General features: G+C 35.7%; 4 protein-coding genes and 1 long non-coding RNA gene across 5 annotated transcripts; 3 read left to right on the forward strand and 2 right to left on the reverse strand.

Annotated features, from left to right (window-relative positions):
• Positions 1-13,840: 13,840 nt before the first annotated feature.
• Positions 13,841-14,323, forward strand: LOC146738999 (uncharacterized). The gene has a single exon (XM_085504021.1). It carries the CDS (start codon positions 13,841-13,843, stop codon positions 14,321-14,323), a length of 483 nt encoding a protein of 160 aa, XP_085360147.1.
• Positions 14,324-14,529: 206 nt separating this feature from the next.
• On the forward strand, positions 14,530-15,024 carry LOC146739000 (uncharacterized). Its single transcript, XM_085504022.1, has one exon. The coding sequence runs from the start codon at positions 14,530-14,532 to the stop codon at positions 15,022-15,024; it is 495 nt and encodes a 164-aa protein (XP_085360148.1).
• A 7,357-nt stretch (positions 15,025-22,381) lies between these two features.
• Positions 22,382-36,051, forward strand: LOC146739001 (p53-induced death domain-containing protein 1-like). The gene is made up of 10 exons (XM_085504023.1): positions 22,382-22,456; positions 31,247-31,358; positions 32,842-33,110; positions 33,245-33,427; positions 33,585-33,859; positions 34,283-34,472; positions 34,849-35,178; positions 35,374-35,449; positions 35,595-35,855; positions 35,972-36,051. Exons 1-10 carry the CDS (start codon positions 22,382-22,384, stop codon positions 36,049-36,051), a joined length of 1,851 nt encoding a protein of 616 aa, XP_085360149.1.
• Positions 36,052-47,755: 11,704 nt separating this feature from the next.
• On the reverse strand, positions 47,756-49,144 carry LOC146739002 (uncharacterized). The gene is made up of 3 exons (XR_014930404.1): positions 49,085-49,144; positions 48,704-48,765; positions 47,756-48,282 (listed from the first exon to the last, which is right to left on the reverse strand). It is a non-coding gene; the product is annotated as an uncharacterized LOC146739002 (long non-coding RNA).
• Positions 49,145-49,235: 91 nt separating this feature from the next.
• On the reverse strand, positions 49,236-107,354 carry LOC146739003 (tyrosine-protein kinase receptor Tie-1-like). The gene is made up of 19 exons (XM_085504024.1): positions 107,264-107,354; positions 104,809-104,817; positions 100,489-100,794; positions 87,077-87,337; positions 73,492-73,623; positions 72,094-72,243; positions 61,184-61,315; positions 58,902-59,063; positions 57,247-57,531; positions 56,390-56,719; positions 55,430-55,497; positions 54,849-55,119; positions 54,270-54,376; positions 53,496-53,688; positions 52,924-53,035; positions 50,247-50,457; positions 49,854-49,899; positions 49,514-49,679; positions 49,236-49,341 (listed from the first exon to the last, which is right to left on the reverse strand). The coding sequence occupies exons 1-19, from the start codon at positions 107,352-107,354 to the stop codon at positions 49,236-49,238; spliced, it is 3,138 nt and encodes a 1,045-aa protein (XP_085360150.1).
• Positions 107,355-144,179: the final 36,825 nt, after the last annotated feature.

The raw sequence follows: 144,179 nt of genomic DNA on the forward strand, positions 1-144,179 counted from the left end.
ATTACCGGTATATATTAAACAAAAACATACCTAGAAAAGCACATTACAATAGAAACACATGTATAGTAGAATAAAGTAAAAACATCATAGATGACATTATAAATAAAGAAAATATGTGCTCTATATCAATAAAATCACTCTATATACTGGAAATGATGAAAACCATGATATAGTAGAAATTAGACAAATTAAACATTTCACAGCAGACATACATTGTATAACACAATGCCACATCAGTAAAATGGAGCACACTGTAGTAGCTAGACATATTAGACTAATTATTAACAAATGCACTCAACATTAACCAAACAAATAATCATAAGTACAGTGTAATAAGCATATAAAGTAAAGCACTCTCTTCTATCAGTAGACAAAGAGAAAACAATACCGTATATAGTTGAATAAATCAATAGGCTACATATTAAACCAACAATATCTGCAACTCTATAATAGCCCAGGAATAATTAGTGTATAATTCATAGAGCAACTTTTAAACTCAGTATATATCACTTACCTGCAATGTACTACCATGTGTCCACTCTTGGCATCATGAACTGAATTAATATGTTGTAATGCACTCAGTACACCAGTAGCATATATCGGTACACCCATATCAGGCCAGACAGTGAAATGAAACTGTTTTACTTCATGTTCATAGTCAGAGTTCTCCTGCACATAAGAAAGGTATGCTAACTATAGACATATAACACAACATGGTATGAACTGTCAAATTGGTGTCACCCAAAAATTGAGAAAAAAAATATTCAGCTAAATTACTGTGTCAGCATATACGTACTTGTCTCACATTGATTGTTCTTAGAAAGTAGTCAGGAAATTGCTCAGATTTCACAAGTGTCACACATATGGAGCCATATTTCTTGCTGCCATTTTGTGGCCAATACTGGACACACTTTACCTAATACAGAAGAAAACACACAAAACATTGCGAATGAAGATTATTTGTTTCATTGTAAGCATATGTGCATAATCTAAATGACATTTCAAAAAACATAAATATAATGAATTGTTTGCCTCAAAAATCAAAACCACCTGTAGGATTTGTATAATGAATGAATGAATGAATATGAGCATACAATACCTGTATGTGAATGTGAGCTTGAAATGGATGACTGTGATGTTAGCTTCACCTAGATTTCAACAGTGCAGCATGTTCGAGTAATGATAAATGATCAGTGATTTTTTGGTATTTCGTTATGAGAACAAAAATGTTATGAAAAGGACTGTGATTCAGTGTCTTCAGGATCCCAGTGAAATTATCAATGCTGCAAGAATTTAATCACAGGCATATTACATATAAATACACAAGACATGTGACACGAACAGACAACAAAGGCAAAGTCGCTGTAAGCATGTACAGTATTGTAAATATAGTGTATACTACACTAACTGGTCCCAAAAATAACATCTCCGCCAGCCAAGGACCATTTATTCGGCAGAAGCCTCAACATTAGCCCTTGGCAAATTTCACCACAATTTACTGTATGTCGCACGCCCTCAAACAATTATAAGATTCACTTGGGCTCATTTGCATTACCCAATCAGAACTCATGATTATTTGGTAAAACACGGTTTGCACAAATATTTAGACATTCCATCATCTTCATTCACTGTATGGGCAACACACAATTTTCAACATTGGAATATGAAATTTTGGAAACGTATCAATGAATATTGACCTTCTGTTCTTGACTCCTGGTTAATCAGTTCAAAGTCTACATGCCACCATTGTTTTCATCTGCGATGACCCCCGCCATTCACATTTATGACGCAGCAACAGTGATTGGTGGTGCCAGCTCATTGGCGCGCCCAATCAAATGACTCAATTTAACTGCAGTGAAATACAACTTTTCCTTACACGATCACGCACGGGTTCGTTGGCCCGTTATGAATTGCTGGCTTTAGTGCATGAAACCGTGCGATTCAGGCATTGCAAAAAATAACAACTTGGGAAAGTATAGAGTGTAATTAATGCAGACATACAACAGCAACATGGACATTGGCAAGATAAAATTCTGATGTCACACATATAAAGCATTCATGATACAGTATGACCTATCCCGTTATGATTGTCCTTAGGGACAAGTTCATGACCACCAGCAGTAACAAACATCTAGATGAAACTAATATAATTACAGGCATATTAAAAATATATAAACAGGAAACAAATTCACACATTCGATCACATCGAAGCGTCTCTCCACTGAAGAGACATGCACTTCATTACATACACTGACTGTCCCCAAATAGGATGTAATAAATGTGGACCTCCAGTGAGTAGATGAACATATGCAAATCAAAGACTTTGACAATTTGCCTAATAGAGGCGGCGGCACGAAATTTTGCATGAGGGGACCAGATCTGCTCACCAACCTTGCACCAAAGGTGCGACCTTATTGGGGGGTCTGGGGGCATGCTCCCCCTTAAAAATTTTGAAATGTAAACGCTCTGAAACGCTATTTCCTGCATTTTGGGGGCAAATTTTGCTGATACGAAGGGTTACAGCTTGATTTTGAATGGAAGAGGGGACGACCGATCTCTCTGCCCCCCCCCCCCCTGGGGCCGCAGCCACTGCCTAATACTGTAATATTATATGTTCGATAATATGCAATCAAGCTGTAAATCTCAAATTTTGCTATAAACTTAATCTGTACATACCTTCCCACCTTCAGAAAGGTTGGTGGTCATAAGAATTGTGCCAACATTTTCTTTCAGCACCATTCTCCAAAAGTCTTTAATAGTTACATCAGTGGGTCCTAAAATAATTATATGCATGTTAGTGTTGTATAACTTTGTTTAAATGTCTAATATTACATAGATGTAATATTATAGTATCAACTGTAATAGTTCAACATAGCATTAACACATAGTGATGGAGTGTACACTAATAACTTTAATACAGTTCATGAAGAGAGGACTTACCTTGGGTAGCAATGTATGCGTTATTCTTCTGGTAACCCTGTAAAATGAAAGAACATGCTCAGTCACGTATATTATACAATCAGTGCTGTGGTGTCACACAATGTTAATGTTGAATTTAAACAAAACTAATAAATTCAAATGTAAGTACTCACATCAATATAGTTAGCATTGATATAATCTGAATTGCGATCATCATTAATCACATCTAATACCACTCTGGAATGGTCATCTATATAAGGAACCAAATCGTCATAAAACAGTAAAAGTTTAAAGATACAAAGTTAACTAACTACAATATGCTGCACGAGCAGCACTATAAGAAATCTAAAAAAATCATATGCTTATAATACTTGACAGATCATTTTAAAACAAAGAATGAATTTATATACTATATAGTTGAGTAAGTTTGTGAAAGGTTGGTTTAATTATACCAAATATCAATTCTCCAGTCATTAAAAAAAATTATACGAAATGTATGGGGCGAATGACTTTTTTACCACATCACCCATATATAGTTTTGTGATTTTTTGTTTTTTTTTGTTTTGGCAACACCACAAAATATGATATATATGAAGAACACTGGTTAAAATAATACGATATCAGTAATATTTTCATGTAATAATTATACAAACTCACATGAAAGAACATTGCGAAATCTGTTCTTTGATTTGTTCTCTGGAATGTTAGCAGCTTCATTGGGTATATTTGTATTAGCGCTTTGAGGCAACAACTGGAAATAAAAAAATAAAAATCTCATACAAAGCCGTTTCCAGTAGCTGTTCCTATATTTCACAATACAAACTATGTACATGTACATCTACCTCAAAATGTGTAAAATTTTACTAATAATATAACATTTAAATTTTTATTTATTGCATTGATAAACTATTTCAGCATTTTAAAATAAAATGAAAATCACAAACCTTGATACAGACATATTGCCCCATACAGCAAAAATGATAATACTAATAAGCATTGATCCAATTATAAAACATACTATGTAAGCACATACATATTAAGCATCTATTAAAACTATAAGTAACATACCTTAAATTGTGAAACAAAATCATTTTCTTCTCGTTTCTTAATAACATAATCAGCCAAATCTTTAACTTGAATTGTGTATTGCGAGTTATGTATTGGCTTGGCTTTAGGTTTTGGCTTTGGAGGGAGACTCCTTGGCTTGGCTGCAGGTTCAGAAGTTGGCACTTTTGTTGGCTTTATAGGTTTGTCAGGTTTCACCACATCAGAAGCCTTCTTTGCTTCAGTTATATTCATATATTGAGATTCACCAGTTTCTTTATCTGTGACAGTGTCTATGTGGAAAAAATTGTCAACAACATTTAACAATAGACCATTTTCCGTTCACTGCGAGAATCATGAGTTATGTGTGAAATCGAACGTAAAAACAGGACAAACAAAGGTCATAGTGTCGTAATGGCATCAAACATCGCGTGGGATTCGACAAACGCAAACAATATTTTGGGAGCATTTCCCTGCTTAATAATGTGCTGTACACATTTGATGATAGACAATTTCGATTAAGTGAGGGTATTCAAAAGCAATATTCCTCTGTCGAAGATCGGCCGGTCAATGTGAGTTACGAACTGAAGTAATTCAAGTTCAAAATCAAATCATTCAATTTTTGTGGCGACGCGGGTCTTTCATGCATCTCGCGAGATCTCGCAGTTGAACAGAAAATCACCTATTTATGAAGTACTGTAAATGTATTCACTGGGTTTTAATTTTATTTATTTTTGCAAAAACCACTAAATTAAATCCAAGTGAATATGTAAAGTAACAATAAAACTCATTTCCTTGATAAATCCATGAAATTATAAAAACACAGTGAATATACTCAAAACATCAAAATAGTGAAATTAAATGTCAGTGAAAATAAATGGTTTTACAGTACATAATAAATATTCTTAAAGTGTATCCCTTATAAGATTGTTGCAAACAACCTTGGGTGTGGTTCCTTTCTCAGAGTTTTCTAAATAATAAAATTGAAAAGGTTCAAGTAAGGTTCAATATCAAATTCTTGTGCTTAAAGGGAAACACATAAAACACCTCTTTTTAACTTCTGTAGAAAAATTCTAAATTCACATTTTTACATAAATCTCTTCATTCAAATTATAATTGTAGTTTTCATGACAATTTCATGTACCATCTCATTCAACAAGCCGTCTCGTGTGCTGTTTTTTTAATGAATTGTTCAACAGTTAGGATTTTCAGTCTTTTTAAGTGTCGTTTAGCTACATATTTTAGACAGTAGTGTTCTAAAGTTTTGTATTGTTTTATTTTTCATTTTTTTAGGTTAAATTGTCATTCAATTTTTATTTTACCCAGTATACATGTATGTAAATTTGTCATTGTACTCAAGCCTATAATTGTTTTCTTTTTCCCGTTATATGCAGTTTAATGAAAAAATAAATAAAATAAAGGAGTGATAGGAACTTATGGTAGTTGTCGTTAACTAGGATATTCTGGGGATCACTATTCATTTTTTATGAAATCATGCTTTGACATGGCTTCATAAGGATATTATTAATTGTTTTCCCCCAAACAAATGACGATGTGTTAAAATGAATAATTGTGTGACACTAAAGTGTTTATTTTGCGCCATATTTATTAGATTAAATGCCTGCAATCTTCCTTATAATATATTGTTTAACAAAGGTAAATAAAAGACAAGGGTATGCAAACTATGTGACATGTGCTAAAGATCCAAATATACTCAAGAAATCATCAAATTTCTAGACATGCTAATGCAAGTGAGTGAAATTAGAAATGAAACTGAACTAGTCATTCCTTACTTAGTGTTTCCACAAAGAAACAGTTCCATGGACACTAATAATCATCCATGGAATTCTGTGATGCTATTAGCCATGCGACATCTATAGGATTGTCATTGCATATGCTTTCATATCATAAGTTAAATAGTTTCAGTACTCAAGTAGATACGGAATTTAGTGGTTTTAAATAGTGTTTCGATTGGTTCTGCAAAATGAGCTCAGAGTATCAAAAACATTTCAAGTACAATGTAACAACATCATGAGTATAAAATTACCATGCACCAAGCTACTTATACGCTAATACATTATATCACAATTGATTAAGTATAACTTTTAATGAGCTTAATATGTGCCCCCTTCACACATTGGAAACCAAACACCATATTTAAAACCACTGTATTCAAATCATTTACAGACATGCAAATTGAGTGACAATATCAATGGTGAATTTAGATTATGCATAGAAAATTCACAATATTCAGGATTCTAAACTGAATTAAAAGCAACTTACCTGAATTCATGCTGGATTCTTCTAAATTTGCATAAGCATTCTTAAAAGGCATACTGCTGTTAGGTGTTTCATATTCAGTACTACGTTTCTGGTTTCCCAGACGCCTTATATCTAAAAAGCAAAATGAATTATTCAATGACTGTGTTGGAATAATTCTGCAATATTAGACAAATAACAAATTTTGCCTGACAGATTTGTTCACATTTTAAGTTTACTTCCAACAAACTCAGAAGTATCTCTTCTGTTACCATTAGAGATTTCTTTATATAATGTATAATTATTGTCATACTACTGTACATAACTTTTTAGTGTATGGGAGGACTATAAATAGTAATGATTTAAATCATTCAATATATAACAACATATATCCCCACCAATTCTCGGGGGCGAAGCTACATATGTCACAGAGCATTCTATGTTGCTTGGACTTGCACCACTGTACAATGTATTTCTGGGTGCTATGTGTGGGCTGCTGTGGAACGCCGGTCAAGGAGCCAGTGAAAACAGCTTAAGTCACGGAAACACTTACCTTCTTATTATAAATACTGCAACTATTATTGCTACAACAACTAAAAGAACCACAACAACACCAACAGCAACACCAACAGCAGAACCACCTGGTCCAACTCCACCTTAAACATGAAACAAATTTACTACTATCATTTTAAATGTATTGACGGAAAATATATTTATACACAAGTAGTAATTATTGTCAACTTAGTTGGTAAATGTAGAGCAATAATTATACTACTCAGACACAGTGCAGTGGCTGAAGTAATAAAATACAAAACAGTACAATAAATTTGTTGCAAACGAAAGCCAGACTTCTCATCTCTGAAAGACAGACATGGAATACAAAGTTGAGGGAACATACAATAGTAAATTTTCAGAATACGCAGATATGATAGTTTACAAATCAAGCAGTTAATCTAAAGTCAGGAGAGATAATTTCTCATTATAGCTGTCATTTGCCAACAATGTATAACTGAAAATACCTATACCTTGAAATGATGATATTGGTTGATCTGTCAATAGTAATTCCTCCACCTGTAAAGTAACAACATAAAATGATATGTGATATGTAGGACACCATTACAGTTTAGCAATGTGTAAATGGCATAGTCATGGTTTTCCTGGTCTGCATGTATACACTGCTAAGCCATGAAAGAGAGTAAACAGATAAATACGGCTGCGACCAATAAATATGATGTATAGTAGATGATATTTGGTAATTGTTGTTCACAATAGCTAGATTTTTCAAGTAATGCCTCTTTTTTGGTAGGATTTGATTGTTATTTAGTTTACAAACATAATGAAACATGGCCTTTGAATCAAAATCACAATTGCAAACTGATGTGCAGCAAATGTGTGAGGTCAATGATGTTCATTGTATAGATCAAGTTTTAAATCAATCAGTTAGTGAGTAACTGAAATCAATTTATAGAATATATGAGCTGATGTGTGATGTATGTGTAAAAGTTATTCTAAGTCCAGAACTATACGAGATGTGGCTATATTGAAATGCATTCGTTTAAAGAAGATGACTGCCAGTCAATCATTTTGGATTAGATGCATGGTGGCAAAAACACATTGTGTATTAGTCTGATATGATGTCCAATGTATGTGTAAATTTAAACTTCACTGGTCCATGCATGTGTGAGATACTGCTGGATACAGAGATGGACAAATGCATACCCTTACGAAAAACTTTTGTGGAGTTCTATAGAATTCTTTTGAATTCTACAAAATTATATAGAATATCTGTGGAATTTTTTTCTATAGAATAAATTCTATATAATTTTAAATTCCATAGAAAATCTGATTGCTTAATTTTGTTTTGGTCACAGAATTCTTGTTTGTGGTTCGGGCGATCAAGGCATTTCTTTTGATTGATAAGGTGTGGGATGCAACTTTGATCTATGTACGGTAATATAGTCATGGGTGATAAGCAATGGACATCAGCATTGACCAGAGTTACGTCATTATCATGTTCAATTCAGATGAAGAATCAGTAGTCAAAAACTAGAATAGCGACAAACATAGAATTATCATGGTGTTGAAATATTGTTGAAAGTCTTTTTTCAAGTCGTAAAATTCCCCGGAAATATATAAAATACAACAAAGTAACACAGTTAGGGTTAAAAAGACCTCTATTGTCTGCAAATGTTGTTGTTATTTCTTGCAAATACTGCATAAAATATATTAGAACTTAATTTGATACAATAAGTCACACAGATTATTGATGTTAACATTGACACAAATATTTTTAAGGAAAACATTACATGTTTCCAACTTTAAAATGACAAAAATACAGAACTTTCTTTATTTTGCTTACTGTATTAAAAAGTTATTGTGTAGCATAAAAATATATTTTAAATACATTTGAAGCATGTATTATGCATATCGTTTTCTGTGTAAACACAACTTTGCTCCTGGATAACAAGTTTAAATGATAGAGTGAAGCATCTAAATTCTGTCATTTCCTGTCTGGTGGATAAATGATTAGAGGAGGAGTCATTGTTCCACATGACATGATGTCAACAAACCTAATTTATTTAAACATTTTGAAAACATTGCCCTAATGTCTCAATATTTACATTCACCTTTAGGGACTGCATCAAAGCAATTTGGCTGAGACTACAGAGGAGACTAAAAAGTGGAATTTGACACTTTTTTTATTTATTTCACTCTATTTACAATTAGGATAATACATGTATACAGCTAAGCATTTTTTTTAGATTGTTCCTAAATTGTACTGATTGAATGTGATTTTTTTATATAATTAAATGTAACTATATCAATGTTTATTTTTCCTGTGAATTAATAAAGTTTTGTCATTTGGCAATGTTGCTTTGCTTAGGCTTGGTTGAGAACTTGAATGTTGCTCAATTAAAACCTTTAAATGACCTGTAGAATTCTATATGAAAGAGCCAAAATGTACAAGTTCTAGAACTCCGTAGAATTTCTATAGAATTTCTATAGAATTCCGTAGAATGTTTATAGAATTTGTTAGTATTTTAATAGAATTTTATAGAATTCTATAGCATTTTTTCGTAAGGGTACACGCATAACGCATGTTCAATGCATGAAGCTTGGTTTTTATGCTGCATAATAATTTAACCATGGGAATCAGTGAAAATGCGAATTTTGACCATTTTCGCCATGACCATGGCCTTTAGGACTCTTTTATTTGGAAAAATTGTCCGGTGACCCCAATTTTTTTAAAATTTGTATCCTGATTGCTTTGACAACCTGATTATCTTACCCCTGTAGTATACACTGCAAACCCATCATATATGACATATTGTTGTCCAGCTGTTAATGGTTTATTGATATAACCATTATATTCCATACCATCACCCACTATAAGTTGATCAGGGATTTCATTTAGTTGAAATGATGATGTGATATACTGGTTATCTTCTAAATCACGCTTTCTATTCTGCCTTTCCTCTTCCACAACAACAATATAACTCCTAAAGCATGAACAAATTAAATAAAGAATAATATATAGCGTTTGGAAAATCAAAATGTAAACATTTCCAGTGTAACCTCTTTGTAAATCAATAAGGAAAGGACATGTGTGAAATGACTCATTATTCACACAGCACTGAACAACTTCCATCAAACTTAATTGTTGTTAAGGTTTACAAATCAACATTCTTTGTTCAGACATATTTGTATCTAAGACAAACAAACACACACATAAATTGTATACAGATGTAGTAGTAACAGAAGTCATTTAAAGAATGAGTGAATACAAATTGCACCCTCTTTAGGAAAAACTTGAATCAATTTTTCAATAAAAATTTTAAATTTCAAAATTTAGCTACCAAATATTGCCACTTTCAAGATTTTTCTTATTTGTGTATAAAGAGTGTAGACACTGCATGGCTTAATATGTCCTATAAAACCTTCTGCTCTTTGTGCATGTATGCATACTGGTATTAACTTTTTCACGATGTGCTATACGAGAGACAGAGAATTGAAGCATTTGTGTAATAAGTATACACTAGTCTACTATTGACATATGTACCATACCAGTATACATTATAAATCATACTTACATAAGTTGTGTATCAGTCTTTATGTCTGTGTTTGACTTGGGTTTTCTCAAATCAATTGTAGCAGTGGTTTCTGTTAATATTGGTTCACTTTTTTCAGACTCCTCCAGAATATCAGAAACACCAACACCTGTAAATGCAATTATGTATCAAATATTATTAATGACACTATTTATCACATATTATCAACATCATTATGTATCATATAATATCAATGTCCCAACTATCTTAAATTAAATGTCTTGCAGCTATAATTTGTGTCTCCCAACAATTCAAACATAAATCACAATAAAGTTCAGTGTTTTATCTCATGGTCCAATTCCTGTTTTTTCAATTTAACATTCACTACCTTAGTTAATTACTTACTATTCATATGTCAAGTCTGTCCACATTCTCACAATTCACTTTGAAAATTTGTTTGGCTTGTTACAAGGTATATGTAAACAACACTACCTTATTCGCATAAATTAACATACATTGCAAACTCCCAAAATATTTACCAGCAACTGCATTATGTTCCATCAGTGGTCAGAATGAGTTTGATGTAATTTATACTGCGGCATTTAGTTCAGAGGTTTTTAAAAGTTGTCCTTCAAAGCAATTAATACAACTTAATCCTGTGATAAACTTACCAATTTTAGTTCCAGAGATAATTGATTTAGGTTCACCAAATCCCTTTGATGTACTTGCACTCACTGATATTTCAAACTGTGTTGCTGCTGGTAATTCTTCTAAAGTGTGTGTATCAATACTGCCCTCAACGAGTATATCCTTAGATTCTACCACGGTAGTTAAATATACAGATTCAGTTGATTTATAAGTTATCTATTAGGAAATGAAAATAATTATTAATCACTACTACTACTGGAACTGTACAGTTTTTTCGTGCCAGGTGACAGTTTCAAAGATAAATGTCACTCTTGTCTCGCTCACTGCTTTTCTTTTATGTGCAAATTGCAAGTGTGAGTGCTGACAGATTTGCGTTTTTTTTAAAGTTAGAGTTATTGTTTTGTCATCTCAAATTTGAGTGATAATGATATCATTTTGTTGGTATAAGTCTCTATGTAGAAATCACCATGATGTACAAAAGTATAAAGAAAATCAATTACTTGGCCTAATCATACTGAACTGTAAATTGCCTGCTAATCTCCAAACACTGTCCTCAACTGTATGCTTTAGAACTTAAATGAAATACAAAAAGGGGCACGTTGTTAAGCTGATTGGAATCAAGCAGACACAAAGGTTATCGTGGATGCTTATCCACGTGTGTGTTTCTCGATTCAATTATATTTGTTGTTGTTTAATTATAGTTATTATTTTTCATTCGTATTTAGTTTGTATCGATCAACAATCATTTTCTGTATATGTTCGTTTTCGTTTCATTCGATTCCAGCATTATTATCTGAGTTATGTCTGTTAGAAGCCGTTTCATGCTTCATTTCACCTCACAATACATGTATTCCTATGACAAAGAAGCACAAATCAATTTATTGTAAGCCATTTACGTAATGTACACCACAAACATGCCTTTATCACAGCGAACGCAAGAGAAGTCACAACTTTGTAGCTGAAATGCTTATTCTATAGTGACCTTCTCTCTTGGCACACCAATCATAGTGTTTCCCTCCAATATTAAAATCCGCGGTGTAATCCTATTAACCCTAAATAAAGAGTGTTTTAGTGCATGTTTAGGGTGGATTGTTCTAATTGCACTTTGATGCCAGACTTCCCTTCCGAAATAAACAACGTATTACAGTCTACCATAGTCTCTTACTTGTGTTACCATTACACAATCACAGTGCTCAGTTTTTTTTGGACCTGATCGAATGTGTGCAATAGACAGCCACATTTTGGTGCCGAGACCAGGATACTCTACAACTCCAAACTACTCAACTTGCAACGCACACTAATCGAGACAGTTTCCCATCGACGAACAGCATGTCTGACAATGAAGATCAAGATTCCATCGCTGTCGACCTCACGCAACAAAAGAAGAACAGAACAACGGCGAGAAGACAACTCACCACGACAATGAAACAGATCGAAACATTCATTGCAGACTACGATAAACATGAAGACAAGAAGCTGGCATTGCAAAACATTTCTCAATTATTCGATGTCTCGAAAGTACGTCTGCATCGTTTAATCTCCGTAGACGCCGACAATCTCAACATGATCCCACCCGAACACCCAGAATTCGATGAAACAGATTTGTACGAGATCGAAGCAACGACACGACATCTCAAAGTTTCATACTTCTTAATAGATGTAGTTGCAGCTTGTAAACTTCCGGAATTCCCTGCGTTAACCAAGCTCAGCCTACACAAGTTCAACAATCACCAAGTTTCAAGTCTATTCAGCTACCAAAACTTGAGATTCTTACATTTCAAGAAAATCCCATTCTCTGGACTGAATTCTATGATACGTACAACGCTGCTATTCATTCAGACAATCGATTGTCTAATGTCTAGAAATTCATGTATCTCCTAAGTTTTCTTGAAGGCAAAGCTAAGCGACTCATTGACGGACTTGCCACGATTGACGTAAACTATGATACTGCCATTGAACTTCTTGACAAACGGGTATGGGAACTAGCAAGACACCATTAACGCCTACATGACGGCTCTATGGAAACAAGTACCGCCAGAGAACAACCCAACTAGTCTCAGACGATTCCATGATGAGTTGGAAACCTTCATTCGGGGCTTGAAAAATCTTGGTGAAGACGAAACTAATTATGGCAAGTTATATATACCTCTACTATTACAGAAATTACCGACTGATTTCCAACGTAAACTTGCCCGTAACAACTCGAAAACGAATGGATATTATCCCGTCTGAGCGAACTCATGTCAAATGAAATACGCGTTTTATCAATCGGTGAAGGTACAAATCTCGATAGCCAACCAAATTCAACCGTCGCTACGTTCTACACAAGAACTACAGCCCGCGAATCTACCACTTCTAGAAATAATTATTCTACACCCCATGGTTATAAATCGACAAACGGACATGATTCTGCCAATAGTTATAACCCTGGAAACCAAAAAAGACCGTCACAGCGACCCTGCGTGTACTGCTGTGGACCTCACAACCCCCACGGACTGCGTCAATATATCCGATCATAAGACTACACCAGTAAGACGCGTTTGAAACACGTACAAGCATTTCATCTCGCCGCAATCCCGTCCGATGATGAACTGCTTCCCAAGAACGTCGCTTCGTTTTGGGAACTGGAATCGATTAGTATTCGCGATCCAATAACCCCCCCCCCCCCACACGGGAAAAGAAGACAACCCACGACGAACAATTCAAACAATATACAGAAAATTGTTTGTCCGAAGAAAATAGTCGTTTCATCGCCAAACTACCATGGAAGTCTAGCCACGACTCACTGCCGAAAAATTTTGACATTGCGCACAAACGGACTCGTCATATGATCAAGAAACTGACACGTGATATTACTCAAGTCTACAACAAAATCATCTCGGATCAACTAAAAGCCGGTTTTATCGAGCAAGTAGAACAAGATGACACTACCAGTGGTCACTATCTCTCTCATCGTTAAACGCGATAGCTCCTCAACTCCAATCCGCATCGTGTACGACTGCAGTGCAACTTCCAGAATAGGACAACCAAGTTTAAACGACTGTCTGGAAACAGGACCCCCACTATTGAACGACCTAACCGCAATGTTAGTTCGTTTTCGCTCCAATCCAGTCTCATTAGCAAGCGATATCGAAAAAGCTTTACTACAAATACTACTCGCAGACGAAGACCGTAAATATACGAAATTCCTGTGGTTGTCTGACATAAACGATCCAACCAGTGGATTCACGACATACCAATACACTTCTGTATTGTTTGGAGCCACGAGCAGTCCATTTATTCTGAACGCCGCTATCAAGACTCTAATAAACAATCATTCGATTATACCTGCTGCCAACAATCTACAACAGAACATCTATGTTGATGACGTAGTAACCAGTAGTCATGATACTAACGAGCTATAAAATTCTATGAAGACTCAACAAAATTATTGTCTACACATGGATTTAATCTTCGATCATGGAGTACAAATGATCAAACCACCCGTGATGTCATTAAACAAGACGGTAAAGCGAATCCTAACACTACTGTTAACGTGCTAGGTGTGAAGTGGAACACTGAAAGTGACGTCATCTACCTGAAACCACTAAACTCACCAAATATCAACGCCATGACCACAAAGCGTGAAGTACTGGTAGTCAGTCTCGCCGCCAGTCTCTATGACCCACTAGATCGCCTTTCACCGGTGCATGTTCGAGCGAAGTTGTTTATTCAGTCGCTATGGAAAATGAATCTTCATTGGGATACACCCATATCTGACGAACTCAAAACTAATTGGACTAACATAGCTTACGATCTACGAGAGGTAACAAACATTTGCGTTAACCGACGTTACTTTGCCGACAATGCCGATAACAAGAACAACAACATCGAGATACACGCATTCTCAGACGCTTCAACCAAAGCCTATGGTGGTGCTGTGTACATAAAGTCAGGAAACCAAACTTCGTTGGTGATGTCAAAGACACGTGTTGCACCAACCAATAAAAATACGCTGACTTTGCCTCGTCTTGAACTCATGGCTGCTTTGACCACAACCCGACTCAGTAAATTTGTCTCCAATGCATTGTCACTCGTCGCGTGTTGTGGTCAGACTCCCAGATAGTTCTGCACTGGATAAATTCCCGCGGAAAACCAGACCTGTTCACTTCCAACCGCATAACGGAAATAAACAGTTTCCCACAAGAAAGTAGACCGTTTAGGGTGGATTGTTCTAATTGCACTTTGATGCCAGACTTCGCTTCCGAAATAAACGACGTATTACAGTCTACCATAGTCTCTTACTTGTGTTACCATTACACAATCACAGTGCTCACAGTTTTTTTTTGGACCTGATCGAATGTGTGAGATAGACAGCCACAAAGGTAGAGGCTGGCACAGAGTTGCATAAACTCACATAAGTGAACAAGTCAGTGTCAATGACACGTCCCCGTTCCGTTCATATTTGAGTGACATATACATTCAAAGCAGATCATGACCGAAATGCACTTGCATATGTACAACACATTGTACTAAATCTGAACAAGTCATGAATGACACTGCCTTCGCTAGTTGTCATTATAAAGTTGCATGGACATAAATTGGCAAACGTGATTTCTATGGCATAGTATTAGGGCCAGAATTACACTAATTTATTTTAAATTTCGACCATGCTTTTAAATTGAAATAGAAACACAACATTGTATATAATTAATATACTAATTAATAAGTATTAGGGCCAGAATTAGACTAATTTATTTTAAATTTCGACCACACTTTTAAATTGAAATAGAAACACAACATTGTATATACCGTAATTAATATAGTATTAGGGCCTGATTTAACTTAGGTGTCCTGATGTGACTGGAAGTATATTAAAATTTTGCTAAAGCAGTTTTAATTTATTCGCCATAACTATTTTCAAATATTTTGTCTGGAAGTTTGTTTCTAGATTGAGTTTTATTTTTTTCAAGACATTTTATCACTGAATAATAAAATTATTATTACATTATTTTTAAAAAAAGAATCAAAGATGTAAATTTTTAATTTGTATTTCAATTTCTACGTAGACATTCCATATGTAATACATGTACTAATATATATATTTTTGGTATTTGTGATTTCTTGTAATTGTCTTGTACAGTGTGTGTTTTTATATTGCTCGATTGTATTAGCACCTGGTGTGCTACTTTATTTTTATTCAAGGGTAAATAAATAAATGTAATGTAAATTATGCATTATATCTTTACTTTCATTGCTCCCCTCATCCAGGAAACAAAAAGTTCATGCAATATTGGAAGTGAAGCTGGGGAAAACAAACACAATACTAGAAAAATATTTCAAAAGTTTTTCTTCAACTCAATTTGTTGAATTGTTGTAGCTCTGTGTTTTACTGTGTCAAGTTACCAAAAAATGCTAATATTAAAGGAAAAATAAAGTTTTATCAGATTGGAATTACATTAAAAACAGAGGTTTACATTCTTATACAAAAAAAAATGTGTTTTTAAAGGGTCACGGTGCATTTAAGTAAAGGAACTACCACCATCAAACAAAAAGGTGTGACTGTCCCTCAACTCATTGTTTCCTCCCGATACACAAATGGTATGACCCACACAAGATGGCCGCAAAGGCATAAAATTACGTTACAACCCTGTTGTAAACTTCACGTTCGTCACCTTATAAAAACAAATTTTGACTTCTACGTTATCTTGTTTTGACTACACGTAAATACCAAACATACGAGGAATCAGGCGAACTGGTAATCAGGCGAACTGGTAATCGGGCGAAATGGCAATCAGGCGAATAGGTAATCGGGCGAACAGGTAATCGGGCGAAACCGTTTGGGCGAAGTGGTAAATGGGCGAAATGCCCCCAATTCGTCACAAAAATATGTAGGACCTTGATTTAATACATAGACCGGCGAAAAATATATATTGGACGCAATGAAGCGTAATCAAGTCACCCACTGTCGTTGTTTAGAGTATGTCGCTTTTTGAAGTTTTACTTCAAGTGTGTCAAAATAATATTCTTTGTTTATATACACTGTACTAATCGGGTAGACTGGCGCAGTTGGGGCGATTAATTTGTTTTTGTAATTTAAATAAAATAAACAAAATTCGCGAAAAGAAGGTGTAACTGCGAAATCACCCCGACTGGTTTATTCTGCATGGCCCTCTATCGACACTGCAGGAACCCGTCGATTTTTCAACGGGTAAATATGTTAATGAGCGTTCTAGTTGACAATCATCTAAGCCAATCTCAGCGTCTCTTCAACTGACCTCTGACCGAGAATACGTCAGCCGATTTTTTTTAATACTACGACTAGAAACTACATTAAAACCTACGTTTTACAGTTTATATGCTACATTCTAAGTCTATTTACGACGACTACGACAAACTCTAATTTCAACGTGCCGCCTTGTTTGGTCTGCAGTGCGACCTTTACCATGTTGACCTTATAATGCACGTATTTTCGCGCCCACCTCATTATAATACGTGCAATTCATGAATATTTAATAGCAATGAATTTCCTGCAGAATAAACCAGTCGGGGTGATTTCGCCCTAACACCTCCATTTCGCGTTTTTTTTATTTTATTTAAACTACAAAAACAAATTAATCGCCCCGACTGCGCCAGTCTACTAATCGGGCTCTGGCAAAACAAAGCATTTCATTACAAAAAGGGCATACATAAAAAAACGCAATGTGGAACGATTGTTTCCCGTTGTGGTAGGTTCACTCCCGAAAGCAAATTATGTGTGATAAATATGCATGTATATAAATTGTATTCAAAAACACCTCGCGTTATTTTTACTGCAACAATTGGAGTTTAATGTTTATTCCTAAAGTTTGATGAGTCGTCAGTCACTTCATGCAAAATTTTGCAGGCGAAGCGCGGGCGGAGATTGACAGCACATCGCGTTTGTTGTTGTTGTGCTGTTTAGAATTAGCTTTTTTCAGCATTTAACCGATCGCCACTTTAACCTTTTGTGAAGGCGTCAACTGTTGACAAACAATAAAGACTCATAGTCATAGCGGCTTCATCAATAATGTGCATGCTGGTCCAAGATAAAATGCCGTCGGTCTCGTCATTTCGCGACCTCAGACCACAATGCGATTATTACCACACCAAGGGACTAACATGGGATCAGTTTTATCTGTTATATTTTCCCGAAACATGACACTTACCTGCGTTCTGAATGTGTAACAGGGCCGCCCTAAAATTGCATTCCAATGATTCGTTTCTGACATAAAAATGACATTCAATAACAGTCACTTTAACGCAAAATAAGACTGTTAGTGAGAACATGGATGTACTAACAAATATCACTGTTACTTAAAATCAGAGCATTGTACCGTCCGCTGTACATAAAACTCAAACAAAGGTCAATTTGATATTTCGAATGAACCGACGATATGACGCTGTTTACAGTGAGTTTGTATTTTTCTCGGTTAAAAAACGGCGATTACGGAAACGAGAGTACGAGTCCGCTTTAAATCCTCGCAACAAGAAAATATGCCGCTAAGACATCGGAGGCAAGGACTTATTTTTATTATTCACACAGTTCTAGCGGCCCGACTCGCTCGCAACTGCTACGTTTAGTCACCGTCCCTCAACACATGAGGGACGGTGGTTTAGTGTACGTACCGTACCACACACGCACAAATAGCATCGTAGACATTCAGCAATTCATTTCAACACATGTACATGTAACTTGAAAACAAGTGGTTAGGACATCGGACTTAATTTTATTTCACACAATGCCGATGTAGCTAGCACTCGCAACTACATACAAGTCGCCACTAGCAACTGCTATTTTTAGCGCCAGCAACTGCCATTTTCGAGCGCTAGCAACTGCCACTTTCGAGCGCTCGCAACTGACACATTTTGCTACTTGCGACTCGCAACTCGCCACTCGCAACTGACGTATTTATGCACCCTTACATACCTCCAGTATTATACACCTGGACTACCTGTATCTGTAGGTAAGTTGAGCTGTATTGCATAGCCATATCTGCTGTTATGGTTTAATCTACTCACCTTGTGATGCTACTTCTACTGTTTGTATTGACACATCTGAAGTATTACAGTAATATACACCCGGTCTACCTATACCTGTAGGTAAGTTAAGCTGTATTGTAGAGCCACATCTGCTGTTATGCTTTGATCTACTCACCTTGTGATGCTACTTGTACTGTTTGTATTGACACATCTGAAGTATTACAGTAATATACACCTGGTCTACCTGTACCTGTAGGTAAGTTGAGCTGTATTGTATAGCCATATCTGCTGTTATGGTTTGATCTACTCACCTTGTGATGATACTTGTACTGTTTGTATTGACACATCTGAAGTATTACAGTAATATACACCCGGTCTACCTATACCTGTAGGTAAGTTAAGCTGTATTGTAGAGCCACATCTGCTGTTATGCTTTGATCTACTCACCTTGTGATGCTACTTGTACTGTTTGTATTGACACATCTGAAGTATTACAGTAATATACACCTGGTCTACCTGTACCTGTAGGTAAGTTGAGCTGTATTGTATAGCCATATCTGCTGTTATGGTTTGATCTACTCACCTTGTGATGCTACTTGTACTGTTTGTACTGACACGTCTGAAGTATTACAGTATTATACACCTGGTCTATCTGTACCTGTAGGTAAGTTGAGCTGTATTGTATAGCCATATCTGCTGTTATGGTTTGATCTACCCACCTTGTGATGCTACTTGTACTGTTTGTATTGACACATCTGAAGTATTACAGTAATATACACCTGGACTACCTGTATCTGTAGGTAAGTTGAGCTGTATTGTATTGTTATATCTGCTGTTATGGGTTGTTCTACTCACCTTGTGATGCCACTTGCACTGTTTGTATTGACACATCTGAAGTATTACAGTAATATACACCTGGTCTACCTATACCTGTAGGTAAGTTGAGCTGTATTGTATAGCCATATCTGCTGTTATGATTTGATCTACTCACCTTGTGATGCTACTTCTACTGTTTGTATTGACACATCTGAAGTATTACAGTAATATACACCCGGTCTACCTATACCTGTAGGTAAGTTGAGCTGTATTGTATAGCCACATGTGCTGTTATGGTTTGATATACTCACATTGTGATGCTACTTCTACTGTTTGTATTGACACATCTGAAGTATTACAGTAATATACACCCGGTCTACCTATCCCTGTAGGTAAGTTGAGCTGTATTGTATAGTCATATCTGATGTTATGGGTTGATCTACTCACCTTGTGATGCTACTTGTACTGTTTGTATTGTCACATCTGAAGTATTACAGTAATATACACATGGTCTACCTGTACATGTTGGTAAGTTGAGCTGTATTGTATAGTCATATCTGCTGTTATGGTTTGATCTACTCACCTTGTGATGCTACTTCTACTGTTTGTATTGACACATCTGAAGTATTACAGTAATATACACATGGTCTACCTGTACCTGTAGGTAAGTTGAGCTGTATTGTATAGCCACATGTGCTGTTATGGTTTGATATACTCACCTTGTGATGCTACTTCTACTGTTTGTATTGACACATCTGAAGTATTACAGTAATATACACCTGGTCAACCTGTATCTGTAGGTAAGTTGAGCTGTATTGTATAGCCATATCTGCTGTTATAGTTTGATCTACTCACCTTGTGATGCTACTTGTACTGTTTGTATTGACACATCTGAGGTATTACAGTAATATACACATGTTCTACCTGTACTTGTAGGTAAGTTGAGCTGCATTGTATAGCCATATCTGCTGTTATGATTTGATCTACTCACCTTGAGATTCTACTTAATTGTGCTGTTTGTATTGACACATCTGAAGTATTACAGTAATATACACCTGGTCAACCTGTACCTGTAGGTAAGTTGAGCTGTATTGTATAGCCATATCTGCTGTTATGGTTTGATCTACTCACCTTGTGATGCTACTAGTACTGTTTGTATTGACACATCTGAAGTATTACAGTAATATACACCTGGTCTACCTGTACCTTACGTAAGTTAAGCTGCATTGTATAGCCATATCTGCTGTTATGGTTTGATCTACCCACCTTGTGATGCTACTTGTACTGTGTGTATTGACACATCTGAAGTAATACAGTAATATACACATGGTCTACCTGTACCTGTAGGTAAGTTAAGCTGCATTGTATAGCCATATCTGCTGTTATGATTTGATCTACTCACCTTGTGATGTTACTTGTACTGTTTGTATTGACACATCTGAAGTACTACAGTAATATACATCTAGTCTATCTGTACCTGTAGGTAAGTTGAGCTGTATTATATATCCATATCTGCTGTTATTGTGTGATCTACTCACCTTGCGATGTTACTTCTACTGCTTGTATTGACACATCTGAATAATTGCATTAATATACACCTGGTCTACATGTATCAGTTGGTAGGGTGAGCTGCATTTAATAGCACTATTTGCTGTTATGGTTTGATCTACTCACCTTGCAATGCTTCCTGTACTGTTTGTATTGACACATCTCAAGTGTTAAAGTAATATATACCTAGTCTCCCTGTACCTGTAGGTATGTTGATCTGTTTTGTATACCATATCTGCTGTTATGGTTTGATCTACTCACCTAGTGCTGTTAATTGTACTGTTTGTATTCACGCATCTCAAGTATTACAGTAATATACACCTAGTTTAGCTGTACCTGTCGGTAACGTGATCTGTATGGTATAGCATATACTGTATACGTGAAAATCAGAAAATTAACTAATTAGGCAAATTAAGTGATTAATATGCACATATATTTATCCCAAAACAATCGATCTTTGCATAGTCCTTGAGAATCTATGTACCATTTTTCATTGAAATGTAATGGTTACTACTTGAAATATCAAAAGCTGAAAATTTATTTATTATGCAAATTATGTAACTAATATGTACTGATATTACCCTAAAAACTACCAGGTCTATGCAGTGTCCTATGACATCTTGATACCAAGTTCCCATTACGGGAACAACACGCTAATAACCTAGCCACAAAAAAACCCGATCTGCTGAGGCAGTTACTCAGGTGCAATAAAATCTCAACGTCATGTGCAGTTTGTTTACTTGTTTTGGATATGGGTCGTAAAAAGTTAGATAAGCTACATGTAGATTAGAAGGCAATGCCTAAAACGAAGTACTCATAAATACTTTCTTACGCGTGGTACTATTTTTTTTTGTTTTTCACAATGAGTTCTTTATATACTCTATAATTATGGATTTATTTTTATACTCTATAATTATGGATTTATCTTTAATGTCATATTTCAACATGAGTATTCAATCTGGAACGGCCTCTTCACTTCGCTTTTACGCGTAGGGATATGCAAATGTGACCTTTATGCAGTCTTAGTCTGGTGTCCAGTTGAATTTTCAGTTACGGCATTTCGTAGAACTTTGTAGAAGCGTACATGATTTGTTAACTTTCTTCGTAATTGTATCAGTATGGCCACTTTCACATATGAACGGGGAGACATCATCGAGGTAGTGGATGGAGCGAGTGGATGGGCAGTCGCCAAAGTACGACAAATCCACGCAGACAGTAACACGGAAGTGACTTTTCCAGGGTGTGCTATAATAACACAAACGCACACTCCACATGATTTTCTAAACTGGTACGTCAATCGATGTTCAGAGTGCATGGCGAACATACACAACGTGATTCGCATCGTTTCTATTCTGTCATTTACTCAGGATGAACATCGATGTTGCAATTCTGGAGTAATTCTTATTTCTTTGAGTAGTAGCCTTCGAAAAGCCAAAAATGTGATCGTCAAGGCGTGTACCTGGATATTGGGCATGGTTTACTTTGAGACTATTATGAAAGGCCTAGGGTTTGAACGATGAGACATGTTGGCGACCGAGAAAGGTGTTTAAATTCTTCCTCCACACTCAGTTTACCCACGGTTACTATTAACCGTCGTTTATATTTTGGAAATTGCGAATCGTCAGTTTTTAGGGGAAAAAATCATCGTTTTTTCGTTGCAATCAGTGCTACAGATCGCATTTTAACATTGCGGTAATTCACTTCCGCATTGCGCTAAAAAAATCATCGTCAATAATCGGAAAATTTCATCATTACGACACATCATTTTGATTGGTTAATGAAAGACATGACCTGTTATGTCAAAGGAAGTTGTTCCAGGTCAAATCGTGCTGAAAAACCTCATGGTGGAAAATTGTTTTGCGTCGAGAGTTTGTGTACGATCGAAAACATACCAAAACGAAGATAATGATAAATGCCTTCGTCCACCGTTTCCTCACAGACTCACCCATTATTTCACCGTAAATTCAGACGGTATGTAAATCGTATTGTAATAAAATGTGTGTGTTTTTTATGAACATGTTTGTTTCTTCATTGTAAGTATCGTTCAAATCAATGACGCATTTTTTTTCAAAAATAAGTATTATTTTCCCGAGCCCGGCGTGGTGAACGAATATTTTTTTTGGATAATTTTTCGTTGTTTGCAAGATGGTTAAAGTGTTTAACCCCAAAACAAAATCATTTTTTCTGAGTTGGTCCTCGAGTACAAGCTCATCCCTTACTTTTCCTTTACGTGTTTATGCCTCCGGGCTTATGATCAGGGAAGTACGGTATACTGTGACGATTCAGATCAGTCCAGTGTGAGTGATGAGAGTATATCGTCGACGATGCCCCTTGTTCGGATGAAAGTTTTATTTCAAATTACACGGAAGTCTGTGAACAATCTGCTTGGTGTTCCTGTGACACTTGTCCCATGATTTGCCAGTGCAGCCCCGTGAATACATGGACGAAAATGCTTCCACCACCACCCTACGAACTCAAGATAGCATACTCCAGCATCCATACTTTGAATAATTTGCACGCCGCACAGTGCAGTACTGGAAACAGCATTAGACAGACAAAAAACAAAACAAAATGCCTGTCTCGATCAATCGCACATCCATAATGTTTGTATGTTGATACGCTTGTAAATAACATTAACGTAAAAGTCGAAATAACCTAGACTAGAAGTCAATTCACCAGTCCAGCCAGCTATGGCTCCCTAAGTTGCTCATATTTAATCAGATACTATTTCGTCATCATGCTTTGTTACCTTACCTGTTTATACCTCATGAGGGCGTTTTTTTATGGCAAGATGGCGCAAACGGAAGTCCTTCGCAGGTTTATGGTTTCTCATATTTAAATCATCATAACTCTGAAGATAATAAATTTGAAAAAAAAAAATAAAAAAAATGATTATCAATATACATAACTTGATAAATACAAACACCAAAATAGGCTCTATTTAGTTCCCCTTTAAAACAAATTGTACCATAATGCGACGACGATAAAGTAGATATTGGCATTAGTTTACACCCGCTATGAATGGGACTGAATGTGGTAATTTCACTACGAGTTGAATAATGTAAAAGCATTTTATACTACAGTCTACACATGGTGCATAAACCAGACTAATAAACATGTGTGACATACGTATCCACCATAGATGAATGGGACGTTTTGACATGATTTCACCCCATGTCAAATAAATTTAAATTAACTCATTCCATGCATGGCGATAATGGGGGTGAATGTTGTGATTCAACTCACTAAGACCCATGTGTTTATTAAAACAAATTGAACCATAATGCGACGGCGATAAAGTAAATATTGGCATTAGTTTACACCCGCTATGAATGGAACTGAATGTGGTAATTTCACTACGAGTTGAATAATGTAAAAGGATTTTATACTATAGTCTACACATGGTGCATAAACCAGACTAATAAACATGTGTGACATACTTATCCACCATAGATGAATGGGACGTTTTGACATGATTTCACCCCATGTCAAATAAATTGAAATCAACTCATTCCATGCATGGCGATAATGGGGGTGAATGTTGTGATTCAACTCACTGCGACCCATGTGTTTATTAAACAAAATTGGGTCATACTTAAACCGCACTAAAATTCAGTTTTACACCAGTTCACACCTTGTGTTAATACGAATGAATTTGAGCATTGACTCTATGTGTAAATGTGTGAAAAGTGCAGATTCACCCCTGTGTGTATTTTAGATAAATAGGATATAATCCCGATAGGTGAATACACTGCTTCCTCGCCATTTATTTGTAGGGCTCAGATTGCGCGAAGTTTGGTCTTCACCCCATTTACCCCCAGTGGAAAATAGCCTTTTTATCTTAGATATACACTAGTGCTTAATTGGAATCAAGCAGTTATTTTTCACTGCCAGTGGAATCAGGTATAAAGCGTATCTAATGCATCATAAAGTAAAGGTTTGTATCTTGCCTAATATTCACCCCAATATTCACCCTCAAAACACCCCTGATGTGAAGAAGGAGGGAATGTAGTATTTTTTGCTGTGTTCAATTCTGCAAGAATGTTGATAAGTTCTGCAATGTCTAAAGAGGAGCTACAAACAAGTTCACTCCTATTTTTCTGAACTTGACGATAAAATAGAATTGCATCTTTATATTTGTTGACAAATCGAGTTTTCAACTTCTGCGTCCTGTATTGTTGAGCTGTTTCTTTGTCCATTCCTTGTGCCATCAGGTGCTTTTAAAACATTTCTAGAAGGGTATTCATCTCAAACGCTCTGTTTTCATGGATAAGCTTTGATTCGACCTCATCAATTAAGCTTTGAAATGCAGCATCATATTCCAAGGATGTGCAAGACTTTGTAGATGATGGTACAGCTGTGTATCTTCGATAGCATCCTCGATGGAATTTTGCCTCAAGTGCAATTAGATCAACACCTAATATTCTTCGAACCATAAGGTCATCTTTTCTGTATTGAGCAGCATTTAAGAGCGTTTTGTGGACTTGTGTTGTCAAGACCTGTGATGTTTCCCGCTCTTATTTACATTTTGCCTGTTGACAAACTAGACATAATGACCAATTTGTCACAGTACGTGAACTTCTGGTTTGCAACCCTATATATTTAGATGGTTCATCCTGGACTTTTGAACTAGCTCCTCTTAAGTGAGAGACATTTCTACTGCTTGTATAACTAGCATAGCAAGCTTTGTGCCATTTTACATTCCCCACTGAGAATAATTTATTGAAACTCTCTGATTCAATACGTTGAAATATTTCGTCATTCCTAATTCTATCGACTTCTAAGAACTTGGATATCGACTTAAACTCCCACTCTGCAGTTTTTGTCCTTTTAGGTCCTTTTGGCATTTCACACATTTGCTAAACCTAGTAGATTGTCTACTTCGTTTTGCCTTTAGCTTTATTCCTGGACTTATTGTGACATCCTGGTCCATCTTACCTGCTTTTGTTCTGCTCTACAGCTGCCTATAAAATACTTGCTTATAACTTACTTGAACCTACTCTATAATAGCCTGCAAAAATTAATACAAAGAATCTTATATGTAATGTTTGCAAATGAATATTAAGCAATAATATGACAGCTGGGTTTTACCTTTAAAAAAATTATATAGTAGCTTTGTTCGATAATTGCACTGCACCACTAATAGGGAAATCATTTTCATCTGAAAACAGTGTATTACAAATCTATCATAACATAAATATTGCATGTAAACTAAACTAAATTTACCTGAATCACTACAAATGAATATGTGGTCCAATTGCCTGCTAATTGCTATCTACTTCCATAATTTTTTTTCGAAATGGAGTATCTTGTTTGATAATTACAATGGACCACTGAAGGAAATTGTGTCATCTAAAACAAAAACATTACCAAAGAATTATATGATGAACAATAAAAGCATTCAAAATGTCTGCACTTGATCGATGAAATCAAGAACTTGACAAAATGTGATTGTTGACTATTGTATGTATTTATTCAATAGAACAAGATACATAACTCAAATGATATTTACTTAAAAATTAATAAATTAATTTTACTTAAAAAATAATAAATTGTTTGATAAACTTGGAGAGATTTTCTTCTCTTCTTGAACTGAGGAATGGAATTATTAGCAGTAGTTATAAAATAAAATATAATCATCCTCAAAAAATTATGGCAAATTTTAATGTTGGTAAAAATGCAGTTTTTAATGTGTATTTCCCCCCATTTCTCTGTTACCATGGTAACGACAATATTATATTTATTTTAATCGATGTAAATATTCCTGCTTATGACCTTCAGTTTAACAACACACATAACCTATAATAATCAGTAACACATTTGAATCCTTGAAAATAATAAATATATTATTTAATCCGTCCTTGATAGGGGCCAATGGTGGGTCATAAGAGGGTCTACAGGCCTTATGCCCACTTGGACAGTTATACTGCCACCTGTACAATCATGTGCAAGGTCCATACTACACTTCCGCACCATCAAACCTTTGCCAGTTGGCGGGGAGAACGGAAATGAATTTTGGGTCGCTGGCTCCCGGACTATGACACACAAGCTGCATTTCAATTTTGTCGTTGCAATGTAGTAGTAGCCGGTTTCTTTGCCGATACTTTTGGTTTACATCTAGCATTAGTGTATCTGTGTATTCAAATATAGCATACTGTGTCAACAGCAGAGAGCAGTGTGTTTACGATGCAAGATTGTAAGAGCCATGTAATGATTATACTATTCTTTTTTGACCCACTTGAATTTCAGTGGTGTTTTGGGCACGATGTCTGGTAAATTTTGCTCAGAGATTACCTCTACCTTCTAAATTCTTTAATTTACCTTCTAAATTCTTTACTGAAAATAAGCAACACACATCTAGACGACCGGGCTAAATTAAGTAAAAGAGGAGACTGAGTTTGACAGCGCGTACCCATATACCCCAAGACTAGAATAAATACACCATGGTGATAAATGGGCCAGGGCTTCAACACTTGAAAGATAACAAGTCTTCGTGTATTAATCATAATATTCTATATTGACCCATTATTCTACTGGCAATATACAAGTCTGAGTCGTGATGGATGCATATTATGCAACGCAAGTTAACGCTTCAAAAACATTTAGTTGCGTTTTTTGCTTTGAAAAATGCTTCACGTATATCATAACATTGTCTCTTCGTATTTTATAGTTAACCATATCCGTGACGTCATGCCACTCATCAACATCATTGTCGGCCAGTATCAGTGAATGCGGTCAAACCTTTGCGTCAATGGCATGGTCAGGGATACTGGTTTGTCGTAATTCTTCTTTTTGTCATCTGTAACACTGATAATGCTTGCAACTGAAATTGAGGCAATGTCTTTACTGACGATACGATCCACCAGTGACGAATCGGTAGGTAATACCTGCCAAATTAATGTTTATATTAGAGAACACAGCTCGGGCGGGGAAGTGGATTGTGGTATCTTTGGCCAGAGATTGAACCAAATTGGTTGCAAAACTGCAGTTTATAGACAAATTAGACACACTCGCCTGTATCGTTAACTGCCTGGTGCAATCAGTACTCAGAGCGGGGATATTTTGATATTGGAACTGACAGATGAATTATATACTTGAGCCGATTTTGTTGCAGTGTAGTGTTCTATTACAGGTCTTGACACAGCCCCAAAATAATGCAATTTATAGACGAATGCCTTGTGGTCTGCACCGATGTAGAAATACACAATTAAGGAAGTTAAAGTTAAGGAAGTGTGGCTATCCAGGGTGTTATAACTGACTGTCTGCTTAAGTACCAGGACTAACTGTGTATAAGTAAATACAGAAAATCTGTTTATAAACAGATAGAAAAGGGTAACTAGATTTTCAAGAAAATCTTGAAACATTATAATCAATCAATACTATGATGTTTCTAGTTGTAAATTACTGAAAATTAACTAGTTGTCGATCTCCTAACGATAAAATGTACAGATTTAGTGACATTGGGATCGTATTTGTTCTTGTACCATTATGTAGTCATAATATGGGTTCAATCTTAGGAAGTTTACTCTGCAAATAAACTACGATATTGAATTGCATATTTGTATATTCCTTAAACAAAGTCTGTGTCAAACAATATAGGATCTTAAAAATCTATGGCGACTTCCGACACGAATATGACGTCACCGACCAATACTTCATAGGTTTCGAGGTGTATCAAGTAATCACAACTATCGACCAAAGCGCCAGATATGATGACGTCATCATTGAATTTCAGAGGTAGCTCAAGAGTAAAGTGTCATGAGAGTGAAATTGTAAATTTTTTAACAAAATTAAACGAACATTTCAACTAGCTAAACCGGCTAAATTCGAACAAAAAGTGTAACATGCATGCCAAGAAAATTATTGTTGATTTATTCGTATTATCCATATGATGTAGTTATATATATTTCCATCAAGCAATATTACATATTCCTTTCATGACTCCATATTCGAAATGTCATTGCAACGTATCATATGAGGTCGAACAAAATTAAGTAAAATGGGGGAGGTCTGAATTGGTAAACTGAATTCAATATTGAAATTGATCACCTGGGAAACTGTCGAGAAATTCTAGGTTTATTCAGCTTGAATGCTGATCGTAGGTTTCGAAGTTTAACTAAAACGATCTTGAATGTTCACCTCATCAACCGCAATTTTAAAACAGAACATGAAATTTTCATTCATCGAGGGATGAAGTTGAAGCAACATATACATCATATAATGAGAACACACTATACATAATAGTGAACTAAATAGTCGCATGACAGTTTCATTTAGACAAGGTCGACGCGGCAATTGCATACGTCCTCTACGGTTGACTAAAACGCGGGGAGGGGAGGCATGACTTGCATGGTTGTGTCAGGCAAAGTGTGGACAGACTGGATGATAAATATTCAGAACAAAACTCAGAGTACAGTCGTGTTTGCCTCTAATGATCGTGACTGGAGTAGTGATCGTAAAACACCATGTAAATACACTTATGCTATGTACGATTTGTCACTCAATAACCTGAAGATCGTAATCGCGACGATAAATATTTAAACTGTCTGGCCGTAGGTCACGGAAACAAGCCAAATGACTACTTGTAGGTTTTATGCCGCGGACCATGAAAACAGTTGTAAGTGCAGTTGAGCATGTTGTGTCAGATTTAGGGCAAATTGTTGTCCGATAAAACAAAGTGAAACAGTATGTAAATCGTCGCTGTCATTCGGCACTGTGAATTTTATGGCCAAAAAGAATATAATTTAAAAGCGCTGTGTACGTATCATGGAACCATTATCTAACTGCTTTACAAAGTGATTATTGAGTTTCATTATTTCAGTATTTTAAATACATTAATGTTATTTGTGTAATATTTTCTGACATGTGTTGTCATTGTGGTATACGGAAATTACCATGGAAATGTCATTCTATGTGTTATTTCACAGTTCTCCAATGGACAAAAATACTTTGAACAATTAAATTCGTACAATCTGTCATAAACTTATTGAGCAACAACTTTTGTTATTGCTATTGTGTGCTAAAGTATGCATAACTGAATAACTAAAATACTTAAAAGAAAATAAATTAAACTGCGATGGAGTACTATAGTGTTGAACAAGCAAGGGTCATGTTATTGTTGGGCGTGCTGGTTTGACCTATCAGTATATGAGATACATACACTCGGGAGAGGTAAATATTATCTATCAAACGATAACCCATATCGTTTAATAAGTTTATACGACACATCACAGACATTTAAGTCACCCGAGGTCAAAGTGGATTGATATAAATCATGCAATCGATATTACGTGTGCGTGATGACAAAACACATTTCCGCATACATTTTCAGACATAGACAGCGGAGTCGGGTAATATTCCAGTATACAGGTAAGCTATCCTGTTAATTTTATCGTGCATTCCTTATGCGTGGCACACTGATTACCTTGTCAAAACAACGCGATTTCACTACTTCAATTCTCTTGGTCGGCTGTGTAAACTACACTGAAAAGTCATGCCAATATTCCTGGACCGATGAAAGAATTCATTGCGCTCATTAGTGATAAGTGAATATGCGGACTGTTTTCGGGTAAGGCAGGATTGTCGAAGAGAGAGAGAAGGGACGTGGGAAGATAGTGTGCTGATTACGGTATCCGCGACACCAGTGGCAGTTATTCGAACATAGTTAAAGTCAGATTGGGTATGTTGCTGAAGGAATTAAATGCGAGTTCTCAGCAACTGAAGATAATCTTTTGTGGGACAAGCTTAGAGTGTCACAGCGTAAAGAAAACAAAATCATAATGTTTGTCGCTGCCTTTCTGGAAATTGTCCTATTCCACTCGGGGAAAACGTTGCAAAAACAGTAAAGATGACCATGGCAAACGATTTGATATATCTGTATTCTGTAATCACAGCCAGCAATCACCATGTATGCATTGATTAGATTTCACACATTTATTGTATATCGAGCACACACTCTATATGATTGTAAAATATATAACTAGATTAAAGAGGAAAGTGTCAGAAAATTGATTATCAAAGGCAAGCGTGTTTTTAATTACGATCATGTTATATTGAATGATGCACAGACTGAAGTGGACGAGTCTAATTCAGAGGGTGAGAAAGAATGCATTGTTCATCCTACCAACACACGCAAGACAACATGTAATTAGATAAAACAAATCTGAGGAGATACCAACTTGCGTTATATTTTTTATTATTTAGATCAACACTCCGAGCACTTAAGTTTAAGCATTAAAATGTAAATACATAAACATATATACTGTGACATGGGGAACATGTGTGCTAAATTTGGAGGGTCTAGCTATCCAGCTATAATTTGACTATTGACTTCACAATGTAGTAAGGAGTTGTGAATCGCACAGAAATATTTGTGCCAATTAGTTCATTGGCACTGGCTATTTCAACGATATTATTTTATACCATAGTATGCATACATAAACACACACTGTGACTTTGAACTTTGTGCCCACAATTTCTAGTGTTTTGTGGCTTACATAAGGAACATGAGTTCCAAGTTCTAGCTATTTTACTAGGACGCACACATGCACGCGCGCGCACACACACACGAACACATATTTGGTTACTACACCCAAATGAATGTATACCGCTAACAAATAGTTAAGAAGATTGACGGACATACCATGTATGAGTTATATTGAGTGATACAGAATCAACGTGATTTCTGCATTTCTGGCATGGCCATATGGGCACATTCACCTGTTATTTATAGGGTGAGATATTGAACTTTGGTACTTGTAAACACTACACAGCAGTGAGTGGCGATATGTGGGGCTTTTTTATGATTTCTTCTGTTTATTCGCAAAATAGTTTGGTGTTTTTTAAGAATATTGATTAGTAGATTATTTTACAGGACATTGACACAATTTACAAACAATGAAATATAATGGATTTTAGCAATTATGTTTAGTTTGATATTCTGATATTATGATAAACGTTCAACAGCTTACTTACGAATTCGATATGGTTCCGAACTTGCGGCCATAAAAACAATAATGAGACATGTATTTGCATTAGTTATTTTGGGTAATATAAATATGTATATAATAGTTTTCACTTTTAATGAGGATTATATGTCATTAAAATTAAGCAAACGAGATAGAAAATTATTCCACGACAGGTAAGCACATTAATATTTATTACAACGCCACATTTGAATTGCATTAGAGCAATGTAAACTGTTTACTGACTTTATATGAATTGTATTGTTTTCATGAAATAGATATTGATCAAAACAATGGCATAACTATAATCAAGGACAGGATATAGTATATCGTGTCATAACTAAACGAATTATTGGTTCACAATTACGTATTCACTCTTTGAACAGGACATGAAGATGTTACACAGGCCCGAGAAGAGGACATTAACCAGAAAATAGTCACTCCGTTGAACCAATTTAAGGTTTCTTGCACTTTATTTGCAGTATCTTATCGTTTAATAAAATAAAATACATTGTATTTATTGTTAATGTTTATTTGTACAATTTTATATACATTAACAAAAATAATCATCCCATTATTCTTCAAAAGTAATGCATATATCTTTTTCTCACTAGCCCACACACGAAATTCCTTTGCCTTCGAACTTTTCACTGGAATTGGAGTTATCATTGGATCTCCAGTCGATATAACGGAGTATTCGGTTAGCCTTGGCAACTATGAACAGTTGCTAAGTGAAGTTATAAAATTAACTCCAGCTGACTTGTGCCTTACTGTGCCACTAGTATTAACGTACAACTTGCGCGATCAATCAAAGTACCGAGAGGCCATTATAAAATGCAGCCCAAATGGTTTTAGTGACTGGGAAATACTGGGAACGGTTAAGGTAAGTTGAGTCAATATTATTTGGAATGGTTAAAAGTAAATAATACAACACATCAACGAATGTAGAGGTTGTAATAATGTCTGAATAATTACATTCGAATACAAATATATGTAACTGTATTAATTCACTTGAAGGTTGCGCAGAAATACAAAGCGTATATTGAGAAGTTCCAATACTATGCTGCAATTTCAAGACCCGTTGTAGATCATTTTACCATTACTGAATTAGCCAAAGTGTGTACCTCTTCAGTTGACGACAATATATACATTGATATACCTGCAGCTAGTACAGAATGTACTAGACACTTAGAGCTACAGGTGAGTTATCTGTAATTGTACAGTAATTTGGCGCATACTTCTATGTGTTGCGGTATTCGTTATATTATGCGTTTCACTTAATTACTAGTATAATTTAAAATAGCACAGAAAGAATAGTTTGCTGACAGGTTATTAAGATAAATTCAACGTCTTCTAGGTTGTTCGCGTTGAGGAGAGTCTGGTTAGCCAAGTGATCGATGAGTTTAACACACCAATATCAATTGAAGAAATTGTCTCTGTTTCCGATGACTCCAATAAACCGTTTAAGAAACCAGTTCGTCTGAACATGCCGATGGCTCCGCCTTGTATAAAAATGAATGATGTAAGTCTCACAGTACTAACAGACAACAATGACAACCACTGGAAAAATGTGACTAATTGGTCGAAGAGTGTGAAGGAGAATATATGTATTGATCTTAGTCATTTTTCACGGTGGGTAAATACATAAATGCATAAATTTATTAAGCTAGCACCAGGGAAACAGCCTGAAAGTTACTAAGCTTGCTACTATAACAGCCTATACATCATCTGAAGGCTTAAATATAGGAAATACGGTTGTGCAGTGTTTGTCTAAGAGATAACCCGACAATTATTGTCGTTTTTAACTATTATGACTATTGAACACGCTCCAGAAAGAGTGAACCCAGAAACCTCGTATAACACAACATTTAGATTTCTTTGATTCAAAGCATTCCGACGATGAATAGTTCGAATCCTAGTTTTCACTGTTGCCGCTGTCTCAAAAGTATGGGTCAATATTGAGTCAACATTTGGAAAGTAGTTACCTGATTCTAGTACTGCCTGACGTCTACCAATATACACTAATTATGATATTGTTGTCTTCATTTGTTAAAGGCACGCGTCTATACGATGTAAACCACGACTATCGAAACAAGCTATGCAGATGATCAGCAAGAGATTGATTAATAGGGTTAAAATGGTAAATTTTGTGCTACTACCAAATGTAGAAGATCCATGTAGTCTTTGTATTGACTGTGTTGATTCGGGACTATTGAAAAAACGACTAGATGAATTAAAAAACAAGGTAATTAAAACAATTTATGGGGTTAGGTTTTAATATACTTCAAGGGGATACAACAGGTCCCATCAAGAACAACACTAAATAAATAATAGTTAAGACATATGCTCATTTCTCACCCTTTCTAGTACAAACAACTTAAAGTGGAAACTGAAGTACTTAGAATGTTAAAGATCCTTGACTTGTTTTTGCTTCTCCAATTATGTGTTATTCTCTCCCATCATCTCATCCACCATTCCTGAAATTTGTAACTACAGTACTTTGATCTGTGTACACATGATTGGAGAGAAAAGAACAAAGGAAAAACATGGTTGTCCCGCTCCCAGTGGCTCTAAAGCCACTTTTTGACATGACCACTATCTATTTTATTTTATTAAATAAGGATTCTATATCCGGTGCCTCATTCAGCGAGGCCAAAGGTCAACTCGCATACAGTAGAGATATAGAGATACAAGACGGCGATAAGATTTTTCTTATTGTGAAAAGTGACTCTATAGAATGGGAGGATGGAAATGATCGACGCATGATGTATTTTCGCTCAAACGCAAAAAATCATATAATAGACCAGTTTCGTATGACAAATAGACCACGAGGTCCTGAAGCTGTTGGTCGCATGTCATTTAACTCGTGTGTCAAGCCAAAGACAGGGGGATCAAGGTTCAAGGAAGTTGCCGGTCGACAGCTGTGGGAAATTAGATTCACTCTACCAAAGGTAGACAACCGATAATCATATATAATAATAATTGTCTTTGTGCTGTTATTACCAAGAATATTTTATTCCAAAATGCCATATTATTATTATTATTATTATTATTATTATTATTATTATTATTATTATTATTATTAGTATTATTAGTATTATTATTGACATTTGGTCTTTTCCCAATGCTGATTTATTTTAAACCAGTTCCGAAAAAGTGTGCCAAGAGAAGGATCAATGTCACGGCAGTCATGTGTTAACGCAGCTTACATTTCATATGAAGGTATACATGTCGAGTGAATCTCCTATGTTTATATGTAGTAGCAGACCTTCGTAAAGTTGTGTTGACATTTATCAGAATCCTGATAATATATTTCAAGCACAATATGTAATAATGTATTAACTGCAGGCTTTATTAATTATTACAGTTAGACAGGATGTTATACTACATATTGCAACTAATTTACCAGTTGACACTTGGCAGCATTTCGGACTCAGGCTTGGCTTGACAGACGCTGATATTGACAACATTTCTGCAAATAAAAAAAGTATTTGGGACAGGAAGTACCACATGCTGCGTAGATGGCAGGAGGTACAAGGACGAGACGCTTCAACTGGTGCCATTCTCAGAGTGCTTGATTCAGTAGGACTCAGAAACTTGGCGGAAAATGTAAAGAGTATGCTCAAACGTATGTGTTATTTTTTTATACAATATATCTTGTTGATTGATCAGCAACTTCAGTTCAATTGATATAAAACACAATTATTGTTCGGTATTTAAAACAATAATTTTAATGACTTACAGGCGAATGTGACCATACTATTAGATATGTGCAAGACTATATAGTAGACCAAACATCAAAGGAAGACGACTATTTTTTTTAGACTAAACCATTATACACAGTTTCAGTGTTTAGAATATTTTCTATGAATAAAAGTAAAAAACATGTAACCAAAATTTATTACTTACATATTCATAAAACTGATATAATGTTTCCAAATGAGCTTAACATTGTTTTGTTGGTTTATAAACAGAAGAATTTAGCATATTTTTTCTAATTTGAATTAGCGATAAATATTCTGGGTTTTTATGTGATAAAGTAGAGAGCGTAATATGTCATATATACACAATGACCCAAACATAGTACGATTAATACGACTAATACAACATAACATTCATAATAACATGTATTTGCATATTTAATGGAATATATTATACATTATTCGCAATTCCAAGAACAAATAAGTGATAAAGAGAAAGGACTAATTCTAATGTTCATGAATATAATTTATCTACTAATAATGTTATTTTAACTTGTACAATCGAGTGTTTTTTTTCTTCCATATATAGACCAAATAAATATTGATTGTGTTCTTCTATAATAGTCCGGGCATGATATAACTGATACAGTACTTGGTTAGGTAAATGTTAAATCAACTTAAACATCTGTGTGCACGACAAAAAAACGACGCTCGTACGCAGCACCAATTCATCTAGCTACACGCCAGGACGAATTTTCCCCCGGCCGGGTTTCTTTAAAGAAGATATTTAATAAGTTAATCTTTCCGAGTTTTAGAACAAAATACAACAATTTTTGGTCATAATATTACACACATAGATAGTAAATAGCGCTTTAGTCACGTGGTTTCAAAATATATGAAATCGGTGAAACAGCAACACTTTTCTGAATTTTAAAGCGAGAGAAAAACATGTTATATAAAATAATAGTAACGCATTCTCAATACCAGTAAAATGTATGACGTAATTGCAGCTGATTGTTTGGAATAATGTATTCCTTTATTGAGCACCAAGGTACCATGGATATAATAATGGAGATGATACGTTGCAATTATGGAAAATAGCCAAAATTATTATGCAAAATTATCTATTACACAATCAGCACCAATCACCATAGGACAACGACTTGTAAAATACTCAGGATTGTATTACTAACAGAAAGCCCGCTGGCAATCCGGAGACTTACAACGCGATACAACACAAATTATAATAATGGCACAGAACCAGCTGCAATGTGCCCTTAATATACATTCATACGATCTTGGCAATCCAAGAAATAAGCGGGAAATGCTCAAATTGGCTGAATAGAAACAAAAAATGAAACAAAAGAATACATTATGGTGGTTTTGCACTATTGCCGTCGTCGCACTTCAGAATCTGTATTTTGAAACAACGTATAGATTGTCGGCAGTTTTCGGGCCTAATACAGAGTCACTTTCAAACTAATAAACAGGAAGTATAAACTTTGACCACAAAACTCCACTGTCGTCTGGTCTGCATGGTAGAAAACAGTAGCAGAAATCACAAGTCTTAGCAGGAACGTTTCCGGGCAATTTCCTCGTAATACCGCATGAGGGCGTTATATGCTATAACAGTCTCTCTGGCCTTACGGCCCTCGCTTGAAATGTCTTCGGAATTTCGTTAAAACGAAAGTGACGCTTTATTAGACCCGAGAACTGTTGACAGTCTAACAGCGTACAGTAAGTCACAATATTATTGAACTTGAATAAAACGAAAGCGAATAACAAATATTGCATGTTTTAATTACAAATGCTTCACAGATGAATGAAATTACGGGAAAAACCCATTAAAAAATGTACCCCACTTCCTATCTTGGTTATCAGTTTATGATCAGGACATTAGTCTTATTTAATTAGTTATACAGATTGTTATCTTATGCCACATAACAATGTGTAAACAAATGTGCACTGACTGGAACTACTTTTAGACATCGATTGAACTGTCAGTTTAGAAAATCACGTGGAGTGCGCGTTTGTGTTACTATATCACGATCGTACAGAAATCATGCACATTTTTCGTGATCATTTAAAATATGTCTTAAAACAATATAAATGGAAAAGAGTACAAGTATTTTACTTTCTCTCAGTTACAGGAGTTTTCTGGCGCACCATATCAGGCAGGAAAGACACATCATAACGTTTCGCCCACACTAGAAAAGTCACTTCCGTGTTACTGTCTGTGGATTTGTCGTACTTTGGCGACTGCCCATCTATTCGCTCCATCAACTGCCTCGATGATGTCTCCGCGTTCATATGTGAAAGTGGCCATACTGATACAATAACGGAAAAAATTAACAAATCATGTACGCTTCTATAAAGCGTAACTGAAAATTCAACTTGACACCAGTTGTTTTTATAAGACTAAGACTGCATAAAGGTCACATTTGCATATCCCTACGCGTAAGAGCGAAGTAACGAGCTCGTTCCAGATTGAATACTTATGTTAAAATATGACGATAAAGACAACTCCACGGAGCTCTAAACTAAATAACATTTTCAACAGTATATGTTTATTGTCATAATTATAAAACAAATAAATAGTTCCACGCGTAAGAAAGTATTTATGAGTACTTCGTCTCAGGCATTGCCTTCTAATCTAGCTTTTTACGACCCAAATCCCCAAAAAATAAACAAACTCCACATGACGTCGACATATTATCGCACCCGAGTAACTGCCTCAGCAACTCGTTTTTTTGTGGCTAGGTTATTAGCGTGTTGTTCCCGTAATGATTCAGAAATTACTCCGTAAAAGTATTTAGAAAGAGAAATTGTGAGGTAACAAGCATCAAATAAAATGGCACATTGCCAATAACAGCGGATTTCACTGTTGAGATAAGACAATTTGTAAGGACATTATCGTCTGATGACATTGTCGTTGTATTGATGAACTAAGCTTAACCCGGGTTGATTTTTTCAAGCAAATACGAAAGACGAAATTGGAGTATGTCTACAGAGCGCGAGTACACGGGTGAATTTGTTCTGATTATTGTAGTGAGGAGAACTACATTATTTACGAAACGATGTGGCCGAAAGACCCCTCGGCGAATGTCACAGTCCGGGGTCACAGTTTACATAAACTAATGAAACTATCATGGTTCTCAGGTATCTGTTTCATTCATATGGTCAATGTTGTTATGTTTTGTCTAGAATAGCTTATATGTCCCATGGCTATGCAGTGGCTGGGAATATTATTTGCACACACATTAATTTTTAAATAATCAGGATAGATGTGGCGATCTCTGCATCCATATTTGCTAATTACTTAATTTAAATTTTATCATGAAGTATTCTTTTCTCCCATCCCCAAAAAATGTATGTCAAACATAACATAGTGCTTATAGGGGGAACAATCATAAAATTATTACTTCATACTCACTGTAACCATTATTGGTGACTATGCAGAGTAGTTGTTTCGCTCAGCTGTAACTGGTAGTTGTAGTATGACCAGAAAATGGATGGCTGCAAATCAGCCATCTTTGAACTGATTGTGAAACTAATTGTCATGGAAATTTATCTTAACATGTCAAACGCGTCAAATCTCTCATTTTAAATTCGTTCATGAAATGAATGATCATGCATCTTAGCATGTATAATTTATGTGCTAAATTTAAAACAAAACTGAGAAAGCATGTCCGAGAAAAGACATTTACAAAAAAATATTGCTGCCAGTCGGCAGTCTTTGATTTATTTACACGTATTTACCAAATATGAATGGAAAAGTCGATGAAATATAGTTGAATGCTAAAAACATAATACGACCACCAGACGACCAGATAAAGAACAAACTGTCAGTGAGCCATTCTGGATCAAATAACTGCTAAAGTACTATGCAAAGAGGTCCAGAGGGTTCTGAAGTATGACTTCGGACATACAGTCAGATTGGTGGTCGGGCAGACAGATGTATTTTTACTGCCACGTCAATGTAGTATTGCACAAGTCAGTACAGATAAGTGGATTCAGTGTTTTTACTGTAGTCTCATTGAAGTAATAAATAATTCAGTACAAATAATCACATTCAGAGTTTTTACTGCAGTGACATTGCAGTATTGTATAAGTCAGTACAGATAGGTAGATTCAGTGTTTTTACTGTAGTCTCATTGAAGTAATAAATGATTCAGTACAAATAAACACATTCAAAGTTTTTACTGCAGCTTCATTGCAGTATTGTATAAGTCAGTAGAGGTAGTCAGATTCAATAATTGACTATATTTTCATTGTAATACCGCATGAATCCATTTCAGTTAATGAGATTCAGTGTTCTTATAACTCCGCTGTAATATTATGCTTTTACTGTAGTATTGTACGAATTCAGTGCAGCTAGTCAGCTGAATGTTTTACTATAGCTTTTTGTATTATTTCATCATAATATTGTATAAGTTTAGGTTTAGTCAGATTTAACATTTTTACTTGCAGTATTCTATAAGTGAAGTATTGGTTGACAGCTTCAATGTTTTAATGTAGTTTAATTGAAGTATCGTATAAGTTCAGTAAAGTTAATCAGTTTCAGTGTTTTTATTGTATTGTTTTCATTTTTTTTCAAAGTCAAATATGTGTCTTTAGAAAGAGGATTATTTCTGTTCTGTATTATGGAACAATTACCTTGGTGTTGATAGTTTGTTGGACTAACCCTTACACGGTCAACAATGGTTATTAAAAATATACCTTCACGAATGGGTCAATCATAATAGTCATTGGCATGTTGTACTGACATTGCCAACTATTGTAACCAGTGATACATAATCAGCCATGAACTGAACTAAATATCAAAATAGGCAAACTCTCATTAAACCCATTTATCTGTTACATGGTATCCCTTGATTGAAAAGATTTTAAGGACCACATTGAATCATTGGAGTAGTCTTAAAATAGTTCACTTTGTTCTCATACTTTTGAATGCTAGCGATTACATCATGGTACCATTAATTAGTGATATAGTGAACTCAATGGAACACTATTTGGGAGGTAAGAAACTAACAACGTTGATCTCGTGCTTTCAACCGTTACGGGACCACGGTGGTCGTTTGTGTACATGATATACTCTGTATTGCGCTAGATATTATCTATAAACCATATTGCGTGATTCCAGGTTTTCGTTTATGTCTATATCAAAACACATTGAGGTCATTATTATAAATACGTATGTAATAATAGTAATAATCTTTATTGAAACCGTATCCCAGAGTGGGATCTTAGTAGAAAATACAATTCAGTAACATAAAAAAAGACAATCATAAACAATTGATTGGATTCGTTGTTTTGTAAATACATCATCGAGGAAGCAACTAAAAACACATGTACAAAAAAAAGGATAATTGTAGATCTTCTTTAACGGATAAACATTGAAATAATCAAGATGGCCCATACTTAATTTGTACAATAAGTTGCATAACTTCATTTTATGACTTCGTGCTTATTTCTAGTTATCCAAACCCACCCTGCATACACAATAAAATTAGTGGCATAACAGAATCATTTAGTAACAATTATATCACGTTTGGTCACGTGCATCATTGTTCTCGCCAACAAGCAGGGTGAATTTATATGCAAATTGTAAAAAGCGACGCATTCGCAAATATGCAAAGTGTAAACGGTCACACTTATTCATATGCAAAGTGTAAATGCTACACTTTGTATCAAAAGTGTAGCGTTTACAATTAACATATCAATAGAAGTGTAACCGTTTACAATTTGCATTACAAATTAAACAAAGTATATACATTTAATCACACAAATCACAAGGAGGGTGCAAATCGCACTAATTTAATTATACTTTCTATGGAAAAAAGTACCACAAGACTACAATTCAATATTGATACATTTGTTTCCGTCCTGGATCTTAATTTTAATTTGTTTAGAACAACAATCATTTGAACGACACATTTCTCTGAATTCTGCATGTGATGTTGCAGTCGCTGGTTCAGGCGGTGGCTGTTCATATCTTTCAACCTTAGGCTTGTGTACGGAATCTGAATCGTCAATTACGATGGCTGAAGTACTTGCTTTCGGTAGTGGAGGTTGGAGAGCATCAGATACGATTTTCTGAAGAGAGTTACTTGTTCGTTTATATGTTCCACCCATCATCCAATCTGTGACCAGTGCGTTCTTTTATTAGTTGCTCATCAAAGCCTTTTTCTTACAAGAAGTCGCCGCAGTAACCTAAAAGTATGAAAAGAATGATTTGAGAAGTAAATATACCGACATTTATTTGAATCGCTTTTGAAATACGTTTTCACAATGTACAATGTTTATTTTCAATCGGCGAAATTCAAACACATTTGAACCCATCCAAAGATCCCACCCACCCAAGAATCACTTGAGACAAACTTGCTATACCCGAGTGTCCAGTATCATGATACCCATCTATTCCAGCCAGATCACACATTCTGTTTTGATATTGTCGTAAAGTATTTACTCCAATCTTCTGTTTAGAAAATTTGAGCCCTCCGCTGGACGTCAGTGGACGTCGGTAGAAGGAACCTTTCGGTGGAATACATTGCAAATAACGTTTCAATAGCTGAGCAACACAACGTGTGTTGGAAGGATCACCGTATTGGCGCACATTTTTATACGGGATTTTCCGCGAGTAATACAGTCCTCGATTATTTTTACACGGTCTACCATTAAATTCAAGTTCGGCTGTAAGGTTACTATGTTCATCGACTGCTCGGAGAGCGAACACTTTACACACATAAAAGTAGACCGCATAACTCAAATTTGTCGCAGACTCTATGGAAAAAAACCTTATCCCACAATTTGTTTTCATCATCATCTGTGTATGGTTCAGCTTGACGTTTAATAACACCTATTCCCCGTCTGTCTATACTCTTCAATACACCGTCCAGAATTCCATAAATTCCCGAGCATGTGTATCCATAAAGCACAAGTCAAATCGTTTGCATTCGTCACGTAATTATCTCCGAATTGCGCTACAAAGCACACGCAGGCTATTAGATGGGTATTCTGTTCCGTTATGTCGACGAGCCTCGACAACAAAGCGACACAACCAAAATGAAAGTTCACGTACACCAAGTTCGCTGCATAATCTGGGAACAAATGTGAACACGTCACTACTGCTTACCCCGTGCTTCTCGACTCGTTCATTTCTGGCTCGGCCCTATTCATCCCACACAGACACTCCCCAGTTAGTACATCTACGCGTATTTTTGGGCACTCGCGAATTCTGAATGGCAGCCATCTGTTCATTGTCTACAGGTAAACCGAAACGTTGACGTTCTTGTTGTTTTGTTAACTTAAAATCTTCTTTTCCGTCGTATTGAGAGCAAAATCTCTCAATGTCACTGCATTCGACCATCACTGAGCGCTGCCTGCATTCAAAATTACAAGACCATGCTTTGACACGTAGAAAATTCAAATGTGTTCAAAATATTGACCAATGAGTGGAGTTTATTTGAAAAGACCATTCAGCAAATAAGGCTTATTGGTCATATAACTTAACATCCAATCGTATTCGATGAACGCAGATGAGTTTTACTAATTTGAATCTCAAAGAGCATTCTCATGCAAATTTGAAGTGGCACAATCTCACGCACAACCGAAACAGTCACTAAAAATCTCTTGCAATTTAATCGTTTTATGCATGGGGATGCGTTGTGTAAGCCGTTAATCGCAACAAAAAACTGTGGCCTTTAACTCGTGCGATTAACTATACTAAATTACTAGGCAAATGGGAAATGGCATACAAGTGATACTATTATACCCCTAAAGGCGCAGTCACACCATGACGTTCTGGCTAGCGTTCTCTGGCGTTTGAGGAAACGTTGGTAGTCGCCCAAAGTCGCTGGGAGAACGCTAGTGAACGTCGGATATCGGCGGAGAACGCTGATCCAAAAAAGAGTTTTAAACATGCACAAAAGTTCTCATTTGAGACCAGCGTTCTTCAACGTTTATTTTTTAAACGGTGTTAAACGTTAAATAATGTTCTTCGATCGTTTTGCTAACGTTCGACAATCGTCAGTCAGTCGTTGCTCTAGCGTTACTTAGTTGTTACCAATCGCTCTCTTTGTAGTGAACAACTCACTAGCGACCTGCCAACGATCGCTGAACGTAACCCTAGCGCACATAAAGCGTGCGACTAACGTCAAATTAACGACCTAACGTTAGATACACGCTCAACACGCTCACTTAACGTTTAAAAGTCGTTCGTTGCGCGCTAGTGACACGTTAGCACACGTCAATGATTTCCAGGGGTATCTTACTTGGTCGCTCATTACACGCTCCTCGTGCGTTAGGAACACGCTAGTCATATGTTAGGGGCACTCGTTAATCGAACGCTGTATGTGTCTACCTCGTTCCAAAACGCTCGTAAATTGGACGATTGGAACATTCAGAGAACGCTGACCAAAACGTTATGGTGTGACGGGGCTATAACGTTTGGACATGACACGTCAGCATAGATCTGTTTGACTGGAGAGTTGTGGGTTATATACTTCTTCTTTCTAATTTAGTGCTAAAATAAAGTTTAATTTAGTCTAAATATCGGCGGCGGCCTATGTGAACTCGTTTCAAAATGCACATTATATTTTAACTCAAAGTAGTTGCATATATAGTAATAAACAGCGTTCGTTTTTTTCAGTCCTATACTATCCCATTTCTGACAACAAATTTCATGAGATTCGGGTCAAATTCTAACCAAAGACACCCAATAATAATCAATATTTTAACAAACCAGTTATACAATTCATGTAACATTTAGATTGACGGGCACTAATATTATTCAATAAACGCTAAACGCGGTTCCCACTACACACCAACGTGGGTATATGGTTAGTAAAGAGTCAAGACGATGAAAACACGTACTACGGACAACAAAATAATGTCACTTTAGTACTATTTTTTTAGTACAATTTTTCAACGAGTGTCGAGTTAAAACATTAGAGTAGAGATAGTCACCCAACCATATATAATTAGTAATTAACTCGTTTAAAAAATCAGCTTGGCTAACCACCTTATTAGATGGTAGAATTCTTTGAACGTCGTTCCAATGAATCATCAAAAGACATAAATTGTTGAAAATGTGGGTGGTCTCAAATGCCTAAAACATTATATTTTTTGAATCGCCAGACTTCAAGCTTTTCAAAAGTGAGTTTTTCATGCCCGTATCTTCATTTTACGACGCGTTACTCAATCAGAGGTAAAACAATACTTTTTCTGCATTTATGCTTGGTGATAAGAAGTTTTTTTTTTCACTTTTCCTAGTTGTTCAATTGTCTAGTAAATTGAATGTGTCTGGTCAGTTTTATTCAAGAAACGCGTTTAAAAAAAGTAGTGTGCTGAATTTTAATTTCAGTTTTAGTTGCATTGCCCCAACTCAAAACCACAACACGTTGGTAAATAATCAACAAAATAGTTTATCTGGATACATCCAAGTTTCTCTCATTGTCGTCTTAAAGCTGCGAACATTTGGTGTTAATCCGACGACAATAAGTATACGTTATTTTTTTGTTAAAGACGTCTTATTTTGAAAATCATAAACCCCTAGAAAACGTCGATGAAGTCACAGAAAATATTTCAAGCTTGCTTATCGACACAAACAATTTGTTTTCACATCAAGATCTGTTTTAACATGTGTAGAGGCATCCAAATGTATAAGGGTAATGGAAACCAAAAACAAAATAAGGAATGGGAGAGCTATAATTCGATAAAATTGGCAGATGAGAACACCAAAATCAATGATTTTTTTAGTGGTTGTGTGACCTTGTGTCTGGCACATTCATATGCAGATGCCTATCTGCGAAACAAACAGGTGCGGAGACCAACCACTCACGTGTTTGTAAATACTCATTGTGTGTCAGATAGCTACTGATAACATGGACTTACCAACTGTATGGATTACATGAGATGGCGAAAGAGTGTAAGACCCAAAAATGCAGACGGACAGCAATAATTCAGTTAAGGCCGGGAAACAATCAAGCAGTCGGCAACGTAAAGCCAAGACTCGATCAAGCGCAATCATGTGTACAATAGATGCTCACAGAACGATTAGTTTTGAAAAATTACATCAATTGTTCAGGAATCAGACTACTATAGCATGGACGTACTAACATGTCTATGACTATAGATAGTAGTCTAATATCAGATTGAGAACAATAACATTCATATTTCTCGGGACTTTTCAATATCTACAGCCGTGTGTGTGTGTGTGATTAGAACTTCTAGTATGTAGAACCTTTCATGCTGTAATAGGCAGCGGGAAAAATTAATCATGAAGATAATATTTTCGAACTAGTATTTTTTGACTGAACGCTGTCTCAATATGGAAGAACCCCATTTCCTATTAATTGCTTGCACTCACATGGAATAAAATGGATACAAATATCAACATAGCAAATGATGGCGAATACAAATTGCATTGTCTTGAGTTAATCTTTAAAACTTATAGACACACAGATTAAACCTGTGTTGTTGATTTTGGCAAACACTACGGAGGCTGCCTTGCTTTTTTTTCAGAAAATCTACATTTTAACTAACTTACATGGAATTCTATGTTGTGTTGACTTTATCATAAGAAAGTTTATAGTGCATTTCATCAATTAATGAATGAAGTGAAAATCGTAATTGTCAACACAAATAATAGCCTCGCTACCTTTAACGAATTTATTTACACATATTATTAAAAACAATGTACAAATGTAATGTGCTTCTTGGATCGCGACGACTCCCATGCCGGCAACTACGAAAAGTGCGGTTACTAGAAGTGTCTTTACATAGAAATTCACAAGCAGACTGCCAAGTTGACCACATTCTGCACACGACTAATATCAGTGGGAAGAGTTATTGGGCCTGTATGAAACAAATAATATAGACAATAAAATAATGAAAATCCACCAATCACAGCATCATCTACAATTATACTTACTTAAACTTACTTCTCGAAGTAAAGCATTACTTCTGTGATTGCTTTGTCAGTGATATTGTCTGGTGCCAAATTGAAAACAAACTACAGGACTACGGTATTATATCACGTATTCTGGTTTTGATGTGTTCTTGGTGATATTAGTATAATATAACACCGGTTACTGACACTTTCATCAGTGGAGTCAGTTGATGATCGTCTGTCTATTAATGTTTTTATCCGCATCATCCTGACAATGCCATCAGGCAATTAAACATATTCATTGATTTAGATTCCAAGAGAGTGGCTTCCATCTTGATATTCATATTTCTTTATATATTTTCCCACTTAAGGGGCTTAGGAAAAATCATAGTAACTTCCACGCAGCGAATAATGTATTAACACAGCCTTAGGGTAAATTGAATCCACCTTCGAACTTGACCAGAATGTACCATCATAAATGGAAACTTTTCAAATTCATAGCATTGACACACAGCCGGATAATATCGAGTCATTTTTTTGGGTTTTGGGTATATATAATAAGATACATCGTGCTATTAAACGATTTTATAATAACTGATAGAAATATTGAAAAAAGAAAATACAGACACAAACTACCAAATGCAACTACAAAATTAACAATGGGTGCGAGCAAACAAAATATAATACCAGTAGATTTTTTTCGGCGTGAATTATCGATTATAATTATTGTTCATCTTTATTTGGTTTTAAAATTATCATCATATGCATTCACATGTGATCAAGCCATTTGTATTGTCACGCTAAAAGGATTTCAAATAATATCAATTTTTCTATGCATACCCCTAACAATGTTAAACAGAGATTATCGCAACAATAAATTGTTAATACATTTATTTTTACGTCATTCAATGCGCATTTTTGATAAAGTTAATTGTTTGAAATAAATGCTTTTTTACATTGTATAATACAATGATATTTTGTGTTTCAAATTATTAATTAGGAGTGTTTACATACACCGCGGCCGATTCAGTACATATCAATACAGACGCTTAGAATTTCAATGCGCGTTCAGACTTATTTTGGGTTTTCATAATTTAATACCAGTCCTGGGTAGATATGTCTAGGCATACACCAATTTAATACAAATTATATTGTATCTTGCTTAATGATTATCAAGTATTCTGTAGAGAAACGAAGCTGGTAATCAAAAAATCCTACTTTACACATATTTTTTTAGAATTACATATTTGATAATATGTAATCCTAACACATAATGTTATATATGATGATGACACGTCGTTGGGAGTAACTTGTTAGTACGATATATAATGTACATGTTCATTCTGTTTCATATTATAGCTAACATGCTTGTTTCATGATTCAAATTTTGCCAAGCGACTGATACTGAGATTCTTGTACACTCTGAAGGTCTTGGTATTGCCCCTGTGGACCTTTCGTTGGTTCTGTAAGGAAGTGTATATACATATTTTGTGTCACCTGGGCGTTCGTGAACTTCATCATGTTTATATACAAACTAATATTATATAGTCACAGACACCGAATTAAGTTGAAACACGTGTAAATTCAAAAAAGATAACTGTGGTAGGAATATTGATTTGAGGTGCGAATTACATTGATATGCACAGTATTGCCCATATATATATAATTATATTAAATTGTATTTTAGTATTCAAATTATGCATACATACTGTTCAGTATTAAGTAATTGGTCTCTTGTTTACTGCGATGCAAATAAGCATATTAAAATATTCAACTACTAGCAAAAATATTAAATACATAAATTGACATTTATTGTATGAAAATTCAATTCGCATATAATTGAGTCATTGTAATTTATTGTATAATAATGATTTATTTTTTTACCTCTGATTTCAATCGGCTTAGTGTTTTGTTTTCGTGTTTGCGTTGAATATTTTGCGACATTGCTATAAAAAATAATAGAGATATCAGAAATTAAATGATATAAAATATTTTATACATGACGCAATTTGGAATACCACAAGGGCTATTCTCATTTGACAATGAACTTTACTTGTCAGTTGTCTCGTATATTGTTTACATCATCTCATATGTTGTTATTTCAACCTTGGTATATTTTTTCACATAATCACTTATAGTATGATTACAATTTATTTCTGAATGAGGATGGAATCTACATCAGTTTACTGAGGATGTGATCTGCACCGAACTGCAATGTATTAATGTGACAAATTTATTGCAAACCATAGATTTCAGTGTACTTACCGGTACTCATTCATTTTCAACTCTTCGTAATTGTTTTCTTGGACGTCTCCTAGGTCTTGATAGTGGTCATTCTCTTTTTTTTGGATCTCCCCGTAATCTGTAATTACATTACACCAACCAAATGTTGCACATCAATTTATTCGTCCTTTTATTAGTTTAATATAAGATCATTGTTTGCATGTGATGAAAAAAATATTGTACCTCTCATTTCGTTTGACTCGTTCCTAGCATGAGCACTGTCATCGCGACTCTCGTCTCTAAACAGCATACAAACAAAACAAGCATATATATATTATATTAATATACTATAGTACAGAAAATCCATCGTAATAAGTATTACCTATTTTGTTCATCTTGTTGTGTCACAATCAAGTTTTTGTTTAATGAATGATCACATGTATATAGTTGAATGAAGTGAAATTTGATTACCTTTCTTTGTATTTATTATGGGATTTCGAACGACGTATTACATATAATAACAATACCACAATGACAATTGTCACAACTACACCAACAGCGACACCAACAGCAAAACTTCCAATTAACATGGGTAATTTATTATCTTCATCTGTAATTCTATGCATGTTCCCAGCAGCTACAAAAAGTAAATTGTGAATACATTAAATATAATTCAGGATGTCGCAATCTGACCTGCATTGTTAGTAACGTAATACAGTCATCTACCAACAACATTTACTAAAATAGAATCGATATCACCTCCAGTTATGTCAGCTCGCATTACATACTTTTTCTGAGCAATGAAATATACCTGTAAACGAAGTCAGCTGACTATCATGCAGCATCAACTCTTCTACCTGTATCGCAAATAAATAGAAATGTGACTGGGAGATGAATGATCGAACCCCAGCATAAATAGCGAAAATACAACAAATATGTATATTATTTATGAACAGCGGAAGATTAGTTGGTATATTTACATAATCACAAGAAACACTAAAATGCAAACAGCACATATTGCGTGATAACAAAACTGATTTGATTTTGGGTAATTCGTTGATGAATTACGAGTAGCTGTTTTGTATGTCAGAGGAAATGTTATTCATGAGTTAATATAACCATTGCTCTCTAAACCTTCCCCTATTAAAGGTTACCCGGGATTTTATGTAATGGAAATGACGCAACAATATACTAACTATCTTACCCCTGTAGTATACACTGCAAACCCATCATATATGACATATTGTTGTTCAGGTGTTAATGGTTTATTGTCATAACCATTATATTCCATACCATCACCCAGTATAAGTTGATCAGGGATTTCATTCAGTGGAAACGATGCTGTGATATACTGATTCTCTTCTAAATCCCGCTTTCTCTTTTGCCTTTTCTCTTCAACAACAACAATATACCTCCTGAAAAATTACGAAATTAAAAAAAGAATTATGCTCAAGGCAATTAACACTATGGTAACGATTTTGAGTCAAAATTTATGTACTCCAAATATAAAGTGTCATTATATAAATAAGTTAATTTCAAGGACATAGTCTAAAATTGTATGTGCTTATATTAATACTTTGTAACAAACGAAAATTTGGGAAAGTACAAACTTAGTTTCAATGAGATTCACAAAGGCATTATTGAAAAATGGTTGATAATATGTAAATATTTCGTGATTTGAGATTTTTGACAAAAAATGGCTGGCGGTCATTAGATAACTTTAATTTAACCCCACAACTAAATATAAATATTAACACAATTTAAATTTCGGCTCTATACCAAACTTAAACAAAATGGACGGAAATGTAACTGTGACAGAGGTACAGAGCACAAGGGAACTAAAACAACCTGTTCGCGATTCTGATTCAAAACATGAGAGAAGACAATACGAACTTTGCATATGACCAGTTTTGTCTGATAAATGGTAAATACAAATGTAGGAAGCACGGGGAAACTAAAACAACCAATTCGCTATTTTTATCCAAAACATGAGAGAAGACAATACCAACTTTGTTTCTGACCAGTTGTGTCTGATAAATGTTAGGAAATGTCCTCTAGTTGGCTAAACGTCATTTGAAATGATCAACAACTCAAAATGCACATGTACTCTATATATCATTATGTCTTGTCGTTGTAACTACTTTAAACCAAATCGGCCCAGGTATATCTGGAAACTGGTTAAGGTTACATGAAAATAAACACGACCACCAGTCGGTCATTTTGAATCAATGGTGCATCAGTATTCATTATGTGTGATGTTAAAAAAATGTTGATGTTGAATAAAATCTGAATGCTTGAAAAATAGCTGATAACATGTTAAAAGTGGAATTCCATAAAATGTCGGATAAAATGGTGTAACGCGGATAAGATTCAATATATAAGTCCTCGTGTTGGCATTCAGTCAATGAGGCTTAATAGTAGAATGATATAAGAAAGCAAGGATCCACCTAACGTGTTATTCCCTTAACAAATAAAAAAATCGATTAAATTGCTCATATACATATAATATAGCAATAATGTCTCGCACTGTGACAATTTACATGTATGGTTCAGATTTCTACTGTTTACCTATGTTGTATAACAGTGTGTCACATTGCATCTTGTTTATTGATTTAATGTTACAAGTTAGGTGTTGGTCTTGCCGCTTCTTTTTATAACTTTTGATCCCATAATAATACTAATTACTCGTTAATATGGAAATGGAATCTTCCACTTTGATTTAAACCAATCACATTTCTATATTGTACTTTGAGAACATTATGCAAATGCTCCAAGTTAGCACATTTTTGGAGTAGTTCTTGTTTTGACAATTTTCTACTACACTACACTGCGCAACACAACAGTAATGCCACCCACTATAGGTCCTAAGTAATCTGTCGTGCTTGTTCTTCCAATTCTTACTATCCCGAAAATGCCGCTCAATCAAATCTCCAGCTTAAATGTCCGTATTTACCTATAACTGCATTACTACTTGATAACAAGTTTGGCCTCAAGATTTAACTTTTATTTAGTAGCGGCCATTGCTGACTGATTTGTTGTTAGTCTCATTCAAACTTGATACGATACGTTGAATTCCTGCAAACAAATCCCATCAATGCAAAAACACAGAGCACAAAAATAGTTAGCAATGGCATCCGCATAAGAAACGAGAATTTGCAGAGGATTTTTGTACTGATATAATGCATCGAAATATATAGCATAAGGTACAGATATTTTAAATAAAAAAAAACATCTATGAATAAGTTGTGTTTTTACCATGAGCAAAATAAGGGAATAGACAATGTATAACAAAAATAATTATTGCCCAAAATATAGGGAAAACAATAAGCCCAAAAATTAATAGTGCAGAATATACAAAAATCAATGTCACAGTATGTGTAAACTGTGATTAATGGTTTCAGAAAAAATGAATAAGAATGATATAAAACTCGTAAAATATAAGTGTATACAAGTCGCAACACATTATTACATATAAGCAGAACATGTATTTAACTGATGCAACAATAGCAAGATTATACAAAAATCCATTTATCCCTGACCCAGGAAATTGTTAAAGACGACTAAGAAGATGACAGTATACAGACACACTAATCATTATACCTTCTCTCTTACGGGCATGGTAAACAGTGATTTAGGGTGGTTTGCAAATATGCGTGAATTGGTAAATGTTGTGACAATATAACTGACTGTATAACTGAAATCGCAAAATGTATATAGAAATGTGAATAAATGTAAACAAATGTTTGACGAATATCACTGATCGCGAAAGATGCCTATTTTCATTTGTCTAATGTTCATGTATAACATCTTATCTTCCTCTTGAAGTGCTATATGTAATCGCAATGATGCGTCAATCATATTAAAATATGTATGTAACTTACACAAGTGGTGTATCAGTCTTTAGGTCTGTGTTTGACTTCGGTTTTCTCAAATAAATAGTAGCAGTGGTTTTTGTCATATGAGGCTCCTCCAGAATATCAGAAACATCAATACCTGAAATTATTACGAATGTCATTATTGTATTCATAATATTATCATAAATTTACAGTTATTTCCAACTGACTTGATAATTAGTGATTGTAACAGAGATTGCAACATGATCATGGCCAATTTATGCATTCTTGTTTGAATGTTACAGACTTACATATAGTTTAATTACTGGTAATCTGACTTGTCAAATTATATAAATCATAAAACGACTCCTATCAGTTATACCTCATATCTGCGACCATTATTCTATTTAGTTTGCATGAATAATTTGCAATATTTCACTCTGGTAATAAAATAATAACTGCACTGCTGAGGTTGATATTCTATGATGAGCAGGAATAGTATTTGCCTGATACTTTCATCGGAACCATCATGCATGTATTTTGTGAATAAAATAATTTAGTTCATGTGTTTTCAGTTGTCATTCTCATTATTATGATCATATAACGTAATATAAACTTACCAATGTTAGTTCCAGAGATAATGGATTTAGGTTTACCAAATCCCTGTGATGTACTTGCACTCAGTGATATTTCAAACTGTGTTCCTGGTGGTAATTCTTCTAAAGTGTGTGTATGAATGCTGCCGTCAACGAGTATATCCTTAGATTCTACCACGGTAGTTGGATACACAGACTCAGCTGATTTATATGTTATCTATTATAACATAAATTAAATAAATATTACAAACAAGCAGTCTATCGGCTGAGATAGCTCCGCTGTTAACAACACATGTTTTAATTAAAGAACTGAAGATATTATCACGAGATGAATACATGAATATATGTATAATATCAACGCAATCAGACTTGCAGTTTCAAGAAGAATAAGAAATAGGAAACAATTGACATGGATGAGATCGACGGATAATTACTCAGTTGACAGTGGAGCTAAAATATAATGTCAATACAAAAATAAAAATATAAAATTAAATTGTTCAAGAGTTATTAATTGTAACTAACATACATCCAAGCTTAATAAATGTTACACAAGGGAGACAATTAAACTTTTATAGTTTACAGTTCGAGTTATTGTTTTGTCATCTCAAATTTGAGTAGTAATGATTTGATTCTCTCTGCAGAAACATATAGCAGTATAAATACATGTATAAAACCAATTATTGGGCTTCATCCTGCTGAATGATAAACGACTCTTGGTGTAGCTGACAAGAATCAAGCATTTGCAGTAATTAGGTAAATCTATAAGAACGTATGGACAAATGGACATTAATTACTTACTCTATATTGTAAAATATTACCACTCAATATGGTAGGATCTGTCCATGTGAATCTGATGTTGTTTTCAGTCGTGCTTTGTACATCAATGCTGGCAGGTTCATGGGGAACTATAACATATGATATGATGTGTATATAATATTTGCAACAAATAAACACACATTTACTATGTAAAGTAAATAGTTAAGATACATAACATACTTGTATCTATTGTCTTAGTATTCAATTCATTACTGTATTCATCATAAACTGTAGCCATGGTCAGCCATGGTCAACACATAAAATACCAAGCTTGACCATTGTAGGATTTGAGTATGAAAGAAACACAACCAGACGCCACTGATTACCGGTGTTGAATTATTTTATCTGATTTTGATACAGAGATTTTAATACAAGTGTATATGAAATATAGATAGCGCATTGAAACATGTAGCGTTCATGGATGAATTTTATTGTTTCACTGCCAGACGTATAATATAAAATGGTATTCTATTTATTGTCTTCATCAATAATTACATTCTGGTACTGTACTGATATTCTGTACCTACATGTATTCTAGTTGTGAGTGATAATTCAACTTACCATCCTCATGTGATATAACAGTCACTGAATTACTCTGTGGACTTGTAGAATCAGCATTTCTAAGTGAGGCAATGACTTCATATTCGGTGTACGGTAATAATGAGACATCATTAATAGTGATTACTTCTGGACCACTCACACTCTCGTGGTAAACTTCAATTTTTGACTCATATTCACCCTCTGCACCTGTCTTTCTATACTTCACTTCTATGTAATCAATGTAACCATCCACACCATACTTTTTACACTTTATATCACTACGACCAGGAATCTGCCACATTGAAACAAAGACGCATTTGAAGCTGTCAACACTATCATTAATCATTACATAATTGCCATAATTGGATCATGTGTATGCAACAAGTTATATGTTGTGACAAGTTGCATGTAAATCGCAATATACATTTATGAAATGTTAATTAGAGGAAACCACATGTTCTTGACTGTTACTAACCAAATTTGCACATATTTCTAAAATCAAATTCGCATAAATACGTAGGCCAAAAAAAAAAAACAATAATGTAAATTTCTAAATCTTACGATAGCGTAATGTGATATAAAGTAGTTCAATGGGTGGTTACCTGCACATGAACTTCGAGTTGTTTCAACTCAGGTGATGAAACACTCATAATTACTGGTTTGTGTGGGACTGTAATACAATTAAACTGACATGTAAAATACATCAAATTATAATACACAGAGTGCAATCGATCAATAAAAGGATAGCCATAGATACTATGAGGTTATTACGAGGACAACTCAAAGTATGCAAGAAGACAGTAGCGACCGACGCGCAGCAGTGCTCGATGTGATAGCCTACCATCTGAGTGCAAACTTTGAGATTTCCTCGAAATAACCTTATTATTATACACCTTTTCCTTCCAAGGATAAATCACGGGAATGCCGAAATCCAAAAAGTTTAGAACAGAAACAGCGAACTTCTTTGTGTGGAGTTCTATCAAATCCTGGTGGCAGCCAAGTTTGTATTTAGAGAACGCTTAATCATATCCATATGTGGAATTCGCATTTCCTAATATGGTATGATGAAAATACCCCGTAAAATATCGCAAATTACGGCACGCTGTAACTAATTGCGTTAAGGTGACAACTGTAAAATAATGTCTATTATAATCATGTCGCTATGACATCACAAGTTATAGCAAATTGATTATGCAATATTTTTCACAGTATTTGCATACGTCATTTAAATTTATATTAGCATATTTATTAGTGGGAGAGGATAGTCTCAAATGTGGTTATTATCTCTAAATGTGCTATTTGTGAGGTCCGACCATGATCATGCCGGTTATAACCTACAAATGACACTGCCCAAACAATATATACTTCACAAACACACCATGAGATTACAACTGCCAGTGCTGCAAGTCGTTTCATCTTCACATTCAATTTTAATACATTTTGATAAATCAGAACTTGTGTGAATAACGGTATGGACATTCAATAAGTTTAAAATGAGTTTCAACAAGAATGACACAAACTGAGCTAGCATAAAATTAAATTATGAGTAAAATTACACATACTTTCACACAATGTAGTTTCTGTTATAGCTGTGTTTTTACTTCCTTCACCAAGTGGGCCTGGTCTTTTAACAGTCACTGTAATTTCATATGCAGTAGACCATTGTAATCCTGTGATGATTGATGTATAACTCATCTGACTTGTATCACTGACTGGTATAACTTGACCTGATATCCAGTCACTCTCACCACTCTCTCTGTAGTATACTTTATAAGATTCAACTGGACCATCTCCAATATCATCAGTAGTCCATTTGTTCCAGGTCACAGTAAGCTGGTCAGATTGAATATCTGATACTTGAGGCTTGTTACCAGTCTGAAATCTTGGTCGATCTGATAAAGTAATAGGCGTGGTTGATGTGTAAATTACCTTCAGGTTGAAGTGATTCATTTAATACAGTTTTTGGTCGACAAACATGACCTGAGTCATCAACACAAAAATATATATTCTTCAAACCATATTCTCAAATAAATTCATAATGAAATCAAATAAATAATATATAATTGATTTTCAGAAACAAAACACAAAACCTTGGCATGTTCATGTGATTATAATATTTTCCAATTTACTCTATAATACTTGTGATGCTGTATTTTCCCCAGTTAAAATATTAGGGAAAAATAAATGTGAATGCTTGACAAAATCATATCATATGTATGCTTCGCACATATTCTTCATTGGTGTTTGGTGCTAGCATGACGATCACATATACAGACGTTGTATATAATTTTTACAGATCATTAACATAATATATAACAGAAAAACATCACTAATGTTGCATTGTAAAATGATTAAACTATCATATTATAGTGACTACCTCATTATGTATATTTAAGAGATATAATAAATCTAAACTTACCATATAGTTGTAAAACAACTGAGAATCCGGTATATCCAATATCTGGTGCACCACAGAAAAATGCATCACCATTTTGAACAACAACGCCAGTAAAATTTCCAATAGCAGTATATCTTTCACTATCATCGTAGGTAGTAGGAGACAGGAAGTCAGTTGTACCCGATTTCCATAATTTCATTTCATTATCTGCTACTACGGGATTCCCAATGATTCCACAGATGATATAAGTGTCTGCTCCAGAGTTGACTTTGTGATAAAAGAAGCTTTTATATTTAGGGCGACCATCTTAAAATAATAGAAAAAAACAACTCAAGATTAGAAATCATATTATTGCTATATTATCAAATATTTGCTTTGTAGAGTTTGACTTATGAAGTAATGTGTGCCGTACAAACACAGTATTCGCAAAAAGCGTATCAAACAACCAAGCATATACATGTACACACAGGAAATATAATTACGATATGCACACAGGATTATATCTTACAGACATGACAAGCACTGGGAACATCTAAGTCAATGCATGTCTCAGATACACGTGACGAGTAGAGAATATTTTTATTTCTTTTTGCCGCAGGATCGTTAGCGACTTTGCTGTGATATCTACAGTACGTAATTTCGTTACCCCCATTCCTCTTACCAATTGGGTAATTATGTGGAAAGGTTTGCGTTTAGTGCTGAATCGTTGCAGAGGCTGGAGAAAACCGTACAAACATATATTGTGTGTACCTAATACACTATGGACCAGTGTGCATTGTTTTTAATTATATATGTATATAATTATATCAAACACTAGTGCCGATCAGTTTAATTTATCCTTGTGTTACAGTAATTAATTATTATTTCAGATTAACATTTAGCGTGACCCTGTGACAATATACATTAAATAAATGCCCTGTGTCCTGTGTATATGACGATGCGCCTACAATGTGGAATAAAGTTAACTTCTATGACTATATACACTATAACATGTACAGCCCAATGTTCTGATATATATCACATGACTGGAGTAGACACTAGTCAAATATAGCCACATAAGCACAATCGATATAATTCATCTTCATTTTAAAAAATACCCGTGTTCTAACCGCATGCTGTCAGGAATTCATTCTTTCATTTTACATTGTTTATCTAGCATGGCTTAGTTTATCGATGTTCACGTCAGAATTAAAAATAATCCCAGCTCAGATAATTTAAATCCTTACAGCCGGCCACACACTGTAATCCTTACAGCTGGCCATTTACTAATAATTTACTAATATTTACCGATACGTTATATAAACAAGTTTTATTTGTGAATAAATTCTCAGTTCTCAGTGACAAGTCAAACCGTATAGCTAGTTTCAACTAAGTATTCATCACTTATTGGTATAACCTACCCGCCACTATACGGTCTATTTATATGAGCCGCACACATGCTGTATTGTTACAATGATAGTTATAGTTACACAACTCACCATGGAAACCAGTGATTTGAAATACATACATTTGAAATACGTTGACATTCAGAATCTACAGTATCTAGATGAATTCATTCTGTTGCACAATTTTCATTTGGACAAACACTAGTGTTCTTATCACATGATGCATTGTTTTTACAATGACAATTATAGTTACATAAATCACCATAGAAACCAGTGATTTAAAATACAAACCTTGTTGACAATCATAATCTATAGTATCTAGATTTATCCATCCTGGAGCACAATCTCCATTTGGACAAACACCAGTGTTCTTATCACATGCTGCATTGTTTTCACAATGACAATTATAGTTACATAATTCACCATAGAAACCATCAGGACAAGACAGGGGAACTGAAATCAAGAAACATTAAATTACATTAATTGGTACTACTAAGTCATTATACTAGTAGTACACCTTTAACGTGAATTATGTGTAAAGGTTTCATTCCAGAATAAAGCGTTGTATGAACGCACTAGGCACATAGAAATGTAATTTCCTCTATTTTGATGGCATTATCGCATGTAATTGCATTTAATATGGTACCTGAGTCACTAAGCCTTAGAGTAGTGCGTGAAATTTAATCAGCAGAACCCAACTTTTCGAGCACCTGCATCATATTTAATGTGGTTACATGATTGCCATTATGTTAGTTTGAATGATCAGTACCATGAGTTCAAAATCAGTTGGTTCTAATTTGGTGGCATGATCGCATGTAATTTCATTTAATATCTCTATAGCGAAGCCTTAGATTAGTGCATGACATTTAATCAGCGGCACCCAAGTCTCCGAGTTAAAACTGAAAACTGAGAAGCAATACTATATTTCAAAACAAGATGACTGCCAAGCCATTTGACTAATAATTATTTTGAAGTAAGTTACCAGCAGGTCCCAATAAACTGCAGGGTTCTATCTTCCGACATTTTTGCGACTAAAAATACTATTACAGTAAAACGTGGCTGATCATCATCTATTTTTTTCATAAGAAATCTTGCAAAACATGCAGAATTTCAAGCTGATCGGTTAAACCACACAAGAGAAACAAATGCCCAAAATTGCAGCAGCTTTGGCAAGACTGATCAAAGTTATTTTCATTTTTGTGTAAAAGTAAGCTTGTCATTTTACTTGTAAAATATTAAGTTCATCAATTAAAGCACTTATGGGAAACAAATGACCCAAATTGTTGCTATTTTCGCCAAAATAGATGACGACGAAACCATGTGACTGACCAGTATTATTTTTTTTTCTGCTACCTGAAGGGGTTTAGTGGAGAAATGCAACATGGACAATTTCAAGTCAATATAACAAATATGCAGTAGTATAAAATTACTTCCTGTTTTGACCTCAAGTTTCCTCAAGATTTCGTACTTTATACATATATGCTAAAATCAAACTTTCAGATCAATGTATGTGTCAGGTTAAGAACTATCAAGCGTTTTATGTCATTTTCTTTAATTTCGATATGAAAGCTGATTTCTATGCATTTTATAAATGTAGCATCTTATAAAAAGAATTCACGTGTGCTATTGGATAAGTTATTGGAGGCATGAAGTACAAATTAGGCATTATTTAATATAACTGCAAGCATTGACCAGGGTAGTTCCCAGTAGCTATTGTTTAACAATAATAACTATTTAATAAACTAACCAGGCCTGCACGTTTTCCCAAATCATACTAAGTTTCAATAAAAGCTAGGAGAAGCAAGTGAAAGTCAAAAAATGTCTAATTAATATGCAATTTAGGTTATCAGGTCAGTGCATTTTCGCAGAGCATATAATATTTGGTTCTTGAGATAGCTGTGGAACACACACGCGCATACTTTCACGTCGCACCATCGTTGTGACGACACAAATTGGATTAACTTGTACTATAGTTGAATTAACTTTCAATATAGTTGCGATTAGAACTCGATTAAAACGCAATCCTAAGCATTGCGTTTTACTGGAAGTTTAATTCAACTCAATTACAATGCAATTCAACCGTAGAATTGCGTTTTAATTAATTTAGATGAGTCCAATATGGCATTTGGATGACAACTGGTACATGTAGCACAACCCAAATTTGTTCATTTACAATTGTGAAAAGCAAGTATCTTTGGGCTATGAGTTGCTATCAATGTATACCGATAAAATAAATACATAAATAAATATCTTGTGTACAGCATATAGTTTGTGTCCTATAATTACAATCAAGATTCTGCGTGACACAAGCATTTAGATGAGAAGTAAATTGGTCACTGAACCATATCGAAACACCAGGAATGCTAATTCTCCTTTTGTAAATTACACATATTGGAAAACTGACATATCTGATGTGATATCATAGTCATACCTTTACACTTATATCCACTCAATCCTGTAGCACAATCACCAGGACTTATTATACATTTTCCTTTTGTAATTACACATATTAGTAAACTGATATATTTAATGTTATACCATAGTAATCTATACATAATGTTACATAATATTACCTTGACATGATACACCTCTATATCCATTTGCACAAGAACCTCCATTGGTGCATATTCCGGTTCTTCCATTACATAAATTGGTACAGTGACACGTCTGTGTACATCCAGCTCCATAGGTTCCAGGGGGACAATCTGGTAAAATATATCAAGTGTCAGTATGGAGGTAAATCCAGGAGTAAATACATTTAAGCAAGCCAACAATATATCTAATGCTGTTCATAAACAAATTATTTATATCTGTAAATGAGAGACTTACATGTGACTTTAAGTTACATTTTGTATGACACCGATAAATACTGCTAGACATTCAACTTTAGCTGTATTGCAATTTTATATGATGCAAGACATCAACATCCATATGGATCAGAAACACACATCATCAAACTATGACAACCACCATCCCTGCTACGTGTATTTATTCAACTTACCTTTGTTGTAATCTAATCCTTTATATTATACACGACATAAACCTCCATTTGGATCAGAAACACATATCATTAAACTATGACGACCATCAGTACTGCTAGGTGTATTTATTCAACTTACCTGTAGTGCAATCTAATCCTGTATACGATGCATGACATGAACATCGATATGGATCAGAAACACACATCATAACACCATGACAACCATCAGTACAGTTTGGTGTATTTATTCAACTTACCTGTAGTGCAATATAATCCTGTATATGATGCATGACATGAACATCCATATGGATCAGAAACACACATCATAACACTATGACAACCATCAGTACAGTTTGGTGTATTTATTCAACTTACCTGTAGTGCAATATAATCCTGTATATGATGCATGACATGAACATCCATATGGATCAGAAACACACATCATAACACTATGACAACCATCATTACTGTTTGGTGTATTTATTCAAATTACATGTAGTGCAATATAATCCTATATATGATGCAAGACATGAACATCCATATGGATCAGAAACACACAACATTACATTATGACAATCATCAGTACTGCTTGTTGTATGTATTCAACTTGCTTGTATTGCAATCTTATCCTGTATATGATGCAATACATGAACATCCATATGGATCAGAAACACACATCATTACAATATGACAACCATCATTACTGCTAGGTGTATTTATTGAAGTTGCCTTTACTGCAATCTAATCCTGTATATGATGCAAGACATGGACATTCATATGGATCAGAAACACACATCATTACATTATGACAACCATCAGTATTGCTAGGTGTATTTATTCAACTTGCCTTATTGCAATCTAATCATGTATATGATGCAAGACAGGAACATTCATATGGATCAGAAACACACATCATTACAATATGACAACCAGCAGTACTGCTATGTGTATTTATTCAACTTGCCTTTATTGCAATCTAATCCTGTGTATGATACACAACATGAACATCCATATGGATCAGAAACACACATCATTACACTATGACAACCATCAGTACTGCTAGGTGTATTTATTTAACTTACCTGTATTGCAATCTAATCCTGTATATGATACACGACATGAACATCCATATGGATCAGAAACATACATCATTACACTATGACAACCATAAGTACTGCTAGGTGTATTTATTCAACGTACCTGTATTGCAATCTAATCCTGTATATGATGCAAGACATGAACATCCAGATGGATCAGAAACACACATCATTATACTATGACAACCGACAGTACTGCTAGGTGTATTTATTCAACTTACCTGTATTGCAATCTAATCCTGTATATGACGCAAGACATGAACATCCATATGATCAGAAACACACACCATTACACTATGACAACCATTAGTACTGTTAGGTGTATTTATTCAACATACCTGTATTGCAATCTAACCCTATATATGATTCAAGACATAAAAATCAGCATGAACCAGAAACACATCATTACACTATGACAAACATCAGTACTGTTGGTGTATTTATTCAACTTACCTGTATTGCAATCTAATCTTGTACATGATGTAAGACATAAAAATCCATATGAATCAGAAACATACATCATTATACTATGACAACCATCAGTACTGCTAGGTGTATTTATTCAACTTACCTGTATTGCAATCTAACCCTATATATGATGCAAGACATAAAACTCCATATGAAACAGAAACACATCATTACACTATGACAACCATTAGTACTGCTAGGTGTATTTATTCAACTTACCTGTATTGCAATCTAATCCTGTATATGACGCAGGACATGAACATCTATATGGATCAGAAACACACATCATTACACTATGACAACCATCAGTACTGCTAGGTGTATTTATTCAATTTACCTGTATTGCAATCTAACCCTGTATATGACGCAAGACATGAACATCATTCTATATGGATCAGAAACACACATCATTACACTATGACAACCACTAGTACTGCTAGGTGTATTTATTCAACTTACCTGTATTGCAATCTAATCCTATATATGATGAAAACATAAAAATTCATATGGATCAGAAACACACATCATTACACTATGGCAGTCACCTGTAAGGCTAGGTGTATTTATTCAACTTACCTGTATTGCAATCTAATCCTATATATGATGAAAACATAAAAATCCATATGAATCAGAAACACACATAATTACAATATGACAACCACCAGTACTGTTTGGTGTATTTTTAACATACCTGTATTGCAATTTAATCCTATATATGATGGAAATATAAAAATCCATATGGATCAGAAACACACATCATTACAATATGAGAACCACTAGTACTGCTAGGTGTATTTAATCAACTTACATGTATTGCAATCTAATCCTATATATGATGAAAACAAAAATATTCATATGGATCAGAAAAACACATCATTACACTATGACAGTCACCGGTACTGCTAGGTGTATTTATTCAACTTACCTGTATTGCAATCTAACCATATATATGATGCAAGACATAAAAATCCATATGAATCAGAAACACACATCATTATACCATGAAAAACATCAGTACTGCTAGGTGTATTTATTCAACTTACCTGTATTGCAATCTAACCCTATATATGATGCAAGACATATAAAATCCATATGAACCAAAAACACATCATTACACTATGACAACCATTAGTACTGCTAGGTGTATTTATTCAACTTACCTGTATTGCAATCTAACCCTATATATGATGCAAGACATAAAAAATCCATATGAATCAGAAACACACATCATTACACTATTACAACCATTAGTATTGCTAAGTGTATTTATTCAACTTGCCTGTATTGCAATCTAACCCTATATATGATGCAAGACATAAAAATCCATATGAATCAGAAACACATCATTACATTATGACAACCATTAGTACTGCTAGGTGTATTTATTCAATTTACCTGTATTGCAATCTATTCCTGTATATGATACAATACATGAACATCCATATGGATCAGAAACACACATCATTATACTATGACAACCATCAGTACTGCTAGGTGTATTTATTCAACTTACCTGTATTGCAATCTAACCCTATATATGATGCAAGACATAAAAATCCATATGAATCAGAAACACACATCATTACACTATGACAACCATCAGTACCGCTAAATGTATTTATTCAACTTACCTGTATTGCAATCTAATCCCGTATATGATGCCAGACATGAACATCCATATGGATCAGAAACACACATCATTACACTATGACAACCATCAGTACTGCTAAGTGTATTTATTCAATTTACCTGTGTTGCAATCTAATCCTGTATATGATGTAAGACAGGAACGACAATATGGATAAGAAACACACATCATTATACTATGACAACCATTAGTACTGCTAGGTGTATTTATTCAACTTACCTGTATTGCAATCTAATCCTGTATATGATGTAAGACATGAACATCCATATGGATCAGAAACACACATCATTACACTATGACAACCATCAGTACCGCTAGGTGTATTTATTCAACTTACCTGTATTGCAATCTAACCTTATATATGATGTAAGACATAACAATCCATATGAATTAGAAACACATCATTACACTATGACAACCAGCAATACTGATAAGTGTATTTAATTAAATTACCTGTATTGCAATTTAATCCTATATATGTTAAAAACATAAAAAATGATATGAATCAGAAACACACATCATTACACTATGACAACCATCAGTACTGCCAGTTGTATTTATTCAACTTACCTGTATTGCAATCTAATCCTGTATATGACGCAAGACATGAACATCCATATAAACCAGAAACACACATCATTACACTATGACAACTACCAGTACTTCTTGGTGTATTTATTCAACTTACCTGTATTGCAATCTAATCCTGTATATAATGCAAGACATGAACATCCAGATGTATCAGAATGACACATCATAACACGTCGACAACCATTCAGGACAGCTAGGTGTATTTATTCAACTTACCTGTATTGCAATCTAATCCTGTATATGATGTAAGACATGAACATCCATATGGATCAGAAACACACATCATTACACTATGACAACCATCAGTACCGCTAGGTGTATTTATTCAACTTACCTGTATTGCAATCTAACCATATATATGATGTAAGACATAACAATCCATATGAATTAGAAACACATCATTACACTATGACAACCAGCAATACTGATAAGTGTATTTAATTAAATTACCTGTATTGCAATTTAATCCTATATATGTTAAAAACATAAAAAATGATATGAATCAGAAACACACATCATTACACTATGACAACCATCAGTACTGCCAGTTGTATTTATTCAACTTACCTGTATTGCAATCTAATCCTGTATATGACGCAAGACATGAACATCCATATAAACCAGAAACACACATCATTACACTATGACAACTACCAGTACTTCTTGGTGTATTTATTCAACTTACCTGTATTGCAATCTAATCCTGTATATAATGCAAGACATGAACATCCAGATGTATCAGAATGACACATCATAACACGTCGACAACCATTCAGGACAGCTAGGTGTATTTATTCAACTTACCTGTATTGCAATCTAATCCTGTATATGATGTAAGACATGAACATCCATATGGATCAGAAACACACATCATTACACTATGACAACCATCAGTACCGCTAGGTGTATTTATTCAACTTACCTGTATTGCAATCTAATCCTGTATATGATACAATACATGAACATCCATATGGATCAGAAACACACATCAGTATACTATGACCACCATCAGTACTGCTAGGTGTATATATTCAACTTACCTGTATTGCAATCTAATCATGTATATGTTGCAAGACATGAACATCCATATGGAACAGAAACACACACCATTACACTATGACAACCATCAGTACTGCTAGGTGTATTTATTCAACTTACCTGTATTGCAATCTAACCCTATATATGATGCAAGACATAAAAATCCATATAAATCAGAAACACATCATTACACTGTGACAACCATTAGTACTGCTAGGTGTATTTATTCAACTTACCTGTATTGCAATCTAATCCTGTATATGATGCAAGACATGGACATCCATATGGATCAGAAACACACATCATTACACTATGACAACCATCAGTACTGCTAAGTGTATTTAGTCAACTTACCTGTATTGCAATCTAATCCTGTATATGATACAATACATGAACATCCATGTGGATCAGAAACACACATCGTTATACTATGATAACCATCAGTATTGCTAGGTGTATTTATTCAACTTACCTGTCTTGCAATCTAACCCTATATATGATGCAAGACATAAAAATCCATATGAATCAGAAACACACATCATTACACTATGACAACCATCAGTATTGCTAAGTGTATTTATTCAACTTACCTCTATTGCAATCTAACCCTATATATGATGCAAGACATAAAACTCCACATGAATCAGAAACACATCATTACACTATGACAATCATTAGTACTGCTAGGTGTATTTATTCAACTTACCTGTATTGCAATCTATTCCTGTATATGATACAATACATGAACATCCATATTGATCAGAAACACACATCATTATACTATGACAACCATCAGTACTGGTAGGTGTATTTATTCAACTTACCTGTATTGCAATCTAACCCTATATATGATGCAAGACATAAAAAATCCATATGAATCAGAAACACACATAATTACACTATTACAACCATTAGTATTGCTAAGTGTATTTATTCAACTTGCCTGTATTGCAATCTAACCCTATATATGATGCAAGGCATAAAAATCCATATGAATCAGAAACACATCATTACATTATGACAACCATTAGTACTGCTAGGTGTATTTATTCAATTTACCTGTATTGCAATCTATTCCTGTATATGATACAATACATGAACATCCATATGGAACAGAAACACACATCATTACACTATGGCAACCATCAGTACCGCTAGGTGTATTTATTCAACTTACCTGTATTGCAATCTAACCCTATATATGATGCAAGACATAACAATCCATATGAATCAGAAACACACATCATTACACTATGACAACCATCAGTACCGCTAAATGTATTTATTCAACTTACCTGTATTGCAATCTAATCCCGTATATGATGCCAGACATGAACATCCATATGGATCAGAAACACACATCATTACACTATGACAACCATCAGTACTGCTAAGTGTATTTATTCAATTTACCTGTATTGCAATCTAATCCTGTATATGATGTAAGACAGGAACGACAATATGGATAAGAAACACACATCATTATACTATGACAACCATTAGTACTGCTAGGTGTATTTATTCAACTTACCTGTATTGCAATCTAATCCTGTATATGATGTAAGACATGAACATCCATATGGATCAGAAACACACATCATTACACTATGACAACCATCAGTACCGCTAGGTGTATTTATTCAACTTACCTGTATTGCAATCTAACCATACATATGATGTAAGACATAACAATCCATATGAATTAGAAACACATCATTACACTATGACAACCACCAATACTGATAAGTGTATTTAATTAAATTACCTGTATTGCAATTTAATCCTATATATGTTAAAAACATAAAAAATGATATGAATCAGAAACACACATCATTACACTATGACAACCATAAGTACTGCTTGGTGTATTTATTCAACTTACCTGTATTGCAATCTAATCCTGTATATGACGCAAGACATGAACATCCATATAAACCAGAAACACACATCATTACACTATGACAACTACCAGTACTTCTTGGTGTATTTATTCAACTTACCTGTATTGCAATCTAATCCTGTATATAATGCAAGACATGAACATCCAGATGTATCAGAATGACACATCATAACACGTCGACAACCATTCAGGACTGCTAGGTGTATTTATTCAACTTACCTGTATTGCAATCTAATCCTGTATATGATGTAAGACATGAACATCCATATGGATCAGAAACACACATCATTACACTATAGTAAGCAAATAACACCGAATAAACGGCAAGGTAAAGACTATGTCTAATTATAGTAAATACGTACTGCGTGCGTGACTCGAACCGGCGCTCGCGTACGGCACCTAATCGCCTAGCTTCACGCCATTACACTATGACAACCATCAGTACCGCTACGTGTGTTTATTCAACTTACCTGTATTGCAATCTAATCCTGTATATAATACACGACATGAACATTCATATGGATCAGAAACACACATCATTACACTATGACAACCATCAGTACTGATAGATGTATTTATTCATCTTACCTGTATTGCAATCTAATCATGTATATAATACACGACATGAACATCCATATGGATCGGAAACACACATCATTACACTATGACAACCATCAGTACTGCTAGATGTATTTATTCAACATACCTGTATTGCAATCTAATCCTGTACATGATGTAAGACATAAAAATCCATATGAATCAGAAACACATCACTACACTATGACAACCATTAGTACTGCTAGGTGTATTTATTCAACTTACCTGTATTGCAATCTAATCCTGTATATGATACAATACATGAACATCCATATGGATCAGAAACACACATCAGTATACTATGACCACCATCAGTACTGCTAGGTGTATATATTCAACTTACCTGTATTGCAATCTAATCATGTATATGATACAATACATGAACATCCATATTGATCAGAAACTCACATCATTATACCATGACCACCATCAGTACTGCTAGGTGTATTTATGCAACTTACCTGTATTGCAATCTAACCCTATATATGATGCAAGACATAAAAATCCATATGAATCAGAAACACACATCATTACACTATGACAACCATCAGTATTGCTAGGTGTATTTATTCAACTTACCTGTATTGCAATCTAATTCTGTATATGATGCAAGACATGAACATCCATATGGATCAGAAACACACATCATTACACTATGACAACCATCAGTACTGCTAGGTGTATTTATTCAACTTACCTGTATTGCAATCTATTCCTGTATATGATACAATACATGAACATCCATGTGGATCAGAAACACACATTATTATACTATGACAACCATCAGTACTGCTAGGTGTATTTGTTCAACTTAACTGTCTTGCAATCTAACCCTATATATGATGCAAGACATAAAAATCCATTTGAATCAGAAACACACATCATTACACTATGACAACCATCAGTATTGCTAAGTGTATTTATTCAACTTACCTCTATTGCAATCTAACCCTATATATGATGCAAGACATAAAAATCCACATGAATCAGAAACACATCATTACACTATGACAACCATTAGTACTGCTAGGTGTATTTATTCAACTTACCTGTATTGCAATCTATTCCTGTATATGATACAATACATGAACATCCATATGGATCAGAAACACACATCATTATACTATGACAACCATCAGTACTGCTAAGTGTATTTATTCAACTTACCTGTATTGCAATCTAACCCTATATATGATGCAAGACATAAAAATCCATATGAATCAGAAACACACATCATTACACTATGACAACCATCAGTACCGCTAAATGTATTTATTCAACATATCTGTAGTGCAATCTAATCCTGTACATGATGTAAGACATAAAAATCCATATGAATCAGAAACACATCATTACATTATGACAACCATTAGTACTGCTAGGTGTATTTATTCAATTTACCTGTATTGCAATCTATTCCTGTATATGATACAATACATGAACATCCATATGGAACAGAAACACACATCATTATACTATGACAACCATTAGTACTGCTAGGTGTATTTATTCAACTTACCTGTATTGCAATCTAATCCTGTATATAATACACGATATGAACATCCATATGGATCAGAAACACACATCATTACACTATGACAACCATCAGTACTGCTAGATGTATTTATTCAACTTACCTGTATTGCAATCTAATCCTGTATATAATACACGACATGAACATCCATATGGATCAGAAACACACATCATTACACTATGACAACCATCAGTACTGCTAGATGTATTTATTCAACATATCTGTATTGCAATCTAATCCTGTACATGATGTAAGACATAAAAATCCATATGAATCAGAAACACATCACTACACTATGACAACCATTAGTACTGCTAGGTGTATTTATTCAACTTACCTGTATTGCAATCTAATCCTGTATATGATACAATACATGAACATCCATATGGATCAGAAACACACATCATTACACTATGACCACCATCAGTACTGCTAGGTGTATTTATTCAACTTACCTGTATTGCAATCTAATCATGTATATGATACAATACATGAACATCCATATGGATCAGAAACACACATCATTATACTATGACCACCATCAGTACTGCTAGGTGTATTTATTCAACTTACCTGTATTGCAATCTAACCCTATATATGATGCAAGACATAAAAATCCATATGAATCAGAAACACACATCATTACACTATGAAAACCATCAGTATTGCTAGGTGTATTTATTCAACTTACCTGTATTGCAATCTAATTCTGTATATGATGCAAGACATGAACATCCATATGGATCAGAAACACACATCATTACACTATGACAACCATCAGTACTGCTAGGTGTATTTATTCAACTTACCTGTATTGCAATCTAATCCTGTATATGACACTGGACATGAACATCCATATGGATCACAAACACACATCATTACACTATGACAACCATCAGTACTGCTAGGTGTATTTATTCAACTTACCTGTATTGCAATCTAATCCTGTATATGATGCACGACATGAACATCCATATGGATCAGAAACACACATCATTACACTATGACAACCATCAGTACTGCTAGATGTATTTATTCAACTTACCTGTATTGCAATGTAATCCTGTATATGATGCAATACATGAACATCCATATGGATCAGAAACACACATCATTACACTATGACAACCATCAGTACTGCTATGTGTATTTATTCAACTTACCTGTATTGCAATCTAACCCTGTATATGACGCAAGACATGAACATCTATATGGATCAGAAACACACATCATTACACTATGACAACCACTAGTACTGCTAGGTGTATTTATTCAACTTACCTGTATTGCAATCTAATCCTATATATGATGAAAACATAAAAATCCATGTGAATCAGAAGCACACATAATTACAATATGATAACCACCGGTACTGTTTGGTGTATTTTTATCTTACCTGTATTGCAATTTAATCCTATATATGATGGAAATATAAAAATCCATATGGATCAGAAACACACATCATTACAATATGAGAACCACTAGTACTGCTAGGTGTATTTAATCAATTTACATGTATTGCAATCTAATCCTATATATGATGAAAACATAAAAAATCATATGGATCAGAAACACACATCATTACACTATAACAGTCACCGGTACTGCTAGGTGTATTTAATCAACTTACCTGTATAGCAATCTAATCCTGTATATGATGCAAGACATGAACAGCCATATGGATCAGAAACACAAAACATCCTTGTACGACAAGAATCGGTATTGGAGCTCGAACATTGTCTTCCACAATCCTTTCCCCACTCTCCCTTAGCACCACAAGCTACAATGTATTTAGTTGAATTCTATTAGAGAATATAAGTTTTTCATGGAAATACAGCCATATTAAAACATTGCTGTTTTTCTGATACATTTCGAACAGCCTTCAACTTGCGAAATAAAACTATGGAAAGTGCATTGCCAAGATGGGCATTAACTGGTTTGATAGCAAATATTTCAGCTCGGAAGTTTGAAATATATTGCTCTGTAGTGTCCAGGCTTCTGTGGACTAAGGATGGCTGCATTGTATGCGACAGGTAACTTTTGAACTAAGTCCCAATTCTGGAAGAACATTTGCAGGCCAAGATTCCTGCAATCCTGTAACTTGATGACACTTTTATCTATAATATAAACAGTACTATGCAACGAATTCGAGATTTTGCTCAAACAAAATGTCTACAAGGTGATCATTCTTAATTGATTGTAATATAAATAAACTTTTGTTGATGTGCTAGAACGCAATTGTATGTGAAATTTATTTGTATCTAATTGAAGTGTGCAAGTTTGATATGAGCCAAAATGTTTGAAAAATGATGCAAATGTTAGCCATATTGCATAGAATCTTGACAAAAATAAATTTCCATCACTGTGAAATAATATACTTCTTCTATACAAAATTTAAATAAACTTAGTAAGTGTAATCTCAAGTTATACGCAAAAATGAACAAAACAAAGTATTTTTGAACAAAATGGCCACCAGTCAGCCAATTTTAAAAATCAAAATAAAAAAAACAGTGGAAGTATCTTTGTATCACAAAAGGTTTTACCTATATTCTAAGTTTCAACAGAATCGGCCACAACTTAGAAATAATGATATAAACATATATAAAATGTTGGTTTTTAGTTTATTTTGTGACAAATATGGCCACCAGTCAACTATTCTGAATCAAAAGGGAGAACAAGCAACACGGCGATCGATATTTCTTCGCTAGTTCAGCAGAGCAATATGATAAGGACATGCATAGTTACATAAACATATTAGTGGTGTGTGTATGTGAGTAAAATCAAATAATAGCGAGACACTTTTTTAAGTGTAGTCACTCGGTTTACCACACTTATCTAATTGATAAATTTTGGAGATTGCAAACATCTCGTCCTAATTATCAGCAGTATAAATGTCTTCATTCTGTCTGCTAAATTCGAATAATTTCAATTGTATTCTTTATCATTCTAATATGACCTATGGTGCACACATTGGTAATTTAAGTAAGCAACTGAACGATCAAATATTATTTGTCATTATTTGCCTTACCTGTATTACAGTCATCTCCTGTAAATCCTGGTGGACATATACATTCTCCCGTGTCTGAATTACATATACCTCCATTATAACATGTAGGACAGTTAAGTAGACATGTATCACCATATTTACCGTTAGGACAACCTGTAATAATTAGAACATCGTGTGTGACATGAACTTCTGGGCAGTAAACTTAAAACTGCATTCCCACTGCGCATTAATTTGCTGAAAACGTGTTCATTTCGGTCCCGATAGAGCGTAGGGCCGACTCTCTGCATAAGGCGAGATTTGCTTGGACAATAATTCGATTTAAAAAACAAACAAACTGTTATTCGAATCCTTCTTTGCTGTTCATGTATGTGATGAAGCATAACAGATAGTATAACAGCAAATGAATACGAGTTCAATTAAGAATTTATTATCATAATAAGGGTATCGACTGACTAAAACGTTTGAATAAAATTGCAGATCAATGAATATGAGTGTGATTTGTCACTGGTCGAGAGGGTCCCATGTGGTTCCAGCGTTGGTCCTGACTAACGTTAATGCAACTAATGTACTTCCTCAGCAAACACGAAAGATTTCGGCACCGGTCGAGATCCATAACGTAAAAGTAGTAACTGACTCCTGCAGGCACCACAAAGATAACAAAATCAGGCGGCTGTGGTCCACATACTCCAGGTGTGGGAGGTTGTATGTCGCATACGACTTGTTTACCACTTCCGTGTGACTAAGAATGTTCTAGAACCGTACTGTGTCTGGGTGGAATTTTTAGAAACTGGTCGAATAGGTAACGGAACATTCTAGAAATTAGTAGTAAGTTCCAGACTCATTATGTATGCTGATGTAATGGTCTATTTATAGACAGTGTGGGTATATATTTAGGGGAGTTGTTCAGCGCTGAGTTCAGATCGGAGATCTCGTTGAGTTGTATTGGAGTTCGTGTATCTAGTTATTGGAGTAGTGGAGTTTTACCGAGTTATTGTACTTGATGTTTGCAGAGTATAATAATACCAGTACCAGTTGAAACCTCATCTGTTGGCTCCGTGTTCGTATTTTATCATCGCCGCCAGGGACGTCTTTTTGTTACTGTTGCCATTTTGGTATTTGAACCATCACACCTGTACTATACCAATTACGGTAATATTACGTTGCGTGTGACATTTGGGGGCTCGTCCGAGAACAGTGAAGACATAGAAGACAACATGGCCGGCGGGATAATAGATATGTCGAAACAAGAGTTGATGGAGTGGGCGGATGAACTGGGAATGACTGGAGAAGACAAAAGGAAATTTATTTTGGAGCAACTGAGTTCTCAGCGAGCTGAGAGACAAGCGGCGAGGGAAGAGAGAAAGGCAAAAATGGAAAGGGAAGCAGAGGTAAGGAAAATGGAGATTGAGGAAAGAAAGGAAAAGTTACGACTGGAAGCGGAAGCAGAACAGCGAGAAAAGGAAAGAGAATTTGAGTTAAGGAAATTAGAGCTGCAAGCAGCTATGCCGGGGTTCCAACAGGCTGATTTTGGCGGTCAACGAAATGTGGTCAGTGATGCACAGCCACCAAAGTTGCCTGCATTTGTTGATGGTAAGGACGAACTTGATAGTTATTTTTTGCGGTTTGAGAGGTTTGCAACGAATGCGAGTTGGCATAGAGATGGATGGGCCATAAAATTGAGTGCACTGTTGACTGGTAGAGCACGGGAAGTATATTCCAGGATGTCCGACACTGATGCGGTTGACTATGATCGTGTGAAGGTGGCGCTGTTGACAAGATACGATTTCACAGAAGATGGGTACAGGAAGCGATTCCGTGAAATTAAACCTGAAAGTTCCGAGAGTCCTGACCAGTTAATTGTGCGGCTTAAGGATTATTTTGCTAAATGGGTTGAGTTGTCAGGCACTGCAGCAACATATGATGGTGTTACCGACTTGATGGTGAAGGAGCAATTTATTGGTGCTTGTACAAAAGATCTTGCAGTTCATCTTAAAGAAAGAGCACCCAAAGATTTAAATGAGTTGGCGGTAATAGCAAAGCAGTACCTAGTGGCACATGATCGACAGTTATCCACGAAGAACAAGGTGAGGCGTAATGATAATGACACTGCCATTGGTAATACTGATGTGGGACAGGGCAGTGGTATCCGGTGTTTTGTATGTCAGGGTGTTGGCCATCGAGCAGCACAATGTCCATCCCGCGTTACTGATGTTGACCATGGATAAAGTCAAGTTTGCAAATGGCCGAGTGATGAGATGGGCGATGACTCTGCAAGGATATAATCATCGTGTTGAGGATATTCCTGGACTGAGGAACTTTTGAACAGTATAGTAGAATGTTATTCGTTTATGACTGTATTTCATATTTTATTATATTCTACTGTATGTGATTTTCGAATTTATGTACTCAGTTCGATTTGATATATTGTATTGTTGTTTTATTTGAAATTGTTATCGTATTCGTATTATTGACGTCGTTGCTAGTTATGTAATATTATATGTTATAATATTCTTGAGAGGGGAGGCATGTCGCATACGACTTGTTTACCACTTCCGTGTGACTAAGAATGTTCTAGAACCGTACTGTGTCTGGGTGGAATTTTTAGAAACTGGTCGAATAGGTAACGGAACATTCTAGAAATTTGTAGTAAGTTCCAGACTCATTATGTATGCTGATGTAATGGTCTATTTATAGACAGTGTGGATATATATAAAGGAGTTGTTCATCGCTGAGTTCAGATCGGAGATCTCGTTGAGTTGTATTGGAGTTCGTGTATCTAGTTATTGGAGTAGTGGAGTTTTACCGAGTTATTGTACTTGATGTTTGCAGAGTATAATAATACCAGTACCAGTTGAAACCTCATCTGTTGGCTCCGTGTTCGTATTTTATCATCGCCGCCAGGGACGTCTTTTTGTTACTGTTGCCATTTTGGTATTTGAACCATCACACCTGTACTATACCAATTACGGTAATATTACGTTGCGTGTGACATTGTATTGTTCCGCCCGCCCTGTAGGCTAATGCTACACAAACAACACTCCAGTCTGACTGCTATCGGAACTGAGTTCCGCCCACTCACTAATTAAATGCATGCAACCTTTGCATTTTGAACGATAGCTAATCACACGCGACTCTTGACGTAGCTGTTAATAGACAACTTAATATATTAACTAATCATTTATGGGAGATGGGGAGTAAAATCAACGTTGATCATGTTGATGTTTTTATCCCAGTTTCTCCAACGCTGTCGTCGATTGCAAGTGGTTGAGTTCATTGAGAATTATTTTTATTCATGTCGTACGGTTTTCTACCACGATCTGGATTTAGTTCATCGACAAACTTGTTCGAAGTTTCTCGTGTCAGACTGGAGTTATTTTATTGACTAGCGCAATTAATCGCATGCATTGGATATTATTTTGCTTTTACCATTATTATTTTGCTCTTGTGATAATCTTGAAGAAACACGAAATCACGGTTTCGGCGGATTGTCGGCGATTATGTCAAAGGAAATTGTTAAGATGTTGTAAAACAGAATAAAATGATTACGTAAAATCGTGCTTCCTCTCTGCTTTTACTTGGTCTTCAATGAGTGTGACAAGAGGTTAAATGACAATCACAACTGGGTGATCCAAGCCTAGTTTTTAACGACTAGCGGGACGACTTAATAAATAAGAGATATGCCGTAACCAGTCGGTAAAAACGCGGTGTTACGGCGGTTTACAATCCCTTCAAATGCCGTAAACTGTTCGTCTTTGAGAGATGGCACATCATGAATGTCTTCTAATATTGTCTTTAAGGCTAATTTCAGCTTTTCTTTAGCAATCATGGCCAAATTTTCACATTACACACAACAACCTAACCGAGATGCACGCTGACACCGAGAACTGAAAACGAGGCCAGTCAGATGATTTTGTTTACGAGATTTGCTATAAATAGAGTGGGCGTTTGATTGACACTCGCATCACCCAATCAGCGCTACATCTATTTTATGAACGGCGCACTCAGTTCCAATAGCAGTCAGACTGGAGTGTTGTTTGTGTAGCATTATCCTACCGGGCGCGCGGTAGGACCACACCAACTCAGAAAGATTACCCTATGCTAAGAAATTGAAAGTACGCCAATAAAATATGGAAGGAATAAAATATTTGTTGAGGTTTGCTTATTTAAATTTTTGTTGTGCATTATCACAGGTCATGGTACGAGTAAAAGTTTAGAACAATTTAAAATAAGTCATATTCTATGGATCGAGGTTATACCCATGTGTTATTTGCCACAACAAATTGGTTTATTCATAGTAAAGTTGCTAGTGATATATTTATAATATTAACTATTCTATTCTATATGGACAATAAAAGTTGTGACGTACTATTTATGTTAGAAATAAATAAGTTGTTCTTAAAACTTCAAACAGAATGACTTTTCAAGAGTTTACACATTTCAAAGTGCAGCAGAACCCGACTCTGTTTACATTGACATTAGAAACACTTTCCTTTATTGTGCGAGTGGCCACAGAAATTAATCAATACCCGACACTCACGGAATAATAAATCTGTCTCACAACTCGTTTGCAAGTTTCTTTTGTAGAAACAACCACATTTATGCATCAAGAAAAACAATAATAATAATTTATGGTCTTGCTCGTACCGTCAACTAGTTATTTCTCGATCTGGCCATGTATGTAAAAAAATAGATCTTTAGTAAATGTCACCGAACAACTCCGCAAATTTGTCTGTAACTGGCAGGCATAAAACACTTACTAATCAAATTAACGAGAAATGGCGCGTGAAACTAACCCAAGAACTGCCGGTGGGCGACTTGCTTATACCGTATGTTTGACCATGCGACCTCATTGTATATGTATAACCGTAATACCTCAAGCAATGTTACAGACAGGAACTGGTGCAATATTGAAGCCATTGTACAAGAGATGTGATTAACAACAGATGGTCATATATAGTCATGTGACTTCATTAAATATCCATAACCATAATATCTCAAGCACTGTTATAGATAGGAATACGAAACCAGTAATTTATTGAAGCTTTTGGACAAGAGAAGTGACTAACATATCATTAATATGCAAACAGGTAATATCTCCATTACTGTTTCAGATACGGACATGCAACCAACGAATGCACTTATGATGGTGTCTGGCCAGAAAAATTACTCGCATTTCTTGTTGCCATATCTGGTCATATGACCTCATTAATATGCATATCTGTTTTATATTGCGGACTGTTACAGACAGGTACATGTAACATGTTTATTATGAAGGTCTTTCAATTCCATTAATATATTATTGTCAATGATGTTAATCTTGGAACGCTGCTAATAAGTCACGTGGACCCGAAACCCGATATTGCTGCAACGTAGCTATATATATTTATTCTTTTTTTTGTAATCATGATACTGTATAAAAGGGTAAAATTAGACATTTTCGGTATATAATTGGGTGTAGAAAGAGGGTCGAGCAAACATGATTTTGTACTAGTTGACTGGAATAAGGTTGCTGAATTGGGTGATTATTTCGCTTGAGTCCAGAGGGGTGCAGATTTCTTCAATGTCAGTAAGTACTTAATGAAGCGATCAGTTAGTTCCTGGATTATGTTATTTTTCCTTGCTGAATAAGGTTAAAACTGTTCAGAATAGTGTTCTTTGACGACAAAATATAACTTATTATTTTTCTGTTGTAGTTGCGCTTGTTCTGATGGATTTATGTAATAATGTATTGACAGTTACTCGTAGCTATAACCCTTCCTTTTAAATTGGATGTGACAATGATGGAAAAATAGCAGCACTTAATCTGAATTGGATCCAACGTCGTTGAGATAATAATAATAATAATAACAAGAATAAGTCTGGAATTACTTGAGAGCCAATGAAATAAATCAGGTCCAACAGACTGAATAAGGTCCAAATTTTGTGTGATATTGACACACCCATAATCGATCGTCATATCATAAAAACAGGGTCATTGATCACTTATGTTTTATCTTTATCAATATTAAAATAACAGCATTTATTGTGGATTTCAACTAAACCATGGGCGTGTACACTATGCTGTATGTGACAAATCAGACTTGCGATGTCGATTCTGTTTACACTGACATTAGAATCAATTGACTAGTGTGAGTGGCCACATAGTTTAAAACATAACTAAAACCAACAAACTATTAAATCCACTTTTGTTTTTTTGTAGTTTCAACCACATTTACACATCAAGGGTAACACTAATTATAATAAATAACCTTAATAGTTCCGCAAACCCGTCATGATTATTTATCTGTACACTCTATTGTTATCGTGTGACACTTCACTTTGGCGAAATCAACCAATAAAACGCTGCTTGGTAACTATATGTTTGTATTATTCAGGATACATTTTCTGGAATTAGCTGGAGTGCAAATGACAATGATATAAATGGGGAAAGACATCTTCAAAGCCATTTTATACACTGTCTATACACTGTCAACCTTGCTTCACTTTGTTTCTCGAGTAGCAATGGGTATTTTTTTAGATGCCACGCTTTACACCTCAGAACTACTTAAAGCTTAGCTATATATTGCCTCGTGGTTCTATTAAATAGAATCGCATCAACACCAGGCGATGTCAAATGTGACTTCTTGTATTTAGAATAATAATCGTCACACAAGTTTAAAATAATAGTCAACGGTTACTCCCTCTTCATCTTATTTAGACATTAATTTATTCAATTAAAAAGTAAGTAAACAACAAAGGATTTCGCTGTAGTATTTTATTGCCAAATGCAAGTCTGATGTATGCGTAGGTTATGATTTATGATTTGCGTATACACGCTCGTGCCATAAAAGATGAAACTGCGCTACACCACGTTCAACTACTCTCTAGAGGCACCCTTACATACATAGTGGAATTGGGCGTTGCAGCATACTAATAAACTTTCTACAGCGTTCGCTAGTCATAATAAGTAAAATTACAAACAGTGCTCATCATGTGCTAAGTGTCACCAATCTGGTATGCTACCCACATGTACGTATGACATGACACTTGCATTGAATTTTGTATGTCAGTACGTGTTAATTTCTCCATGCAATATTACTTTAATCTCCACATTCTAACACCTATATGTAATTTTCTAATATATTGTTTAAGCCATGTCAAATGACATCGCGACTGTCTGGCACTCCTTATTTGGCAAGTTATTAAGCTCTGACTAACCACATTGACTTGATACTGATTTTAAACATTTGAATTTAGCCGAGCCCTTACCGACAAAGGTTTGGTTTATTTTGGACTATAAACAAATAATTTAAAAGCCTTAATAACCAAAATTTCACGTGTTCGAAGGTGAAAACAATTTTTGTTTGTGAAATATAGAAAGTAGATAAAAAATGCTTTAATTCAACCTTTTTTCAAAAGAATGTTTCCAGTATTATGTTAATCTGACACAGAAAAAAACAACAAGATACTGAAAATTCATCGCTGTATAAATACCGCAGTCAGTAATGATGAGGCCCTCATGTGGGGATTTATTATTTGCAAATTAAACCCACATGTCTTATTATATTTTTGAAAATATAAACAAGACAGTAGTATAAAATGAAATATGCATAAACTAAAATATTTCACCAAAACGATAACTGATTTCAATTGTCCCCCGGATGAAAATCAGCCAGTGAATGGCTGAAAATAAGTGCTTTGACCGATTTTCACTTCATTGGCGTATTAATAGGCATTTAAATAATAAATATCAATATATAATACATTGCGCATTACTTATGCGTGGAGATGGAATGAATGTAAAAGGAATGCCGGGAACATGTAAAAAACAAATTTGTTACCCTATTTTGACCACAAATAACACTCTGTGAGCCCATAACCATGCTTAAAATGCAGAGATTAAAATTAACATGTATGTTTCGTAATACACTTTCCTGCAAACCGGAAAAAAAGTATACATGTAATACATTGTACCAATCTAATTAAAATCTGATGTGTAGTACGGGGTGAATTTATGCAATCTCATATATTTTACATTATTTGCTTTTACTATTATTACATACATCTTATTTTGTATTACTTGAATTATCGCCACATACATCTGAACCGACGAAGATTTAAACAGTTTTCAGGGAAGTCAACTTTCTTGATCACCTTTTGTTGTTCATTATTGTACTTAATATAAAATATATTAATCTCAATGTCCCAATAAAATTATAATATAAATTGTATAAAAGTAAAATACAATTTTTACCAATATCTTGAAAATTGCTTTGTTGATACAGACAGGGTAATAACATTGCAGAAATAAATTGTTCCCACTTATTTATTGGGCTAAAGAAAAATGTTTCACCTCATATTTGCGACGTGGTTACTTCATGACTAAGCACATAGAATTCCAATATATTCAGAGTTACTCCCAATGTACAAATGAGCGTTACTAGATATGTTATAGACCAGTTCATACACAGAGAAACTAAACATAAAACATACAAAATAATAATTATGCTGGCTGACAAATTAATAATTATAAATTGAAATAATGGAATGCTTAATTACAAAGAATTCACGCAAAACAAAGCAATTCGTGAAAATAAACCGGGATGACTGTTGGTGTACGTATGTGCGTGTAATATCGCGTTACTGTTCCTTTCAATGATTCACCGTTGTGATTCACATACGAGTAGACTGACAACGCAATTAGCTTGGTGGACTATGGCTAAATGTTGTACAGGATAATAATCTTTTACATTTAGAGTAGAATGTCGGGGCAGTGAAAAAATGACCCATCATATCACACAGCATATTGAATTGTACAAGAAAAACAAACAGGGAATATATTTGAAAGACATTTAAACTAGTTTTACCTTTGTACCGTGGACAAAGTTCCAAGAATTGTAACCAAACATTGGGCTATAACACGCATCCTTGGTTTTACCAGAAAAACAATTTCTATGGTGTGTTGTCATAGAATCAATTTCCGACCAAAGATTGATATTAATTTGGGAAATTGGTTTGACGGTAAGTCGGTAATCAGAACAGATAATCGTATTTACAGTGTTTCCATTAGATAAAATGTCGTCGAAATTCATAGGCATGCAAAAATCGTTATAATGTGAAAATTGCGATATGTATTTCGTATGTGATAGTATCACTCGGCTAATAAATAGTCACTGACGGTGGTTGAGTTGACTTTTCAGAAGATCAGTAGTCAAACGGTTCAGATGGTCAAAAGTGTTAAACAAATAACATGAAAATAAAATGTTATCTGATTAAATACGAGTCACATAAGACGATATTATTCAACTTGCGAGATTTACATTGAATCTAATAAAATGGTCCGAACGTTTGCCATAGAAAGGTCATGTCATCAGTTGTCAGGGTGCGCTTGATTAACTTAAAGTTGAACACGTGGCAAGTCGCATGCAGCCTACAACATAGACACTTGTTGTTCAATTGTCATCGAGAGCTCTAGACATTCATTTATCGTAATATGCCTGATCTGGGTAGAGCTTGTTCCAATCACACTGTTTGCAGTGAACAACTTTGTTAGTTTACTGTTTATGGTTTTGAATTATGAATGGTTACATAATGAATATTCAACCACATGAACTTGAAAATTGATGCTAATGATGTCCACTTTGACAGTTGCTACTAGTAAATACTGCTGCTATGTTCTTTGTTTGGTTTTGTTGTATCGTCTATAACTAAGTGAACATATTTTAAAAAATATATATTACTTTGAAACTCTCGTGTTGTAAGTTATTACTTTAAAAATGGTGTGGTTGAATTGTCGTTAATTATTTTTGAGTTTGGATCGTTTTTATATAAATGAAATAAAATCAATATGCGTGCATTATAAAAGAGTGTAATTCCGCCTTCCAAAGTACAACACTTTTATGTGTTTACATGCCTGCAGTACATGTAAACACACGGTACTTGTGTCCAACTGCAAAGACAACAGAGCAGGATAAGTAAACTGGGTTTGATTTTTGAATATACATCTCCGATTCAGTCTCTTTAATTTTATCATTCAATTTATGTATATCCTTTTCTTTCTGTGGAGAAAGGTTAATAAATGAAATTTCATATGCCACATTCCAATAAACCAGGACATTTCAGCAAACATGATGGCATATGTGGGCACGTAAACAGGTGGCGGCGGTCAGTTGCAACTCTGATGAAAGTGAAGGTGACATTTTCAGAACATGTTTTCATGTTTTGTCGGTGCCCAATAACTCGGCTTCCTGTACGAGCACCAATTTGAATACTTCTTATCTTATCTGATTTGAATATTAATATTGTCCGCTTTGAACATCTTCAGCTTGGCTGTCTTTATCAGTATTTTGTCTAATACGAGCTGTTTAAAACGACTATTTGTAGGCAAATCGTCATTCGGCGTAGGTAAGATATGTGTTGGAACAGCCTCTCTGTGATTGTGTTATTGGTTATACGATGAAAAGCATATTCGTACACAGGAACTAGTTTTGCTCCTGAATAGTACATGATTTTAATTTAAAATAAATATTCCACATGTTTCCGGGAGATTGAAGCACGACACGAATAGTGTACAAGTCAGGAGTCGACTAAAACTTTGACATTCCGAGCTCGCCTGTACGTGATGTCAGTTTCAGCAACAAGAACTCTACAAGTTTAGCTACATTCTTTAAAAGCTAAAATTAATCATGGCAATGGGTAGACAGTCCGCCAAGCACAAGACACACTCCTTACCCGGGGTTTGCTTTCGCACAAGGTGTACCTCAATGAGAATCAGCCAAGTGTAACATTACGCAACGGTTTTTGTAAACACCTGCCCTTGCGCAATAGTATGCACAACGATTGCCGTCTATATCCACCAATCAGCGTATCGAGACGGAGTTGTTGTTCATTCAGATCTTGGTGTGCCGCATAAACCGGCTCGTGGGTACATAAGTCGCCCTCCTAAGTCGAAACCGTCATGGTTTTGTTAGCCTATTCAATCTCGATATATATTTCTCGTGTTATTACAGTATATTTGTGATGTCATATTTGCTCTATATTTTGCGATATGTTTAAATATTGACAAAATGTGATAGTAAGTCCTGGCACCACACACATTCATTTTAAACAGTTTGTTATGAACGATTTTTCGTCAGCGGAGACATTGGAATTCAGTTAATTCGCATAATTATGTAGTGCACAGTTAACTCAATGTAGTTGCCATATTGACTTTTTGCCCCACTGTACACGAGCTTCGAACGGCTCAAATCACACGAATGGTGTATTTTCATCGTTGACTTGTCAACACATTTAGCAATTTTACAATTTACTTTAGTAAACACGGAGTGAACATGTGTCACTGTTGATACAGCGTATGAAAATGTTTGACTGTGATTTATATCTGTATAATAATTGTTGTTCTAACATTATTCTTGTATTATTTATTGTGCATAAATTGAGTGTTAATTAAATCCATTATAACATATTTGAATCGACATTAGGAGGTTTGATATTGAAATTTAGCTTTGACTAAATTTCATGTGTGAGTATGAACAATAATATTTGGGTCAGCTTAAATAAGTTACGTATGGAAAGACACATGTGGACTGGTCTTAATTTCAATCTCCAAGACAGGCCAGCCTAACTACAATGCGAACAAGCGCTAGATTAGGTAATCGCCATTATTTTTGACTAAATAAAAGACCAATTATGATTATTACATTTGTTGCGCATTTTCAAAACCATTTTTCACAATCGCATCAGAAATGACTGTGAGAGAGTCAATTGGATTTCGTCCAAAACTCGGGGAGACAACTTGTTGCGAACCGGACACGTTAGACGTTTTAGGCCGGCCAAAATGATGACGCTTTGACTGTGTGAATTTAAACCAAATTTTGAACTAGTTTATTCTCAACAACAAGAATAACAGAATTTCAGACATGTAACAGAAATATGTACTTGGTATTTACTGAACCTTTTTTTTAAGAATAAGCTGTTTGTTATTTCTATGTTTATTTTTTACCTGACCGATAGTAAATTTCTAGCTATAGAATCCCCCTCCCAGAGAATTTACATCCCAATATTAGTAGCGAAAGTTTGGTTGTAAGTTCTGGGCTTTGCATGATGAAATTTGCAGGTGATCACTACCCGAACATGGTGGGCGATATTTATTGCGCTCTCATCGACAGATTCGCTCAGTCGCAAATAAACGCCTGATACAATTCTGTAGTTTTTACCGGCAAAATATTAGTCAAATCAAGAATTACAGCACTAGGCATGTACTTGGCGAGGCAACCGTAAGCCATGTTTTGCTGTCCGACAACAGCGAATTTACCCCTGCAAGTAAATGAAAGAAACCTCCGAACAATGTATAAAAGGAATCAATAGATTTGACAATGAGTAACAATTACGAGTGATTAATTGTGAAATTGTATCTATAAACATTATGTGCACGAACAGGCAAGAGATGTTGTACCCTATTTGTAGACTGTAAAGTACGCATTTTTACCCTAAACATAGCGTGCACAGATCAAAAAACGAATTTGACGTTCATCTGTACATTTTTCAGATACACTGCTAACCAATTTTCGTGAAAACGAGTCAAAGCATTTCAAAGGTATGACTAGGCATAGTTAATGTAGATGGAATAGTAGATAAAAACTTTTAATGTAGATAAAATAGAAAAATAGAAATGTAACTGTGTAATACTCAGTACATCATCAGATAATGAATAACACAGGTTAATGTAAGTCCGAGTCATAGCAATAACAGACAGATTGCGCGAATGCACAGAACAAAACCAAATTTATAATCGCCCGCTATTTTTAAAGCAATTTAACAACAAAAAGGTGTCTCGTCTCGTCAGTAAACTAAATCTGTATTATGTCTGTGTGGCAATTTTGATTCAGGTATTCAGAATTTCATAATACAAATTATATACAGGAAGCTCTATCAACCGAATAATTGTTTGTGTACCAATTTCTGACATATATGTATGTGAAGGTTTCTGTACAGGGTAGTTGGGTTGGAATAGCATTTCGGAACACTCGAGAAAGCATTACCTCGAAACTTATTGTCACTGGAACGTTAGTACTACTAAGCCGACTGAATGTTGCGATTCAGTTCCTGAATAGCGAAAATGCTTCATTTTCCTAAATCTGGCAGAGGTTCACCCAAAGTAAGTTTATGTAAGTCCGAGTCATAGCAAGGAACAGACTGACTGCACAAATGCACATAACAAAACCAAATTATTATCGTCCGCTCTTTTGAAAACAATTTCACAGCAAAAAGGTTTCTATTCGGAGATTCAAATACTATGTCAGAGAATGATTTCATAAATAAATTCATGCATCAAATATATGTGTTGACCATGTCTGTCCTTGAAGTAATCGGATATGACAACAAATATACAACAACACGCCTGTCATTTGGCAATATTGGCTCAGATCACAAAACAATCATTAGTGCATTGGTATATGTGTGATTTTATGTATTGTTTTTATGTTATGGTATGTGTTTAATGAATCAGTCAAAGTATGAATAAAAATGATATCCAGTTAAATAGTTATATTTATCAGACTTCGATAAAATAGATAGTATTGAAATGACTTATGTCACATGTAAAATATGTAAAACTATGTGAACTTACGTCTCACAATAAGTCTCATAAAACCATGTAATCCATCTTGTCGTTGTTGGTGAGTAATATAACATTCATAAATTCCAGCATCTGATGGTTTAGCTGATGTAATAGTAATACTACTATTTCCATTCCATGCTTCTATATCTACACCATTATGTTTCCATTTCAACTGTGATTCTGTTATTGATGTTGATTGTATGGTTATGGTCAGTGTTACATCATCTCCCCAACTCACTGTCTTGGTTTGACTCTCTGGGTATATTTCAGCTATAAAGAGTGAAATGAAGAATACATTAATTAATAATCCAGTAACTTTTCTTTTAACACCCACTTACTGTGTGTTATTAACAACTTATTTTTCGGCCCCATCTTTTCCATGCAGTGAACTAAATCTGTATTATGTCTGTGTGGCAATTTTGATCCAGGTATTCACAAGTTCATAATACAAACTATATACAGAAAGCCATATCAACAGAAGAATTGTTTGTGTACCAACTTGTGACATATATGTATATGAAGGTTCCTCTACAGGGTAGTTGGGTTGGAATAGCATTTCGAAACACACGAGAAGGTATTATCTCGAAACTTATTGTGGGAACGTTAGTACCGAGTCGAATGAATGTTGCGATTCAGTTCCTGAATAGCGAAAATGCTTCATTTTCATGAATCTGACAAAGGTTCACTCAAAGTAACATTAACGTTAAAATCATGATGATTTTAACTTTACTTACAACACAACATAAGCATGGGGGTAATCCGGTTGGTTGGAAAATTGCCTTTTCGAGATTTATCGAAGTACATGATTTGGTTGATAACTGGCGGGTTAGAAACGCCAATGTGAACGATTCACATGGAGAAGGGATTAGTAGCAGACTAGACTATTTCTTAGTTTTGGAGTTTTGTACAGACAATGGTTTAATCAGCTGAAATTACCGCTGTCCCCTTCAGTGACCATTCAGTTGTAAGTATCTTAATTATTTTAGATAATACTCCATTTGGTCCATTTTTTGGAAATTTAATTGTAGCTTAATAGACAACACACAATACTGTCAACAATTACAAGAAAATTTCGATGAATGGAGATTGGAATACGATTCCGTTTAGAACAAATGTTACTATGGGATATTTTAAAATTTAATATAAGAAAATTTACTATTCAGTTTAGTAAACAGGTGACAAAGCAACGTTTGTCTGAAATATATTTTGATATATTTATAACAGCCCAACTGACCCAAACATTGACAAAAAAAAGCTAGATCTGATTTTGGCGAGCATTATGAATACATTACATCGGGTGCTATTGTTCGATCCATTGTTCGATTTTGGGTTTGGAAAAAAGTAACCATCGTTGGTCCCACCTTCAGAGAGTCGTTGGTTCGGATGGGTCGATTAAGCAAAATCCCAATGATGTGCTAGGGGAATTTAAATCATTTTATAAAAATCTTATCAATCAAATCCGGAAACTAAAAGCAATTCTAATATGTTTTTCACCAATAATATTCCTTGCCTGTCTTTAAGTGATAAAACGGCATTTGAAGGCGCTGTAACTATGAATGAAGCTTATGAAACCTTATGTACAATGTGTATAGGCAAAACTCTCGGTAACAATGGCCTTCAAGTAGAATTCTATGTTGCCTTCTGGTCTCCTGTTGGCAATTTTGTGGTTGATTCATTAAATTATTCTACTTCCCAACGTCAAAGCATCATTACTGTTATTGAAGAAAGGGGAAGGTTAAACGGTACATTAAAAAATAGCGTTCAATTTTGCTTATAAATGTAGATGCTAAAATCGGTTCACGTTGCATCTCCAAACGACTGGAGAAAGTTTTGCCAAATGTTATTTATTGTACTCAGTCTGTCTTTGTTCAAGGAAGAACTATTTCCGATTGTACACGATTAATTGAGGAAATTCTACTCTGTAGTGATGAAAATGAGTTGCAGGGAATAACAATGACGATTTATTTTCAAAAGGCCTTTGAATCCTCTGGAATGGGACTATTTAATGAACTGTCTAAAAGCATACAATTCTAGTCTCTTTGATTAATTGGGTAAAAACATATTACATTGATATATAATGTTCAGTCATTAATCATGGTTATACAACGGGATATTTCAAAGTGGAAAAGGGGGTACGGCAGGGTGAGCCCCCTATCATCAGCACTATTCATATTATCCCTAGAAATATTGTTCATTGCATCAGGTCTAATAAAGTGGTTTTAAGGAGATAAATGAAGAAATTAAAAGTGTGGCTTTTGCGGACAATTTAACATGTTTTTGGGACAACGAGCATTCAGTGGAGGATTTAAGTTCACCTGGAATCGCAAGGACTAAATCGCACGAAATGTAATGAAATTGGACATAATAGGTTTAAGAGCACCTGACATTTTCGGGCTACGTGATTCCCTACACTGTAAATCTTGGAAGCACTTTCATGCTTTTCATTGAAAACGCCGTTTTAATGGAAAACACACTGTTGTAATTACAAACATGTGTATTATATAATAAAATACTTGCATTTTCCATAGAAAAAAGAGTAGTGTTTTAGTATTTTTATGAAAATTAAGCACATTGTAAACACACATAAATACAATTTGCGGCAACATAAATACATAATGAGATGACATTACCTCCAGTAAATAATTTTATGTTGAGCACCAACCTATATGGTCTCCAACATAAGTACAACTAGAAATCGAGACACTTAGTGAATTAAGTACTTCGAGGCCTAACCGATTTTATTAATCTGCATTTGGTGAACGGTAGTTGTAGTTCCAATCACATCTGAAGATTCGCACATGTGATTTTTTTTTAAATGTTCAATTTGAAACACTTTAGAAAGCAACTTCACCAACGATGTTGGTGAAACACCAGACTATAACTGTTTCGCAAAGTATTAATGTATAAGACACATTTGTGTTCATAAGAGTAAAACACTAAAACACTTCTTCCAAATTGTTTTACCATGAAGCACTTTCTAAAACAAACACACATGTAATGTTTCAGGGTAAAATACCCGATTATATACAGGACGCTTTTGTATGTCGTCTACGTTATACATCTACAATGTACACAGTACTTATTATCGACTGTATGCAGAATATGTATGCAAATGCTCACACACGTCACATTTGTCAGCAAGTCATACTGTGCATGTATAGATAAATTTATCGGTTTTAGTATTTTGCGAGTGTGCATACCATGTACCTGTCACAAGTTTGATAACCGATTGAATTGTTGTTATCAATGTTCGAGTTAGTAAGCTGAATGACGATGCGCTAAACAGGCTAAACAATCTAAACCGAATGACGTCTGTTTTTGATTTTCTGAGGTAAGAAGGGAACCGGAAGTTATCCAAAACAAACCTGAAGGTATGATGATATTGTTACTCCGTTACGAAGCGTGTGGAAAGTATAATTGATAGAGCCAGCAAAGGCAGTTGTGTACTACATTGATATTTGCAGCGACCTAACTGATTAAACTCATGATTAAGAAAATGAATTTGCAGGACCAGTGAATTCCATACCACATTACGTCCATGCCGACATACCGCAGAGACATGACCTGAGTTATCAAATAAAATCATAGAAATGTTGCAGAATTTAACAGGAAACTGCAGTTAAATCGTTTGTGGTCATATTTTCGTTTTCACATTACATGCGCGTTAGTTTATAACAACAATAATATTTTACATTGTATATTTCTGATTAAAAATCGCATTGCTTGAAACATTATTGATAATTATTTGAACATTACTCACTGCATTTTAATCATAATATAATTTTCAGATTTTAAGTGAATGGGAACGGACAAGATGTTACTGCTAATATTCGGAATTAATTAATATGGGTTATTGTTAGTTCAGTGCCTCCATCTTCTATGCGAGTAGAACTGTGGTTTAATAGCTATTTTTTTTCAAAATGACACACTGTTCTTTATAGTGGTGATTTTAAAAGTGATGAAAATAAGCAATCAACCCGCTTGACGGATAGAAAAGTAAAAGATGAATGAAATAAAATAGATAGTGCATATATTCATAGTCGGGGATTGAATGTAAATGGGATCGCAACTTTATGTCTCACTATTTTTCCCCAGGAATTTGATGTGCCCGGAGGGACTGTATTCTGGACAACAATATCACATGGGAAGAGATTTGGACTTTTCATTTATGTCAGTGAAGAAAGGGTTCAAAGATGTTATTGTTCGTTTCAGTTCATTACTAATTACACGGAAGATTTGAATTTCAGTAAACATACGCGATTGATAATCTTTTACAATAACTGTACATGTCTGTTTTTTTAAATTGACAAACTTACATTATTAATGTTTATATTTACGAATACATTCTTACTTGATTATGTAATTTGTTTCTCATTTGTTATGATTACTGTACAATAGTGCAAAGTGTCTCATCATGAAACGCGTCATATATTTTGTTTTCAAAAATGATAATGTTAATGATTTTTTACCATGTTATCAGTGTGAATACATTTTAAAATGTTTCTCTGAATATTGCACTTGTCAACATTCAGTTTGTGTTTTACTTTTTGAAGTGGTGCGATGATAAACACTTTTTCAATACATATCGTTTCAAAATGTGTGTCTATTGAAATCACTTTTCAAAGAGTTATAGTAAATATTTCATTGAAACATGTCTTTGGTTGAATCATTTTTCTACGTGTCGTGATTATAAACACTTTAGAAAATGTGTGTCTAGTAAAAGCACTTTTAAAAGTGTTGTGATAATAAATACGTTTTATACATGTTCCTGGTGGAAACACTTTAATAATGTGTGACCAGTAAAAACACTATTAAAAGCACTTGTTATACATGTTCATCGTGGTAACACTTTTAAAAACGTGTTTGTAATGGCACCATTTTATAGTGTGTTATGGGGAAAATATCTCTAAAATGTTACAACAAAAGTGTTTTCATCAAATACGCTTCTCGCAATTGTACAGTTTAAAACACAATTTGTGTGTATTCTTTTGGGTCAAATCTAGTATCTCTACGTGTGAGCGGTATCAGCCAAGCGAGACGAAGTTCCTAAAAACCTCAGAAGTTTCCGTTGATAACACGTGGTGGAGATTCCCGAACAGGAAGCTCCTGTTCATAACAATATAGATAGCCAATGAGAGGTACTCCACTCTGTTATTCTACTTGAAAATTACCAATTCCCCATCTAGTCCACCACGCCACCAGGTCAGTGTAGTGTTGTAGTAGTAGTAATATTATCCTCCGTATATTGTGTATTGTATTATATTTAAAAATAGTGAATCGTTAGATGGGATCTCCCATAGGTTGGTATAGTTGGTATGTCTTAGAATAAAATAAGGTGCTATCTGATCAGAGGTTTGAGTCATGTATGAAGGTCAGGTTAGTGACGTGTGATGTAGTAAGTCTTGTTGTCTATAATTGTTTAAATTTACGGCTTTGTGCCGTCTAAATACAAGCTATACAGACAGCGTATTTTTCCATATTTAAATTTCTTTTAAGGGGACTTTGAAACGCGATCTAAATCCTACTTGAACCAAAAAACAAACATGCGTTAGAGACATATCTATTCGAAATTTGATTTGCTGGTACTTAATCTATTTGTAACACATTGGATACTCTGTTGACATTGGCTGTTTATAGAACATTTAAAGCATGCCCAAAATGCGCACGTTTCCCATGTGAATTGAAAAAAAGAGATATAAGCAATTTTAAATAAAAACACTGTCGGTCAGCAAACAGTTAACGTTGTTCAGCTAAATGGGCCTCTGTTGACTATTGCTAAATTTTTAAGCAATTTTGTGACATCATAAGTCCTCTAAGTTTATAATAAACTTCGTTTATTGCATTTAGGGTTTCTCTATCATATTAAGTAATATATTATACGAATTTATATCTTTTTAAATTGGCAAAGTAAGTAAACAAATTTTAGACAGGATTAATAAGAAAATTATTACAGAAACAAGAGCAAACCAATGGAAAAACACCGCATCTGTAATAGAATGGTTCAATAAAATCGAACACAAAGAAAAACATCGTTTTATTTGCTTTGATATAGTAGAATTCTACCCATCCATTAACCAAGATCTTCTTCTCAAAGCGTTACACTTCGCCTCTTCATATGACCATATTTCGGAAGAAGAAATAAATATTATTCTACATTCAAAAAAGTCTCTGTTATCACATAATGGCCACTACTGGCAGAAGAAGAGCACCAGCTCATTTGACGTAACTATGGGCAGTTTCGACGGCGCAGAGACGTGTGAATTAGTTGGATGCTTTTTATTGTCACAGCTACATGATATTTGCGGAAAAATGATCGGCCTGTACAGAGATGATGGATTAGCCGCTGTAGACAACACACCCAAAGAAACTGAAAGAATAAAAAAAGCCATCTGCCGTATTTTCAAACTACACGGTCTGAAAGTCACAATCAAAGCTAATAAAAATATTGTCAACTTCCTGGACGTCACATTCAACCTCACTGACAGCTCTTACAATCCATATATTAAACCCAACAGCCACCCACTATACGTACATAGAGAGCAACCACCCACCCTCCATCACAAAGAATATACCGGCAGGAATCAACAAACGATTGTCATATCTTTCATCAGACGAAAAACACTTTGATCTAGCCGCTCCACCTTACCAGACAGCTCTAAATCAAAGTGGATATGATTATCACCTCAAATTCGAACCCCCCCCCACGGAAAGAAGAAGAACAAACAGACCTCGTAACAACATCCTCTGGTTTAACCCTCCCTTCAGTAAAAATGTCACTAACAGCGTCGGGAGAAGATTCCTCACCCTGGTTGATAAGTGTTTCCAACAGGGAAACAAACTCAGGAAAATTTTCAGCCGTAACACCATCAAATTGAGCTACAGTTGTACGAATAACGTGAAGCAAATAATCTGCAATCAAAACAAACAACAGCTAACAGCGGCCAACACCAATACACCCAGTACCGAGATCAACAGATTATGTAACTGCCGTAAGAAATCTGAATGCCCCTTAGACGGAAATTGTTTACAATCGGCCCTGGTTTACCAAGCTAATATCAGACGGCAAGACAACAACAAGTGTGAAACATATGTGGGACTAACAGAAAATGAATTTAAAACCCGGTACAGAAACCACACAGCATCGCTACGCAACCAATCATTGAGAAACGCAACAGAGCTCAGTTAATACGCTTGGTCATTAAAAGACAATAACATCGATTACGACATCAAATGGAGAGTGTTATCGCGTGCTGCACAATACAATACTTCAAGCAAACGTTGCAACTTATGTATTAGAGAGAAATATATTATAATTTTCCAACCACATTACTGTAGTTTAAATAAAAGAAATGAGCTTTTTTCTTCCTGTAGACACAGAGCCAAATCGTTGCTATGCAACAACTAGTTTTAATATCGTAAACACACTCCATTGTTATGCAAATCTGTAGCGCTTATAACGTAGTCTGTTTCGGTGGTTTATTTAATAAAGTCTTAACTCCTGATGAGTGAGGTACTCCATGTATCTTACGAAACAGTACTGTAGAGTGAACTTTACTCATGTAGTCGTGTCTTAATTTCTCTGTCCACGTATGTATATATATATGGTTTAGTTTTCCTTAGTATTTGGCAGGGGGGATCGTAACCTCTTGTAGCGAGAACCAGTGTGACTGGCCTGCCAACGGGGTGCTAAGCTTTTCAGAGTAAAAGTTATCAGTCACATCCGTTAATGTAATTTCGTTTTATTTATCCGTAAATCAAAAATCACAATACAATACAATATAGTATGTTCTGTATGTGTTCGATTATGTGGACCGTGACTGTTATTACAATGCGTGTATTGTATGTGTATATCTCACTATTAATTGGCTGTAAACTGCGAATATTACAGGTGTGTGAATCGCATTTTATTGTCTGAAAATATTGCATCTCTGAATTATGTGTTTGCATTATATTTTTTTATCTAAATTTGAATGGTAAATATCACTGTGAATCCTAATAACATAGTAGAAATAAATTGTTGTCACTTATTATTATTATAATTAATTATTTAATCTCATTTGAATATTAATATTGTCCGCTTTAAATATCTTCAGCCAGGCTGTTTGCATCGGACTTTGCTGATTAAAACGACTATTTGTGTGCAAATGGCCATTCGGCGTAAGAAAGATATGTGTCGGAACAGCCTCTTTGCGAATTTGTTATAGGTCATAAGATGAATAACATTTTCGTACACAGGGACTAGTTTTGCTTCTGAATAGTACATGATTTGAAATTAAAATAAATATTCCTCATCTTTCCGGGCGATTGACTAATGGCTCGGATAGCGTACACGTCAGTAGTCGACTAAAACGTTGAAATCCCGAGTTCGCTTGTATGTGATATCTATCTCGGCAACATGAACTCCACCAGTTTGGCTACACTGTTTAAAAGCTGAAATTAATCATGCCAATGAGTAGACATTCCGCCAAGCACAAAACGCCTTTCCGGGGATTGCTTCCGCACAAGGTGTACCTCAATGAGAATCAGCCATGAGTATATCACGCAACGGTTTTTGTAGACATCAGCCCCTGCGAAGTAGTATGTACAACGAGTGCCGTCCAAATTAACCAATCAGCGGCCCGAGACGTGGTTGTTGTTCATTTCGATCATGTGCCGCATGCACCTGCTCGTGGTTATCATCCAATCTGTGGACTTCACAAACGTATATACGTTTGAACGTTTGAATATGTTGCCTGTCAGGCAAGTCGCTCTCCTAAGTCGAAAGCGTCATGGTTTTGTTTTCAATCTCGATATATCTCGTGTTATTACAATATAGTTTTGATTCATGTAAATACACAGCATCCCAAACATGAGTCTATATGAGGTGTACTAAAATAATTCTTGACAATGATCATAATAGTAGACAAAAGGTAAGTATAGTCCTAAAATTCTAAGTGGCCTATTGTTTTGTTTTGTTCTTGACCGGAGGTCAATCTGTCAATCTGCATACATGATGTAGATTTTGTCATACCTGCGTCATTCTAATTGTTGTTCAAAACCAAATAGTTATTTTTGTTCTCGCACACATTCTACTGATATATTGTGCTATAAACACCAAATTCCAGTTAGATACGTTGGATAGCCTGAGAACGCTCCGCCACGTCGTTTCATGGGTGACTGTAAAACTGAAACCGCATATTATTAATGTAGACCATGTTCAGATTTAACCATGAATGAATCTTCTTGTGATAGTGTTATTACGTAGATTTTAAACTTTGTTGTGTGTTTTATTTCTGTTTTGGAACTGGTAGGGGTGTTCGTACGCATTTCAGGCTTAATATAGAGTTTAAATACTGCCCTTCAATTAATTGGTTATATTTTTGTTCGTTTACATTTGGTCTTTTGGGGTGCACTGTGCAATCGAGGCATTCAATATTTATGACCACAACTTTGTTTTGCTGAGCATATGGATATGTCCTTCCCGATGAGTCACCAAGCATAAAGTACGCGACTTGGGGTGGTACACATAATTACATGATGTCATGTTGATCTCATGATACTTGCTATTTGCCTTTAATAAAGAACCTTTTAACAACACGTTTCCTTTTAGTCAGTTATTTACCCATAGTGTGGTCCAAGTTTTTGTTTGAACATTGTAGTGTGCTTTATTTCTGCATAGGGATTGGTAGGGAGAATCGTAACTCCTTGTAGTCAGAACCAAAAAGTCTGGCTTACCTGCAGGAATCCTGTGTTCAAATTTTACGTTATACTTATGTTAGTTAAGTTGTTACTTTTTTCCGACTGTGATTGAAAAATCAATACTAGCACTCTTCACAACAATACACGACCACCAGGACCTGTATTGTGCAGATGTTCACTGCGTCAAGTCAGTCCAATCTCTGCCACCTCAATGTATGTCATGTTGATGCATCCAGGTTTTTTCCTTTCCATGTAGAGTTCATCAGAGCTACTTTCAAGATACAGTCTTGTTTCATTCATTGTTTTTGCTACAACACTGGTGCAGCTAGTGTTTCAGGATAGAGCACTGTGCTAATGCTTCACTGTTACGACTTCTATATGGGCTGTTTGAATATTCCAGTGTCTTGATGTCCTTCCGTGTTATGTTGTCATTACTGATCATGTAAATTCCTTTACATGGACCAGTGAATCACAACATATACAATGCATTTGAATTAATGAATTGTATTTACATGGAATACTATTAAAATTATGTGAAGGAACAGAGAATGCAGCTTCTATTAGAGCATACATACATATTGGATACGGCGACTCGTTGGTTCTGTTTGGTTCTTAATTGTTCGAAAAAAATGATCTGCCTCCTATTGAAGATGCAGTTTCAAATACAGATTTTAAGTAGGAAAATGTACTATAAAAACAGTGTACCATATAAATGTCTTATATTCAAGTTATGTAAAACAAACTGAACTTACGCCTAACAATAAGTCTCATAAAACCATTTTTTCCATTTTCTCGTTGTGTTTGAGTAGTATAACATTCATAAATTCCAGCATCTGGTGGTTTAGCTGATGTAATAGTAATACTTCTTTGTCCATTCCATTCTTCTATATCCGCACCATTATGTTTCCATTTCAATTGTGATTCTGTTATTGAAGTTGACTGTATTGTCATTGTCAGAGTCACATCATCTCCCCAAATCACAGTCTTGGTGTGACTCCATGGGTGGATTTCAGTTGTTTGAACAATAAAAGAAACATAACACATCTGAAACCTGTTTATTCGAAGACAAGTTTGTGAAAACAGGTGTATGCAAATATTAATATTGAAATATATCATATTTTCTCTAGTAAACAATACAAGACAACCATATTTGTATGACGAAAGCTTTAAGATAATACTTATTTTTCACTAAGTAATTTACGTAAATGCAAGTGCTACTTATATTGATGATTTATACATTATTTGTGTGCTACTTTGCTCAAAGAGGACAAATATTTATCCTATTAAATGCATTCATTGTTCATTTGTTTTTCCAGTTCCAATCTATTTATATAAAAATCAGCCACAATCCACTCGTTCCATACGCTTGTTTTTGGTGGTATGGTTATGCTAGTGAGTAATGTTTCACTATACAATGTTGAGCTTTTAACACAAGATTAAGAATTGTACTTATATCGCATGGCCAATGGAGGGAACGATGATAAATTGCACCAAAGCAACTGTAAATGCGAACATTACGAGGTGTGAACAGTTTGGCCTGTTTTAAAGTCTGCTTCTTTCGTGCATGCACTGGTATAAATGTGTCACTCTCATATAGTAGCTACAATAGCACATGTTAAATTAATTCGTGTAACACATTTGTCGTCGTCACCAACTCGTGTGATCAATTTCATTTGCATTCCATTTCGCTGGTAGCAACTTACTGTAGATGTTTTACCTTCAGTCAAAAAAATAATATCTGTCTAGTTTTCTGTCTATAATAATTGTTTAATAATTTTTTGAACGAGCTGCGTGAGATATTGACCTAATTGTAGCCGGAATATTATTCCATATTTTTGCACCTGAGTATGTCATCGAAAACTGGCCAAAAGTTGTACGGGTATATTAAACAAAAACGTCTTTGACTGTCTGGTTTGATATGAATGATGGATAGGTTTGAAATAGTCATTAATATTATAGGCACAATTATGGTACATTAAATCGTGGATGTAGGTACAGGTGACTAATTTGTGCATTTTATAAATATCAAGGATGAAGTTTTTGAATAAAGAGGCAGAGTGTTCAGTGAACGAACTGAACGTCATTGCGCGAACTCACATTTTCTGGGTCATATAAATGGCATTTACGTGTGAGTGATATGCATCCCCCCAAAGCTCCAGACTATAAGGAATATTCGGCTGTATAAAGGAGTTATAATGCAATATTAAAATGTTAAGGGGTATGACGTGTCTTATCCCTGTGCAATAGCATTTATAACAAATTTATTTTAGATCCAGCTGATTCTAAACATGTACATTATAAACAGTTTTCCGGAGACTAATGTTGGGTCTCCAAGTAAATTGCATTTAAATGTCATTCATCATTTTTTTTTTATAATATATTCATATCAAAATGAAACGGCTTCGATATATTCATGTTCTAAATGATTTTAATGCAACTATAAATACATTTATCTAACCAGTACAAATGTTGAATTACTAGATTAAATGTCTTAATGTCGAAATTATCAACAACATTTGAACTGCTTGAAGTATTCGAAGAATAAAAGAAACACAATGATATAAAAATATAAAGTATTAAAGTACTAAACATCCGGTCTACCTGTACCTGTGGCTAAGCTGAGATGTATTGTATAGCCATATCTGCTGTTATAGTTTGATCTACTCACCCTGTGATGCTACTTGTACTGTTTGTATCGACACATCTGAAGTATTACAGTAATATACACCTGGTCTACCTGCACCTGCAGGTAAGTTGAGCTGTATTGTATAGCCATATCTGCTGTTATGGTTTGATCTACTCACCTTGTGATGCTACTCATACTGTTTGTATTGACACATCTGAAGTATTACAGTAATATACACCTGGTCTACCTGCACCTGCAGGTAAGTTGAGCTGTATTGTATAGCCATATCTGCTGTTATGGTTTGATCTACTCACTGTGTGATGCTACTTGTACTGTTTGTATTGACACATCTGAAGTATTACTGTAATGAACACTTGGTCTACATGTACCTGTAGCTAAGCTGAGCTGTATTGCATTTCCATATCTGCTGTTATGGTTTGATCTACTCACCCTGTGATGTTACTTGTACTGTTTGTATTGACACATCTGAAGTATTACTGTAATGAACACTTGGTCTACCTGTACCTGTAGCTAAACTGATCTGTGTTGCATTTCCATACCTGCTGTTATGGTTTGATTTTGATCTACTCACCATGTGATGCTACTTGTACTGTTTGTTTCGACACATCTCATGTATTACAGTAATATACACCTTGTCAACTGTACATGTGGCAAAGCTGAGCTTACAGTTATGGTTTGATCCACTCACTATGTGATGTTACCTTTACTGTTTGTGTTGAAATATCTGTAGAATTACAGTAATATACGACAGGTCTTACTGTACCTGCAGGTACATTGAGCTGTATTGTATAGCCAAATATTTGGTTATGGCTTGATCTACTAGCCTTGTGATGCTACTTGTACTGTTTGCATTGACACATCAGAAGTATTACGGAAATAAACACCTGGTCTACCTTTACCTGTAGGTAAGTTGAGCTGCATTGTATAGCCATATCTGCTGTTATGGTTTGATCTACTCACCTTGTGATGCTACTTGTACTGTTTGTATTGACACATCTGAAGTAATACAGTAATATACACCCGGTCTACCTGTACTTGTAGGTAAGTTGAGCTGTATTGTATAGCCATATCTGCTGTTATGATTTGATCTACCCACCTTCTGATGCTACTTGTACTGTTTGTATATACACATCTGAAGTATTACAATAATATACACCTGGTCTACTTGCACCATCTGGTAAATAGAGTAGTCTTGCATAATTTTGTCCATTCTTGGAACGAATTTCTTCAGCGTATCCCCATGGTAGTTCATCTCCTGTCCCTGTATCTATTACTCTCCCATAGTTAAATGATGCACCAACAGTAAATATAGCATCACCAGCAGAGTATCCACCAATAAAGTAAAAACCAGTCAGACTTGGCAATGCTTTTACATTGAAGAATGTAATATCTAAGTATGCAACTGAAAATAAAATAATTAACTGTTGTATAATAATATATTATCGACTGTTACTTAAATAATGCTTTAAAATTTGTGCTAAATTTCTTGCTGTTACACATCTGTCATTTCATAGTATATTGGATGAAGTTGCTTTGAGTGCACAGAAATTTTTGTCAAAACGTAAACATCATTTTGCAGACTCATTGGCAATGACATCATCGGGTAAACTATAAATATAGATAACGATTGTTTGGAGAAAGGATTGGACTGATCAAAGCTATATGTATTCCCAATTTATTTAAAACATTATACAAGAAATGGGTACTAACGTATATATAAATCAAAGTAAATTTTGAAAAAAAAACTAATTTTCAAGACCATATATGTTTCGTGTGTTGCTGAAAAGGTTTATAGAACATAGATTGGTTAGTCTGCAAACTGTCGTGTTGACTTTATTGTTTAAAAAAAGTTAAATTATAATTGACATGCACATGTAAAATATTATGACTGATTATGTCACTGTAACAATTTTAAAGAGGTTACGCCAAAGTTCTGAAAAAACCCCACAAGTTATTGAAAAAATACTCAACTGTCTTACTATAAGACATAGCAAATAAAAGACATACATCACGCAAGTGAAAGTAAAGCAACTTGAGGTGCGTGTTTATGTCAATGAACTTGGTGAAATGTTTAAAAACGTAATTAAAGTATGTTTGAAAAATGATTAATTGTTGTTATTTTTAGTCATTATATCCAGTCATTACATATCATTATTGTATCAAGCTTAGCTTTTTGTTGGTACAAATGTATCTCTTGTTGTACTATTAGTATACTTATAAAGGTTACACAAGGTCTTGTCTGTTTTTTTGTAGTTTGCAAAGCTAGTTGTTCGCGCTTAAGGTAAGGAAACAATGAGCTGGCACAGAAATCTAATGGTGTTTTCCCGTCAATGTTAAAGGAAGCTATTTCAAAGAAGTTAGACCTTGACTTGACAAACAGTAAGTATCATCCTATGTCAAATGTTTCATTTGTCTCTAAAATAATTGAAAATATCAGTTTCCATTCAAATATTGTCGAATATTGAATAGTGAAGAACTCACTTGGTATAAATCAGTTGATTCCAGTGTGTTTCAAACATGGGTCAAACAACCCCAATGACAATGTAAAAAATATGGCGTTCCTCAGCGTTAGGAGCTAGGGTCTCTCTTGTTTAGCATGTATACTTTCCCACTATCAAATCACGCCTAAGGTGATGATACCCATTTATACATATCATTTCAACCAAATTCAGTATATGATTGTGGCTTTAATTCAAAGATCGTCATTTTATCATCTGCATACGATATCATAAATCAGAAAATTCTTTCAACAAAAACTACCGAGATTATTGTTCAAACACTTGCGGGATCGATATTATTCAAATCGTAGAGGATACAGATTGTAAGAGCTAAGATCGTTTTGTAGAAAAGAAAACATGACCATATAACACTCTTTATTAGCTTCCAAGCAGGCACATTATTATTCACAAGCTCTTCTTTTTTTACTAAGTTGTTCTTTATTGATCCTTCACTGTTTTTTGTGGTTATTTGATTGTACAGGTAATAAGTATATCGACTATATAATACAGTCTAAAACCACTAGTTCGAACACGGAAGTAAAATCTGATTGCAAAAAATGGAAACAACACGTCGTTGTTAAATTTCCTCCTATCTTCAATGAGTAACTACTATGTTATGAAATATATTCAGTAACCTACTTGTTTGTGTAGCTTGTAATGCAAGGGTGAGGATAAACAATAATGTCATTTCCAGAGCATTTATTCAGTACGCCACGAACAACCGATTACCTATCGCAAAGTGTCTTCGGTATTTGAACTTTCGGGTGTCATGTTTCACTGTATTGTAATGTATTCAATAGCGAGTAAGGAGAGTACATTGTATTGTTAACATCAAAAGACGGCTATATTCATTCAAACAATACTGTACTTCAACTCGATGACTACTGTGCCGTAGGACCACCTAAGTTCATAAATAACAGCACTAGTTACCAAATCAGAATGCAGACACTAGATTTAATAAATATTCTACTAAAACAATGTTAAACGTATTTTCATAGAATTGAAGTCTTGAGTTTATAATCGGTTGAATTGAGACAACACTGACAATGACCATTTATCACAACCGACAATCTAGTAAATGTAACAAATCTACATTGAACAATTGAATGTCAAATAACCGGAATAATCTAAATCTAAGTCATTTAGCTCCTACTCTGACATATGAGCCCAAAAAAGTTTAATTTTCACGGATTTGTCTGCCAACCCTTCTTGGTAATCCTACTCGAGTAAATATTGCTTGAATGATTCGACCATTTTCTATTTACAAACACTGAGACTACAAGTCTTCGACGTTGCATGTGGTATTAACAGTGACGAGTGTTCAGTCAGCGTTTTGCTACCGTAATTAGCGAATTCTTGCAATGATTCATCGATTCTACAACGTTTTTGTCCCTTGTAATTGCTGTAGCAAATTTTCTATGTTCGATTTGATCGCTTCATTGTCAATCGTGTGCTGAGGTGTGGCATTGCTGCATGAAATACACCACATTATGTTGCATCAACTTGCTGGTATGAATGTTTTGAAGGTTTCGCGGATAGCCAGACGATCACAGAAATGTAAGACGGATTCACATTTCTCATTTTGTAAATGAGACTTGCTGGCATGTGTACATCCTGGGTTCCCAGAGTTTATCTACTTGGTTTTAAAAATAACTGAATTCCTTTTTATTAATATACTACTACTATGCCAAGGCGTGAAGCTAGTTCAGTGGTACATCTGTAGAGCTTGTATATTAAAGCTGTAATGTAATTTAAGCACCACAAATATTGAAAGCGGTATACCAAAACATAACAAATGCGTATTTTAAGCTGCTGATAGCAATGCTGAACACAGTTTTAATTTTGCAGTCGTCCATATGTTAAATGTAATCGTTCAACATCAGATATTCAACAGACCCATGATTTATCACTTTGTCATTAACATTATGGCATATAAATTTGTTAATTTCCTAAATTCAGAATCAGAACTTGATGGATCAATCGCAATGCAAGTTTTACTTGGTAATACTTTTGCATTAGCAATTTCAAATTGTTTGTCATTTAAACTTACTAAAATGCGTCACATTGCCTTCTATGACATTCATTATATTTAGTCATCCATGTCACTGAACAACATATTGATGTATCTAGATTATATGTGCTAAATTATATAAACACTGTAAACAAACATTAAAACATTCCCATGTTTCCTTCTAAACCAATACGGTTCGAATTTAACTGTCACATTTCAATCAGATTTGTTATTTGTGGATTTAAATCGAATTTGTAGAGCTGATTTTGAAGCGAACTGTGGCTCTCATATTTGTATCCACACTACGTGCAGTAAACAAAGACACTAGTAAACAAAGACTAATTGTATTAAGTCATGGTTAAGTCACTGAACATGTAGTAAATGACCAAATCGTATCGAAATCGGAAGTAAAAATTTCGGTATTACTAGATTTCCTTTGATATCACACACAGTTTAGTATATGACATGTATTCAGTAACCTACCTGTTTGTGAAATCTGAATAAGAAGAACAAGTACTAGTAACAACTTCATTTCCATGGAACTTATTTAATTAGGTTCGTATCGAAGACAAGTCATGTGTCAGCAGAGTATTATCGCAATGCACACTGGGTAGTTCAACTAAATATAGATCTAGTACCTCAGTGCGTTCACAGTACGACATACTCAACATACAGTAACAATAGAGCCACTTGTATAACGAAACAAGAGTACGAGTTTACGTCATTTATTACATTTCAACTGAATTCTACTTTAAATACGATTATGTGTTATAGAACTTTAGCTTAACTTTTGAACTGAGGTCAGCAACATGTATCCAGTCCAACGGTTCATACAAGTGCGTCACCAAGTATTCTGTCATTGTGTTTAACAATAAAAAGAAACGCTCGAGTGAGTGATATACAGTACCTGTCACTGCTACTTGAATGGAGTGTGTGTTCTGTATAGAATGAGATTATTAGCATATCGAGGGTCTACCTCAGTTCAGAATAAAGCGTTAACTACATTGGTAATATTCTGTTGTAATCCGTTGATTATATCCGTATCCAGTAAAATTCTGTTATCGTAAAATATTCAGATCATTGACCGTCTTCGCCTTTCAAACTACCACTGAGTCATCTGTGCTCGCTGGTTTAATTGCCCTAACTGAGTAGGTCGTAGTGACCTTGCATACCTGGTTTTTATGTATGTCGTTGTCTGTGACGTTATAGATTTGGCTTTACAATTGTCCCGCCCTCATCCACTTGTCGCCAGGCAACCAAACACAAACAGGTTATCGGACCAATATTTCGGATCCGAAGTGGACGAAGGGGGAGCATAAATTTTTCCTCACAGTATAAAAGGGGGCCAGCACACACAGTCCCCAGAGAACGATCCTCTCAATCCAAATCAAGGGCAATGGATAAGTATTGTGTCGAACCAGCTCTAACTGTACCCACAAACACGCTAGCACAAATAATGAGACCTTAATAATTCCAAACAACAAACGGTATATTATCAAACAACTAGCAGTCATGCAATACAAGATCAGTAAACTGCAATACATAAGCAGCAACATTAATCACTAATCACAGCTACTACTACACAGTTGTGGCTGAAACAGCACTCAATGCACAAAAAGGTATCTCTACAGTTCAGTGAAGACAAGTAATCAAATGTCTCTTTACAAATGTCACTGCACAAACTACCAGCCAGCACTACACCACGCTCTGCACCAGTACAGTCTCGATCAGCTACCAAGTGCGTGCAACTCCTTATATGGCAATAGTCTTAATGACGTCACAATATTCACAAATCGTAATAACGCATGCCACAAAACTCAGAAAACACAGAAAAATAACAAGTCACAAGTTTAACAAAAAGTCAATAAATGTGAAAGCTTATACACATCAAACTAAATCAGTGGAAACCAGCAACCATGTTGTTGACATATTTTCCGTTCAACTTGAGCAAGTGTCCAAAATTCGCGCGCTGGCGAACACAATTTTGGCGGCAAACAAACCACAAATCCAAAATGTAATGCTTGCACTCAAGATCCGACACGGACAATATCTCAGCACAACAACATTGAAACAATAAATAACCCAGGGAAACCGAAACAGGAGCGGTGGGGGGAATAACCCAGGGAGAGAGTGATTTCGAGCTCGCTAATAAACGGTCACTACATTACATCCAACTCGTCGTCGACCTGAGTATCACTACAGTTTATTATCGTGACAAATGTGATACTCGGTTATGGCGAAGTCGGCCTATCACACATGAACCAGACGGTTTACCTCAGAGTCTTCTCTCGACTTGCTCGCTTACCAGCAAATCCCACGCCGTCTTGATCACTCGTCGATGTCCCAAGTTCACCACACAACAGCAGGCAATCGGGGTTACAGCGTCAGCCTCGTGGTTTCTGGGAGCGCAACGTCTTTCATTCATGGAAAGTTCGTTTCACAGGGTCCAAGACTCCCTCAGTCTCACAGCTGACTCCAGCGGCGACCAGGATGATTCCCCTCCTCTGCTACAGGTGTTCAGTCGGGAATCAGTACAGTTATTCGCCTGATTTAGTTGAATCTTCACTCCGCTCACTGTAACCAAGTTCAGATCTTCCGGCCATTTTTCTATCCTCCTCCCTTTTGCGCGTTCCTTCAACCAATCCGACAACTCGCCACTCCAGGTCAAAGGTCGGTCACTCTCAATTAGCATAAAAAACTCCAAATTTAGGAAAGACATCCCCAACCCGTGTCTCGCTCCTGTACACGGTAAATTCTAACAGTCTAAAATAAGCCACATACCATGGCATCGGGCAAACACCATAGCAACCACTTAAATACTAACCCAAAAAGTGATCCACACTCGGTTAATAAACCGGTAATAAAACAGCACTTCGTAAATCACTTAAATACTGCATAATAGTACACTCGGTTACCTAGTCAACGCTAATACTACGTGTGACACACCCCGGCCCCAAACGCATTCACGTCCCCGGAATGCAAGACAACAGCCAAGACCACTGTCCTGCCTTCCAAGTGACAAGTAATCAATCAACTATCACACCTGCCAATAACCTTCCAATAAGTCTTCTCATATGATTGTTCATGCACTCCTGATTCAAGGACTGTGCTCAACTCCAGTTGCTCCTCTACAGACACTTCTTGCTAGTGTGGCACATGCTGATCAAACAAAGTCTTCCATCCCCGACTGCAGTTGTAGATTCCTAAAGCAGAGATAACAAAACATGCAATACAGAGGCAGGACCCAGGATAATTTACAAGGGTAAATAGACAAAAAAGCGCCCTCTCCCTATCATGTAGTAGAGAACTACGGAAGAAGAGGACACTACACAAATAAAAGTGTATACAGCACGCACACTCACACAAAGTCAGGCAAACAATACTCCATCCTACAGATATCTCACCTCTCAATGACAGTCCACCATCTCGACTCCTGGCACAACAGATGCTCATTGTCCACATGACACTAAACTCTAACAACCTACCTGTCAGTCAACCCCAACACCCCAAAAGTCTACAATACTCGTGTTCTGTGCTACACCACAGAAAGGAACGGCTCAATCCTCTATGCACAGCCGACATAGAACAGAGTACAAGGAAAAGGGACCCTGGGTGGTAGCGACCCAACCAGGGCAGTGACGAAGCTCACTTTAAACAGTACGTTCGCAAAGGTGCTCAACTCCCACCCTCAGAAGAGGAGTACAATTCCTCACACCACAACACAGACTACTATGGGTGTGGAGGCAACCGACGAAGAAAGGTTACACAAACGTCTAATAGCAGGATTGTGAACAATCACCTCCTGCTCCAATGACCGCCTTGTTCCACCTAACAGGCACAAAAGCTGGCGCACCAGGATTGATGCCAGACCTAACTAGAGTGTGCGAACAGTCAAATCCATATCGCAAACAAGGCTTTCTGTCTCTCAAAGGGTAGCGGCGACCATCAGAGTCTGACCTGGTTGTTTTGACAACACAATCAGCCTCAGACGCGACAATCGCTCCTTCACCAGGCTCTGCTGCCGTCTCTATGACAGCTTCTGTGTCATCTGGCACCACTTCTGCACTCACCTCCAACTCGTGATCCTTTTCCACCTCTGGGGATACAGTGACATCAGGGTCTATATGCAATAGCAGTTCTGGGCCCTCCTCACTGGTTCTTAACTCAGGACCATCACTCCCCACCGACATTGGTTCAGGGGTTGCATGAGCAGCAACATCACGAGGTAGACGCTTCTCAGCACATTGCTCACGCGGGTAAGTAACAATGTACCCACGGTCAGAGTCTGTATCTGTGCCTTCAGTGTCACAGTCAGCTTCCGATGATGCCTGTGTAGTTCGTTGCAACGCTCTGGTCCTTGGCTTCCTCACTCTTTTGACTGGTTTGACCAGTTCTCTTCTCATTGGGCGTGCTTCTCTGGGCCTTGGCAGTGCATGAAACGGTAACAACAAGTTACGATGCAGGTTTCGTACCTTACCACCCCTCTCAGGCTTAACTACATAAACTGGTATACCACGATCATCCTGCCTGACAATGACATATGGATCCTTCTCCCATTGGTCAGCGAGCTTGTGCTTGCCACGCACCTTGACATTGCGCACTAATACACGGTCTCCAGGTGAGAGTTCAGACTGCCTGGCCTTCCTATCATAGTACGACTTGCTGATGAGGCTCTTTTTGTCCATGCGAAGCGATACAATTCGGTAAGCCTCATCAAGACTGCGCTGCCAGTTTCTCACATACTCATCCATGTCTTCTGCCTGTTCATCCTCAGTGACCAAGCCCAAGTATATGTCCACAGGCAAACGAGGATGGTGCCCATGCATGAGGAAATACGGGGTGTAACCAGTCACATCATGCTTCGTGCAATTATACGCATGAGTCACTGCACTAACATGCTGTTTCCAGTTCTGCTTGTCAGAGTTGGACAGCGTTCCCAACATATCAAGTAACGTCTGATTAAATCGCTCCGTGATCCCACAGCCCTGGGCATGGTATGGGGTGCTCCGAGATTTCACAATTCCCATGGCATCACACAGGTGCCTGATCACAGCACTCTCGAAGTTTCGGCCCTGATCAGAATGTAGGCGTTCAGGGAAACCAATGTGCCGCACAAACTGCTCCATCAATGCATCCGCAGTTACCTTAGCAGTCTGGTTACGAGTAGGAACAGCTATGGCGTACTTTGTGAAATGGTCAGTCATCACAAGTACATCCCTACATCCTCCCTTTGATGGTTCAATAGACAAGTAGTCCATGCAGACCAATTCCAGAGGCCTTGTCGTCTTGATACTCACCAATGGAACTGGGGCTCTACCATCAGCTGTCATCTTTCTGCGTGTACAGCGTTCACATGATTTAATCCACTCAACCACCATCTCAGTCATGCCAGGCCAATAGAAGCGTGATCTCATCAAGTCCAAGCTTCTATCCTGTCCAAGATGGCCGACATCATCGTGCAAGGCCTCCATGGCTGTTACTCTGAATTTCTTGGGGAGGAACAGCTGCAACACTCTCTCACCATTGTTATCCACGCGCTGACGGTACAGGACTCCACGGCATAACTGAAACTTTTTCCATTCCCTTAAGGCAACCTTCACCTCTGCTGGCAGTGTTTTACGTTCTGCCTTGTCAGGTAAACTGCCTCTCTCAAAGTAGTCCAACACTTTCCCAACAGTCGAATCCTCCTGTTGCAAGCGCCTCCAATCCTCTCGTGATACAGATGTCAATGACGTTGGTGCCACTGAACGCACATCAGGAATAAGGGCTGTGCTCGCCATCGCTCCCACCATCTCCAGTCCAGGAACCATAGGTGCCAAGTGGTACTGGCACAGTGCCTGCACCACTGGCTTGTCCATCTTGACTCGCACCTGTTCCTCCGGAGGCAACCATTTCAACCATTGAGGCGAACCAACACTATCTGTGCTATATCCCTGGACAGGCTTACGAGAAAGAGCATCTGCATCCCCGTTTTGCTTTCCTGGCCTATACTCTATACTGAAATCATAGTCAGCTAGCTTTGATAGCCATCTATGTCCCGTTGCGTCCAATTTCGGTGTGCTGATCACATACCGTAATGGGTTGCAGTCAGTAACCACCTTGAATTTTCTGCCCAGTAGCATATCTCCGAACTTGTCAACAATTGCCCACTTCAATGCGAGGAACTCAAGCTTGAAGGCAGGATAATTCCTCTCGCTCTTAGACAAGCCTCTACTTGCATATGCCACCACTCGGTTACCATTGCCTTGGTCTTGATAAAGGGCAGCCCCAAGTCCAATAAGGCTTGCATCAGTATGCAATTCAAACTCAAGGTCATAATCCGGGTAGGCCAACACTGGTGGGTTTGTCAGCTTCTCAATCAGTAAGTCGAAAGCATGTTGGCACTTTTGTGTCCATGCAAACTCAGGAGGGTTCTGTCGTTTTCTCTTCCTGCCATGAGCATGTTGATACAATCCCACAGTAAGATCATTCAGCGGTTTCGCAATTTTCGAGAACCCTTCCACATAACGACGATAATAACTTGCCATCCCCAGGAATGTCTTCACCTCCCTCCCATTGCGAGGTATGGGCCCGTTACGCAGCGCCTCGGTCTTCACTGGGTCTGTGCGAATTCCTTCCTTTGACACGATATGACCCAAAAAGTGAACTTTCTGGCGGAAAAATTCACACTTCTTGGCTTTAACCTTCAAGTCTGCACTCTTTAGTCGCCTAAACACCTCACCCAGGTGTCTGATATGGTCGCTGAATGTCTTGGAGTACACGATCACATCATCCTGGTAAACAATACACGACTGGTTGACTAATTCGCCCAGGCACTTCTCCATGGCTCTTTGAAATGAGCTTGCACTGTTGCAAAGCCCCATTGGGAGATGGAGACACTCAAAATGGCCGACAGGCGTCACAAATGCTGTCTTCGAAACATCCTGTTCACTCATGGCCACTTGCCAATAGCCACTCTTAAGGTCAATTGTGCTAAACCACTCTGCATCCTTCAAGGCCTCCAGACTCTCCTCGATGCGAGGAATGGCATAAGCATCACGGACAGTCTTGGCATTCAGTCGTCTGTAATCAATACACAGCCTTGTGGTTCCATCGCGCTTTGTGACCATGACCACTGGTGCAGCCCATGGGCTGTCAGACTCACGTATAACACCACTATCCAACATGCCCTTGATGATCTCTCGCAACTCTGCATATTTGGCAGGAGGTACTCTGCGGTGACGCTCACGGCTTGGTGTTTCATCATTAAGTCTTATGCGATGCTGCACAAGGTCACAACGCCCAAGGTCATTATCATGCAAGGAGAAGGCATCAATGTTACGCTGAAAGAAACTATGCACCATTTTGATCTGTGATCCACCAATGGGAGATTCCAAAAGATTGAACTTCACACCCTTGACGACAACACTTGGATCTCTGTCATTGTGCTCACCTCTCTCAGTCTCTTCCCTGGCCATTGAAGCACTCTGAACACGGGTCACAGCCGTCACTTCTCCAACAGTGCTACCGGGTCTGATATACACATTCCTGTTGGTAGTGTTAAACACATGAACTGGCAGTCTTGAACTAGACGCATTGCACTCCAACACCGTGACTGATGGCACAGCAGTCACTTGCATTCTCATATTGATTATCGGCTCCACCATAACCACATACTTGTCACCATCAGGGCCCTTTGGCAAGTCACCCATAATGATGGCATCCTGCTCTGGTCGGATGGCAAGAGGTCTGTCAATTGCTGCCTTGACCATGCCCAAGTGACCAGTACTACCAATGAACTTATGGCGGTCACTCAAATGCTTAATCACACGTCTACCAGTTGCAGACATGCGGTTGCTCTGCACACATTTTCTGGTCAACAAGCTCTGCTTCACATTTGCAGACATGTCCAGTAGGTTTGTGCCAATTGTGACTGGCACCACAGAACTATAGCGTGTATCAGGGACAACCAATACATGCACATCATGCTCTTCCTTCTCACCAAATAGATCAGTAGGCAATGTGATGCTGACTACCATGTACCCCAAAAACGGAACAACTTGGCCACCCGCTCCACGAACTGAGAGGTCCTCCTCAAGGGGTTCAATAGGAATCTCACTTAGGTGCTCTCTATAGTACCATTCACTGACTGTAGTTATCTGAGATCCTGTATCAAATAGACATCTTGCTTTGACTCCATTCACCATCACAGTAGCCTCGCATGCTGATCCCACCACTCTGTCCAGCACAGGTGACTGCATCATGAGAACATGGTTACCATGGCTACCATCACCTTTTCTCAGAGATGACTGCTTCTTTCTCCCAGATTTACATGTGTACCCAACATGCCGCTGCGACTGTGTATCCTGATTACTCTTTCCAGTCGTGTCTTGGCTGACCTTCTTTCTGTCTGGACACTCTCTGGCAGGGTGTCCTGGTTTGTCACACCGATAACAGATCATTCTACTAGTGTCTCGTTCACGACGCAGTGGACACCTACGAAACCTATGCCCTTCATCACCACAATTGAAACATCCACGAGGCTTACCAGTAGCCAAGGATGCTGGGGGCGCTGGTGTTGCACTCGGCTGCACGGGAGCCTTCTCAGACTTGTCCAGTCTAGACTCTAGTCTGTCCATGCGATCAGCAACAGAATCTAGCTGGAGCTTCATTGTCTGCGTTATTGCCTTCTGCAAGGCAAAAGATCTTCTGGTGTCCACTGCTTCTGCACATGTACCGGTGCAGCCAACACTTCATTACAAATACTCTCCTGATCAGACACTACAGTCACATGAGCACGTGCAGCTGGTGTCTTCTTTGTCTCTGAGTTAACCCTGAGTTTGTCCTTGCGGGCAGCCCGATCATGGACTTCCTGCTCCGCATTGCGTACGACTGAGGGCTGCTGATCAAACGGCATGCTATCCCAACGCTGGTGGCGCGCTATTTCACGTACTCTATCATCGTTCAATCCGTCCCAGAAACGATTGGCTAGAAGCTCGTCCATCTCCTCTGGGCGTATACCACCACGACGTCTTACAGCTTCTAACGCTAGCTCAATACGCGTGGCAAAATCGCCAACAGTCTCGTTTTCTCGCTGCCCACTGTCAGCGAAAAATCTGTTGAGCAAAACGCGACCAGATTCCACTTCTCCGAAGCGGATTCTTAACATCTCTAATATATCATCAACTGAAGCGTCCGGCCGCATTCTTATCACGAGTTTATTTGCAGTGCCCCTCAACGTAGATCTAACAGTCTGGATAACGACCGACGGCGGTTCGATTCCAGAATCACTGTATGCAAGCACTTCCTGCGACCATGTTTCAAAGTCGGCATCCGATTTAGCCCGCGAACTGTCTCCCGAAAATGTGGACAGTTTCGGTCGCGCTGACAGATATGTAGGCACGCGCAGTGTGTGTAACATACCCGAGCGGGAACGTCCTTCAGGGGAACTAAATTCCAAATCAACGTTCTGTCCACACTCACCTTGATCACTTAATTCTACAGGTACACCACCTTGCTGTCGGTATATGCTTTCATTGTTTAGTCTCACAGTACGATTCTCCATAGGACCTCCAGCATGTCGGTGCTCACCACAGCCACTGGGAAAGGAGTCCCGACCAAAATCCAATGGCAAGACGCCACGACCCCTACCCAACATCTGGCGTCGCCCTACTGGCGCTGACACAGGAAAAATGCGACCCCTCACTGCTACTCCCCTACCTTGACTGAGATCCAGGGCACCATGGGTAGGTGTCCCAGTATTTGCCACACTGGGTGAATCACCAGTCTCACCGGTAACAGCAGCCCCTGCACGCATTTCCATATCTCACTGTGTATAAGAATGTACTTACCCTTAATTACGTTAATACTCCTGCACATGTACCACAGATACGTCTCGACAATGACTCAAATGCTGGCTAACTTCAATACTCTGACCAAAATTGCCAAACAATAATAGAAAATTCAGCTCACACGCAAAGCATGCAACACTGGACAAATACAACATCAGACAACAAGAGAAAGAATCTCTAAGCGGGCAAAAAAAAAGCCAAAACGTCTGAAATGTCCAAAAAAGGGCAAAAGAGTCACAAGGCCAATCTACTGGTCTCATCAAAGGGTACAGCTGGTACACCAAAGTGTTTTATAAACACAAAAGCCGCACGTTGTAGGGCGCCAATGTCCCGCCCTCATCCACTTGTCGCCAGGCAACCAAACACAAACAGGCTATCGGACCAATATTTCGGATCCGAAGTGGACGAAGGGGGAGCATACATTTTTCCTCACAGTATAAAAGGGGGCCAGCACACACAGTCCCCAGAGAACGGTCCTCTCAATCCAAATCAAGGGCAATGGATAAGTATTGTGTCGAACCAGCTCTAACTGTACCCACAAACACGCTAGCACAAATAATGAGACCTTAATAATTCCAAACAACAAACGGTATATTATCAAACAACTAGCAGTCATGCAATACAAGATCAGTAAACTGCAATACATAAGCAGCAACATTAATCACTAATCACAGCTACTACTACACAGTTGTGGCTGAAACAGCACTCAATGCACAAAAAGGTATCTCTACAGTTCAGTGAAGACAAGTAATCAAATGTCTCTTTACAAATGTCACTGCACAAACTACCAGCCAGCACTACACCACGCTCTGCACCAGTACAGTCTCGACCAGCTACCAAGTGCGTGCAACTCCTTATATGGCAATAGTCTTAATGACGTCACAATATTCACAAATCGTAATAACGCATGCCACAAAACTCAGAAAACACAGAAAAATAACAAGTCACAAGTTTAACAAAAAGTCAATAAATGTGAAAGCTTATACACATCAAACTAAATCAGTGGAAACCAGCAACCATGTTGTTGACATATTTTCCGTTCAACTTGAGCAAGTGTCCAAAATTCGCGCGCTGGCGAACACAATTTTGGCGGCAAACAAACCACAAATCCAAAATGTAATGCTTGCACTCAAGATCCGACACGGACAATATCTCAGCACAACAACATTGAAACAATAAATAACCCAGGGAAACCGAAACAGGAGCGGTGGGGGAAATAACCCAGGGAGAGAGTGATTTCGAGCTCGCTAATAAACGGTCACTACATTACATCCAACTCGTCGTCGACCTGAGTATCACTACAGTTTATTATCGTGACAAATGTGATACTCGGTTATGGCGAAGTCGGCCTATCACACATGAACCAGACGGTTTACCTCAGAGTCTTCTCTCGACTTGCTCGCTTACCAGCAAATCCCACGCCGTCTTGATCACTCGTCGATGTCCCAAGTTCACCACACAACAGCAGGCAATCGGGGTTACAGCGTCAGCCTCGTGGTTTCTGGGAGCGCAACGTCTTTCATTCATGGAAAGTTCGTTTCACAGGGTCCAAGACTCCCTCAGTCTCACAGCTGACTCCAGCGGCGACCAGGATGATTCCCCTCCTCTGCTACAGGTGTTCAGTCGGGAATCAGTACAGTTATTCGCCTGATTTAGTTGAATCTTCACTCCGCTCACTGTAACCAAGTTCAGATCTTCCGGCCATTTTTCTATCCTCCTCCCTTTTGCGCGTTCCTTCAACCAATCCGACAACTCGCCACTCCAGGTCAAAGGTCGGTCACTCTCAATTAGCATAAAAAACTCCAAATTTAGGAAAGACATCCCCAACCCGTGTCTCGCTCCTGTACACGGTAAATTCTAACAGTCTAAAATAAGCCACATACCATGGCATCGGGCAAACACCATAGCAACCACTTAAATACTAACCCAAAAAGTGATCCACACTCGGTTAATAAACCGGTAATAAAACAGCACTTCGTAAATCACTTAAATACTGCATAATAGTACACTCGGTTACCTAGTCAACGCTAATACTACGTGTGACACAATCTTCATCTAGTCCCCGTGAGGGCACGCTAATTATAACGCTGTTTGGGGTTGGCGGCTGAGGTGCGCGTCCGCTTATATTGAAGCTTTTCCGTTGCGTGTGTTCCAAATTGTATATGTGTGTTATAAGCACCAAGCACAAGGTGTTTATAATGAAAAAGAACATTTCATTTTTGTTTTATGGCAAGTTTATTTGAGTTGATATTATATTTATAATGATGAACCTGTGTTGAAAACAAATGATATAGTTTAATAATAGTGTATGCCGCGGTTGTTTTTTAATACGTACAACATCCCTTTGTCTAATATATTGGGTGACTATGAAAACTTAAACTTCCAGTGTTACGTTAAACCTAGACCATTAACCTTTTATATAAGCAAAAATGAAAAAAAACCTTACTAGTTAGCTGTTAATGTATTTGATTTATGTTCTGTTTTAAGAATCGCACGTATCAACGTTGGTGGCGCTATGATACAAACAACAGTGGTTGTGAAAGCAATTGCAAATATGACGTGAATATATATTTATCTGGGCGATATTTGTATTTGTATTTTTTCTTTTTAATTGTATTTCAATATATCAATTTTTTCACGAAAATTTATTGACTACATACACATAGTTTCATTATTAGAGAAAACTTTTTATTCCTATGGTTTAACTTACGCCACCGTTTATTTGTTGAATTTACATTATATTAGCGATATTAAGCTTCGTTTAACACGACATCTGTTACAGATAGCAAGGGTTCCACATTGTGTATGAACATGTCGGTGAGCTTTACGATAGCAACTGCTATGGAGACGTAGTAAGTGTTGTTATAATGGCAATATATTTTGCAATACTGGATATACCTATAAATTATATTTTGTCACTATACTTAAATGAACAGTCAGTCAGTTATTTTTAACATGTCATAAGGTGTAAACCATATGTGAAGATCAACACCAAACACTCATATTTTATATTCTACACAAAATAATATATATTGAGGAACTATCAAACTACAAAAATATGATGACTGTGATCGTGTTAGATATAGAAACGCATTTTCACAGGGTGAAAACTTTTGTACAGCATCAATATAACACGTCACCCTGCAATGGACAGTGGTGGCTGTGACGCTCTAAAATTTAAATCTTGATTTATTACGTCACTTCAATGAATATATCTTTCAAATTAGACGTGCTTCACCAGGAAGCCATAACGAACACAAATAACACTCAGATTAATTTCTTAGTGAGTCGTAAAATGGCACAAGATTTACTGGCGCAAAACTAAAGACAATTTAAATCTAGGAAGATCCCATGATGCTGTGACGTCATCGGTGTCTCCTAACAAGTTTGGCGCGCACTGTTACCAGCGATCGGGGGATTAACACCTTAGACGAAAGGCGTTTCCCAACAGGTTATTGAGGGAATGTGGTACTATATGTTCAAATATTCACAAGCACAACTGTAGTTGTGACTACTAAATAACTACTAATACACGGGCACTTTGTTTATTTAGTTCACTAGTAAACTGTCTCATTTCATTGTTACACAGCTGTTACTATGCAAACGATTAAGATTGTGATCGAAACCACGTTCCTAAGAAGAGTTTCAAACGAGACGAGCTCAAATTAGCATTATTCTATTCGAGGTTTCAAGGCATGTTTATGTTAGTCTACCATGGCGTTCGAATACGGAAGTATCTCTTTAGAACCTGAATCACCATTTCATTACTGGGTGTTTTTATCGGTCTTTATAAAGTCACAGTCCCTCTATCACGGGACTGTGATAAAGTACATCGTATACATATTCAGTTACCTACCTGTTTGTGAAGTTTGGAAACAAGCACAAGTAAAAGTACGAACCCCATATCCAGTGCAACGTGCATGGATGAAGGTCACGTGATTTGTTTTTCGCAATGCACACCTAGACTGGGTAACGTATCTAGCACTTAAATCCGACAAACCCTCAGTGTGCAAACAGTACTTGATATTTTATGGGAGTATAGTACAACATCTGAGCGCATTAATTTGGCAATCAATAAAAGTCGGCCTGTCATAAGTTACTTAGTACGCATATATATATATATGGTCTTGTTTTGCCTGTGTTTGATTCTTAAGTATTTTAATTTATAGTTCTTAAGAAGAGTTTCAAACGAGACGAGCTCAAATGAGCATTATTCTATTCGAGGTTTCAAGGCATGGTTATGTTAGTCTACCATGGCGTTCGAATACGGAAGTATCTCTTTAGAACCTGAAGCACCATTTCATTACTGGGTGTTTTTATCGGTCTTTATAAAGTCACAGTCCCTCTATCACGGGACTGTGATAAAGTACATCGTATACATATTCAGTTACCTACCTGTTTGTGAAGTTTGGAAGTTATGGGTTATATGTTGTGAACTTGAAAGTTGAAGCTGTGAAATGATTCTATTTTTCGATGCAATTATTTAAAAAAAATTATTGATGTGAGCTTTCCACTTTCCAGGTAATATTTTGATCGATTGGTATCAATAAAAGTCGGCCCGTCATAAGTTACTTAGTACGCATATATATATATATATATATATATATGGTCTTGTTTTGCCTGTGTTTGATTCTTAAGTATTTTAATTTATAGTTAGTGTTTATGGCTGGTAACACAACTATGTTCAATAAACATGAAATACAGCTTTTTCTGTTGGCACACACAATTACAAGCATGTCATTAATGCAAACCAAATATTTACCTGGTAACAAAATATACACACTGGCGGGAGGGGATTACAGAATATTTAAGCAATAACCCCCCGAGATATTGCACGCGAGAAATTACATGCGCAACACAGTTCAGATTGAATACAAACTATTTTTTATTCCGCATGAAAAGAAACGTATCCACGGTGAATAGAGCAGCGTAAACACATAAATTAGCATAACAAAAGATGACCTTTTACTGATTGCGTCAACGCGATTTGAAATACAGGGTCGTGTACAGTTTGGATCATTAAAACAACGGAATTCCCACGTTTTCATTCCGGCTTTTATACAATTTGGATTGTAATTTGCCCATTGAAAATACAGTTGTGAAATAAACCGTTTTTGTGACTCATAATACTACTTGTAACTGTGGATATTTGACGTTCAGCGGTACATGGTTCGACCGAAATTTGAGACGCGGCGGGACGCGGTGTATCATGTACGGCGACCGGCACGGCGACCTCAGTTCCAATATCTGACCTGGATACCTTTAGTATAACCAAAGTTTTGGGACAGTATGACTGACAAGTTTGTTGTTCTAGGGTAAGTTTGATGGTGTAAGATCGGATTCTCGCACCGTTTTTGTGACACGTACGTGATATGCCTTGTCTCAACTCCGGCCGAAAGAAAGACTTTGCCCGCCGTCGCTCTAATGCAGTGTACACTCGGCACAAATCTGCAGCTTTCGAAATTACCTTCATCATCTCCTGTAATTTATTTACCCATAGTGGAGAATTACAATACCATATATCGTCGTCGAATCCTGCGTTGTCCCGTGTTCTTTGAAACAGATTGCAATTATCCGGGTGTAATTTCACTACAATTTTGTCAACTAGAACACAATCAATATACTGGTATAACATAATAAACATTATATTGTTTACTTTCTAAATGTTTGGTCAAAGAAGCACGATGATTTTGGTGCGTAATTTCGGTTCATTTTATGAATCCAACTGTGGGTAAACACGTCCTCTATACATTTACATATCAGGCTGAGTGACGGACTGAAAACAAAGAATTTAATGTGCATACTGATGTGTTGACCACTCAGCTGACCGTTACGCGATCGCATTCGAAGCACAAATGAACATTTTTTTCTAAAGTATTTAAATTTCAAGCTTTTCTCGTCTCAGTGTATATTTTTAAATAAGAGCATGTATGCATACAATTTATTTAACGACAATGGGGGACTGTGATATGCAGTGTAGCATACTCTAGTGGACTCTCTCCACAAAACTCCTTCTTTGTTTACCTCAAAGCCACAAATATAGCAAAAGAACAACTAAACAGGAGGCAGAAATTTAGAGCTAACTTGGTAAAAACATAGTTTGTATTTCCATAGCTATAACAAATCAGATAACGGTACACTGTATTAGGCAGAAACTATTATTATTATTATTTATTATTATCATACATCTGTCACCGTAACACCATAAGTTACAGCGTGCCGTAATTATGCGGTATTTTACGGGGTATTTTCGTCCTACCATAATAGGAAATGCAAATTCCAAATATGGAATGATTACGCGCGAAAGCGTCCTCTTATAATAAACACAAACATGGCTGCCAACAGTGTTTGACCGGACTCCACACAAAGAAGTTCGCTGATTTTGTTCTAAACATTTTGGATTTCGGCATTCCCATGATATATCCTTGGAAGGAAAAGATGTATCAGACAGTACACCGTCGCACCGACCTCCGCTGCGCGTCGGTCGATACTGCCGCTATCTTCGTGTATACGTTGAGGTATCCTTGTAATAGCCTCATATTATTATTATTATTATTATTATTATTATTGTTGTTGTTGTCCCGTTTCCAGTACACATCGCATAGAAGGGGAAGTTGGATACCAATAATACGCGACGCGCCCGCCATCACACCGTCCAGGAGCCTCCGGTCTTCGTAACTGATGCTACTAAACCACACCGTGATGGAGAGCATCACGATACTCACGGAGCGGTAGAATTTAAGCAGCAGAGCAAATAAAAACTTTTCAATCTACGAAGAAGAACAGCCGACGCTGGGCCTTCATGACACAGTGCCCGACATGCGCCGACCAAATCAAGTCGCTGGATATGTGAACGCTGAGAAACTTGAATAACTCAACGCGCTCCACCTTCGAGCGGTCAATGACCAATGGAGAGATAGGCGTCTTTTTCAAACGAAAATCGACGACCATCTCCTTCGTAGATCTGCGCCTCGAATTAACCCAGCGACGGTCGTGTCATCCGCGAATTACACTATTAAATTGTTTTCACTGCAAGATATGCAATCTGACTGAGATTAAGCATGTATATGTGACCACTGTTCATATCACAGAGTGCACACGTGATGTTTTATGTGCTGTGCACAAGTTTATTTAGAATTTCAATTGTTATCGTTATTTCGTGATTCGTCGAAAAAGAAATGCTGCTTATAGCACCACCTACGCATGTAGAGTGCGCCATCACAGGTCACGTTCGAATCGCGCTAAAACGCTTGTTTATAATAGGCAGCCATGATGAAAAGCTACGAGCACATTTCGCCGCAGCGTCTACCCAACATTTCAACCGAAAAACTGCATTAGATGTAAGTCTCCAAACTTTTGAACGTTTATTTAAGACCTGTTTGTTACATTGTGTTACTGGAAATGTGTGACATTTCTAAAGTCAATCATGAAGTGAGATCGTTACTTCATGGTTACAAATAGTTTCACAGTTACTTTCACAGTGTCTGTATTGCTTTTATGTTATAGAATTCACAAAGTTTTTGTAACATCCCGTGGTTCCTCGTGCGGTTATACACATACACGCATGTATATAAGGTACTCAATGCAAATAATGCATCTCGATCGGGAATGCATTATTCTACTAGTCCAGGAAAATCTAACTAACCTAAATCTGAATTAGGGTTACTCATAATATCCATAAAAAAGACATGACAACAATTGAGTCATCACGGCCGCAGTGGGTTTACAAATGATAACTCGCTTTATTCTTTATCATTAGTGAGCTTTGCCAAATCTATTGTGTCAGTGTAATCAAATGATTGCTTCTGTCCTTTTCCATTAATAGAAAAACAGCAATACTTCCGCCTACAGAAATACACTATTGCACAAAATTATCACTCTGAAAAACTCAACTTTGAGTCAAATTGTACCTAGTGTATTAAAGCGGGGGAGTCGTCACCTGCGCAAGCGCCCGATGGCCATAACGTGTCATTGTTTACAAACAAGCGTCTACTCATGAGCCTTTGCGTTTTTAGCGCATGTTGTTATCGTCGTTTGGGTGCTCAATTCCCGCGCGTGCGCAGGTGACGACCCTGTCGCTTTAAACTGTGTTCCTAATGGTGATGCAAGAGTGACTGGATGAGTATCACCATTCAATGTAATTTAAGCACTTTGTTTTGACTCATTTATGTGTGTTTTCGGATTGCTACCTACCAATATAGTCGGATCGTATCGTATCTTAATGTATTTCACGTGTTAACGTTGGTGTTGCTTTAGTATTTATCGTGGTACTTTACCTGCAAGAAATATTCTAATACAAACAGTGGAATAGCATATATGACGTAAACACTTATCCGGGCGATAGTCTGTCATTAAACTTTTATATTTTGGTCCGCAATTGTTTATTGCCACACTTCTCCTAAACGCAATTCCTACATTGTATTACAATATAGCAAATTTGATTTTGTTCAGAGAAGATGTTAACCATGATTAGAGCCAACGGATAAATCTCTTGGATTGGATTGAATTTATTAACACACATAAATTCACTATGAGCCACGCGGTCATTGATCTTTCTTGTGATCGAATAGCAATAGCCTAAACTATGATTTAACATTTCATACAACAACAATGATAACAATATTCTGACTATAATTTCAATATTAGATACACGTATAAATGATATTTTATCAATATATGTTATGAAATGTATAGTACTTAAGTACATAGATAATTTGTGATCAATCGGCTACAAATGGTACCAGTTGTTGATTTGAATTATCTGTTGTAGTAAATACAATGTTGCAAGACCATCAAAATGCCACGTGACTATTAGCTAAAACACGCTGCTATTCACAATCAAATACAGCCAAATCATTCAGATATGCATATTGATATATGTTGCCTATACGTTGTCCTTATCAGGTGCACTGTACATGTGATTATCATATTGATAGCCATCGTCTAATTAAAGGATTCTGGTAGAAAATTATGATTGCATGATACTAAGTACGTAGTTTTAAATGCCCAAGGTTGACATGTTTTCAACGATTCTGTAGGTAATTGGGTAACGATCGATTGCATTCGTTGTTTTGTAAATAAATCATTGGGGACTTGGTTAATAGGCAACTAAATACACATGTATAAAAACAAGATAATTGTAGGTCGTCTTTAATGGACAAAAACACTGAAATAATTAGGATGGTCCATTCCTAATTTGCATAATATTACATAATAATCTTAATTGCTTAACTCAACCGGGAATAAATTGTTGTCATCTGAAATGCATTTGTCATCTGAGTAGTTTTTAATTACTATGAAAAGAACCCATGTGTTTTATAAAGATAGATTGCTTAACTGCAGTGCCGAGGTCATTGATAGCGAGTTCGAAACATCCGTTGAATGTTAGATGTTTAATGGTAAATTTGTCTGTTTGCATGTACATTTTATTTATACACAATATTCCTAACACAAACATGTTATATATCAAAATTAAGGCATTTTTTTTGTAGAAATGTAGTTCCATATCCTGTTCCTGTGTACAATATTATCCCATTCGCTAATCATTCCTTTGACATTTCATGACTGTCTTCATTCTCTATTAGGAAAGTACACATATTATGACATTATGATAAGTTGTGTACAACAACCCATAGTGTGAGTAATAATGCACAATGATGGAATATTCATCCGAGCATTATCAACGGTTAAAACAACAGTCAAACACTTAAATTTAGTTGTTTAGGATTAAATAAAAATTAGTTTGGTGTTATTTTCTCCACTTTACCTGTTTTCACAAACTGTGTGAACGGGGTCCCGCAGTACAGCAACTCGCTTAATCTTACCTGGCACAGCTGTTCGCGTATGATCGACATAGAACGCTTTGTGACGCAACTGCTCCCCGGGCATACAATGTTTAGCCAATCCAAAACATATATGCCAATTTCCGATTATTCAGTGTTATGAATTATGACATGTATTTATATTGAATATATCCATGTATACCCAGCCAAACATATCTAAAGAACGATTTGTGCATGTTAAATAGATCGAAGATCGTTTGAGTCAAGTTAGGAATGTTTATTTTGTCTCACAGTATCGTAGCAAGTTTGGCCGATCGTTACGACACGTTTTGATTTTATCAATCACAAATGTGTTGTCCATAGCACAATAATATATGTAAATTTAATCTAAGAAATTTTTATTTTAATTGTCTTTTTTTACTCTTTTCTTGTTTTCATGTTACAGAAACCATATTCAATAATGCACACTGATCCATTCTTGGTATGGTTACTCGTCTCAAACACTGGTTTGCCTGTGCAATATGTCTCCACCAAACACCAACATGTCTATACGGTTAGTAAGGAGTGAAGACGATGAAAACACGTACTACGGACACCACAGAAAGGTCGGCAACGATCATGATTATGACATGCAATACTCTTCATATATATTAAATGTGTATATATATATCCAGTATCAAGTTAGAACATTACAGTATAGATGTCATCCAACCAAATGTAACTGGTGACTTGAGTTAACAGGTTGCAAATATATCACTAATTTTCGTCTATTATTTCTATCTCTTGAGCACAACACGTAATTCGATATTATAAATAAAAACGTAAAAATCTCCCGTGTACATGCAAAGAGATCTTCCTGAGTTATTCAGAATGCTAGATGGAAGAATAACCAAAGTTGGAATTTTAGATGCAACGATGGGTTGTCCCCAGTTGTTTATTATTTAATGTGTACCGATTCATGATGTGCGCCCTCATTCTGATTTGTTCATAACTAATAAACTTAAACAGTTTTTTTTACACACATCGTTAAAAACAACGGACCAATGTATTGTGCTTCTAGGATCGTGCAGACTTCCGTGACACGTAGGCAACTACGAAGAGTACTGCGACTATAAGTGCTTTAACATGGAAGTTCACAAGCACACTGCCAAGTTAACCACATTCTGCACATGATTAGTAGCAGTGCGAGGAGTTATTAGGCCTGTATGAAACTAAAGAGAATATGGACGAGATAATCATGGAAATCCGCCAATCACAGTACCGTTACAGTAGCATTATCTTAGAGTATTAGAGTTGGTTGCGTGCTCCTTTAGAACTAAATTAGGTCTTGGTAGTATCATATATAGCTGGCTGCCCTCTTGACATTCATATTTTTTATTATGTTTTCTTACTAAAGAGGATAGGAAAACTGTATAACATCACAGTATATTTTACGGAGCGAATAATGTATTAACACGGGGTGAATGGAATGCATCGAATGCAACTACAAAATTAACAGTGGGTGCGTGCAAACAAAATATAATACCAGTAGATTTTAATCGGAATTATCGATTATAACTTTCGATTTTAATTTATATTATGAATCTTCATATTCATTGAAATATGATCATGCCATTTGTATTGTCATGGAAAAAAAATTATTCAGTGGATAAACGAAGCTGGTAATCAATATTTCCTACTATACACAAGAGATTCTAGTTGCTAATGTGTAATCGTAATATGTAACGCTATATGTAATGATGACACGTCGTTGGGAGTAACTTGTTAATAAAATAGATAATGTATATAATAATTCTGATTATATTATTCTGTTTATACATGTTTTATGATTCAAATTTTGCTAAGCGACTGATACTGAGACTCTGACACGCTCTGAAGGTCTTGGTAATGACCCTGTGGTTCTTTAGTTGGATCACTAAATATACATATTTAGTGGACGTTCGTGAACTTCAGCATTTTTATGTACAAACTAATATTATGTTGTCACTAATATTAAGACGAAAAAGGTAACTGTGGGTTGAAATATTGAATTGATGGGCAATTTACATTGATATAGACAGTATTGTGCATATGTATATAATTTGTTATTGATGTATTTTAGTATTCAAATTATGTGAATGCAGACATCTTTATGCATACATACTGTTCAGTATTGAGTAATTGGTTTCTTGTTAACTGCGATCGAAATATACATGGCGGATATTAAAATATTCAACTAGTAGCAACAAATATTAAATACATAAACTGAAGCTATATCGCCATACCGATTAGTGGGTCACAATTGACATTCAATGCATGAAAATTTAATTCGCACATAGTTGAATCATTGTATTTTATTTTATTGTATTATAATAATTTAATTTATTTTTACCTCTGATTTCAATCGGCTTAGTGTTGTTTTTTTGTGTTTGCGTTGAATATTTTGCGACATTGCTATAACAAATAATAGAGATATCAGAAATTAAATGATATAAAATGTTATATACATGACATAATTTGGAATACCACAAGGGCTATTCTCATTCGACAATGAACTGTACTTGTCCCGTACTTATAGAATATGTATTGTTCACTTGTAAATGGCTTTCAATTATAACATCATTTCATATGTTGTTATTTCAACTTTGGTATATATATATGAGTATATTTGTCACATGATCACGTTTAGTATAATTAAAATTTATTTCTGAATGAGTTTGCTGAGAATGTAATCTGCACCGAACTGCAATGTATTATATGTGACAAATATATCAAAAACCATAGATTACACTGTACTTACCGGTACTCATTCATTTTCAACTCTTCGTAATTATTTTCTTGGACGTCTCCTAGGTCTTGATAGTGGTCATTCTCTTTTGCATGGATGTTTCCGTAATCTGTAATTACATTACAGTAACCAAACGTTACACATTAACGTATACGTTTCTTTATTACTTTAATATATAACCATCGTACGCATATATTTGGACAAAATACCTTACTTTTCACTTCTATTGACTCTTCCTCTGCATGAGCAAAATCATCGTGACTCTCGTTCCTAAACAGTATACAAACAATAAAAAGCATGTATATATTACCTATAGTAAAACCATCATATACTATTGGGAACGTTAAAGAAACAAATATTACTTATTTTTCACATTATATAACATTAAATAACGTTGCTGTTCATGAACATGTATAGTTGACTGAAATGTCATACGATTACCTTTCTTTGTGTTTATTACGGGATTTCAAACGACGTATTAAATATAATAACAATACGCCAACGACAATTGTAACAACTACACCACCAGCGAAACCTCCTATAAATGTGGGTATTATATTATCTCCTTCAGTAATTCAATTTTTCTTCTCGCCAGATAGAAATAAGTTTTGAGTACATTAATAATATAATTCATGTTGTCAGCGTAAAGTGCTTAAGCGCAACCTGAATTGCACTCTAAGTAACGTAATGCAATAGAACATTCATTAAATTAGAATCGATAGTAGTCATGCCAACATTTGCTGTAATACGTGTAAAGATACCTGCCTACATATACCTTGCACTGTATATTGTTTTGAACAAACGTAAACGAAGTCAGCTGACTGTCATGTAACATCAACTCTTCCTTCTGCATCGCAAATAAATACAAATGTGACCAACAGAGAAATTATCGAGTGCCAAAATAAATGGCAACAATACAATAAACAGCTGAAGACTAATTGATACATGTATATTCATATAATCACGAGGATTAGTTATGGGTAATTTGCTGCCGATTAGTTTTAAAGTCTAAGAATATGTTACTTATTTATTGATATAACTATTGCCATTATAAACTGCCACCACTGATCAGGGATTTTATGTAATGGCAATGGCGATGCGATATATTAATCGTCTTACCCCTGTAGTATTCACTGCTAAACCATCATATATGACATATTGTTGTCCAGGTGTTAATGGTTTATTGTTATAACCATTATATTCCATACCATCACCGACTGTTAATTCACAGGGGATTGAATTTAATGACAATGATGCTGTGATATATTGATTGTCTTTTAAGTCACGCTTTCTTGTCTCCCTTTCCTCTTCAACTACAACAATGCAACTCCTGTAAAGTAAACAAATTGAAGAAAGAACAAGGCGGGGGATATACAATCATGTACTTCTTTTTTGGGTACCAATAGATTTATACAACATACTCATTTTAGGTAACATGTCTTGGAAAATTCAAAACAACAATAGCTATAATATATGTTTCAAGATTCTGGATGTATCATTTAACCTTTTAAATGTCATTACCAAGTGTGATTTATGCTGTACCAAGATTACCAATAATATAGATGTTTTTGGTAATACACACAGAAAATTGCCAAACGGCTATGACGATGACAACAAACATACAAATGAACTCTTATTTATTTCCTTTCATATTATTACGGGCGCGCTAAAATTTAAAGTTAGTGATTTATAATTTGCTAAAACGAACCTGAATTTGTAAATGTTATGATTATATAATTGATAAAAAAGTTTATAATAATGTAAAACAATGTTTGACGAATATCAATGATCGTGAAAGACGCCCTTTGCCAAGCAAATGATGCACATGTATAATATTTTATCGTCTTCTTGATGCGAGATATGATCTAGATGATGCTTCTATCATATATGAAGTGTACACTACTAAATATATATCATTTAAAAATATGCATGTAACTCACATCAGTTGTGTATCAGTCTTAATATCTGTGTTTAACTTGGGTTTTCTCAAACCAATGGAAGCAGTGGTTTCTGTTAATTTTGTTTCAGTTGTCATGTGAGGCTGTTCCAGAATATCAGAAACATCAATACCTAAAAAATCAATTATTATCAATGACATATTCATCTTATTATTCGAAAAGGTATATAGTTATTTAAAACTGACATGTTAATTAGTTGTTAACGTTGTAATTTGTACACACAGATAGCATTTAGTTCAGACATTTTCAAATCAATTCTCACTAGAACAAAAAAGTTATATAAAACTTACCAATTTTAGTTCCAGAGATAATTGATTTAGGTTTACCAAATCCCATTTGCTGTACTTGCAGTCACTGATATTTCAAACTGTGTTCCCGGTGGCAATTCTTCTAAAGTGTGTGTATCAATACTGCCCTCAATGTGTAGATTCTTAGATTCAAATACGGTAGTAGAATACACAGAGTCATATGATCTATATGTTATCTATTAAAACAATTACAAATTTAAATGTTAAAATAAAAATAAAATACATTTTAAATAAATAAATTAAAGTAAAAATATAAAGTGACTGAATAAATAAAACAATACAAATCCCAATGCAGTTTTTAGTGACTTTCAACATTAGTGCCAAATTAGTATTTACACTCATGTGACAGACGTTGTACCAAGTGAAACCATTCGATTGTCATGTATTTTCAGCACTAAAAAGACCACCATTTGGTCATTTAAATTGAACCATGAATGACATGTGATGTACAATGTAAAGAAGATAGATCAAAGCATGTCAGAGAAATAACCATGGAACATCATTTTTATAAAAAAATATCATCTATTTGAAAACCCAGGAAAACAGACATACCATGTTTTAAATATATATGTCCACGCATGATTGAAACCTGATTCAGAATGGAAGAAATGCTTGATTTCAATGAATCGTAGCACTAATGTGGCCGCCATTTAGCCATCTTGAATCATAAACAAAATGCATGTGATGTTTTCATGTTCTTTTCTCAAATAGTATGTGTGATATTCGAACTATGTCTAAACGGAGACTAAATATCGAGCAAAACTAATGAAGAAATATTAATTGCAACTAAGATGCAATCAAATTTGCTAATGATAATATTCTGTTGCTATACTATGTAATTCTCTCTCTAGGAATCACCAAGATGTACAGCAGTATGAATATAAACTCAATTTTGAAGCCTAAACAATTGCCTGCCAATCTACAAATACTGTTCTTCACTGTATATCGAAATGGAATACAACAAGCAGCGCATTGTGAATCGCATTGGAATCAAGCATGCACAAAGGGGAGAGCTAGCACAGAGTTGCGGGAACTCAAACTAGTGAATTTGTAAGTCTCTGTTTTCTGATTACATACTCTATATTGTAATATATCACCACTGAATATGGCTGGATCTGTCCATGTGAATCTGATGCTATTTTCAGTTTCTCTGTGTACATCAATGCTGGCAGGCTGACCAGGAACTGAAAGGTGAGATATATGTGTGAATCAAAACATATAGAAACATATGATAACTTGTTTACATTATTTACAAATAAACACACATGTACTATATAAAGGAAATAGTTAAAATATTTAACATACTTGTTTCTGATGTCTTAGTATTCCGTTCATCACTGTATTCACCTTCTCCAACACTAGTAAAGGCAGATACCTGAAAAGAAAAACATATTTTATACAATAATATGTAGCTCACAGTGTGAAAGTGAATTATGTACATATTTGTATCTACATATACACAAGTATGATCTCTTAAACATATACACAACTATATTCTAATGAATAAAAGCCTGCATTGTATACTGGATATATTATAGGACTTATTTTGACCACAGACATACTCATAAAGTAAATATGGCATTTGATATAAAATAATTTCATAAATATCTAGAAAATCAACAAAATATAAATGTTTTCAAATAATATCATATGAACTTACTATTACAGTATAATTAACTTCATATTTCAGATTATTTATATTGTATTCATGTACATCACCACTATCTACCAAGATATCTGTTTTAGTACTCTCATCACCTGTTTTCCAGTATGTAATTTTATAGGCTGTTATTATACCGTTGGGTGAGTCTGGTTTTAACCTTGTAACCGTAATTGTATATAGTGCTGGTTGTAGTGTTACATTTCTAGGTTTAGAAGGAACTGTAATACAAATGCATACATTATGTTATGCTATAGGCTTTTATTATACCATTGGGTGGGTCTGGTTCTAACCATCTAACAGTAATTGTATACACTGCTGGTTGTAGTGTTACATTTCTAGGCTTAGAAGGAACTGTAATACAAATGCATATATTAAGTTATGTTATAGGCTGTTATTATACCGTTGGGTGGGCCTGGTTCTAACCATGTAACAGTAATTGTATATACTGCTGGTTATAGTGTTACATTTCTAGGCTTAGAAGGAACTGCAATACAAATACATACAGTATATTATGTTATATTATATACAAATGTAGGTTGTTATTATACCATTGGGGGGGTGGTTCCAACAATGTAACAGTAACACAAACACATACAGTATGTTATATACTAAACTTGGTTCAAAAATGTAAACTTTGTTTGAAAAACAAACATACCATCTGACAGTCAAAAAAGCTCCATTGTCCTACAAGAACATTGTGGCAGCCAAGACAAGAACAAATTGTTCACAAAAATAATGTACATCTCAAATATTAAAGCAATCAGTCTGATTGTGATCAAGAAAAATTCAAAAAATTAATTTTTTACCAAAAATGGCAAATATCCACCAAAAATAAAAACAATTGAAGATATTATCGCAAAATGAACAAATCTGAAAGAGGTCCACACAATGTACCTTGATACCAGGTATCAAAGCAATTGAGCAGGTTTGAAGAAGAAAAATTGTTGATGGACGGATGGACGGACGACAACAGACCTATATGAACAGCTCTACTCTGTCATCTACAGTGACAGTGAAACTAATAATGATATTCTCATAACTGAAGCATTTGGCTGTGTTGTGATAGACATCACATGCACATGAACAGTGTGCAAGCGGATAGAACATTGACAATGTTGAGGATAAACAGAAATCTGCTGTTGCCGAGACAAGTTATGCCGCATATCTTTAAAATACTCTAACCACAAAATAACATCATGCTAATTAACAATTGTATGTTGATGCATGAAAGAAAAGTAACGTTCTGTTCACAGTAAAGCGAAAACATTAATCTTGTCGAAAAACAGTACAAACAATAGCGTGTAAATCGGACGTTGGCCGTTGGGTATTTTTTAATAATTGTTATATTACAGTTTACTCAATCTCAATATATTATATACCGGTACTTGATATGTCACAGTCTTCAGTCTTGTATGTTGATGCATGAAAGAAAAGTAATGTTCTGTTCACAGTAGAGCGAAAACATTAATCTTGTCGAAAAACAGTACAAACAATAGCGTGTAAATAGGACGTTGGCCGTTGGGTATTTTTTAATAATTGTTATATTACAGTTTACTCAATCTCAATATATTATATACCGGTACTTGATATGTCACAGTCTTCAAACTTAAGTCTGAAAATGTAAATCAAATTATCTGCATTGAAGTCAAAACAAAGCTTGTTGCTTGAATACAGCACCCTGCCATTTTGTTTGTGTACACACACACAGACGCACTAACTGCAAAGACTCCCATTGTATGCATCTATGTACTAAGCGTCGTTGGAATCTAAATTGAGGTTAAGATAGAAAAACTGAAAATTGGGTAATTTATATTCAAATTAGATAGATACCCAGATTGCTACTGGAAGGTTTGCATATTATTCCAGACAATTCATGTCATTTCACTAAAATCTGTAGGTATTTCCCGAGAAAAACTACTTTTAAAATTGGCTAATTGATATGCAAATTGGGTTATCAATAAGCATGGCTTTCGATTAAAAACTCACCAATTCTGTGTATTATCCCAGGGCATCTATGTACCATAGTTCTATTGAAATATGTTAGATAGTTCTTAAGTAATAAGTAAAACAGATTAAAAATTGGCTTAATATTGTGCAAATTAGGCAATTAATATGCACGTTTTGCAACCAAAAACTAATCTGGTCTGCACATTATCCCAGTGCATTCATGTACACAATTCAACAAATTTATTGAACTATATTGAAACAATTTTCAAATTGGATCATCAATGTCCACAAACTGATGATTGGTCTTTGAAATATCAGTGAGACACACAAAACTGAAATCGTAAATGTGCGATATGTCGTACATAGTTCTTTAGCTGCAGAAATATTAGGAATGGCAGATGCTACATATACTATCATAGTATTTGTTGTAGATCTTCTAAAAGAAAGAAATAAAGTGGAATTTGCTAACTATTTAAAATATACCTCTATAAACTTTTCTATTGAAACGTCCCTTATGACATATACGTGCCTGAACAGTAGTTTTTGTCAGAGTGGAGCCCACTATTAGAGTTAGTGTCTTATTACAGAGTGCAGTAAATCGATCCTATCTACGCGTATTATTCTCAACTGAGACATTCACCCCTCAAAAAATTTCAACACTGGCAGCACATACCTATTTTAGCACTCCCGGGGTGCATACATTTTGAAATAATTTGGAAATTAATGCAGGAGAGTCGTCACCTGCGCACGCGCGGGAATTGAGTCCCAATCGACGATAACAACACACGCTAAAACGCAAAGGTTCATAGGTAGACGCTTGTTTGTAAACAATGACACGCTATGGCCTTCCGATTCAAGTTCGTCATCGAGCATTACTACTACAAATGTCTATCTAGCATCAAGCCTTTGCATTGTGCATATTTTCCCCTAGAACTAGTACTTTTTCAGCTCAAAATTTAGTAACATTTTTAAATCACATTTACTTAAAAAAAAATCCTGATTCATACCCATATATTATTCCAATCTCCCCTCATTTATAAATTCCAATGAATAGCGTCAAAGTAAACAATAAAAACAACATACACTCTCGATCTTTTCACTTGCACCCTTGTAGTGAATAAATCGTACGTGCAACCGTACGTAAAGCAATATTCATCAGGCAATAATTATGCAGTTCTCCTATGATAGAACATTAAAACGTTGACAGTGCGATGACAATGACCCTATGCACTAGAACGATTGCTATTTCAGCACTACATCTACCACCACTTCAGTATTAGATGTAGTACCATTTACCCTCTAGATCGACACCATTTTGCTTTAGTACTACTTACACTGACCACTCATTCTATACATATACCTCCTCACAAGATATTTAGCTGACATCTGAAACTACGGTACCAGAAATATAAGCCCTATAACTTATTAGCTTATTTTGCAATAGACAGCCATAATGTCAAAAAAGAACTTACCATTCCCAGGTGTTGTAACAGTCATTGAATCACTCCAATTACTTTCAGCATCAGCATTTCTAAGTAAAACATAGACTTCATACTCTGTGTAAGGTAGCAATGATTCATCAGTGACGTTGATCACTTCAACATCAGAAACACTCCCATGATAATATTTTACCATTTCGTCATAATTATCTTCTGTATGTACCTTCCTATGCTTCACTTTAATGTAGTAAATGTACTTATCTACATTACCGTGTTTACACTTGATATCAATACTACTAGGAACCTACAATTTTGAAAGAACAGGAATTACAATGAACTACAGTGCTGCTAAAATTTTAAACTGCGACTTGTGTTACAAGTACAATGTTGCAATTTTGAGTTTTCAGCATATATGATGAAATGTCTGATGTATGTGTGAAGTTTAAAATTTAATAGTCCAGACATGTATGTTAGACTCCGTGGAACTGCATTCACTTATAAGCGAGTTGGCCACCAGTCAGCCATTTTGGATTAGATGAAGACAAAAATGCACTTGTCAGAAATTACGTCTGACGTGTGAAATTTGCAAAATGATTGGCCCAGGCATGACAGAGATGTGGATCTAAAATTGCATTATTTAAAACATAATAGCCACCTGTCGGTCATTTTGAACCAATTTTGAAAAATAAAATAAAGCGAATCAAGGTCCCATCATGTTCAATGAATGTGTTGATGTAGTCTGCAGGGCTGATGTGGGCGTGATGTTATCAGATGTATTTTAACCTAAAACTAATTAAGTGGTTGCATTGCTTCAGAGCAATTATGTATCAAGTTTCATTGAAATGTGATGATTAGTACTTGAGATATAAGTTTTCAAAGGCAGAAATTTATGAATTAGGCAATTATTATACATAGATTGCAACCAAAAAACTATTCAGTTATGTGCATTATACCAGAGCATCTATATACCAAGTTTCAATGAAATGCAAAAAAGATTATTTTCTAATGTTAATGCAAATTAGGTAATTAATATGCACACATTGCAACCAAAACTAATCAGGTCTGCACATTATCCCAGTGCATTCATGCACAGGTTTCACCGAAACATGTTGGATTCAACTTGGCAAAAAGTGAAATACTTAAAATTGGGTAACTAATCTGCAACCTGGATCCTTTATATCTGATCAGGCGTGTGCATTGCCCCAGAGCTTCTATATTCCAAGTTTCATTAAAATCTGATGATTGGTTTTTTGAAATATCAATGAGACACACAAAAGTGAAATCGCCAACTTGCTAGAAAAGAAAGAATGAATGGACATTCTTCCCATGTTAACATCTTCCCATGTCTACCTGCAGTTTGTAAGAAAGATTGTAGTTGCTTGTCTTGAACACTGTTCGTCGTAACCGAGGATGCAATTAACTATGAGTATGCAGTTAATAAATGCATTGTAACAGTAGTGATCATGGTACAAGTGCAAGATACATGTCTATCAAATGGCTCAGTGCATTGTCTGTGTGTATAAAATGCACTAACAATTTCTATTTGAGAATGCAATGTGCCATGTAATTTCGCCAAAATTGTAATCTAATTTCATGCTTGCAGTGCAATGTAGTACAATGGTTACCCGCACATAAACTTCAAGTTTTTTCAACTCGGGCGATAATATATTCTGAACTGCTTGTTTTTGTGGGGCTGTAATGAAATTCAATGTACAGAAAAACATAACATAGTTAGACATGTACACATAATGTAAATAACTCTAGCACAATCTCATTGTTCAAATGATAGAATCAAAATTCATGTTCATATTTTGTGATTTTTTTAAACAACTGAAAAAGAAATTGGTGTGGACATGTATATCATTCCCACTATGACCTCTCTTTGTATTAACTTTTAACAATATTGATCCAGGCATGTCCAAGTTAAGACAATGGACAGATGTATGGAACCTAAAACTAGTCTTTGGATAGAGACTAATAATGGATAATTAGGAGAAAAGCAGAAGTAAACTGAATGTGATTCTCAGATGCAGCTTCATATTTTTCAATTATTCGACATGTATCTGCTAAAAACATTACTCATGCAGGTAGGCCTAATTATTATGGAATACATATTTAATCAAAAACTAATCTGCACAAATGTTGCATTACTTTGGCAAGCAAGAATGATGTATACACTCAGTTCCTGGGTTACATTATAACACCACATATTCCATTATGGACAAATGGTATACACAATTGAATAGGTTTCAAAAGTGAACCCCGTTTAGTGAAATTCTCAACTGGTCAAACTCTGGAAATGTTGTCACTCATAACATTTTGATTGGTATGATAATTAATTAATTTAATGAATTAATTATTTATTTACATGTACATACTTGCACACAGTGTAGTTGCTGTTATAGTAATGTCTTTACTTCCTTCACCAAGTGGTCCCGGTCTTTTAACAGTTACTGTAATTTCATATTCTGAGGACCAGTTCAATCTTATGATGGCTGATCTGTAACTTGTTTGACTTATGTCTGATACAACATGACCTGCAGATGTCCAGTCAGCCCCAATGTCTCTGTAGTATACTTTATAAGATTCAACTGGTCCATCTCCATGATCAACATTAGAAGTCCATTTGTTCCAGGTGATAGTAATCTCATCTGAGGTAATGGTGCTTGCAGTTGGTGCATTGCTGGAGCTAAATCTTGGAAGAACTTGCAAGGTAAATAAGCACATATTGATTGATTTCATAATATATATTAGGGTCAAAATGAATAAAAAATGAATGGCACAGTCCCCGTTAGTTATTAGATTTAATATATACAGTTTTGTTTATAGTAATATAGTTTAAACATAAACGTGTCAAAGATATAGGTCAAGAAGCTGATGCATAATTAGGATGATTTGTTAACATTAACATAATTGACATTCAGTCATCTTGTATCTGATCTTTTAATATAGACAAATGCTCATTTGACAATCTCTGGAGCAATCTTTGGAACAGCATTATAATATAATTAAAACAAAATGGCCACTGGCCGGTCATTCTGTTCCGATCTAGGGAACAAAATGGCGTGCATCACGGTCCCATAATGTCCAATGTATGTACCAAGTTTGAACAAAATCCATTATTAAGCTACTGAGATCTGGTTCTCGAATGTCATAAATACTTGACTTTGATGATTTTTTAGCACACAAATGATCACCATTCGGTCATTTCAAACCAGTTCATTTGTATATCTATAACATGATGTATAAGTATAATGAATACATCAAATCTAAACATAATCAGTCAAAGTGTGTCAGAGATATGGCACAAAAACAAAAATCTGAAAAACAAAATTAGGACCAATAATATTCAAAATATGTACCAAGTTTCAACAAAATCCATCTGTAAAGTACCGAGATCCGATTACAGAATGCTAGAAATGCTTAATTTTGACAATTTTTTAACACAAAATGGACCAACTTGTATCAGATCATGAAACAAATTGATGTATGTGTGAAGTTTAAACGCAATCAGTCCAGGCATGTTTAAGATATAGGATCAGATGCCCAATTCTCGTTTTCGAACTGCTACCGAACTGGGACTAATATTATTAAATAGAAGTATATAAAAGTGATACTTCCATATTTAATATATATATATATATATATATATATATATATATATATATATGTTCAATTTGTTTAAAAGATTCTTCTCATTAGTAAATAGCGCCCTCACTCAACAATATTTAGAATGAGTGGTTGGTCAAAAGTTTGATAAGTCAGGTGCATCTATTGGCTAAGCTTGTTGTACATAGATGCAAATGAGTATAGGAACCATTAATACTGTAGGGTGTACTGGGAGGGGTGGAGGATTTCATGTTTGTAATGACTGGTTGTAATGTGCTATCTGGTTGTTTTCAAGATGCAGCCTGATATTTGTTGCTTTCTTGGTTGTTCAATTGTGGCTAAAATTTGTGTGGTGGGTGGAAGATGTGTTTATTGTTTGTTGAGTTATTGTTTAGACACCCTGCAGCTTGAAATGGTATGGTCCAAATTCAAATTCGATATGGCGGTGTTGAATATCTGTGCGATATGGCAGTGTCGTCTAAAAACATGGCATCAAAATGATTTCTGTTTATTTATTTACTGTTGTAGATCCTGAGAACTAGCCATTGAATATGATGTCGGGAATAAATGGTTTTCTGAACAAGCTTTATTAATTATTGCTGGCAATATTCCAGTATGAATTGGGAGCAAACTGTGACACCAAATCTAGTCGTTGTATTGTTATGCTTCTAAAATATTTTTTTTCAAATGTCTTAAAACAGATTCAAATATAAGGATATTGATTGTAAAATAATAAGATTATATAGTGTCCAACTCATTAATTTGTAAATGGTAAATTTATTTTAAAGAATTCAGTGGCAATATTATATTATAAAATAAAATAAATAAAATAAAAATATTATGTGTATTTTTGTATGTGGAAACTTGGCTTTCCCACTCAAAAATATAAAGAAGTGAGGTCTGCAGTTCTTTTTTTTTATTTGTGAAAAAAAACTGGTATTTTACAGAGTGTAAACAATAAAACACTCACAGTGCAAGGCTAGTTCACCAACATGTCCATTCTCTTGCTTGAGTGTGAAAGTACATGGTTCAGTGACTACCTCTTATGTTTTGAAATTTTAGAATTTCTTTTATTTGGGAAGGTTCTTCTATAAAAATAGAACAGATGTAATGAATTAATTTTAATAATTTATTTTAATTTCAGAACTAAATCTGAATCACTGCCTGAGAAATCATATATCGCACAAGTATTTCACTGCGCCTAGGCTACAAAATCTATAGGAAAAGTTGAAAGTCATGCCATAGTATGTTTTCAGCGGAGTAAATTGTATACCTTCATTAATTAAAGCATAACTAGATATTCACTTCTTGTAATATTAATGAATTAATTTTAATAATTTAATTTAATTTCAGAATTAGAGCTGAAGCACTAGCTGAGAAATCATATTTCTTAAAAGATTTCAACTGTGGCTAGACTGACCCCTATGGATACAAGTTATAAGTCATGCCCCAGTATGTTTACAGGTGAGTGAACTGTATACCTTTATTAATTAAAGCATAACTAGATATTAACTGCTTGTAATATTAATGAATTAATTTTAATATTTTATTTTAATTTCAGAACTAAAGCTACATCACTGCCTGAGAAATCATATATCGCACTAGTATTTCACTGCGCCTAGGCTACAAAATCTATAGAAACAAGTTAAAAGTCATGCCCCAGTATGTTTACAGGTGAGTGAACTGTGTACCTACATTAATTAAAGCATAACTAGATATTCACTGCTTGTAATATATTGTAATAAATTAATTTTAATATTTTATTTTAATTTCAGAACTAAAGCTCAATCACTGCCTGAGAAATCATATATCGCACAAGTATTTCACTGCGCCTAGGCTACAAAATCTATAGGAACAAGTTAAAAGTCATGCCATAGTATGTTTTCAGGTGAGCGAATTGTATACCTTAATTAATTAAAGCATAACTAGATATTCACTGCTTGTAATATTAATGAACTATTTTAATAATTTAATTTAATTTCAGAATTAGAGCTGAAGCACTAGCTGAGAAATCATATTTCTTAAAAGATTTCAACTGTGGCTAGACTGACCTCCTATGGGTACAAGTTATAAGTCATGCCCCAGTATGTTTACAGGTGAGTGAACTGTATACCTTCATTAATTAAAGCATAACTAGATATTCACTGCTTGTAATATTAATGAATTAATTTTAATATTTTATTTTAATTTCAGAACTAAAGCTCAATCACTGCCTGAGAAATCATATATCGCACAAGTATTTCACTGCGCCTAGGCTACAAAATCTATACGGACAAGTTAAAAGTCATGCCATAGTATGTTTTCAGGTGAGTGAATTGTATACCTTCATTAATTAAAGCATAACTAGATATTCACTGCTTGTAATATTAGATCTGTTCAATTTGTTTAAAAGGTTCTTCTCATTAGTAAATAGCGCCCTCACTCAACAATATTTAGAATGAGTGGTTGGTCAAAAGGTTGATGAGTCAGGTGCATCTATTGGCTAAGCTTGTTGTACATAGATGCAAATGAGTATAGGAACCATTAATGCTGTAGGGTGTACTGGGAGGGGTGGAGGATTTCATGTTTGTAATGACTGGTTGTAATGTGCTATCTGGTTGTTTTCAAGATGCAGCCTGATATTTGTTGCTTTCTTGGTTGTTCAATTATGGCTAAAATTTGTGTGGTGGGTGGAAGATGTGTTTATTGTTTGTTGAGTCATTGTTTAGAAACCCTGCAGCTTGAAATGGTATGGTCCAAATCCAAATTCGATATGGCGGTGTTGAATATCTGTGCGATATGGCAGTGTCGTCAAAAAACATGGCATCAAAATAATTTCTGTTTATTTATTTACTGTTGTAGATCCTGAGAACTAGCCATTGAATATGATGTCGGGAATAAATGGTTTTCTGAATAAGCTTTATTAATTATTGCTGCAATCTTTCAGTATGAATTGGGAGCAAACTGTGACACCAAATCTAGTCGTTGTATTGTTATGCTTCTAAAATATGTTTTTTCAAATGTCTTAAAACAGATTCAAATATGATGATATGGATTGTAAAATATTAAGATTATATAGTGTCCAACTCATTAATTTGTGAATGGTAAATTTATTTTAAAAAAATCAGTGGCAAAATTATATTATAAAATAAAATAAATTAAATAGAAATATTATGTGTATTTTTGTATGTGGAAACATGGCTGGCCCACTCAAAAAAATGAAGAAGTGAGGTCTGCAGTTCTTTTTTTTTAAATTTTTTTATTTGTATATTTTTAAATTTGTATATTTTTTTATTTGTGAAAAAAATGGTATTTTACAGAGTGTAAACAATAAAACACTCACAGTGCATGGCTTGTTCACCAACATGTCTATTCTCTTGCTTGAGTGTGAAAGTACATGGTTTAGTGACTACCTCTTATATTTTTAAATTTTAGAATTTCTTTTATTTGGGAAGGTTCTTCTATAAAAATAGAAATAGAAGAGATATATATATATATATATATCAGTTCTTTTTATTTAGATCATGGCAATTTTTTGGTCAGAGCGCCCTCTAGTTTTGTGGAGAATCATGTTCATTTGGAATGCTCTGATTGGATGGAAGTTCAAGCCTAGCAAGGTGTGATAGAATTGGCCTGTTATGTTCAGATTCAAATAAGCATGAACCACTAATTTGACAGGGAAGTGATACTTATAATGCAGCAAGCTGTTCTAATTGCTGTTGTGGTAGAGTTTTTCTATTTTCCTGTCAAATGCATTTATTGGTCCACTGAAAAATGAAAATAATGTTCCCTGTAACTTAGACTCTTATTGATCAAGGCATTTTAAAAATCATGGGTGTTAACTCCCCTCAAGTTATGACCCGTTGTCCCCTACAGAATAATGGTTGCATCTAATATTAAAATAAAGATGGCGGAGTATAGCGTTGATTCATCTCGTTCTACTCTGGATTACTTGGAGTCAATAAAGATCCTAGAAAGTTAGTATTTATATGCCTGTGTGTTTTTTGTTTGTTTGTTTTTTCACTGTCTTTGACTTTCCCAGTATGTTTGTTGCTGTTGACAACAATTCAGTCCTCTGCCAGGCTTCAGTCAATGTTTTTCTTCACTACCTACCCAACTCCTCGTCGGGCACTATGTAGCTGGTGTGGTATATTTATCACAGACAGTAGGGCAATTGTCACATTTAGTGCTCCAAGAAAATATTCTCTGTCCATGTGTATTTATATAAATAGATGCAGTTTCTTTGGCTTGAATAACGATCACTGGCTTCGTACATACAGGTATACTGGTTTACCTGTTTCTAGTTGAAATATAGCCAATCTTATTAACCAAGACAGTTGGACATTTGCCACATGTCACAACACTCATTTCCAAGTGCCATAGCTTGAAACAAGTAGTCAAATCTGATATTGGCTGGAGCTTTAGTTTATATGGACATGGTAAATGGCAAACTAGATGGTCAGAAAGTAATAAAAATAATCACAGCTTTACTCCACCCACCCCACTATGAAGTAAAAGGCTGTTTATAAGGCCATGTATGATGGTTTCATTTTTCTTATGGAAAACAATTTTAATTAAAAACTTCTATGCTCCTGTACCCAACCGTGGGGGTTCATCACACTAAACAACAGGTGTCACTATTACTAAGATAAATGTACTTTTTTTTCATTAAAATTACTGAATGCTTATACATATGTACTAAAACGTTAGTTAACATTTAATATCAGGCAATGCATTGGTTCATTACCCTGGCTACGTGTTAAAATGGTTATGAATTCATTTTGGATAAGTACGTACATAACCGACCAATCTTGGACTTTATTTCAATATGTTGGTCAGGGTTCTGACCCTGTGTATTTTTCGGTGGGTACCGTTTAATTTCATTACCCTGGCTACGTGTTAAAATGGTTATGAATTCATTTTGGATAAGTACGTACATAACCGACCAATCTTGGACTTTATTTCAATATGTTGGTCAGGGTTCTGACCCTGTGTATTTTTCGGTGGGTACCGTTTAATTTCATTACCCTGGCTACGTGTTAAAATGGTTATGAATTCATTTTGGATAAGTACGTACATAACCGACCAATCTTGGACTTTATTTCAATGTGTTGGTCAGGGTTCTGACCCTGTGTATTTTTCGGTGGGTACCGTTTAATTTCACCACCCTGGCTACGTGTTAAAATGGGTATGAATTCATTTTGGATAAGTACGTACATAACCGACCAATCTTGGACTTTATTTCAATATGTTGGTCAGGGTTCTGACCCTGTGTATTTTTCGGTGGGTACCGTTTAATTTCATTACCCTGGCTACGTGTTAAAATGGTTATGAATTCATTTTGGATAAGTACGTACATAACCGACCAATCTTGGACTTTATTTCAATATGTTGGTCAGGGTTCTGACCCTGTGTATTTTTCGGTGGGTACCGTTTAATTTCATTACCCTGGCTACGTGTTAAAATGGGTCTGAAGTCACTCTGGATAAGTACGTACATAACCGACCAATCTTGGACTTTATTTCAATATGTTGGTCAGGGTTCTGACCCTGTGTATTTTTCGGTGGGTTCCGTTTAATTTCATTACCCTGGCTACGTGTTAAAATGGTTATGAATTCATTTTGGATAAGTACGTACATAACCGACCAATCTTGGACTTTATTTCAATATGTTGGTCAGGGTTCTGACCCTGTGTATTTTTCGGTGGGTACCGTTTAATTTCATTACCCTGGCTACGTGTTAAAATGGTTATGAATTCATTTTGGATAAGTACGTACATAACCGACCAATCTTGGACTTTATTTCAATGTGTTGGTCAGGGTTCTGACCCTGTGTATTTTTCGGTGGGTACCGTTTAATTTCACCACCCTGGCTACGTGTTAAAATGGGTATGAATTCATTTTGGATAAGTACGTACATAACCGACCAATCTTGGACTTTATTTCAATGTGTTGGTCAGGGTTCTGACCCTGTGTATTTTTCGGTGGGTACCGTTTAATTTCACCACCCTGGCTACGTGTTAAAATGGGTATGAATTCATTTTGGATAAGTACGTACATAACCGACCAATCTTGGACTTTATTTCAATATGTTGGTCAGGGTTCTGACCCTGTGTATTTTTCGGTGGGTACCGTTTAATTTCATTACCCTGGCTACGTGTTAAAATGGTTATGAATTCATTTTGGATAAGTACGTACATAACCGACCAATCTTGGACTTTATTTCAATATGTTGGTCAGGGTTCAGACCCTGTGTATTTTTCGGTGGGTACCGTTTAATTTCATTACCCTGGCTACGTGTTAAAATGGTTATGAATTCATTTTGGATAAGTACGTACATAACCGACCAATCTTGGACTTTATTTCAAATGCAGGTAAGGTACACCTACAGACATAACTGTGGACATTCAGTTCTTTTTATTTAGATCATGGCAATTTTTTGGTCAGAGCGCCCTCTAGTTTTGTGGAGAATCATGTTCATTTGGAATGCTCTGATTGGATGGAAGTTCAAGCCTAGCAAGGTGTGATAGAATTGGCCTGTTATGTTCAGATTCAAATAAGCATGAACCACTAATTTGACAGGGAAGTGATACTTATAATGCAGCAAGCTGTTCTAATTGCTGTTGTGGTAGAGTTTTTCTATTTTCCTGTCAAATGCATTTATTGGTCCACTGAAAAATGAAAATAATGTTCCCTGTAACTTAGACTCTTATTGATCAAGGCATTTTAAAAATCATGGGTGTTAACTCCCCTCAAGTTATGACCCGTTGTCCCCTACAGAATAATGGTTGCATCTAATATTAAAATAAAGATGGCGGAGTATAGCGTTGATTCATCTCGTTCTACTCTGGATTACTTGGAGTCAATAAAGATCCTAGAAAGTTAGTATTTATATGCCTGTGTGTTTTTTGTTTGTTTGTTTTTTCACTGTCTTTGACTTTCCCAGTATGTTTGTTGCTGTTGACAACAATTCAGTCCTCTGCCAGGCTTCAGTCAA

The sequence above is a fragment of the Saccoglossus kowalevskii genome, chromosome 9, assembly GCF_978046115.1.
Source record: "Saccoglossus kowalevskii chromosome 9, keSacKowa6.1, whole genome shotgun sequence".
In the NCBI taxonomy this organism is placed as follows: domain Eukaryota; kingdom Metazoa; phylum Hemichordata; class Enteropneusta; family Harrimaniidae; genus Saccoglossus; species Saccoglossus kowalevskii.

Excerpts from the sequence above, each read along its gene's own strand:
- LOC146738999 (XM_085504021.1), top strand. The coding sequence starts at position 13,841 with ATGACACTACCAGTGGTCACTATCTCTCTCATCGTTAAACGCGATAGC.
- LOC146739000 (XM_085504022.1), top strand. The coding sequence starts at position 14,530 with ATGACCACAAAGCGTGAAGTACTGGTAGTCAGTCTCGCCGCCAGTCTC.
- LOC146739001 (XM_085504023.1), top strand. The coding sequence starts at position 22,382 with ATGGCCACTTTCACATATGAACGGGGAGACATCATCGAGGTAGTGGAT. Across the intron at positions 33,111-33,244 it reads AAATACTGGGAACGGTTAAG|GTTGCGCAGAAATACAAAGC; the intron begins GTAAGTTGAGTC and ends ATTCACTTGAAG. Across the intron at positions 33,860-34,282 it reads GATCTTAGTCATTTTTCACG|GCACGCGTCTATACGATGTA; the intron begins GTGGGTAAATAC and ends CATTTGTTAAAG.
- LOC146739003 (XM_085504024.1), bottom strand. The coding sequence starts at position 107,354 with ATGAGCATCTGTTGTGCCAGGAGTCGAGATGGTGGACTGTCATTGAGA. Across the intron at positions 87,338-100,488 it reads AGTACAAGTAGCATCAGAAG|CTGAAATATACCCAGAGAGT; the intron begins GTGGGTAGATCA and ends CACTCTTTATAG. Across the intron at positions 53,689-54,269 it reads GTAATATTTTACAATATAGA|ATAACATATAAATCAGCTGA; the intron begins GTAAGTAATTAA and ends ATGTTATAATAG.